General features: G+C 44.6%; 3 protein-coding genes across 8 annotated transcripts; 2 read left to right on the forward strand and 1 right to left on the reverse strand.

The window, feature by feature from the left end:
- Positions 1-14,823: 14,823 nt before the first annotated feature.
- FAM205C (family with sequence similarity 205 member C) lies at positions 14,824-22,527 on the reverse strand. Of its 2 annotated transcripts, none has more exons than XM_021927415.2 (5): positions 22,328-22,527; positions 21,791-21,836; positions 21,191-21,251; positions 19,793-19,899; positions 14,824-16,062 (listed from the first exon to the last, which is right to left on the reverse strand). In XM_021927415.2, exons 1-5 carry the CDS (start codon positions 22,469-22,471, stop codon positions 15,776-15,778), a joined length of 645 nt encoding a protein of 214 aa, XP_021783107.1. In that variant the 5' UTR covers positions 22,472-22,527; the 3' UTR covers positions 14,824-15,775. The 2 variants fall into 2 exon arrangements, with proteins under 2 accessions (XP_021783107.1, XP_021783106.1); XM_021927414.2 differs by having other exon boundaries at positions 19,406-19,899.
- A 51,189-nt stretch (positions 22,528-73,716) lies between these two features.
- Positions 73,717-99,442, forward strand: PHF24 (PHD finger protein 24). 2 transcript variants are annotated; one of them, XM_009188588.2, is made up of 8 exons: positions 73,717-73,922; positions 88,165-88,546; positions 89,268-89,453; positions 93,098-93,176; positions 93,482-93,687; positions 94,030-94,190; positions 94,491-94,586; positions 94,906-99,442. In XM_009188588.2, exons 2-8 carry the CDS (start codon positions 88,169-88,171, stop codon positions 95,000-95,002), a joined length of 1,203 nt encoding a protein of 400 aa, XP_009186852.1. In that variant the 5' UTR covers positions 73,717-73,922; positions 88,165-88,168; the 3' UTR covers positions 95,003-99,442. The 2 variants fall into 2 exon arrangements, with proteins under 2 accessions (XP_009186852.1, XP_003911603.1); XM_003911554.3 differs by lacking the exon at positions 73,717-73,922 and adding an exon at positions 74,157-74,591.
- A 7,084-nt stretch (positions 99,443-106,526) lies between these two features.
- DNAJB5 (DnaJ heat shock protein family (Hsp40) member B5) lies at positions 106,527-115,586 on the forward strand. Of its 4 annotated transcripts, none has more exons than XM_009188589.3 (5): positions 106,527-106,986; positions 107,830-107,971; positions 110,350-110,594; positions 113,417-114,018; positions 114,179-115,586. In XM_009188589.3, the coding sequence occupies exons 1-5, from the start codon at positions 106,824-106,826 to the stop codon at positions 114,410-114,412; spliced, it is 1,386 nt and encodes a 461-aa protein (XP_009186853.1). In that variant the 5' UTR covers positions 106,527-106,823; the 3' UTR covers positions 114,413-115,586. The 4 variants fall into 4 exon arrangements, with proteins under 4 accessions (XP_009186853.1, XP_009186854.1, XP_021783105.1 ...); XM_021927413.2 differs by having other exon boundaries at positions 106,905-106,986; positions 107,658-107,971; positions 114,179-115,583; XM_009188591.4 differs by lacking the exon at positions 107,830-107,971 and adding an exon at positions 107,658-107,770 and having other exon boundaries at positions 106,905-106,986; positions 114,179-115,583.
- The last annotated feature ends 24,379 nt before the right edge of the window (positions 115,587-139,965 follow it).

The raw sequence follows: 139,965 nt of genomic DNA on the forward strand, positions 1-139,965 counted from the left end.
TGCACACATCTTAGATATTTGGCCACATTCACTTTTAATCAAAGTGGCTTTTGTATATAGGTTTGATCCTTTCCTCCCTTAAGCTTTAAAGGTTTTAGCCTCATTCATGAAGCCTAAATCTGTTGTGTTCTCAGTTTACTCTGAGAATAAAAGACAAGTCCATTCAAAATGACTTACAGCCAGGTGTGATGGTACACACCTGTAGTCCCAGCTACTCAGGAGACTAAGGTGGGAGGATCGACTGAACCTGAGAGTTTGAGTCCAGCCTGGGCAACATGGTAAGATCTTGTCTTTAAAGACTTGAGATCTTGTTTGACTTTTGATGTTTTCTTTTTAACAGTTCTGTTAGTACGTTTTCTGCCTTTACAAGCATAAGGAAGCCTAGAAAATTGAGCCTTCTCAGATAAAAGGAACAGGAGTGTTCTTAGAGCTGATGGTCATGGTTGGAAAGTATTGAGTTTTTGTGGGAAGAGTGGGAAAAGTAGCGTTTGTTTGTTTTAATGGTGAATATCAGCTTTAGTCTTCATTGTAATTCCTCCCAAACTCCTCCAAACTCCCAAAACCATAGCAATTAAATCATTAAAAACTGAGATTGCTTAATAGTGATTCTTGTTATCCTTACAGAGAATGATGGTTTATAGCAGGACTACAGTGTGTCAGGAGATGCCCATGGTTAGTTTGCCGATATACTCTTAGTGAGTCATTTACTTGTAGAGTAACCCTCTTACTTGGCTGTCCTTTGTCTAATAACTATTTTTATATTATCTGAAAAAAGGCAATAAGAACCACATGCATACCATTGATTTTCCCCCAAGGAGTAACTCTTGAAAAAGTGAATTTAGCGTATTTCTACCTGGTCTTCAAACAAATGTTTCTCAACTATTTAAAACATGAAAGTCTTATGACTGCTCCCTAATACTTCTGATACAACTTCTGGGAAGGGGCACACCCTAATTATTTAAAGCACTAGTATCTTCTGTGTATCCCTAAGAACTAAGAAGGTAATGTAAAGCTCTGCTGTTTTGTAGTCTATGTTACAAAGTGAGAAAAAAGTAACAGCTTTTAATGTTTGTTTTTCAAACATAAAGATGTATGTTATAATGGATATGCTTTTTCAATCCACTCATTTCTCACCTCTTTCTGGAATTTCTTATATGTACCCCACTGCCTGCCCAGGATCTAACCAATTCACCATTTGAGATTTGTTGCCCCAGACTTTTTATTCCTGTTGGATTGACTCTGTTTTTTTCTATTTTTTTATAGCATCAGTATATCACAAGTTATTTAGTAATTCCCCTATTAAAGTTGTTTCTACCTCTTAATCACTATAAACAATGCTCCAACAAACATTAATTTAGATATGCCTGCAGGTCAGAAAGGATCAGCCTCTCACATAGTACAGGGTCTTATCCAGTTAAAGTTATGTTAGTAGTGTCCGTTTTCACTAGACCTTTCAATCACACAGACTCTTCTTAAATTATTATTATTGTTTTTTTAAATTTTTGTGGGTACATAGTAGGTGTATATATTTAAGGGGTACTTGAGATGTTTTCATACAGGCATGCAATATGAAATAAGCACATCATGGAGAATGGGGCATCCATCCCCTCAAGCATTTATCCTTTGAGTTACAAACAATCCAATTATTAACACATTTTTCAAGTTATTCTAAAATATACAATTATTACTGATTATAGTCACCTTATTGTGCTATCAAATAGTAGGTCTTATTAATTAATTCTTATCTTTTTGAACTCATGAACCATCTTCACCTTCCTCTCAAACTCTACCCCGTTCTCAGCCTCTGGTAACCATCCTACTCTATGTCTGTGAGTTCAATTGATTTGATTTTTAGATTCCACAAAAAAGTGAGAACATACTATCACACACTCTTAAGCTTGAGAATTCTGTTCTTGCGTCACTCCAATCAAGGATAAAGCTTACCTATACTCCACAAAATTCTTCTTGTCTCTTAGAGGTAACCGTCTTTAAACAAAATGACAAAAGTGTATTTCTTTAATAAAAAATGTAAAATGATCCTAAGGCAGTATTTTTCAAACTGCAGGTCCAGGCCCATTATTGTCACAAAATCATTTTAGAGAATCACCTTTAGAGTTTTTTTATTGAAACAGGATAGAAAATATTAGGGAGCATCACATGTAATAAAAGTAGGATAGTTTCACAAAACTTTGAATTCAGTTACAGATCTATAAACCTATTTATAAAAATAGATGTACAGGGTTATTTCATAAACTATATTTCTTACTGTGGGTCACAGTCACTACATAGTCACAGTGAAAAAAATTGAAAAACATAATGTGAAAGATTTCTGAGGAAAGCACTGGAGCCTTGACAATATAATCGGTCATGTGGAATGTATGCAGTGAAGAATTGTGTTCAGTTTTGCATTCTTCCACCAGGTGTGTCTGTTCCTCTCAGTTGGGGACATGCTTCTTCACCTAACCATAGAGCACATCTGGCGCTCATGAGACATGTGGGCAGTGTCTGGGGCCTATTGACCCAGCCTCTCATTTCAAGAACCTCCTAGGTCAATAGCCTAAGCAAAAGCTCTTTTCTCTTTCTCTGTCTCTCTCTCTCTCTCTCTCTCTCTCTCTCTCTGTCTCACATACGTACGTGCGCGCGCGCACACACACACACACTCACACACTCACACACTCCTTCCAAGTTCCTAGCTGGATATTCCAGTTAGGTCCATGGACTTTTAAAAAGAATTTGAAAGCAAGCATGAGCATTCCAGATGTTTATGACAGAAAGGGATCTCTGTGACTCTCGGATCCAATACACTTACCATACAACCTAGAATTAAGCTCCTTTGTGTTTACCCAAATAAATTGAAAACCTATATCCACACAAAAACCTGCACATGGATGTTTATCTCAGCTTTATTCGTGATTGCCAAAACTTGGAAGCAACCGAGATGTCCTTTAGTAGATGAACAGATAAACTGTGGTATATCCATACAATGGACTGTGACTCAGCATTAAAAAGAAATGAGGTGTCACACCATGAAAAGACATGGAAGAACCTAAGTACATATTACTAAGTGAAGAAGTCAATCTGAAAAGGTTACATACTGCATGGTTCCAAATATATGACATTCTGGAAAGGGCAGAACTATGGAGACAGTAAAAAGATCCATAGTCAACAACAAAAAACTCAAAAGACCCAATTCAAAAATGGGCAATGTGTTCAAATAGACAGTCTCTGAAGAAGATACACAGATGGCAATAAGCACATGAAAAGATGCTCAACATCATTACTCATTAGAGAAATGCAAATCAAAACCACAATTGTACACCATACCACTTAGAATGACTATTATATATAAAAAAAAAAAGAAAGAAAGAAAGTGTTCTCTAGGATGAAAGGAAATTGAAACCCTGGTGCATTGCTGGTGGAAATGTAATATGGTACAGCCATTTAAGGAAAACAGTTTGTCAATTCCTCTATTAATTACCATAATGATTCAGCAATTTTACTCCTGGGTATATACCCAAAGGAAAACAAAGCAGGGACTCAGATATTTCCACACCGATGTTCATAGTAGCATTATTCACAATAGCCAAAAGGTGGAAACAAAGATGAAATGGATAAACAAAATGTGGTGTATATATACAATGGAATATTATTTAGCCATAAAAAGGAACAAAATTCTGACATGTGGCCAGGCATGGTGGCTCACGTCTGTGATCTCAGTACTTTGGGAGGCCAAGACAGGCAGATCACCTGAGGTCAGGAGTTCAAGACCAGCCTGGCCAACATGACGAAACCCTGTCTCTACTGAAAATACAAAAATTGGCTGGGTGTGGTGGCACACACCTATAATCCCAGCTACTCAGGAGGCTGAGGCAGGAGAATCTCTTGAACCTGGGAGGTAGAGGTTGCAGTGAGCCAAGATCACACCACTGCACTCCAGCCTGAGCAACAGAGCCAGATTCCACCACTCAAAAAAAAAAAAAAAAAAAAAAAAAAAAAATTCTGACATGTCCAACATGGATAAACCTTGAAAACATTACACTAAGTGAAATAAGCCAGACACAAAAGGACAAATATTGTATGATTTCGCTTATATGAGATACTTAGAATAGGCAAATTCTCAGAGACAGAAAGTGGAATAGAGGTTACCAGGGTCTCAGGGTTCGGGGGAGGGATGAGGGAGTTATTGTTTAGTAGGTACAGAGTTTCTGTTTGGTATGATGAAAAAGTGTTTGAAATAGATAGTGGTGATGGTCACACAACATTGTGAGTGTACTTAATGCCACCAAATTCTACACTTAAAAATGGCTAAAATGATATGCTTTGTGTTATATATATCTTTACCATAATTTTTTTTAATGATCAGTGATTACCAGAGATTTGTGGGAAGGGAGAGAGGGATTGAATAGGTAGAGCACAGGGGATTTTTTAAATATACTTTAAGTTCTGGGGTACATGTGCAGAATGTGCAGTTTTGTTACATAGGTATACACGTGCAACAGTGGTTTGCTGCACCCGTCAACCCATCACCTACATTAGGTATTTCTCCTAATGCTATCCTTCCCCTAGCCCCCCACTCCCCGACAGGCCCCAATGTGTGGTGTTCCACTCCCTGAAGCACAGAGGGTTTTAGGCCAGTGAAATTATTCAGTATGATACTATAATGGTTGACACATGTCATTATACATTGGTCAAAACCCACAGCATGTATAACACAAAAAGTGAACCCTAATATAAATGACAGTCTTTAATTAATAATAATGTATCAATATTGGCTCCTCAATTGTAACAAATGTATTACAGTAGTGCAACATGTTAATAATAAGGGAAAGTGTGTAGGTGGGCCAGTGGCAGGAAGGGAATATATAGGAATTCTCCATACTCCACTCAATTTTTCTGCAAACCTAAAACTGCTGTAAGGAATAAATTTTTTAGGGTTCTGGTTCCAAGATGGCTGAATAGGAACAGCTCCAGTCTACAGCTCCCAGCATGAGCAATGCAGAAGACAGGTGATTTCTGCATTTCCATCTGAGGTACCGGGTTCATCTCACTAGGGCTTGTCGGACATTGAGTGTAGCCCACGGAGTGTGAGCCAAAGCAGGGTGGGGCATTGCCTCACCCGGGAAGCGCAAGGGGTTGGGGAATTCCCTTTCCTAGCCAAGGGAAGCTGTGACAGATGGTAGCTGGAAAATCGGGACACTCTCACCCTAATACTGCACTTTTCCAGTGGTTTTAGCAAACAGCACACCAGGAGATTATATCCCGCGCCTGGCTCAGAGAGTCCCACGCCCATGGAGCCTCACTGCTAGCACAGCAGTCTGAGATCGAACTGCAAGGCAGCAGCGAGGCTGGGGGAGGGGCCTTCACCATTGCTGAGGTTTGAGTAGGTAAGCAAAGTGGCCAGGAAGCTCAAACTGGGTAGAGCCCACCACAGCTCAAGGAGGCCTGCCTGCCTCTGTAGACTCTACCTCTAGGGGCAGGGCATAGCTGAATAAAAGGCAGCAGAAACTTCTGCAGACTTAAACATCCCTGTCTGACAGCTTTGAAGAGAGTAGTCGTTCTCCAAGCACAGAGTTTGAGATCTGAGAACGGACAGACTGCCTCCTCAAGTGGGTCCCTGACCTCTGAGTAGCCTAACTGGGAGACATCTCCCACTAGGGGCCGACTGACACCTCATGCAGCTGGGTGCCCCTCTGAGACGAAGCTTCCGGAGGGAGGATTAGGCAGCAACATTTGCCATTCTGCAATATTTGCTGTTCTGCACCCTCCGCTGGTGATACCCAGGCAAACAGGGTCTGGAGTGGACCTCCAGCAAACTCCAGCAGACCTGCAGCTGAGGGTCCTGACTGTTAGAAGGAAAACTAACAAACAGAAAGGACATCCACGCCAAAACCCCATCTCTACGTCACCATCATCAAAGACCAAATGTAGATTAAACCACAAAGATGGGGAGAAACCAGAGCAGAAAAGCTGAAAATTCTAAAAATCAGAGTGCCTCTTCTCCTCCAAAGGAAGGCAGCTCCTCACCAGCAACAGAACAAAGCTGGACAGAGAATGACTTTGATGAGTTGAGAGAAGAAGGCTTCAGATGATAGGTAATAAACTTCTCTGAGCTGAAGGAGGATGTTCGAACCCGTCGCAAAGAAGCTAAAAACCTTGAAAAAAGATTAGATGAATGGCTAACTAGAATAAACAGCATAGAGAAGACCTTAAATGACCTGATGGAGCTGAAAACCATGGCATGGGAACTATATGATGCATGCACAAGCTTCAGTAGCCGATTCGATCAACTGGAAGAAAGGGTATCAGGGATTGATGATCAAATGAATGAAATGAAGCAGTAAGAGAAGTTTAGAGAAAAAAGTAAAAAGAAATGAACAAAGCCTCTGAGAAATATGGGACTTTGTGAAAAGACCAAATCTACGTCTGATTGGTGTACCTGAAAGTGACAGGAAGAATGGAACAAAGTTGGAAAACACTCTTCAGGATATTATCCAGGAGAACTTCCCCAACCTAGTAAGGGAGGCCAACATTCAAATTCAGGAAATACAGAGAATGCCACAAAGATACTTCTCGAGAAGAGCAACTCCAAGAGACATAATTGTCAGATTCACCAAAGTTGAAATGAAGGAAAAAATATTAAGGGCAGCCAGAGAGAAAGGTCGGGTTACCCACAAAGGGAAGCCTATCAGACTAACAGCAGATCTCTCAGCAGAAACTCTACAAGCCAGAAGAGAGTGGGGGCCAATATTCAACATTCTTAAAGAATTTTCAACCTAGAATTTCATATCCAGCCAAACTAAGCTTCATAAGTGAAGGAGAAATAAAATCCTTTACAGACAAGCAAATGCTGAGAGATTTTGTCACCACCAGGCCAGCCTTGCAAGAGCTTTTGAAGGAAGCACTAAACATGGAAAGGAACAACCAGTACCAGCCACTGCAAAAACATGCCAAATTGTAAAGACCATCGATGACAGGAAGAAACTGCATCAACTAATGAGCAAAATAACTAGCTAACATCATAATGACAGGATCAAATTCACATGTAACAATATTAACCTTAAAAGTAAATAGGCTAAATGCTCCAGTTAAAAGACACACACTGGCAAATTGGATAAAGAATCAAGACCCATCAGTGTGCTGTATTCAGGAGACCTATCTCACATGCAGAGACGCACATAGGTTTCAAAATAAAGGGATGGAGGAGAGATCTACTAAGCAGTGGAAACTTTGTAGAGTTTGCAATCCTAGTCTCTGATAAAACAGACTTTAAACCAACAAAGATCAAAAGAGACAAAGAAGGCCATTACATAATGGTAAAGGATCAATTCAACATGCAAGGAAGCTAACTATCCCTAAGTATATATGCACCCAGTACAGGAGCACCAGATTCATAGAAAGCAAGTCCTTAGAGACCACCACAAGAGAGAGACTTGAACTCCTACACAATAATGAGGAGACTTTTGTACCAGCATTAAGACAGATCAACAGAGACAGAGGATTAACAAGGATATCCAGGAATTGAACTCAACTCTGCACCAAGCGGACCTAATAGACATCTACAGAACTCTCCACCCCAAGTCAACAGAATATACATTCTCAGCACCACATCACACTTATTCAAAATTACAGCCACATAGTTGGAAGTAAAAGCACTCCTCAGCAAATGTAAAAGAACAGAAATTATAACAAACTGTCTCTCAGACCACGGTGCAATCAAACTAGAACTCAGGACTAAGAAACTCACTCAAAACCGCTCAACTACATGGAAACTGAGCAACCTGCTCCTGAATGACTACTGCATACATAACGAAATGAAGACAGAAATAAAGATGTTCTTTGAAACCAATGAGAACAAAGACCCAACATACCAGAATCTGGGGAACACATTTAAAGCAGTGTGTAGAGGGAAATTTATAGCATTAAATGCCCATAAGAAAAAGCAGGAAAGATCTATAATTGACACCCTAACATCACAATTAAAAGAACTAGAGAGGCGAGGGCAAACACATTCAAAATCTAGCAGAAGTCAAGAAATAACTAAGATCAGAGCAGAACTAAAGGAGATAGAGACACAAAAAGCCCTTCAAAAAAGTAGTGAATCCAGGAGCTGGTTTTTTTTTTAAAAGATCAACAAAATTGATAGACCACTAACAAGACTAATAAAGAAGAAAAAAGAGAAGAATCAAATAGATGCAATAAAAAATACTAAAGGGGATATCACCACCGATCCCACAGAAATACAAACTACCATCAGAGAATACTATAAACACCTCTATGCAAATAAACTAGAAAATCTAGAAGAAATGGATAAATTCCTGGACACATACACCCTCCCAAGACTAAACCAGGAAGAAGTTGAATCTCTGAATAGACCAGTAACAGGCTCTGAAGTTAAGGCAATAATTAATAGCCTACTAACCAAAAAAAAGTCCAGGACCAGAGGGATTCACAGCCGAATTCTACCAGAGGTACAAGGAGGAGCTGGTACCATTCCTTCTGAAACTATTCCAATCAATAGAAAAAGAGGGAATCCTCCCTAACTCACTTTATGAGGCCAGCTTCATCCCGATACCAAAGCCTGGCAGAGACACAATAAAAACAGAGAATTTTAGACCAATATCCCTGATGAACATTGATGAAAAAATACTCAGTAAAATGCTGGCAAACCAAATCCAGCAGCACATCAAAAAACTTATCCACCACGATCAAGTTGGTTTCACACCTGGAATGCAAGGCTGGTTCAACATATGCAAATCAATAAATGTAACCCATCATATAAACAGAACCAAAGACAAAAACCACATGATTATCTCAATGGATGCAGAAAAGGCCTTTGACAAAATTCAACAGCACTTCATGCTAAAAATTCTCAATAAACTAGGTATTGATGGGACATATCTCAAAATAATAGGAGCCTATTGCCAACAAACCCACAGCCAATATCATACTGAATGGGCAAAACTGGAAACTTATTCCCTTTGAAAACTGGCACAAGACAGGGATGCCCTCTCTCACCACTCCTATTCAACATGGTATTGGAAGTTCTGACATTGTGTGTCCAGGGCAGTCAGGCAGAAGAAAAAATAAAAGAGTATTCAATTGGGAAAGAGGAAGTCAAATTGTCCCTGTTTGCAGATGACATGATTTTATATTTAGAAAGCCCATCTCATCCTCAGCCCAAAATCTCCTTAAGCTGATAAGCAATTTCATGAAAGTCTCAGGATACAAAATCAGTATTGCAAAAATCACCAAGCATTCCTATACACCAATAACAGACAAACAGAGCCAAATCCTTGGTGAACTCCCATTCACAATTTGGCCCCAAGAGGAATACCTAGGAATCCAACTACAAGCTGATGTGAAGGGACTATACTTCAAGGAGAACTTCTAAACCACCCCTCAGCAAATAAAGAGGACACATTAAACAAATGGAAGAAACATTCCATGCTCATGGATAGGAAAGAATCAATATATAAGTGAAAATGGCCATACTGCCCAAGGTAATTTATAGATTCAATGCCATCCCCATCAAGCTACCAGTGACTTTCTTCACAGAATTGGAAAAAACTGCTTTAAAGTTCATATGGAACCAAAAAAGAGCCCACATTGCCAAGACAGTCCTAAGCCAAAAGAACAAAGCTGGAGGCATCACGCTACCTGACCTCAAACCATACTGCTAGGCTACCATAACCAAAACGGCATGGTACTGGGACCAAAGCAGAGATATACACGAATGGAACAGAACAGAGCCCTCAGAAATAATACCACACATCTACAACCGTCTGATCTTTGACAAACCTGACAAAAACAAGAAATGGGGAAAGATTCCCTATTTAATAAATGGTGCTGGGAAAACTGACTAGCCATATGTAGAAAGCTGAAACTGGATCCCTTCCTTACACCTTATACAAAAATTAATTCAAGATGGGTTAAAGACTTAAATATCAGACCTAAAACCATAAAAACTCTAGAAGAAAACTTAGACAATACCATTCAGGACATAAGCATGGGCAAGGACTTCATGTCTAAAACACCGAAACCAATGGCAACAAAAGCCAAGATAGACAAATGGGATCTAATGAAACTAAAGAGCTTCTGCATAGCAAAAGAAACTACCAGCAGAGTGAATAGGCAACCTACAGAATGGGAGAAAATTTTTACAATCTACCCATCTGACAAAGGGCTAATATCCAGAATCTACAAAGAACTTAAACAAATTTACAAGAAAAAGTCAAACAACTCCATCAAAAAGTGGATGAAGGATATGAACAGACACTTCTCAAAAGAAGACATTTATGCCGCCAACAGACACATGAAAAAATGCTCATCATCACTGGCCATCAGAGAAATGCAAATCAAAACCACAATGAGATACAATCTCACACCAGTTAGAATGGCAATCATTAAAAAGTCAGGAAACAATAGGCGCTGGAGAGGATGTGGAGAAATAGGAACACTTTTACACTGTTGGTGGGACTGTAAAGTAGTTCAACCATTGTGGACAACAGTGTGGCAATTCCTCAAGGATCTAGAACTAGAAATACCATTTGACCCAGCTATCCCATTACTGGGTATATACCTAAAGGACTATAAATCATGCTGCTATAAAGACACATGCACACGTAAGTTTATTGCAGCACTATTCACAATAGCAAAGACTTGAAACCAACCCAAATGTCCATCAGTGACAGACTGGATTAAGAAAATGTGGCACATGGAATACTGTGTGGCCATAATAAAGAATGAGTTCATGTCCTTTGTAGGGACATGGATGAAGCTGGAAACCATCATTCTCAGCAAACTATCACAAGGACAGAAAACCAAACACCGCATGTTCTCATTCGTAGGTGGGAATTGAACAATGAGATCACTTGGACACAGGGTGGGGAACATCACACACCAGGGCCTGTCATGGAGTGGGGGAAGAGAGGAGGGATAGCATTAGGAGATATACCTAATGTAAATGATGAGTTAATGGGTGCAGCACACCAACAGGGCACATATATACATATGTAACAAACCTGCACGTTGTGCACATGTACCCTAGAACTTAAAGTATAAAAAAATTTTTTTAAAAAAATAAGACCACAATATAAGTATTTTTATAATGGCTTTTTTTACTACTGTGTTCATACAGTATTAACATCTCTCCAGGGATTCAGCCTGGACAGGCAAGGACAAATATAGGGTGACGATGGGAAGGTTAACTAAATGATCATGAGGCTGCTGAAAGAGGATGAGACTCAGAGCATGTGGAAATTTAGGAGCAGAGGATGTTTTCTGTCCCTCTAGACTTTTACCCCAAGCCCCATAGAGGAGAGGGACTAGTATTTGAGTGAATGAGTGGAGATAACTGAGCCCTTGTGTCTGAGGATCTCCAACAACATGGACTGTTGAGCAGAGCAAGTTTCTGCTCCTGCTCAGGGACTCCCAGTCCCTGGAAGGTGGCAAGAGGGTGGCATGACAGGACTGAACAAAGCAAGGTGGTGCTTCCACATTCACTTCTGCACTCAGCATATTCTATGACTTCCCTGCTAGGGGTGAGCAGGTACAAAAGTCAAGCAATCCTGGTGGCCAGTTGCCTGAAATTACCATAATCGAAATCTGGGGGGCATGTAGGAGCCTGTGGGGGAGCATGGGAAGGACCTGCTCCACCCACCCTGAACCAAGATGTATGCACATTAACCCCAGATTCCCACATGATGCTGCTGTGACCCTTCTGAGTCACTTTCTTTCACTCTGTGTCTTCCTCCTACATGGCTTTCTGCCCAACTCCCACTAGGCAGGCTTAACACAAAACCTCCTTTGATCTTTGGGGATGCTTTAGGCAAACACCTGTTAAGTGTTGGCTCAGTAGGCCTAGACCTTGCGCCTCCATGGCCTGGAGGCCTTGCAGGGACTGGGCCCCCATCCCTTAGGCACAGAATCATCATTTAGAGGACCGACACATCCATGCTTCTTCCTATCTGGGCTTTCTGCATCCTTTCAGAAGTGGAAACATTATGCTAAATGCTGGGGTCCTGTCTGAGGAAGAAAGTCCTGCCACCTCCTCCTTCTGATGATAGGATGATGGGTAATCCTGGATCTCCTTAGGAACCAGGGGCATCCCAACTGTCCCTCACAACATGTCATAAAGAAATCATTTCACTTCTTGCCCTTTCTTTAGCTCTTGGCTCCTCTGTGGTAGGTTGGAAGCAGAATGCAAAAGTGCCACCTTCTGAGGGATATCAGGTGGCCAAAGCAGAGGTCCCTCCCAACTGTTCAGGGCAGCCTCTTTGTCTTTCTGCTTCCCAGTCCACTCCTCCCACTCATATAGACTCCCTGGTCCCTTACCTCACTGAGCACTAGGAAGCCACCCCTGCCCTTTTTCTCTATCTGCAGCCCCATGCTCTTGCTCAGGCTGCATGTATTTAGAGCTGTCTCTGTGATCTCTCCTGCTGGTGCAATGTTCCAAGAGCACCTGCTGCATAGATATCAGCAGTAGGCTTTGACCACCTTTCCCTGCCCACCTACACTCTCACACTGCCACCAACTGCTTGGGCCCTAATAGTAACTTTCAGAATCTCTCTCCACACCCAGCTTTCTGGCTTTGGTTCTCCATACCATTCCCCCTACCCATAGCCATAGTCCCTTCCTAGCTCCTCACTTGTCCCTCTTGGTCTGTGCCCACACTCCCTTATATGTGGAGGAATTATTTCTTCTTCTAATCCATTATATCCTCCATCACTAACTCTACTTCTCTCTGCCACATGAAAAATGTCTGCTTTTAGTAAAAGCCAGCTCCTTGACTTGGGTGCGTGCCCCCCACTTCTTCACTTCCACACAACAACGTTCTTCCAGAAATTCTCCCCTTGCTGTCTTGCTTATCCCTCTTGACTGGATCTTTTCTATCACCATCCAGCCATCCAACAGACTACATCTCCTGTCTTAAAAAAAAAAAAAACTCATTCTGGATCCCACTCTCCCCTCCTGCACCTCTATGAAACAAAAGCCCTTGAAAGAGTTGATTTCGCTTGCTGTCACCAACTGTTCTTCTTCCATTATCTCTTGAATCCACTCCAGTCATGTCCATTCCTCCATTACTCACCTGAGGCTATTCTCAGGGTCATTAGTGATCTCTATGTTGCTAAATCTAATGGTCAACTATAAGTCCTCATATTAATTGACTGATTGGCAACTTGTCATTCCATTGGTCACCTTCTCCTTGAAACACTTTTGTTTCTTGGCTTCCAGTATGCTGCTCTTCTAGCTTTCCTTCTGTCTTGCTGGCTGCTGTGTCTCAGTCTCCTCTGCCTACCGGTTCTTCCTCCTCTTCTCAATCTTTTAACATTAAAGAGTCCCAAAGACCAGTCCTTAGATCTCTTTCATTTAAGCAACATACATTCATCTCAAACAATACAAATGTGAACTCCTGACTCCCCTTCTCCCACCATCACCCAGTAACACCAAACCTACTCCAATGTCAGTATTTCCCACATCAATTAATGGCAACTTCGTCCTGCCAGTTGTTCAGGGCAAAAACTTTGGTGCCATCCTTGACATTTTTTTTATCTAATTGTCCACATCCAATCTATCAGTAAATCCTATTGTCTACCTTCAAAATGAACCCAGCGTCTAGATGCCTGTAATCTCCTCTGCTGCTGTAATTACTGAAGTAACCTTAAAACTAAATCTCCCTGCTTCTACTCTAATCTATACCCCCAATGCTCTATTTTTAGCACCATGACCTAAGTGATCCTTTTAAGATATAAATCAGATCTAAGCAGACCCCCTAATAGCTCCCCAATTTACTCAAAGTAAGAGCTAGCTTCCTTGCTGGCTTCCTACCAGGCCTTATACCATGTGGCCCCTTACCACTCTGGAGTCCTCCTCTACCACTTTCTCCCTTTATTCCTTTATTACTCTGCTTTAGGTTCACTGGCTTCCTTGTTCCTTCTGACAGACTGGGCAATCGCCAACCTCCAGGCATCTGCATTAGCTATAATTTCTGGCCGGAATGCTCTTCCTCATTTACCCACGTGACTTACTCTCTTATCACCCTCAAGTCCTTGCTGACATGTTAATTTCCTAGTGAGACCTGCCCTGAGCTCCTTATTTAAAACTATGCCCCTATTCAAGTCTTCTCTAATCCCATTACCCTGATTTTTTACATATATCTGGTCACCTTCTATATACTATGTTTTTAATTTATACTTCTTTTCTCTTCCTCCCAGGCATGCTCCATCGTAAGCTCCTTGAGAGAGCAGATTTTTTTTCCCTCTTATGTTCACTGCTGTATTCCCGGTGCCTATAAAAGTGCCTGGCATATAATAATAGGCGCTCAATATTTATTGAAGGAATGAAGAATGGGTGAATGAATGCCATTCATTCTCCAGCTTGGCAACCTCATTCTGATCCCTTAAACATTTTACTGTGTGTTTTTTAAAATTATTATACAGGGGTTTCTCCAGTGAGTCACTATTCTCTGACATGGCATGCTGTTGTTTGACACCATGCCTCTGTTCCTGTTGTTCTCTCAGGCTGGGGAAGCCTCTCTACTCCCTACCTCCTTCCCAACTAACGCCTGCTCATCCTTTAGAACTCAACCTACATATCATCTCTTCTAGGAAACTTTCCATGAACATCCCCCAAAACTAGATTAAGTGCCCTCCTATGTACTTTCATCTTATTGCTTCTAATGACTTTTTATATGACTGTGTATCCCAGAGTTCATGAGCTTTATGAGACAAGGCCTGTGTATTGTTCACTGTTGTCTCTGTAGTGCCTGGCACAGTGCCCGACACACAGCAAGTACTTGAATATTTGAATTATTGAATGCAAGACTCAGCCCAAAGTTGTTTTTATTTTGACCCTTTTAGGGATCTCTTCATCAACTAGTCTTCATTCTAGGCAGCATTCATTCCATGCAAATGAAAGGCAATGGAGGTTGGAACAGGCAACAGGACTAGAGTGGGCTCTCAGGTGGGTTACCCTTAAAGATCTCAATAACAACAGGGAAAAGACAGGGAGATTCTATCATCTGGTTTTGACATCTGTCATATTAGCTGTGTGCTTCTGCTAAACATTCCTAAAGGAAGGTGCACCATGGCACTCTAAAGGACCTTCCCTGCAGGTTGTGAGCATATACTGTATAGAAGTCATCAATGAATTTTGCCTATGGGCCAAAAATGCATTAGATTCCTGGCCACTGTTTCTTATACTATCGTCATGTCCACGTTGATCCTCTGAACCCAACACACCATGGGACAATAGAATTCAAGCCTGACCTTCACCTTCAATGCACCTAAAACAAGGGCCTTTCTTCTCTGTTCAAGTCCCTTTATCCACATTCTACGGTGGGACTGGGAGGAGTCATGTGGAATGCTGACCCATCTGAAATAAAATGTGATTTAAGCTTCTATACCACATAAGAAATACTTTTTAGGTCCTTTACTCTTTCTCTGACTATCATATACTACACTGAAAATGAGGAGGCACAAACAGGTGGCTCTTTGCTTAAAGGTACAAAGTATATTTGGAGAATGCCCTGCTTCACCTGCATGTTAATGGAAATGGCAATGAAACCCTTTTTCAGGGGGATGCAGAGGTTCAGGAACCTATGAACTCCTTTTTCTTGTAATGGGTATTCTTGCATAAACCAGTGCCTTCTGCTGAGGTGAGTTGAGACCTGGGATAGATTTCCTGGTTGAGTGGCACAAGTCATTTGAGGACAGAGTTTGGAACATTTGTAGGAGTGGCACAGGACCCAGGATTGGCTGGACTGAAGGGAGTGTTGCTAGAGCAGATTATTTAGGCACTGGGGGGCATCAGAGAAGATCAGGCCTTCCTCCTCAGTAGAAGGAGGCTGAGCCTCAGGGTCCTCTGTTGTCTTCTCTGTTGTAGCTCCCCACACATGATATTTGGTGACAGTTGGACTCTTCTCAATGTTTTTTGTCCTGTCTTGGGTCACTGTCTCAGCCTTAGAAAGGAGAATGGATTCCTCATGCCTTCGATCTTTCATTTCAGGGTTAATCCAGTGCAGAAACAGCTTCATCTTGTTATCCAAGCCAACTTCTGGAGCTTCTGGAAGGATGATGCTCTTGTGAGTATGGACTCCCCTTACCAGACCCTGCAACTCTTATTCCTAGAAAGTGTGACCCTGCAAATTTTGACCCTGCAAATGTTGCCCTGTAAAACATGGCCCTGAACCATTTGACCCTGAAAACTTTGAATCTGAAAAAAATTTACCCCTTCAAATACTGTACTTGCAAAATTTCGGCCCAGCAATTAATGGCCCAGTAAATTGGCCCTTTAAGCTCTGGGCACTCCAGGTTTGGCATTCTCAGAAATCCTTGTTTGGATGAGGTTATTCAGCTTACTCTAACAGCTTTGCAAATTATTCTTATCTGGTCTTTTGCCCCAAGTAATCCTGGAGGATGCTCTTGGAACTCAAGGTTAGGGAGAAGCTGGTGAAGGAGCAATAGCCAGTACTGAGAGGATGGAAATGGGACTCTGCAGATCCAGACAGATCCTTGCTAGTCCCTGCTCAAGGCAACCATCTTAGCTAGACTAAAGTTTTACCTGAGAAAGATCCTGGAGATATATTTGGCAAATTGTGAGCTCTGGAGTTCTGCTTAGATGTGCCCCGTTCGCCCCTGAGCCTTGGCAGAAAGGGTGCTCTCTCTGGCTGGGGAGAGCTCCAATGCTGTCCAGATACCCCCTTCTCTGTGATTCCCAGCTGCTTTGAACATCATCGAATGTCACTGGGTTGTCTGTTTTCTCTGCCGAAGTAGGGACTTGTCCTCACTTTTGCAAAGACCTGGTCTAAGAGGTTCAGGGCCCTCCAGGCTGGGTTGTTGACTCCAGCCTCCAGCTGAACAGAAAGTACCTGGGCCTCTGTCGTGCCCCCACTGGGTGTGAGATCCCAGAATCCCAGTAGGCATTGGGTACTGCTCAGGAACTTGATCACCTGTAGCTCTGCTGCACTGTCTTTGGTTCAACTGCAAGCTGTTCTTTCAGGCCAACCCATTCTGGATCTGGGGCACATGGGATGCCTGGTGGGATATGGAGTTTCTGGAGCAATGTTTTCCCTTGGTTTAGCAACCTTTAGACTCCTAAAGGATCCCTGAGTGGAGATTCTTTGGGATGGTCAAAATTTGTTCCCTGAATTCCCTTGTCTTTATGGGACTTCTCAAATGTATCTCGAGGAATTTATTTTTCAGGTAAAAATTTAGTTTGGCCAAGATGGGTGCCTTGAGTGATTAGGGCCTGTGAGGATCTGTCTGCCTCTCTAGCAGTACCATCTCCATCAGCTTGTATTTTAGCCCAGAACACTTGTACATTATCTACACAAGCCTCATTGGTGTTTTGAAAGCATGGCCCAGGACTTACACATTGCTGTTTGGATGAGACTGAGTCAGAGGCTCTGATGGGCTCAATCTATGATTGTGGATTCATGAGTGAGTGCCTGGGCCACAGCCCTGGAAAGAGCCACATAATAGAGAGCAGGCAGTCCTGACAGAAAGGCCAAAACTTGTCTCAAGTTTCTCAGTGGCTTCCTGGTACAGGGTCTGAGCAGTTCAGGATCATCAGTAACAGCATCTGGTAAGGCCTGTTGCTGCTGGTCAAGGGCTGTCAATATTCAGAGTGTCCCTTCCTGATCTGTGTAGGGGCTGATATGTGTCACTTCCAGGTCCAGGTGTTTGCTTTTCAGAGGACAGGGGCACCAAGTTGCTGCCCAGGCCCTTGGAATACTGCAAGGCGTATTCCAGTGACTTGTAGTCCCAACAATGGCAGATGTGGGCAGGGACAATGCCCTAGCAGATCTTCCCATATTTGTAATCTGTGTGGCTCTGCAACATGACCTTGGCCTGAGGAAACAATTGCAGACTGGCCCTCCTGCTACAGTGGATTAGAGCAGGCCACTATTCCCACTGGCCTCTGGTGCTGCATGTTGGGAAGACCCACATAGGTCAGGGTTGTGCTGCTCCAGGGCAGGGATTATTGGTCATCAGGTCACAGGAGGAACTGGATAGACTGCTGGATCTTTTGGATCAGGTCCCAGCAATGGCAAATCAACCCTCTGTTTCAATTGCTCCTGGAGGTAGAATTCCAGTAGCCTCTGGGCATGGTCTAGGAGAATGCTACCTCCATCTTGAGGACTAAAATGGACTTCACCAATCAAAGAGGGTCCTGGATCTAGTGGGAAAGGCTGCAACATGTCTCAGGGCTTACATTGTATTATTTCCTGGATCTACAGAGATTTCTGGACAACAGCTGGCAAACTCCACTGAAGCTGGAGCTGCCTCTACAGCAGGTGCCACTCCAAGGCTTTCACTTAGCCTAAGTCAGATACAGGACATTGATCTGGGTTTGTCCATGGTCAGATGGAGAATGTGGGGGAAAAGATGGGGAAGGACGAGGGATTTTAATTAGTACAGAGGTGAAGGAGAAATCATTGAAGAGAAAAGGCCAAGGGCTCCCCTGTTTTGGAGATCTCTAAAGGCAGACCAGGGATCTCTAAAGGCAGACAGTAATGTGCAGAAAAGAGAAACCACAGTAAGGTAGCTACAGGTGTGGTACACTGAGGCCTCAGTGCATCCCCCAGGCAATGGACAGAGGCCACTTAGAAGCTGAAAGAGGGGAGAGGGTGGAGCTAGAGCCATAGGGGTTGGGATTTGTTCACAGTAATTTTTCTGCTCTGAGTCCATGGTGGATCCTTCAAAAACCCTGAAAGTTTAGGTGGACCAGCTAACCTCCCATGAAACCCAGAGTCAAGGAGATGGAAGCTCATCTGTTCAACAGAAGCCTTAGAGATAGCGTTCAGGGTGAAAGAAATGGCTGTTTGTCTGCTTTCCATCCTTTGGAAAATTAGAAGTGGTGTGGTATAAGCTGCCACAGGAACTCCTCCACAGATCTTGGGAGACCTCAAATGTGGGAATATGTGAAACAATATCCTTTTCTTTTTTTTCTTTTTTCTTTTTCTTTTTTTTTTTTTGAGGCGGAGTCTCGCTCTGTCACCCAGGCTGGAGTGTAGTGGCAGTGACTCACTGCAAGCTCCGCCTCCCGGGTTCATGCCATTCTCCTGCCTCAGCCTCCCGAGTAGCTGGGACTACAGGCACCCACCACCACGCCCGGCTAATTTCTTTTTGTATATTTAGTAGAGATGGGGTTTCACTGTGTTAGCGAGAATGGTCTCAATCTCCTGACCTCGTGATCTGCCCGCCTCGGCCTCCCAAAGTGCTGGCATTACAGGCATGAGCCACCGTGCCCGGCCAACAATATCCTTGTACTTGGAGATTCCTCAGGACTTTTTGGACATTGCAATAGCAATTGAAAGGAATGTGGGGTCATAGGGTGTTGTTTTAGGTTTGGGAGCTCTGGGTTCAGGGAAAGAAAGGGAATCTAGTATTCAAGGGCTGCTGACCTTGGTTCTCCAGGACAAATTTGGAGTTGTTTTTCTTCCTCTCCTGCTGGCTCAGAGGAATTCCAGGCTTCTCAAAGTTTGAAGACAGAGATCCCATGACCTGGGACACAGCTGGGACTTGCGATCTCTGTCCTCGCTGAAAGTGATCAGCCCAGGAATCTTGGACGCTGTCTGCACCAGCTGACTGGGCAGCTGACTGGGTTAAAGATTTCTGATCCATTAATTGTGATAGTGTTGGAGTTACAGATGCCAGTGAAAGCTCTTTGGATTTCTGGGAACCCGGATCCTGACTATGCTCAAAAGACACATTAGACGTAGACAAAGCCTCTAGGCCAGAGGAGCCCTGTGATGGCCCCTGTGAAGTCAGGGAGATCTGGTTGTTCTCACCTGCCAGCAATTGCTGAATCTCCAGAGCCATAACATTGCAAATTTGGCAGCAGGGATCTGCACACAGAATTCGCCGCACACTTCCTTCCTGAGGAAGCCAGCCCTGGCTGGGAAGAGAAACATGACAAACATTAATGATGGAGTGACCTCTGCCTTCTCGGAATAGTGTGGGCCGGGGTTGGCATTGTCCTTTCCCAGTCCTGAAAATCCTGGGGCCTACACTCTCTTGTTGTCTACCTCTCTGCTTTTCTTTCTAAGAAAATGCCATTTGGAGGCCGGACACAGTGGCTCACGCCTGTAATCCTAGCACTTTGGGAGGCTGAGGCAGGTGGATCACCTGAGGTCAGGAGTTCAAGATCAGCCTGGTCAGCATGGTGAAACCCCATCTCTACTAAAAATACAAAAATTAGCCAGACATGGTGGCGCTACTACTACTAGTAGCAGGTGGCTCCCTGCTACTCGGGAGGCGGAGGTAGGAGAATCGCTTGAACCCAGGAGACAGAGCTTGCAGTGAGCTGAGATTGTGCCATTGTACTCTAGCCTGGGCAACAAGAGTGAAACTCTGTCTCAGAAAAAAGAAAAAGAAAATAAAAAGAAAAAGCCATTTGGCAAGGTGGGCTGGGCTGACAGTCTGGAACTTGTTGGGCAAGGCTTCAGACAACCATGGAATGGCATGGCCCTCAGAGAAGGCTGGGAGCTGCGGTCAGTTCTCTGTTGACCGTGTTGAAAAGCTGAACTGGGAGAATGGAGCCAAGTGGTTAGCTGATGGGGCATCACCAATTAGAACATGGATCAATCTCATTTGAGGCTAAGAAACCCAAAGCCTGGTATTTGGGCTTGAAGTTCATGTAGAACCTCTGCATTCTGAGGGCTATTTGGTATCCCTGCTGATATACCCAACATCTTTTGGGACTCAATTCTGTTCTCTAGAAATCTTACGAAATGGTTAAGATGATAGGCTGCCATCTGAGGGCTATCTCCCTATGACAGAGCCAGTGGAGGTAATGTCAGCAGAGTCCAGTTAGACTCAGAGGAGAGAGAATAAAGAATAAGACAGGGATGACTTCTTTATGCAAAATCCATTCCTCTTGACTGAATAGCTTGTCTCGTGGCTGAATGCAACCCCGTGTAGAGTCTTTTATGAATTATACACTAGTACCAGCCTGAATTCTAGAACTACTGTGACCCTAGCCCAAAGCAGAATTGGGTGACCTTCCCTCCTGAGCTGTCTGGCCCAGCCCCCGTGACCTGGCAACTCTATCAACTAGCGAACCAGCCTCCCCTGTGTATGTCTCCTTCCCATCCATTATCCCTCTTCTCATCTCTACCCCAAGCCAAGCTGAGAAATGATCACAAACAAGACTAGCAGCTGGGAGACTGCAAAGAACAAGAGATTACCTTTTCATGAGAAAGAGCAGCTTCCCCAACTTCTTGGCTTCTTCCTGGGAAGTTCTCCTAGCTGAGGAAACAGAAGATAGTGTTATGTGGAACTGGAGAGGATTCAGGAACATCCTATAAGAAGTTGAAGGCCTTTTAATGAGAGGATACTGAAAACCCCAAGAGTCAGAACACTAAGTCACATCTGTGTACAACTTAACCATTTACAATGTGTTGTTCTGTACCTCATCTCATTTGTTCTTCACCATCACACTGGGAGTGAGGAAGGATCATCACATGCCCATTTTATGGAGAACAAGACTGAGAGTTGAAGTGAGTTCCACAGGTTTGTAAAACTAGTAAATGACAGAGTTGAGGACTTATGCCCTACTTCTTCATTCTTTATTCTCAGGAGGATAAGATAGAGACTATTTTTTTAATGTCCCTAGGCTCTGATTTTCCACCCAAGGAAGTCTTCCATGAGAAATTGTCCCTGAGGGGGTACTAGAGTCTGCAGTGGTTAGAGCACCTGGCTCTTAGCACCAGGGGTCATACAGGGTCAGGATCCATGGGAACCTCACCCACAGTAGAAGCGAATCAGAGGAGAGACTGGGACTTTACCTCTTGATGTTCTATTTCCAGACTTTTGTTGGACTCTTCGGTGACACTTAAAGACAAAAACATTAGAATGTAAAGCTGCTACACCACTTTTTCCCATATCTAACATGAAACAAAACTCATAAACATTTCCCAGTCTTTTTCTGTGTTCCAATTTTATATACTCTTCTTTCCTTTCTGTATTCTTTTTCACCCCAAGAGTTTCCTTGTTTGCTTATTTCTGACTCCCTTTCAGGCTCTTCCATACTCCATGCCTCCCGCCCTCATTCCTTTCGTAAGTTCTGTGGGGACTTTAGGATGAGATGGGAGGAAAAGTGGAACAGATTAAAGGATGGGTGGGTCTAGAAGCCAAAGGAGTTCAGCCGTCAAATGGCCCTAAATAGCCGCCAACCAGAATAATCACCCGAATTGGGAGCTCTTCTGGTGTCCAGTGAGGAAATCCCCTTAAAAAAGCAAGGGCTAACAGGAACAAGAGAAAGCTTGGGGATAAAATCTTGTTTGAGGCACATCAATTTAGCCATGGTCATAGTGTTTCCCTACCCGGCAACAGCTCCTGTTAGGTCCCAACCTTAATTTTTGGCGGCTCTTTTTCACTTGCCAAATAATTAATGCAATAATGCAGATGGATCCATAGGTGTATAAGGGATATCCAACATCCCACAAAACAAAGGTAGGGCTCAACATGATCTAAACCTCACTAGCCATCCTTCTCCCTAGTCTTTCACTGTCTTGGAACCTAATACCTCCAGATTCTACACCTCATCATTTCTGCCTCACAGAAGAGGGATCCAAACCATCAGACCGCATCACAAAGCCCTCCTGTTCCACAAGGCAGGGATAGCATCACAGACCTTTATCTGTTTTTAGAGAGGCTTACTGTGGTGATTCAATGTTCAGATGAGGGTGTCTGGTGCTCTGTATGGACTATAGAGCCTGGGGCAAAAGATACCAAGGTCATGGGCAGCATGTACCTTTTCATGTTCACTCTACTCTCTATACCCTTATGGCTCAGCTCTCTCCTTTACTACAACGGCCTGACACCTATCCCTATAAAACCGAGTCTATACACACTACATGCCCTATAAGAGAGACAGTGGATAGATCAGAGGAACTCCATGAACTACATCATCTGTACTGGGAAGATAACAACAACAACAACAACAAATACAGAGGATAGGGCAGGCATCATATTGTTAAATCTTGGAAACCAATTTTTAATGTCACTAGCAATGATATATGGTCAGTACAGAGAGGTCCGGAAAGAGGGCAGTGTATGACGTGTCAAGGAAAGGACAAAGCTGTTGTTCTTTTAAATAACTTTCTGAGAGTTAAAGAAGGACTCCTCCAAATCTGTGTGGTCCAGCCTGAGATGGGTGAGCAGAGATTGTAAGCACTACCTTTCAAGGAGGCAAACGAATGATGCTCACTTCTGGAGCTCTGTACAAGGCTTGATTTTCCAGAATTGCTTCTACAGATTTCATAGCATCTAGCCTATTCATGGAGGTGAGTTATTGGCAAAACTTTCGATTAAGGTCAACAAACTTGTGGCTCTTTGGTTGAATCCACTATGGTCGGAATGTTTGCCTGAAAGAGTGTTTTATGAAAATCTGAATTTGAATAACTTTAGGCAGAGCAGGATTTTCTCTCATTCAACCCTAGGATTTACCTCTCCTATGCCCACTGATTCTCACATTAATATTAACTTCATGACCCGGATCGATATTATGGCATGTCCCGAACACCCTAGGATTTCTGAGTTTCCTTGAGAAGTTCTTGCCCTAATAAGAGTGGCTGGTCTTAGGCTCAAAATCTCTGAAAAGGGGCTGGGTACGGTGGCTCATGCCTGTAATCCCAGCACTTTGGGAAGCTGAGGCAGGTGGATAACCTGAGGTCAGGAGTTCAAGACCAGCCTGGCCAACATGGTGAATCCCTGTCTCTACTAAAAATACAAAAAATTAGCCAGGCGTAGTGGTGGGCGCGTGTAATCCCAGCTACTCAGGAGGCTGAAGCAGGAGAATCACTTGAACCCAGAAGGCACAAATTGCAGTGAGCCGAGATCACACCACTGCACTCCAACCTGGGTGACAGAATGAGACTCTGCCTCAAAAACAAACAAACAAAATCTCTGAAAAAGGTATTTGATCCTTCCTCCAGCATTCGTTCCTCTACCAGACAGGAATAGTGAGCACTCAGTACGTGCTTAACCCTAAGTTGGGCAGTGTCAAGAGTACAAAGACATTTGGGTTGTGTCACATACCTGCTTTCAAGATTCTTAAATATCTAGTTTCAAAGACAAGGCATTCACAAGAAGCAAAAGCCAACCTTTTGCTGGGGAAGGGGCTGGAGAAGGGGGAAATCAAGTGTTATTGTTTAATGGGTACAGAAGTTTCTGTTTGGGGTGATGAATACAACCATCTTATTCATAAGCGAATGCCCTTAATGGCACTGAATTGTACACTTAAAAATAACTAAAATGGTAAATTTTATGTTAAGCATATCTTACCATAACTTAAAAACAACCAAAAAATTCATTAGCACAAGGGTTTCTTTTTGAACTAGCTATAAGGAAAAATATTCTGAAAATGATTTGACAAACAAATGGATTAGTGAACAGTTTTCTCTTTTTTTTTTTTTTTTATTTCCACAGGTTATTAGGGAACAGGTGGTGTTTGGTTACATGAGTAAGTTCTTTAGTGATTTGTGAGATTTTGGTGCACCCATCACCTGAGCAGTGTACACTGTACCCTATTTGTAGTCTTTTATCCCTCACCCTCTCCCACTCCTCCCAAGTCCCCAAAGTTCATTGTATCATTCTTATGCCTTTGCGTCCTCATAGCTCCAACATATCAGTGAGAATATATGATGTTTAGTTTTCCATTTCTGAGTTACCTCACTTAAAATAATAGTCTCCAATCTCATCCAGGTCACTGTAAATGCCATTAATTCATTCCTTTTTATGGCTGAGTAGTATTCCATCTCATATATATACACACCACAGTTTCTTTATCCCCTCCTTGACTGATAGGCATTTGGGTTGGTTCCACGTTTTTGCAATTGCAAATTGTGCTGCTATAAACATGCGTGTGCAAGTATCTTTTTTGAATGACTTATTTTCTTCTGAGTAGATACCCAGTGGTGGGATTGCTGGATCAAATGGTAGTTCTACTTTTAGTTCTTTAAGGAATATTCACACTGTTTTCCATAGTGGCTGTCCTAGTTTGCACTCCCACCAGCAGTGCAAAAGTGTTCCCTGATTACTACTTCCATGCCGACATCTACTGTTTTTTGATTTTTTGATTATGGCCATTCTTGCAGGAGTAAGGCGGTATCACATTGCAGTTTTGATTTGCATTGCTGAACATTTTTCTTAAATGTCCTTCTTATACCTACAAAAGGAAAATAGATCTTCATATTAAGGATAATTTAAGAAGAGCCCTGCCTGAAAATTGGACAAATTTGAGCTATTTCAACATCTGCCCTGAACTTGCAAATTCCATAATGCAGGAATGAGAAGACTTTTTCAACCAAAGAGCACTGAATGAAAGGTTAACAAAAATCAATTAAAAGGCAGTTTGAGTCAGCTTTTTAGTAGCAGGTTATCAACATACCTGCAAAGTAGCCTGGATCCTTCATTACTTTTATTACTCCTACTTAACCAGCTGCTGCCACCCTCTATGCGGCTGTAACAGTTTTATCACCCATTAGCCTGACCTCTTGCCCCCGGCAGAATCACCACATTCTGCAAATCCTGCACCTGCTCCTGCCGGTGCACTACTTACCTCACAGGTAACCCGCAGCCTCTGCCCTCTGACCAAGACATTAAAACCGTCTACTGAACACTCCACTCCAGCAATTCTCCTGGTCCTTGCTCCTCTGTCTCAGAGCTGAGGAATTAGAGCCAAGGGCTGAGCCAAAAATGGTCTCATGCCTTTTTGCAGATTAGGCCTTTAGCATAGGTTTTTTTACTGGTTTGGGGCTCATCGACAAGGGTGCTTGTGCGGACAGGACAGTGGGATCAGTGTCTTCCTAAACAAGGGCACATTCATGTAATGAACACAGCTAAGCCTGGCATTTCTCACGATGTGGGCATGGATCATCACATTTGCCCTTCCTGCCTCGTGGTTGAGAGCGAATAGCAAACAAGGGAGATGAAGTACATGAAAAGCCTCTGTGGATGCTGGAAGGCTGTACAACTATCAAGGATTCTTCTTCATTTGTTTCTAGAAAACTTGCTTTAAGCCAGACCCTGCTTTCATTATAATGCTGCAGAGCCACAATGATTGCAATAGAATTTCTTCAAGGAACTGTTCATGGCTACCAGTTCATACGTACCATGGGTCCTATCGCCTTGTAAAGAAAAATGTGACTGACATGCCACTGATGTGAGACTTGTCCCTCCACACAAACCTTACGAAAGAGCTTCGCTATGTCTTATACTCAGAAAATACTAGTGAACATCTCAAATATACCAAGGTGCCGGGGACAGAGATGCATAGTTGCTGTGACTCAGCGGCAAGGCTTTTATAGATAAGTACCTTTGTTAATGCCCAAGAGCTAGAATTTCCAGGGAGTTGGGCAGGAAGCCTCAGAGCGGTGTCAGGCAGCAGAACCACCAGCGCTCACACAGCGGACTACTACCCAATGCGGAAGTGTGGGGAGGAACGGTAGATGGCAGCCAGAGACACTAGAGGGCAGCACATGCCCACCCAATACGCCTAGTCCTGTGACATCTCTACCCTGACAGGAACTTTCAAAGGTTTTCTTCTCCAGCCGGCTCTCAATCCCAGCCTTACATCAGAATCACTTGGGAGCTTGTTAAAAATATAGATTTCCTGGTTTCACTCCAGACTAATGAATCGGAATCTCTATGTGCAGGGTCCAGCAACCTGTATATTACATAAGTATCAAAAATAACCCTTAAGCAAGAAGGCACTGAGCTATGGATTTGTATTTGAGACTCTGAAGAAACTATGTCCCTCCCCTCACACTCAAAATTTGATTGAATTTCAGAGGCATTGACTCCACTTATGGACACCATGGGGAACTCAAGGAGCCTGGTTAAGAAATTTGAATACAATTTATGCCAAGCAAAACACCATCACTCAGAGGTGGGAGCCTCAGCAAGGCCAGGGTCCTTCATGTTTTAAAAAGTCATAGGAACTTTGGGAAAAAAGAGAGCAGACCAATGACCAACATTGAGAATGAGAGCGGTGACTCACCAAAATTCCAAAGATATTTAAAGGACAATCAATTAATGTGAAGGCCAAGCACAGTGGCTCATGCCTGTAATCCTAGCACTTTGGGAGGCTAAGGTGGGTGGATCACTTGAGTTCAAGAGTTTGAGACCAGCCTGGGCAACATGGCAAAACTCCATCTCTACAAAAACTACAAAAATTGGCTGGGCATGGTGATGTGCACCTGTAGTCTCAGCTACTCAGGAGGCTGAGGTGGGAGGATCGCTTTTTGCCTGAGAGGTGGAGGTTGCAGCGAGCTGAGATCTCACCACTGCACTTCAGTCTAGGTGACAGAGTAAGACCCTGTCTCAATAACGATAATAATGTGAAAATTTTAATGTCTATAAATTGACAACAAAAAAATTGACAACTTTAATGTCTATAAATTGACAACTGCTATGGTTTGAATGTGTTCCTTCCAAACTTTATGTGTTGGGAGCTTAATCTCCAGTGTAACAGTGTTGGGACGTGGGGACTTTTGGGAGGTGTTTTAGGTCATGAGAACAGAGTGGATTTATGCCACTATAAAAAGGGTTTGCAGGAGTGGGTTCTCTCTCTTCTGCTTTTCTGCCCTTCTTCCACGTGAGGACACAGCAAGGAAGCCCTCATCAAGTGCTGGTACCTTCCCACCCTCCAGAACTGTGAGAGAATAAATTCTGCCTTTATAAATTACCCAATCTGTGCTATTCTGTAATAACAGCACAAAATGGACTAAGACTGGACAAATTACTTGAAAGACACAAACTATCAAAACTTACTCAAGAAGAAATAGATAACTTGAATGGCCTTACATCCGTTTAGAGAAATTGCATTTGTAGTTTAAATCTTGTCTCAAAAAAATTCTTGTCAGGGAAACTCTATTTATTTATGTCCATATTTCTTCACTAGTGAATTCTAACAAATATTTGAGGAAGAAATAATACCAATTCTACATAAATTCTTTCAAAAATTTAAAAAGAAGAGAATACTTCTCAATTCATTGTTTGAGGCCAGGATTGCCTTGATACCAAATCCAAAGACATTACAAGAATTGAAAACTAGAGACCAACATTTTTCATGAACATGAATGTAAAAGTTCTTAACATTTTAGCAAATTAAATTCAGCAACATATAATTGGTAGGAAATACAGAGGGCAAACAAACATGATAGACCACAGGGATGCAATTGGCAGAATCAGGACTATGGACAAAGGATCTAGTTTCTTCCACAAAAAAATTATAAGGAGAAAAGTTAAAGCAATGGAGCAGAATCTATGTATTAAAAGAACATTAAGAGACATTTCAACTACTTGAAGTTTGTGGGATGTGTTTGTATTCTGATTCCAACAAACAAATTATAGAAAATAAAAACCGGGGGTCGGGCGTGGTGACTGGCCGGGTGTGGTGGCTTATGCCTATAATCCCAGCACTTTGGGAGGCTGAGGTGGATAGATCACATGATGTCAGGAGTTTGAGAAAATAAAAATAAATTTATAAGCCAATCAAGGGAATTTAAGCACTGATAGGGTATTTGATGATATGAGGAAACTATTATGAACTTTCTAGGTTTAATAATGGTAGCTCTGTCATTTTAAAAGCTTGTATATGTTTAGATGCATTCTGAAATATTTAATGGTATAACTCTCTGATATCTGGAATTTATTTCAAAATGAGGAGGGGGTATAGAAGAAACAAGATTGTTAAAAAATATTAATTTGAAGTTGGGTGACAGGTGCGTGGAGGTATGTTATTTGAAATTTTCCCTAGTAAAAAGATAATTAAAAACAGAATCTTCCAAAAAGTGTTTTAAAATACCTTACTAATAAAGTGAAAACTCAGAAGACAGAGTCATGTATAAATAAATAAACATGTAGAAATGCTTTTGATTTAATAATATACACATGAAGATCTTATAATCAAAATGATTAAATTTTATTTATACCTTGAAAATATGTTACTATGATTGCAAAAATGAATTTATATTCTTATTCTTATATAAAATGTATTATCCTGTTAAATATTACTGATAGTTACTACTCAACCAAACAGAATAATTACATTTCCATCTGCCTCAATAATGCATCTAAAAGAAACTCCTATAAAAATAAAATTTTAGACTGGGCATGATGGTTCATGCTGTAATCCCAACATTTTGGGAGGCTGAGGCAGGAGGACAACTTGAGCCCAGGAGTTCAAGACCAGCCTGGGCAACATAGTGGGACCCCATCTCTACGAAAAATTATAAAATTAGCCAGACGTGGTGGCATGCATCTGTAGTCCCAGCTACGCAACTCAGGAGGCTGAGGTGGGAAGATCTTTTGAGCCTGGGAGGTCAAGGCTTCAGTGAACCATGATCACACCATTGCATTCCAGCCTGGACGACAGAGTAAGACCCTGTCTCAAAAAAATAAAAATAAATAAATGAAATGAAATTTTAGTCATGATTTCAAAAACGTGTTCAGTAGCTGCATCTTTTTCACCATTTGAAATGTTTCTAAATGTTCTGAAATTTAATTCCTGTCTATGACAGATTTCAATTAAGAAAAAGAAATGAGCTTTCTTGCAGAGGGGAGGTAGTTATAGGGTGTCAGCAACTCTCTGTGGATGATATTATGAAAAGTCCTCATGTAATAGGTGAGTTTGGCCATCTCTGGCGATGAGCTGACCTAGACAATGAACTATAAATAAAAGTCAAAGAATTCAGGAACACAGGGAAGAAAGGGGAATTAACCCTGACTGAGCAGCATTACCCAGTGCCGGCCTGTACACACATCACCTCATTCAGTGCTTACCACCAGCCAGACCCAGGTATTTTATCTCATGTTATACAAGAGGAAACTGAATCACCAAGAAGTAAAGTAACTAGCCCATCACAGCAACTTAGAGATGATAAAAAGGTTGATTCTAAATTCCACTAAGGGCCTTGCCACCTCCATTTCATTCAAGTTAAGAGGGTATAAATATTCAGAATGATTATAAATAAGCTGTTTGGCCGGGCGCGGTGGCTCACGCCTGTAATCCCTGCACTTTGGGAGGCTGAGGCGGGCGGATCACGAGGTCAGGAGATCGAGACCATCCTGGCTAACACGGTGAAACCCCGTCTCTACTAAAATACAAAAAATTAGCCGGGCGCGGTGGCGGGCGCCTGTAGTCCCAGCTACTCGGGAGGCTGAGGCAGGAGAATGGCGTGAACCCGGGAGGCGGAGCTTGCAGTGAGCCAAGATGGTGCCACTGCACTCCAGCCTGGGCGACAAAGTGAAGACTCCGCCTCAAAAAAAAATAAAATAAAATAAAAATAAAAAATAAAAATAAATAAATAAATAAGCTGTTTGAAATTGTAGACTATTCACATATCCATTAGTTTTTTAAAATAAGGACAGTAATAAAAGAAATTTTAAAATAGGAGCCCGAGCAGCCAAGGCAGGAGGACACTTGAGGCTAGGAGTTAAAGACCAGCCTGGGCAATACAGCAAGACCCCATCTCTACAAAAAAATAAAAAATTAGCTGGGCATGGTAGCATGCTCCTGTAGCCCTAGCTACTCAGGAGGCTGAGGCAGGAGAATCACTTGAGCCCAAGAGGTTGAAGCTGCAGCAAGCTGTGATTGTGCCACTGCATTCCAGCCCAAGCTACAGAGCTAAATCCTATTTCAAAAATGAAATGAAATGAAATGAAATAAAGTAAATTTTTAAAAAACAGGAGCCAAAGAGCAAGGCTGGATCCAAAGGTCTTCCAGTGTCATCCAGGTATACACCTAGTTCCTGTCATCAGTTGTGTCCCCCAACTGCAGGAAAGGCACCAGGCTGTCACAGCCCAGTGACACTAACACCTGAGATTGTTCCACTCACAGCCCTTTTGGCAGTAAAGCCATTTTCACAATACTGATTCAACTCATTCATGAGATTTATGTGTTTCCATTTGTTTGTGTCATCTATGATTTCTTTCAGCAGTGTTCTGTTGTAGCAGGACGAGCCGCAGACAAAACTCCTCAGACACCAAGTTAAAGAAGGAAGGGGTTTATTCGGCCGGGGACATCGGCAAGACTCCTGTCTCAAGAGCCGAGCTCCCCGAGTGGGCAATTCCTGTCTCTTTTAAGGGTTCACAACTCTAAGGGGGTGCGTGTGAGAGGGTCATGATTGATTGAGCAAGCAGGGAGTATGTGACCGGGGGCTGCATGCACCAGTAATTAGATCAGAACAAAACAAGATAGGGATTTTCACAGTGCATTTCTATACAATGTCTCTAATCTATAGATAACATAACCAATTAGGTCAGGGGTCAGTCTTTAACTACCAGACTCAGGGTGTGGCACCGGACTGTCTGCCTGTGGATTTCATTTCTGCCTTTTAGTTTTTACTTCTTCTTTCTTTGGAGGCAGAAATTGGGCATAAGACGATATGAGGGGTGGTCTCCTCCATTACTGTAGTTTTCCTTGTAGAGGTCTTTTGACTCCTTGGTTAGGTATATTCCTAAGTATTTTATTTTTATTTTTTTGCAGCTATTGTAAGAGGGGTTGAGTTCTTGATTTCATTCTCTGCTTGGTCACTTTTGGTGTATAGAAGAGCTACTGATTTGTGTACATTAATCTTGTATCCAGAAGCTATGCTGAATTCTTTTATCAATTCTAGGAGCTTTCTGGAGGAGTCTTTAGGGTTTTTAAGGTAGACGATCATATCATCAGCAAACAGTGAAGGGTTTTCAAGGTAGACGACCATCTTGTCAGCAGACAGTGACAGTTTGACTTCCTCTTCACCAATTTGGATGCCCTTTATTTCTTTCTCTTGTCTGATTGCTCTGGCTAGGACTTCCAGTACTATGTTGGAGAGGAGTGGTGAGAGTGGGCCTCCTTGTCTTGTTCCAGTTCTCAGAGGGAATGCTTTCAACCTTTCCCCATTCAGTATTATTTTGGCTGTGGGTTTTATTACATTAAGGTAAGTCCCTTGTATGCCGATTTTGCTGAGAGTTTTAATCATAAAGGGATGCTGGATTTTGTCGAATGCTTTTTCTGCATCTATTGAGATGATCATGTGATTTTTGTTTTTAATTCTGTTTATGTGGTGTATCACATTTATTGACTTGCATATATTAAACCATCCCTGCATCCCTGGTATGAAACTCACTTGAGCATGGTGGATTATCTTTTTGATATGTTGTTGGATTCAGTTAGCTAGTATTTTGCTAAGGATTTTAGCATCTATATTCATCAAGGATATCGGTCTGTAGTTTTCTTTTTTGGTTACGTCCTTTCCTGGTTTTGGTCTTAGAGTGATGCCGGCTTGATAGAATCAATTAGGAGAGGGTTCCTTCTTTCTCTGTCTTGTGGAATAGGGTCAAAAGGATTGGTACCAATTCTTTGAATGTCTGGTAGAATTCAGCTGTGAATCCGTCTGGTCCTGGACTTTTTTTTGTTGGTAATTTTTAAATTACCATTTCAATCTAACTGCTTGTTAGTGGCCTGTTCAGGGTATCTAATTCTTCCTGATTTAAGCTAGGAGGGTTGTATTTTTCCAGGAATTTATCCATCTCTTTTAGGTTTTCTAGTTTATGCACTCACAGGCCTGACTGGATTAGAGTCATCAGACACTTCTGAGTAGCCTAGAACTTGCAATGTAAATAGACCTAGAAGGAGAGAATGCCCTGACTAGCAGGTGGGAGTAGGCCAGGTTCCTTGGAGTTGCATTTCTCACTATAAATTAGTAAATTAGCATTCTGATTTATGCTTCAGTCTCTTTTTAGTTTAATTACAGTGGATCCATCCCAAAGAAACCACTTGGCTCAGAGAACCTTGACAAAATGGAGCCTTTCTGTCTATAAAGCTGAGTGCTGGCTCCTGATTCTCCCTGATCCCCCTCATTAGTCTCCACCCTCCTGACCAGCTGCAGAGGCAGGGAAGGCAATCCTAAACACCAGACTGCAGTCATGACTTTTACGCGCATCCATGTGAAGGGACCACCAATCAGACTTTGTGTGAGCAATAAAGCTTTTTAATCATCTGGGTGCAGGCGGGCTGAGTCCGAAAAGAGAGTCAGCGAAGGGAGAGAGGGGTGGGGCCATTTTATAGGATTTGAGTGGGTAGTGGAGAATTATAATCAAAGGGGGTTTTTCTCTTACGGGCAGGGGCGGGGGTCACAAGGTGGGGGAGGTTTTGAGCCAGGAGAAGGAATTTCACAAGGTTAATCGCTCAGATAAGGTGGGGCAGGAACAAATCACAATGGTGGAATGTCATCAGTTAAGGCAGGAACCGGCCATTTTCACTGCTTCTGTGATTCTTCACTTGCTTCAGGCCATCTGGACGTACATATATATATATGTACGTCATATATATCCCTCATTTTTCATCTAAGCCACCTTCCTCTCCTGTGCTTTAGTTTTCTACCCGTTAGCTGAAAGTGGTGTCCATTAAAACCTATTTGTTGAATAAAACATTGTAGGGGATATAAAAGTATGTAGAAGTGAATTCTGATAACTTAAAAGTTATATGTGTTCAGCATAGTGGGAAATAATAGGTATCTATACAATAATACGATTTCTGAGAGTGTGTGGTATATAATCTCCTTATAAATATTATATAAAGTTGCTATATAAATCTCCCCTAAAGGGGAAATTATTTTTGGCTGAAGTGATCTGGGAAAGCTTCATGTAGAAGATGGCATTCAAGCTGGTGCTTGAAGCCGAGAGAGGATTTTAATATGTGAAGTTGGAAGAGGGAATGATCCAAAATGCAGGAATCAACATGCATAAACTGCTGGTGTCTCTGTGTAATGATAACATGCAGAAATAACAGAAGGATTCCTGAAATATTTATTTTACTCTGACTGCATTTTATTTTGTATATATTTGATCTTAATTAACTGAGTTTTAGATTTTATTTTGTCTTCGTGTGGAAACTGGGGTTGTGGATATCTCCTCATGGGTGTGTTTCTCTGTGTCACGTGGACATGAACTGTGGAGATGGGTCTTCAGAACCTGACCATATGTGTTTCTAGGTATAAACGTCTGTGTGGGTGCATTTCTCTACACAGATTTTTTGGTCTTTGTGGGTGTGTGCACATGCAGTCCTGAGGGTTGAGAAGGAAAGAGAGGAAGGATTAGAGGGGAGAAACAGGGAGGGGGGAAGGAAGTGAGAAGTTGTTGAGGGTGTTGGGGCTGTTAGTGGAAAAAATAGACTCTGTAAAATATTTTAAAGAGGCTTATTCTGAGTCAATATGAGTGACCATGGCCTGGGTAACACAGTCTCAAGGGGTCCTGAGAAAGTGTGCCTGCCTCAGTTGGATTACAATTTGGTTTTATACGTTTTAGGGAGGCAGAAGTTACAGGCAAGGTCATAAATCAATACTTGAAGGGTATACATTGGTTCAGCCCAAAAAGTCTGGATGTCTTGAAGCAGATCTTACAGGTTATAATGGATTGAGAGATTCTTGAATTTACAAGTGGTTAAAGGTGTCAGGCCTCTGAGCCCAAGCTAAGCCATCATATCCCATGTGACCTGCACATATACATCCAGATGGCCTAAAGTAACTGAAGAATGACAAAAAAAGTGAAAATGGCCTGTTCCTGCCTTCACTGATGACAGTACCTTGTGAAATTCCTTCTCCTAGCTCATCCTGGCTCAAAAGCTCCCCCACTGAGCACCTTGTGACCCCCCCCATCCCTGCCCGCTAGAGAACAATATCCCTTTGACTGTAATTTTCCTTTACCTACCCAAATCCTATAAAACAGCCCCACCCCTATCTGCCTTCGCTGACTCTCTTTTCAGACAGCCTGCCTACACCCAGGTGAAATAAACAGCCATGTCACTCACACAAAGCCTGTTCGGGGGTCTCTTCACACAGATGCGTTTTGTCTAAAAATTTGGAGTCAGCAGAAAGGAATCTTAATTTAAGGAATCTTAAGTTTCATTGTGCTTTGACATGGTGCTTCCTTCCTGATGCTTTGACATGGTGAGGTCTTAAAAGCTGCCTTAGAATCCAGATGAATCGCTTGGACCCAGGAGGCAGAGTTTGCAGTGAGCCGAGATCACGCCACTGCGCTCTAGCCTGGGCGACAGAGTGAGACTCCATCTCAAAAAAAAAAAAAGAAGCTGCCTCAGAATCAAGATCCCTAACCCTAACCCCTACCTTTGTCTTATTCCCCCTACTCAAACTGCAGAGAGGGACTCTCTTGGAATTTCCTTATCTAAACAAGTAACTTTGTTTCCAAAAGAAATGCAATGCAATTGTCTGAAATCCCCTCCCTAGAGATTCAAATAACCAGGAGAGGTCAACCACTGGAGAAGAGAAGAAATTGGGTGTCATCACCACACCCAGACACACTTTTTTAAAAGAGAAGATTCTTGCGCTGTTGCCCAGGCTAGAGTGCAGTGGTGTGATTATAGCTCACTGCAGGTGAGCACCACCCCACCCCTCTAATTTTTATTTTATTTTCATAGAGACAGGTTGTCTACTATATTGCCCAGGCTGGTCCCAAACTCCTGGCCTCAAGGGATCCTCCCTCCTCGGCCTCCCAAAGGGCTAGGACTACAGGTGTGAGCCACCTTTCTGGCCCAGATTTTTCATCTGTTCTTCTGAGGGTAGCCCCAAGAGATCACCCGTGGAACTTTATCTGCATTGGACAACCTTTGTTCCTGTGTAGCTCTACCTCTCACCTTCCCTTAACGTAGGCCTCCCAACTCCTGGGTCCATTCATTCTCCCTAATGACTTACTGCCCCTCAAAGGAATTGTTGACATTCCTCATCTCCTACTGTCCATGAAAAAGGATATGTAAGTTTCTGTACCACACTGGGTTATTCAGTAATAATCACTCTGATTATTAATAATCCCCTCCCTCATGCACATTAATAAATTTGTATGCCTTTTCACCTATTAATCTGCTTTTTGTCAGTTGATTTTCATAACCTTCTAAAGGTGAAGGGACGTTTCCCCTTTGCCACCTACAAGGGGAACCTCTGCTCTGAAGACAAAGTGTGGTTTCATATAGTCAATATTTTACATAGTTGATAATTGATTGTCCCATAGATCACAGACGTTCCTTTCCTATAATACAACATTTATCAGTAAAAGGCTAGTGTTTCAAAATGTCATCTTTTCTTTCATCCATTGCACTCTATCTCTTTTCATTGGTACAGTCTTTCATCCAATCTAATCCTCTTTTTGGATTGTCTTTGTTTAGTTTTTTTCCTCTTTTTCTTATCCTTCCAGTTTGATTTATTTCTTTGCTATAGTTGTTTTTTTGTTTTTGTGTATGTGTTTATTTGTTGTTTTTTTCCCCCAAGATAGGGTCTTGCTCTGTCACCCAGGCTGAAGTGCAGTGGCACGATCTCAGCTCACTGCAACCTCTGCCTCCCAGGTTCAAGCAATTCTCCTGCCTCAGCCTCCCAAGTAGCTGGGATTACAGGCGCCCATTACCACACCCAGCTAATTTTTGTATTTTTAGTAGAGATGGGGCTTCATCATGTTGTTCAGGCTGGTCTCGAACCCCCGACCTCATGATCTGCCCGCCTCAGCCTCCCAAAGTGCTGGGATTACAGGCGTAAGCCACTGCACCCGGCCTCTTCACAGTAGTTTTCACCTTCTGTAAGTTTTCTCTTCTAACTTATGGAACTAATAACATATCCCAGAAACAAATGTTTTGTAATTGAGGAAGGGGCATTCCTTGTTATAAGGATATTTTAGGCTCCATTTTAGGCTTTTGTCTTCACTGCCACTGCCATAGACAATTCATTCATTGATCCCACAAATTTAAATTGGGCACCTTTGTTTATGTGAAAGGCATTGTTCTAGTTAAGACAGAAACAGAAAAAAAAAATCCTTCAGGGAGATTTCATTCTAGTGGAAGGAGAGACAAAGCAAACAAATAGGAAAATATGTAGTGTGTTAGATGGTGGTAAGTGCAATGGAGAAAAATAAAGAAGAGACCGAGTCAGGAGTATAAACAAGATTTGTAATTTTAAATAGGTGGCAAGGGGAGGTCTGAGAAGATGACATTGGAGCAAAGACCAGTAGGAGATGAGGGAGCAAATCATGCATGTCTCTGGGAAAAGGGAACAGGAAACATCTATAGGGAGAAGACAGGTAAAGATCCAATAAGACAGTCCCTCAAGCCGGTACACAAGCGGTTGAGAACTTCAGAAAGCCTCCATAGTATAGTGTCCTTAGACAGACTTTGTCTCAGGTCAACACTTCAAATCCTTATAAGGACTTCTTTCTCAATCTTATTTTATCTTACCTCATCCTTTTTTTCTTTCTTTTTTTCTTTTTTTGAGACTGAGTCTTGCATCGTCGCCCGGGCTGGAGGGCAGTGGCGTGATCTCGGCCCACTCCAACCTCTACCTCCCAGGTTCAAGCAATTCTCCTGCTTCAGCCTCCCGAGTTGCTGGGATTACAGGCACCTGCCACCATACCCGACTAATTATTTGTATTTTTAGTAGAGACGGGGTTTCACCGTGTTGGTCAGGCTGGTCTGGAATTCCTGACCTTGTGATCCGCCCACCTCGGCCTCCCAAAGTGCTGGGATTACAGGTGTGAGCCACCACACCCGGCCCCCTTTTTTTTTCTTTTTTAAGAGATGGGGTCTCACTATGTTGACTAGGCTGTCCTCAAACTCCTAGGCTCAAGCTTCCTAAACAGCTGGGACTGCAAGAGCACACCACTATACTTGGCTCTTCTCTTATCTTTGTGTCTTTGGGGACTAATTTGTTTAGTTTTGTCTGCCCAACTTGGGAGGTTTAGTCAGCTGTCATCAGTGACAGCCTGGCCTTTGGCCAAGCTCTGGACAAGTACCATCTTATGGACCATTGACATTTCACGTGTTCTGCCTCATCCCAAACTGAGCCTCATCTAGGCCAAATGCTCAATTCCTGTGTGGTTTCTCACTATAACATTAACTTGTATGCCTCTCTGTCTGTCACAATTTTACCAGGGACAGTTTGCAATTGCACCAAACACTTTGGTGAACTGTTTACAGAGACAACTTTGTTCCTTTGAGAGGTACCTTAGAACATAAAGAGAAGAAATCCTTTTAAGGAGGTTTTTCATCTTGCCTGATTAATGTGGAGTGATTGTTTTGTTTCATGTAGAAGGCACCCCTCCTTCATTTCTGTACTTCAGGAGTTAATAAATGCTGGCTTTATTGTACCACTTATAAAATTGTGGAAGGTCAGAGCTACTGTTTCAACCAGGTATAATAACTCTCTGTTGTATATCTATATGTGAAAATGGATTTTCCTGCATCTAAGCTTTCTCTCCTCTCCTTGAAGAAGGAATATAATTAGCCTTCTACAATATTCATATTTGTCTGAAGCCAGTTTTGTCTCTTCTTTTTTTTACTCACCACTATACTGATGAGGATCTCCTCTGTTTTGTTCTGTTCCTTTCCCTCCTTTTTCCCCCTCTCGGAAAACATTAAAAATTAACTTAGAAATAAAAGTCATTCTGTTATCATGTGCACACTCTAGGAATAACTAGTCCAGATAAGCAGCCAAAAATGTCTAAAAGATCTTGAAAATTGCTAAGAGAGTAGATTTTAAGTGTTCTCTCTACATACATACAAAATAAGTATGTGAGGTAATACAAATGTTACTAGCTGAAATTAGCCATTTCATAATGTATATTTCAAAACAACATACATGATAAACATATATAATTTCTATTTGTCAATTAAAATATGTAAGTAAATGTTTTTAAAGTCTAAAATATTTATTAAACTATTAGGGTTTCTTTTTGTGAACACTTAAAAGCGTATTTACATAGTAGTCTATGTTACTAAGTTATGAGATAAAAAGAAATAGATTTAAAGACTAAAAGCTTTTGTTATGATTCAGCCTCTAACTTTTAGTTTACCCTATAGAAAGTAATGTCTTATTTATCTTTAGATATACATGACTTGTATCTTGTCTTCTTTTTTTTTCAATTGAGACAAAGTCTCACTCTGCCACCCAGGCTGGAGTGCAGTGGCAGGATCATAGCTTACTGCAGCCTCCATCTCCCGGGCTCAAGCAATCCTCTTGCCTCAGCTTCCCAAATAGCTGGGACTATAGACACACACCATCACACCTGACTAATTTTTTTTTTTTAGTTTTAGTAAAGACGAGATCTCATTATGTTGCTCAAACTGGTCTTGAACTCCTGAATTCAACTGATCCTCCCACCTTGGCCTCCAAAAGTGCTGGGATTACAGGCATCAGCCACCATGCCCAGCCTATTTTGTCTAATTACTATTCTTGATTTTGCCTATCCAAAAGTCATATTTTAAAAAGAACTGTAAAGGTGTCTTTTATGAATAAACTATATTTATAGGGTTTTCTTTTCTTTCTTTCTTTTTTTTTTTTTTTTTTTTGAGACACAGTCTCTCTTTGTCGCCTAGGCTAGAGTGCAGTGGCATGATGTTGGCTCACTGCAACCTCCGCCTCCCAGGTTCAAGCAGTTCTCTGCCTCAGCCTCCCAAGTAGCTGGGACTACAGGTGCCCACCACCACGCCTGGCTAATTTTTTGTATTTTTAATGGAGGCAGGGTTTCACCATCTTGGCTGGTCTTGAACTCCTGACATCGTGATCCACCCACCTCAGCCTCCCAAAGTGCTGGGATTACAGGTGCGAGCCACCGTGCCTGGCCTATGGGGTTTTCTAAAATGGCCATTAAGTACCAGAGAGATTTGCTCCTTCAACCCATAAAAGGAAGGACAATAGAACTAATTAGTTTTGTCTAGAATTTTTCCGAATTTCAGTTAATTCAAGCCTGCTATGTGAACTCTTTTGTTTATCAAATTTAAGATTAAAAAAAAAACTGTCCAGCCCATGTCTAGCCAAGTTGCAGCCTATCTCCCCCACTGATTGTAACAAAAATTCTGGAAAAATACAAGAAACAACTATGTAAGAACTCTGAGAAGTAGAAGCAGCAGTTGGCTGTGAAGGAAGTCAAAGCCTGAAGAACAATCCAAATGGAGGCAGTGAGTTTCCTGGATTGTTTTCTTCCTTTACCTACCAATTTCGATCCAAAGGCAACCTGAGTTGGGGACCTATGTGACAGGAACAGATAGCAAAAACTGAGAAAATCCCATTTTTCATGGCCATAGGTCTGGAAAAGATGGACTAAGCAAGCTTGAGAGTGTAGGGAGAATCCTTGATTTTATTTTTCTCTTTTCGTCCTTTCCAAACCATGCCCAAGACCAGCCCTGGTCATACAGCTGAGCTGTCACGTTGGCTGTGGTACAGAAACCCAGAACCCTGAGAGAAAACCTGTTCCTCTGGAAGGAGGAAATGGGGAAAAAAATGCCCCGAGGTAGGAAGAGTGTATGTGGGTGGATGGAAGAGTTCCTGTTATTTTTCTATCTCTCTTTTCTCTAACTGTCTTGTCCTGAGTGTAGACCCAATCACACAGAACTGTATGATTATGGTGGCCACAACTCTAGGGGAAATCCCAACTCTCTACGAAAGGACTGGTAAAAAGGGGCTCCTGAGAAACAAAGAATGTATTGAAAATCCAGCAGAGGAGAGGGGGATAAGGGATCCCCAGCTTCCATGTGCATTGTCACAAGTCCATACTCACCCCTAAGCCGTGTATGTTCAGAACACATGAAAAACCGCATAGCAAAAGCTTTGAGAACTGAACTGCCGTATAGCCCATCCCCTATGTCCCAGACTAACTTCTAAGAAGTGCATGCAAAGAGCAGACCCAAACAGCATAGCAAATACTTTGAAAACTGAAGTCTTTGGAACTGCTCCCCACAGAAAGTGACAGAACTTTCCATCCAAACCTAACACGGTTAACTCCCTGCTAAAATAATAACAACTAACATTCTGCAGGGGACTTAAATAGGCCCAGAGTCTCACAATTTAGTACACAAAATGTCTAAGATTCAACCTATTAAGAATTAAGAAAATGTGACCAATTCTTAAGGGAAAAAATAATCAATAGATGTCAACCCCAAGATGTTGACATTATTAGACAAATACCTTAAAACACCTATTATGTGCTTCTTCCAGAAGGTAAAAGTAAACACTATTGAAATCAATAGAAATATAGAAGCTCTAAGCAAAGAAATATAAATTATAAAAAGGAACCTATTGGAAATTTAAAACTGAGAAATACAGCATCTGAAACAAAATATTTACTGGGCACAGTTGAGAGCAGAATGAAAATGACTGACCAATCCATGAACTTGAATTTGGACCAACAGAAACTTCCAATCTGAAAAACAGAGAAAAAAATGGAAAAAAAAAGATGAGTACAATCATGAGGACTTTTGGGACAATATCAAAAAGATAAAATTCATGTCAGTGTAATTCCAGGAGAGGAGAAAAAGATTGGTGTAGAAAATATATGTGATGATATAATGGCTAAGAATTACCCAAATTTAGTAAAGTTATAAATTTACATATATGGAATCTCAGTGACCCCCCAAACAGGAATGAATTCAAGAAAACCATGCCCTAACATGGGAGGAAATTGCTTGACTTCATTTTCCCATCCTGGAAAATTCAACTTAACTCTACTGTCCAAATCTGAAAGTGGGGGGCTGAAGTCTCCAGCTATTATTGTATTAGAGTCTATCTCTCTGGTTGTAATAATATTTACTTTATATATCTGGGTACTCCAGTGTTGGCTTCATATACATTTATACTTGTTACATACTCTTGCTGAATTGACCCCTTTTTCAATATATAATATGACCTTTTGTGTTTCTTTTTATGGTTTTTGTCTTGAAATGTATTTTATCTGATATTAGTATAGCTACTCCTGCTCTTTTTTGGTTTCCATTTGCATGGATTATCTTTTTCCATTCCTTTATTTTCAGTCTATTTGTGTCTTTATAGGTGAAGTGTGTCTTTTGTAGGCAGCAGATAGTTGGGCTTGGGTTTTTTTATCCATTCAGCCACTCCATATCTTTTGATTGGAGAGTTTAGTCCATTTACATTCAATGTTGTTATTGGTAAGTAAGGACTTACTCCTGCCATTTTGGTTTTTTTTTTTTTTTTTTCTGTTTGTTTTGTATATCTTTTTTTCCTTACCACCTCTCTTATTGTTTATTTTTGCAGTTGGGTGGTTTTCTGTAGTGCTAAGCTTTGATTCCTTTCTCTTTCTTCTTTGTATATTGGCTCTACCTGTGAGTTTTATAGTTTCATATGTTTTCATGGTAATAGTAATCATCTTTTCAATTCCAGATGTAGGACTCCCTTAAGCATGTCTTGTAAGGCCTAGTGGTAATGAATTCCTTTCATTTTTGCTTGTCTATGAAAGATTTATTTCTTCCCTATTTCTGAATAATAGCTTTGCTGGCTATAATATTCTTGATTAGCAGGATTTTTTTATTTCGGTATTTTGAGTATATCATTCCATTCTCTCCTGGCTTGTGAGGCTTCTGCTGAGAAATCCACTGTTAGTGGGGCCCCTTATATGTGACTTGACATTTTTTATTGCTGTTCTTAGAATTATTTCTTTGTCTTTGGCTTTTTACAATTTAACTGTAATGTTCCTCAGAGAGGACCTGTTTGGGTTGAATCTACTTGCAATTCTTTGAGCTTTCTGGACTTAAATGTCCATTTCTCTCCCAAGACATGGGAAGTTTTCCGCTATTGTTTCATTAAATATATTTTCCTCATCTTTCCCCTTCTCTTCTACTTCAGGAACACCCATAATACAAATACTTGTTTGCTTTATGGTGTGCCAAAAATTTAGTAGGCTTTCTTCTTTTTTCTGCTTGGTCTAGTCTATTATTGAAGCTGCCAATTGTATTTTTAATTTCATTCATTGACTTTTTTAGCTCTAGGATTTCTGTTTGGTTCTTTTTTATGATATCTATCTCTTTGTTGAAGTTCTTGTTCAAATTATCAATTGTTTTCCTGATTTCATTGAATTGTCTATCTGTATTTTTCTTGTATCTGAATACATTTCCTTAAGGTTGTTATTTTGAATTCTTTTTTCTGGAATTTCATCTGCTTCCTCAAGATTGGAGCCAGTTACTAGAGAATTATCTTTTTCCTTTAGAGGTGACATGTTTTCTTGCTTTGTTGTGATTGTGTGTTCCTATGTTGATTTATATGGCTTTGGTGGAAAAATCACCTCTTCCAATTTTATGGAGTAGGTTTAATAGGAAAAGACTTATTTATATGAATGGGACCTGGGGTGTTGGTTCAGTAGGGTGTACTAGCCTTGGTTTTAGGAGGATATAGTAGTGTAATGTAACCTCCATGTAATTTCTTCAGCCGTTATCCACACTAGCGGCATTTGGCCATTTCTCAGTGGCCTAGTCTGAAATAATTTGTGGCAATGGTGGTGCAACTTTGCCAGGGCTGGGTTCACTGGCCTGTTTCTCAGGTCAGAGGCATGTGTGTGCATATGGTGAATTTGACCAACTTGGGATCTGGCTCACTGGGGTTGGGACCACTGGGGTTGGAGCCATGGGGCTCTTACTCTCTCCAGGAGTATGAGTTGTTTAGCCACCCTGGGGACATGCCTGCCAGGAGTGGCTCACAGAGCTGTTTCTCAAAGGCCTAGGACATGGGTGTAAGGCTGCTCAGCTGACCTGGAGGGATGTCCACCAGGAGGCCAGCAGGGCTGTCTCTTAGGCCTGGTATATGGGCGCATGGCTGCTTGGGTGGCCTAGGGATGCACCTGATGGGGTGATCCATGGGACATTTTCTCAGGCCAGGACACAGCTACACAACTGCTTGACTGGCCTGGGGGTGTTTCTGTAGTGGGTGTCCCACTGGGCTGTTTTGTAGGTCTGAGATATAAGCACAGGGCTGTTTGGTTGGCCTGCAGGTATGCCCACAAGAGGTGGCCTGTGGGGCTGTTTTTGGTGCCTGAGACATGGATGCACACCTGCTTTGTTGGCATAGGAGACAGGTCTTCTGGGGGTAAGCACAGGGTTGTTGCTTATGCTCATGACAGCTTCATGGCCGCTCAGTTGACCTGGGGTTACTTCTGCTGGAGATGGCCCACAGGGCTGTTTCTTAGGCCTGGTGTGCAGGCACATGGCTTCTTAGCCAGCCCAGGGCATGTTCACTAGTGATGGCCCACAGAGCTGTTTCTCAAGTCCTGGATGTGGGCTCTTGGCTGCTTGGCTGGCTTGGGGTCGTGCCTACCAGGGGCAGCCTGCAGGAGTATTTCCCAGGTCCTTATGGGAAATGCAGGGCCATTAGGCAGGCCAGGGGCATGTCTGCAGAGGCAAGGGTGCTGTAGGGTTGTTTCTCACGTCCTGAGCATGGGAGCATAGCCACTGCACTGGCCTGGGGGCATATTAGCTACTAGGAGGCTCAGGGGCCTCTCTCTCTTGTGGGAGGGTGCAGAGTAGTTTGGCCAGCTCAAGGCAAGTTGGCCCTGGGCAGGACTGGCAGACTGTTCCTCTGGCTGGAAGTGCAGTAAGCAGGGGTTTGTTTTCTTGCTGTGCAGGACCAGAGTCAGAGCTGATCCTAGGCCCAGGCTCTGTGCAGCTGACGGATGTCATTCAGCCAACCGTGTGGTGTGGGCTTGGCCTAATGAGGATGGAGCACCCCAGTGCTGGAGATATGCAGTGGCTACAGGTCCCCAGAACAGGGTGTGCTTCAGAGTTTGCTCTTTTCTCAAGATGGCATTATGCTGCAGCAGCTTGGCCCACAGGGAGTGGGATGGGGGGAATGGGGAGTACACACCTTGCTCTCCTGATCTGGAGCAGTGTAGCTGCATGAATTCCCAGCAGCTCTTCAAACTGGGCTTAGGGCTTGGGAAGACTGTAGGATTCTTCTGTAATAAGGACTGTAGGTTTTTGCAGTGGCAGTGGGGGCTGGTGGAGATCTTGTGCTTACCTTTTCCCGGGAATAAGAAGTCTCTCCTGACTCTGGGCACATCCAATCCAGGCGGGGGAGACAGGGCTATAGAGGCCCAGTGCCTCCTCGCTGCCCTCCTGGATTTCTAATCACCACAGGTGCATCTCCACTCCCCCACCACTCTCCACCACTCTCCCTTCCACGCTGCAGTCAAACCTCAGTCTGTTTATTCGTTGTGTTGGGCCTTTCTTGTGGGATAGATGAATACCAGGCGTCTTTCGCCAGCCATCTTGCTGACGTCACTTACTATTGAAGGATTTTAAGCAGAGGTGTGACTTCATGAAACTTATGTTTTAAAACATTAATGAGTTGGAAGCTGGGGGGCAGGTGGGGATGGTTAATGGATACAGAAAAATAGTTAGAAAGAATTAATAAGATCTACTTTTTCGACCTGCCTGGCCGACATGGTGAAACCCTGCCTCTACTAAAAATACAAAAATTAGCCGGGCATGGTGGAGAGCACCTGTAATCCCAGCTACTTGGGAGGCTGAGGCAGGAGAATCCCTTGAACCTGGGAGGTAAAGGTTGCAGTGAGCTGAGATCGCGCCATTGCACTCCAGCCTGGGCAACAAGAGTGAGACTCTGTCTCAAAAAAAAAAGATCTACCCTTTGATGTCACAACAGGGTGACTATAGCCATAATTGTACATTTTAAAATAACTGAAAGAGTATTATTGGATTGTTTGTAACACAAAGGATAAATGCTTAAGGGATGGATACCCCATTCTCCATGATGTGGTTATTATGCACTGCATACCTGTATCAGAACATCTCATGAACCCCATAAATATATACGCCTATATACCCACAAAAATTAAAAATTTTTTTAAAACCCACTAATGAGTCAACAAAGTTCATGCTTCTGCTTTCTGGCAAAAAAGACTCTCCTGAGCTAAACCTTTCCTATCAAACCAGTCTTTTTTTCATTCTTCTCCATCTTTTCATGTGTGATAGTCTCTTCCTGATAAGCATTAATTCAAAGTTCAGCTCTTATAGAAGTGTTCTTCCCCTCTCCCTTCTCCTGTGGGAGCACAGTGTCTGTATAAGGGAAAGTTTACTACTCTTCCCTGGGTACAGCTGGTCTATGTGTTGCCATTTTCTGCTGGACTCCAACTGAGCTGTCTCAACCAACTTATCTCTAATCCATCCCTGTCCATTAACTTCTGTCCTAGAATCCACTTGGGATGGACAAACACTACCACCAGAACTCTGGAAGCACCAAACTTCATTACTGCTCTCATCTCAGTAGCCCAGGAGTCCCTTTGTCTTGCAGCCCTCTCGGTACCCTGGGGCTACACAGGAACTTTTGAATCACTTCTAGATATAGACCACTCAGAACCCAGCATGATTTCAGCAGTGCTCCCTAGACACTTGCCTTCACAGATGCTGTACTATCGCCCACTCTTCCCTCCCCCATCTCCATGTCAAACATAGAGCTTCTCTGAGGCTTGTACCCTGCCACCAAGATCAAAGGATCTCAGGTCACCCTTCTCCCTATCTGAATATTTCTATTGTATCATCCCACCTCCATACTCCCACTCTCAATGAAAAGTGCTTATTTTTATTTCACCTCCTCTGGAGGGAGTTTCCCCTTTATCATATGCTCCTTTTTTTAGGTGGGGACCATTCTGATGGAATGGCGGCAGGGGAATATGATTGGATTTTTTTTAATGATTTGGATTAGGGTGTCTGTGAAAAAAAATCCACATCAATCTATTATCAAACTGTTATCTCCATTTAAATTATTTGCTTATGGTCTGTCTCAACTAGAAGAACAAACTCTACAAGGGTGGGACTCCCTTTTCTGTTTTCTTTACTGCTGTATCTCCAGCACCTAGCACAGGGTCTATTACTCAATAAATATTTGTGGGGAAAAAAAACGAAGGGATGAGATGAGCAAACCCATGAATGATGAGTGATTTATTCTATTAGTACTGGGATCTGTTGAAGAATTTTGAGCAGAGGATTAAAGTAATCAGATTTGCAGGTAATCAAATATCGTTAAGCTGTGACAGTCACCATAAGCAGCAATCTGTATTGTTCCCCCCGCCCCCGAATAGCCCCCCATGTAACAGCTATTAGCTCTCAAGCAGGCATACTGTGGTGGGAGAATTCACTGCTGCAAATATTCAGATTCGTGAACAGCCTCCTGAGAAGAGCTGAAGAGAGATCACAAACCTAAAACGGCCTCCCCTGACTCTTCATCTTCTTTTTTCCCCTCTCTTTCTCCCTAACACTGCGGCCCTTTAGTCCCCTGAAGAAGCTATACATTGTAACCCTTTCAGAGAATTTCAGCTGAGATCTGGATACCCAGCCCACTCTGCTATTATATTTGCATTTCAAGCTTAATTTGTCTATAACATTACAACTTTTATACTCCTACATTTCTGCTGTTATAATCATAAAGAATACTATTTTGGGGTTTCTCTTTTGCAAGTGAAATTAGCATTTCCACGTAAAATAGAGAAGAAAAATTGTTGATTATCTCACTAAAATCCAAGCCTGAAGTTTAATTTCTCAGTGTCTGGGAGGAGCCACTGGTTTGTGCAGGTGTCTCAGTGTACTTAAGTGCTGCCGAGACTCATGCTTCGGGTCTCTTGTGTCAGGGGATAACCTGGTTGACTCTTCCTTTGGTAAAAAAGAAGGAACCTGAGATAAGACATCCCATTTGGGTGTGTCTGAAAGGATTTATCTCCTGAAATGGTTTACCATCTCTTGTTCCTTACCTTTACGGGATTTCTGACACAAGGGTAGAGTGCAGAAGCCTCATCACTGAAGGAGGCACCCAGAATCCTGTGGGCCTAGTGTGCTAAATAAAGACAGTGCAGGACTTTGTGACCAGTGCTCACCTCCAGAGCAGAATCAAGGGATATGTCAGGAAAGGGGCTGGAGGGAAGCGAAGGAGCCCCAAATGCATTTTCACAAAGATCAGGGACATTTACTCCTGGTATTTATGAAGATTTCTAGTAATGGTATGACTATTCTTCTTATCTTATGGAATCTTGCCATTAGGGAACTGATGTTTTAGAAGAACAAAGAAGCTAACAAACTTCTCAGATAGGGTCAGGGATGTGGAGAGGAACTAGCCCAGATTACCTTTTCAACATCTTTCAATATTATAACTCCAATTCTGATGTTAAAAAGCTAAATATTGTTCATAAACTTGTTTCAGTGTCTGAAGGGGGAGGAATAAATTGGGAAACTGCATCCCAGTTTGCAACATATGTAGGTGATATGGTTTGGATTTGTGTCCCCGCCCAAATCTCATGTCGAATTGTAATCCCCAGTTGGAAGTGGGGCCTGGTGGGAGATGATTGGATCATGGGGCGAAGTTCTCATGAATGGGTTAGCACCATCCCTTCAGTGCTGTTCTCCTGATGGTGAGTGAGTCTTCATGACATGTGATTGTTTAAAAGTGTGTGGCACCATAAGAATGGTATAATGAGGCCTGGCATGGTGGCTTATGCGTGTAATCCCAGCTCTTTGGGAGGCCGAGGCGGGCGGATCACGAGGTCAGCAGATCCGGGCCATCCTGGCTAACATGGTGAAACCCCATCTCTACTAAAAATACAAAAAATTAGCCTGGCGTGATGGCTGGCGCCTGTAATCCCAGCTAATCAGAAGGCTGAGGCAGGAGAATGGCGTGAACCCAGGAGGTGGAGCTTGCAGTGAGCCAAGATGGCACCACTGCGCTCCAGCCTGGGGAACAGAGCGAGACTCTGTCTCAAAAAAAAAAAAAAAAGGTATATTGAACTTGACTCAGGGAAGGGTCGGAGGGGATTGAGGGATAAAAGACTACATATGAGGTACAGTGTACACTGCTCAGGTGATGGATGCACCAAAATTTCAGAAATCATCACTAAAGAGCTCATCCATGTAACCAAAAACCACCTGTACTCCAAAAACTATTGAAATACAATAAAAATAAAAAATAAATAAAAAATTGAGAAGTGTGTGGCCCCTCCCCCTTCTGTCCTGGGCCTCCTGCGCAAGTGCCTGCTTCGCCTTCCACCATGACAAAGCTCCCTGAGGCCTCACCGGAAACAGAAGCCACCATGCTTCCTGTACAGCCTGCAGAACTGTGAGCCAATTAAACCTCTTTTCTTTATAAACTACCCAGCCTCAGGTATTTCTTTATGGCAATGTGAGAATGGACTAACACACTAGTCAAGAAGTCAACCTGGGAAGATACTGGTGGAAGCAGGGAAAGAGGGCCAGAGGCTAAATCCTGAGCCTATAGAATGTGAAATTAACTTGTTTCAGGGTTATATTGAAGAGACTTGGGCTTCCATCATAAGCCTGAAAGAAAGAGAAGTGTAAGCCCTTATGGTGTGGGGTAAGGAGTGACTACTTTCCCATGAAATCATGGGAGGGTGAGAACACAACAGTGAGAACCTAGGGCTCCTCTCTATCTCCAGAAACTTCTCTCGGTCTTCAGGCACCTGGCATCTCCTAGGGGCTTAATCCTGCTTCTGTCTATCATCTGTACCTGCTTTTTTCAACATAGCCAATATTCCCCTGGGCTAAGGGAGTTCAGAATGCTGTTTGCAACCCCAACCCATGCCCAAATGTTAGGAAACTGAGCCCATTTTTTTCCCATGCTGAAACAGCAAGAGCTCCAGGGATGTGGTAAGAGATTCAAGCATGGAAAAGGGGGTTGAACTTTGATGTCTTCTGGCCCAGAGGTTCTGCAGAGGGCAAATGGGCACACTCGCAGTAGGTGCCTTTCTCTAGGATCCTACTGTATGTGATACCAGGGGAAAGGATGTCATAATTACCTCTTAGTTACTTTTACCTATGCTCTCGCTAGCCTCACCTAACCACTGTTGAATAGCCCATGTACTAGGTACCTGGCACAAAATAGATCCTCAGTAAATGTGTGCTGAATAAACTATATTAAAAATGTGCCAAGGCAATTTTAAATGAATAAAATTAGTAATGAAATTAGGGATAATTTTTCTATTTTTCCAAATTTCAGTATACTGTTACTACCTATATAATAGTCTTCTCCTTAAATATTTTACAATTAATAAGTATATTCTTAAATAAAAATATATAAGTATATACTTAGGTAATTTTATATAAAATTAATAGTTTATAAATATATTTTACCTATCACTATAAAAATACTATTTTATATAAAAATTCAGAAAAATTTTCTCCACATATTTTCTAAATATACTGCAATCACTGAATCACTGCTTCTCTCTTCTCTATCACAACCTAACTCCCACTAGAATGTAAGCCCCTCCACCATGATAACATGAGTCCCCTCCCCACAATATAAGCTTCATGAGAGCAGGAACTCATTTTCTTCTTTTTTTAAAGAGACAGGGTCTTGATATGTTGCCCAGGCTGGCCTCAAACTCCTCGGCTTAAGGGATCCTCCTGCCTCAGCCTCCTGAGTATGTACTACATGCATGCCACCATGCCCTGCTAACAAACTCCTTTTATGTTCACCACTATTTCCTTAGCTCCAAAAACAATGCCTGATAAGTAGTAGTTACCAATAAATATTGCTGAACAAGTGAATAAACATGTATGCATCTTTATTCAAAGTCAGAAACACTAAAGCAATCAAGTAGAGGCAATGAGAATAAATATATTACAGATTTTCTTATGATATTAATAATGGCTAATATTTATCAAGCATTTATTAAGTAAATAAGCTGGCACTATGCTAAGCACCGGCCACATAAAAATTCTATGATATAGACCTCACTCTATTATTAATTTTATTTCAAAAAACCTGGAGGAGGCTGGGCATAGTGGCTTGCACCTGTAATCCCAGCACTTTGGGAGGCTGAGGCGGGCAGATCATGAGGTCAGGAGATCGAGATCATCCTGGCTAACACAGTGAAACCCCATCTCTACTAAAAATACAAAAAAAATTAGCCGGGCGTGGTGGCAGGTGCCTGCAGTCCCAGCTAATCGGGAGGCTGAGGCAGGAGAATGGCATCAACCTGGGAGGCTGAGCTTGCGCTGAGATCGCACCACTGCACTCCAGCCTGGGCAACAGAGCAAGATGCTGTCTCAAAACAAACAAACAAACAAAAAGCCTGGAGGAAACTGAAATTAGAGAGTTTATTAATTTTTTTTTTTTTTTTTTTGAGACAGAGTCTTGCTCTGTCACCCAGGCTGGAGTGCAGTGGCGTGATCTTGGCTCACTGCAACCTCTGCCTCCCAGGTTCAAGCAATTCTCCTGTCTCAGCCTCGTAAGTAGCTGGGATCACAGGCAGGTGCCACCACAGCTGGCTAATTTTTGTACTTTTAGTAGAGACGGGGTTTCACTGTGTTAGCCATGCTTGTCTCAAATTCCTGACCTCAAGTGATCCACCCGCCTCAGCCTGAGATTATTATTGTTATTAGGTCCTTCCAGACGATATATTTTTTAATTTAGCAAAGCACTGAACCATCTTCACGAGTTATTCTTCATAATAAAATTACAGAGTAAGACAACGTCCAAGTTCTCATTATATAGATTCTCAAAATCACACTGGGAGTAAGAGAGTTGCAATGAGGATTTTGATTCTACAATTTCAGTGTGTGGCCACAGCCACTCAGATTCTTTCCCACATGTAGTAACATTGCTCATGTCACAAGGCTATGGTGAGGGAGAGTTAATAAGTAATTACAAAATTCTTTGTAAATACAGAGTGCCTTACAAATGCAAAACATCTACAACAACAGTAATTAGTTCTAATCACTATCTCTATTCTGTGTGCAGCTGTCTCTCAAAATTCATTTTGGGAGTTTAATCACCCCATCGCAATAAATAAAGTAACCTCCCTCTTCCTCTGACCCTGCTGAGAGCCGTCCCTCGTTCCTCCCAGCTGCTGAACATGCCTCCTGTGTACCCCCAGCCCACCCCTCCTACTCTCAGCAAAGGCTGAATTCTGACATTAATTGGAAATAAAACAGGACCTCCTGAGCCTTAAGCTTTTCAAAATCCCTGACTCTCAAACAAAATTGGGCACAAGGGCTGGAGAAGTGTACAGACCTTTCAAAATAGGATTCTGCCCTTCCCTTACACAGGAAGGGAACTTTTCCTTCCTTGGAGCTCCAGTAATGCTCGGGTAGCTATGGTGAAATACCAGGTTGACAAATTATCATTTATTTAGCAATGTAAGGCACATAATGGGTGCTGAATAATGTAGTAGTCATGTCAAAGATCAATTCAACATTTATATACTGTCTACAGCTTCTAGAGTAGTTGCAACAGAAACCATATGGCTCACAAAACCAAAAATATTATCTGGCCTTCTACAGAAGCAATTTGCTCTCTGACCTTTTGTAGCAGTAGTTTGCCAACCCCTGAAAGGATGTGAATATAGATAAAGGAAAGGACTGAGCCCTGAGTCAACATTTAGAGATGAGAAATATAAGAAAAACAGGTCATGACACAGGCAGAAAACTAGAGGAATGTGGCGTCCCCAAAGCAAGTGAAGATTGTTTACTAAGGTAAGAGGGAATGATCAACTATGTTAATGTTACCTGGAGGACATTTAAGATGTGGATTGAGAACTGAATGCTGGATTTAATAACTTGAAGGCCATTGGGGACCTTTATAAGACCATTGTCAGTGGAATGGTAGGAATGAAAGTCTAATTGATGTGGTAGGTTCAAGAGAGAATGGAGCCAGGCGCAGTGGCTAATGTCTGTAATCCCAGCACCCCAGCACTTTGGGAGGCTGAGGCAGGCAGATCACCTTAGGTCAGGAGTTCGAGACCAGCCTGGCCAACATGGTGAAACCTCATCTCAACTAAAAATACAAAAATTAGCCGGGCATGGTGGCACATGCCTGTAGTCCCAGCTATTTGGAAGGTTGAGGCAGGAGAATTGCTTGAACTCGGGAGGCAGAGGTTGCAGTGAGCCAAGATTGTGCCACTGCACTCCAGCCTAGGGGGACAGAGCGAGACTTCATCTGGAAAAAAAAAAAAAAGGAAAAGAGAATGAGAAGAGAGGTGGTGGTGGAGACAGCTACATAGGAAAGAGCTTCACTAGAATGGATAACAGAGAAAAGAGCCATAAATTTAAAAAGGTTGTGAAGTAAAGGAGTGTATTTTGTGGTGGGGGGGGAGTGTGTGTATGTGTGTGTGTGTGTGTGTCAACAGTATCTCACAACATATTTGTGTGCTGAAAATTATCCAGTACAGATAAGAATGATGATGACAATGAAGACAGATGAGGACAAAGAGGAGGAAAAAGAGGAGAAGAGGTTAAATTAGGACACAGATACACTGGAAGCTGCAGCCCTACTGGTAAGGGATAGAGTTTCAGCAGTGGGGTGAAGTGATTCCTGTGTCAAGTATCTAGGGTGAATAAGAGTCCTCAAAAAAGAAATGAAAATCACAACAACAAGGCAGAAAGCTGTCTGGCCTCGCTTGATGTAAAAGGTAATGGTTTTCACCTAATGGAGGTCAGAAGGGAAGAACCAGGCTAGCCCTGTGCAGAGATGGAAAGGATCATGAAGATTCTGAAAATAAAGCTCTGACTTGCAAGTCATGTTGCCTGAAATAGATTCATGGTTTTCTAGATTAGTTTCCCTTTTGTTATCCTTTACTAATGTCTCAATCAGATATTCCATATTTTTACAGAGAATCTAACGAAAGCGCTGTGTCCCCGTGAGAATCAGAATGTTGAAGGAACCGTGTTTTCTTGAGGCCAATGCGGTGACGGAAACTGATTAGGAAAAGATAGATGAATTCCACAGGCACAGAGCCTGGGCCACAAAGTGGAGACAGCCCTTGATTTTCATTCTAGTGTGTTAACCTTAGAAATTTTGTGTTTTGTTTAATGAAGAAGAGGAAACCTTACAAAATCATAGAGGATTTTGCCTGAAGAAGGCACATGTTCTAGCATACGGTCTCTTATAAAACAAAACTTTGAACTTTCAAGGTTTAACTCTTCCAGGACACTCCCCAGGCAGTGAGGGGGAGTTCAGCAAAGCAGCCTCAACTCTGTTCCCCGAGTTTCTCCTTTCCCTGTTACCTCAAGAACTGAGGCCCACACTAGGAATACAAAGTTCTTTCTTTCACGTTATGTTACAAATGTAGTCAAAAACTCCTCTTGCCTTTGCAGGGCAGAGACAGACTATTCAAAAGCCTTTCCGGGAGAGTAAGGGAAAATAAAGCAAACAGAAACTGCAGAGGCAGAAAAACAGGAAATTGAGACCTAGGCGTATGGTTTTATAGCCAGGATTATCTGAATTTAAATCATAGCTCTGACACTTACTGGCTGTATAACCCTGTGCAAGTTACTCAACTTCTCTGAAGCATAGTTTCCTCGTCTATAAAATGTGTTTAAAAAGCCATGAGCCTGTTGCTGCGCGCGGTGGCTCACGCCTGTAATCCCAGCACTTTGAGAGGCCGAGGCGGGTGGATCACGAGGTCAGGAGATCGAGACCATCCTGGCTAACGCGGTGAAACACCATCTCTACTTAAAAAAAAAAAAAAAAATTAGCCGGGCGTGGGTGGTGGGTGCCTGTAGTCCCAGCTACTCGGGAGGCTGAGGCAGAAGAATGGCATGAACCCGGGAGGCAGAGCTTGCAATGAGCCGAGATTGCGCCCCTGCACTCCAGCCTGGGCAACAGAGAGAGACTCCATCTAAAAAAAAAAAAAAAAAGCCATGAGCCTGATTTATTTTTTAAAAATAATATAAAATTGGCCGGGTGCAGTGCCTTATGCCTGTAATCCCCGCATTTTGGGAGGCCATAGCAGGTGGATCACCTGAGGTCAGGAGTTCGAGACCAGCCTGACCAACATGGAGAAACCCCATCTCTACTAAAAATACAAAATTAGCCGGGCGTGGTGGCGCATGCCTGTAATCCCAGCTACTTGGCAGGTTGAGGCAGAGAATCGCTTGAACCCAGGAGGCGGAGGTTGCGGTGAACCAAGATCGTGCCATTGCACTCTAGCCTGGGCAACAAGAGCGAAACTCCATCTCAAATAATAATAAAATAATGGGTAAATTTATACCTACCTGTGTTAGTTTAGGTCCTCCAAGAAGTAGATGCCACGATCAGCGTAGACTTGCAGGATATTGGGGGAAATGCCTGCAAAAGGTAATTGGGAGGAAGCAGGAGGATGCTGAGAGAGCTGTCAGAGAGAGATGCACACCTGACCCCTGAGAAGGAGAGAAGGAAAGAAGAAAGGCTGGATAGGCCAGGCCTTAGGCTGCCACGTAGAATCCTCAGGCCAGAGTTGTCTGTCAGAGGAGTCCTATGTTTCACAAGAATGGACCTGCCATAATATCCCTGCCATGTGCCATCACTGGCTGGAAGCAGACCATGGGAAGCATGGCCTCAGAGCAAATGCAGTGATGTGTTTAGAACACAGCATCTGGGGACACCAGTCAATTGTATTCCCTACAGTAGGAGATTGGAGAGGCACATTCTCATGGTCCCACACATCTACTTCTACTCAGGGGACTGAGGAGCAGCTCCTCTATGGTTCCCACAGACCCTTCTTCCTAAAGGTAAACAGAAGGGCCAGGTTAGTGGAACATCACTACTGCTGATCTCAGGCCTACAATTGGTACTCATACTCTCCCTTCTCCGTTCTAAATTCCCCTCACCGTTGAGGTGGGGTGTGACAGAGCAAGAGCACCATCATCTCAGACAAACACTGCCACTTTAAGTTCCAGCTCCCTTTCTAGCCTCATACATTTCTTTTTTTTTTTTTTTTTTTTTTTTTTTGAGACGGAGTCTCAGCTCTGTCACCCAGGCTGGAGTGCGGTGGCCTGATCTCTGCTCACTGCAAGCTCCGCCTCCCGGGTTCACGCCATTCTCCTGCCTCAGCCTCCCGAGTAGCTGGGACTACAGGCGCCTGCCACCTCGCCCGGCTAGTTTTTTGTATTTTTTTAGTAGAGACGGGGTTTCACCGTGTTAGCCAGGATGGTCTCGATCTCCTGACCTCGTGATCCGCCCGTCTTGGCCTCCCAAAGTGCTGGGATTACAGGCTTGAGCCACCGCGCCCGGCGCCTCATACATTTCAAGGAAATCACTTCTCTTCTGACTACAAGCAGCCAGAAAGAACAGACAATAAAACACAGATAAGACAGCTCAGGCACAGAGGGAGGTGGGGGGAAAGTCTTTTGGGTAACTGCCAAACTTCACCCTCATACAATGGGCCCCAGTAAAACAGTGGACCTGAATAAGCACATTCCTTTCACTGCACTAAGATAGGGAAGCTAAAAGCAGACTTGGAGGGCATGCCTGCAGCTGCAGAAAGATGTATGGGAACAGACACACAACTCTCCCTCCCAGATAAGCACAACAAAGAGACACAGAAGCAGTCCAAGCCTTTGATAAACTCTCCCACCCTGAACCCCGTAAGGGAGTGTGCCTCTGACCTAACTTGGCTAGAATGCTCCTCTCAGGTTTGTTTTCTCTATTAAAAACAAAAACAAAACCAAAACAAAACAAAAAAAACCTGTCTTGACTGGTAAGCTAACTTTCGTGTTTCTTTCCTTTCTTTAATTCTTACAGGGTGTAGTGGTTCACACCTATAATCCCAATACATAGGGAGACTGAGGCAGGAAGATCGCTTGAGGCCAGGAGTTTTAAGACCAGCCCCAGCAACATAGTAAGACTCCATCTCTCCGAAAAAATAAAATAAGTTCCCTCTTTGTTATCTATAACCTTGGCAGGTCTTGATGGCTTACCTGCCACCAAGGTGTGACCCAACCTTCACTCCTGAAGAGTCTGGTAATCATGCCGTTGATAATCACATCCTTCTCAAGTTGGAGTTGTGTATGTGTCCATTTGAGAGGGCAAGGGAATACCAGGAGGTGCCCAACTATGTCACTTAGATTTCACACATATTCCCTTCCTGTTCCCACTATGTAAAAGCAGCCTTTCCTCCTCCTGCTGATCATGGTTAATCAACTCTGCCAATATGATGACTCCTTTTCTCTCAGACTGGTTCCTAAACACGAGGAGCCTGAAATGCCTTGGTGGAAGGCATAGCTTATAGTTCAGTGGGACTCTTGACTGTATCTTTTGGCAAGAGTGCACCTTCTTTGGAGACCAGGACACCTCCAATTTTGCAGAGCTCAGAGTTGCATGGATGTGAAATACAAAATTCTCCAGTGGGTCATTAGGAGTAAGGGTAAGTGGGGTTACTCCTGCTTGCACCTTTGGTTCCCAGATGCATGTATTCTTCCTACTGGGGACCTAGCACAATATAAAGGTCTCTGTCTATATACTGCATCCTAAAGGATGGTGCCCCATCCTTTCAGAATGTTGCCACCAAGCTGGCACTTTAGCTGTGTCTTTAAATGGCTGTTCTAGCATTTTCTGAGATCATCTGCCCCTGGATGATGCTATATGTGATGTGTCCAGTAGACAATGTGATCACAGGTCAACTCCACACTTCCTTCACTGGGAAGTGGATCTCATGTCTGAACGCTAATGCTGTGTGGGATTGTATGCTTGTGGATCAGGCATTCCATGAGCCCCTGAATAGTGATGCTGGCTAAGGCACGAAAGGTATCAATGACCAACCCATACCCAGAATAAGTCACTTGTCTTTCTAAGGAGGAACCACTGGCCCTTTGTCTTAGGCTGTTCAGGCTGCTATAACAAAATATCATAAAATGGGTACCTTATAAATAACAGAAATATATTTCTCACAGTTCTGGAGGCTGGGAAGACCAAGATCAAGGCACTGGCAGATTCAGTGTCTGGTGAGGACCCTCTTTTTCCATAGACAGATGTCTTCTCACTGTAACCTTACATGGTGGACCCCTTCCACCATGCTCCCTGCCAAACAAGCTCCCTTGGGCCTCTTTTTATAAGGACATTAATCCCATTCATTAGGGTTCTATCCTCATGATCTAATCACTTCCCAAAGGCTTCACCTATTAATACCATCACCTTGGGGGTTAGGATTTCAACATTTTGAAGGGACACCAACAGTCAGACCATAGCACCCTTCCAATATGAGAGATGCCCAATGTAGTTGACTTGTCACTAAGTGGCTGGTTGGTCTCCTCAAGGAATAGTGCCACATCAAGGGCACACCATTGGTCTCTATTGCTGATAGCTTAAACATTCAGGAGCAGCAGTGGCCGGAGTTCCAGGGTCTGCATTGTGATTCCTTCTTGGGAGCTTAACACAACTTTCACACCGCATCTTTTCCTATCACTAACATTTCCAACACCATAGGGTCCTCCAAATCCTATTGGCAGGACAGCTCGCACCACAGCCTAAACCTACTGCAGAGCCCTTTTCTTTTCCAGGTCCCATTCAAAGCTGGCAGCCTTCCATGTTGGGACAGAGCAATGTTCCCAAGTGTAGAATGTGTTGCTTCCAGATCCCAAAGAAGTCTACTGGCACTGTACTTCCATCTTTATGGTAGGGGATACATGAGGTGCAATTTTGGAAAGATATGCCCACAAACTTCTAATGATCCCTAAGAATTTCACTGAAGTTGTAGGTTCCTAAATCTTTGTAAGGTGTCTCCCACCCTCTAGAGCACACCAGCATGCTATCAATGAAATGGATTAGTGTGATGGTTCTGCAAGATACACAGGTGGTCCAGATCTCATCAAACTATATTATGACAGAGGACAGGAGCGTTAACATAACCCTGAGGGCAAATTGTAAATGAGTATTTCTGGCCATCCCATATGAATACAAACCTTTTCTGATCCTCTTTACTGACTGGAATTGAAAAGAATGCCTTTGTCAATGAGTTCATGTCCTTTGCAGGGACATGGATGAAGCTGGAAACCATCATTCTGAGCAAACTATCACAAGGACAGAAAACCAAACACGGCATGTTCTCACTCATAGGTGGGAATTGAACAGTGAGAACACTTGGACACAAGGTGGGGAGCATCACACACGGGGGGGGGCCTGTCATGGGATGGGGGGCAGGGGGAGGGATAGCATTAGCTGAAATACCTAATGTAAATGATGAGTTAATGGACGCAGCAAACCAACATGGCACATGTATACCTGTGTAACAAAGTTGCACGTTGTGTACTTGTACCCTAGAACTTAAAGTATAATAATTTTTTTAAAAAAAGAAAAAGAAAAGAATGCCTTTGTCAGTTCACTGGCCATATACCATGTACCTGAAGACTCATCAATCTGCTATAGCAATTAACCTATATCTGGCACAGTAGCTATGATTGAGACTACTGCTTGTTTAAGCCTGCAGCAGCCTTCAGTCATTCCGCAGGATCCATCCAGGGATGTGATACTGTTTTTTGTTTGTTTTTTTGTTTGTTTGTTCTCTAAGTCTGCTTGCTAGGGAAGACATTGTTTGTTTACTCTCTTGGCCAAGGTTTCTACTTGGCCTTTCTCACTATTATGTCTTTTACCTCACAGGCTAAGAACCCAATATGAGGGTTACTCTAACATCCAAGTATACCAGTGCAGTCAGGAACAGGAAAAAATGACCACTGGGTGCATCCACAAACTAAGCAGGTCCACTCTGAGCCAGATTTTAGCCAGGACTTCATTTGTTAACTGGTCTCTGTAGACCTCCTATTCTATTAGAACCATGAGGATGTTTTGGGGCTCCAAGTATCAATATCAACTCAGACTGTGTGTCCAGTCATCCTCAAAATGTCTAGGTATTTTCCCTTCCTTGGTTTACAATCACCCAAGTAAACAGCCCCAAGTTCTTTTCAGGAAAAAAACTAGGGGATTCATCACAGTATATATTGGCTCTGGTGTTGCTACCTATTTTTCTCCCAGAGAATTCGTGCCCTATTACCATCTCTACAACTCCCTCAAGCTCAAGCTCCTTGGCTGTTCCTCAGACCTTGAAGGTTGTTACAATTATTGTAGCCTCTATTACATCAAAACTCATTAGTCCCATGGATATCAATGAGCCCAGCTCCATAACCACCTCCTACTATCAGCCCCTGAACTGCAGAGCGTAGCCACCACTGTGGTGCTAGTGCTGCTTTCAGAAGTGTTTTCCTGATGGCCTGGGTGAACTATATGTCTTCTAAGCTCTGCCATAAGACATAATCAACTGGTATGTTTTGTAGCCTGCATAATATAGCTATTCTTGCTTGCTCACTTTCCTCAGCCTCTTTATTTCTTCTACCATCTGTCAGAATAGCTAAAGCATTTCTACTTCACTCAACATTGGCCATCACTTTCTTCAAGTCTCTAAGAACCACCCTATTCCCTAGGGTTCTTGCCAGGGTGTTAAATCCTGTGTTCCAAAAAACTGTTCACAATCAAAGCATGATGTAGGCTGATAAAAAGAAAAAAAAATGTTCACAAGTCATTATCCAGTCTTACATTCTAGCCTGCTTGATGAAGCACCCTCAAAATACAATCCCAGGTATATCACCTAGCTTCTGCCAATATGTGATAGCTAATTCTTTTCGTTCCTTCAGTGTGTAACATTTTGTCTCCCTTATCAGGTCTATCACTTCCTGGCCAGGTTGTGCTGGTATTTAACCCTAAGTTTTTGGCCTAGCAGCCAGGAGAAGAGGTAGAGGCCCTGGGAGGGCCAGCTGTTGCCTTATGAGAGAAGGGACTCTGCAACATCTATCAATACACAAGTACCAGCTCTTACTAGAGAAGAGTAGACCACTTCTGCAAAGTCTTAGTGTTCAGTGGGTCTTTAGAGCCAACATCCTCAAAAGCATTCATCCAGATGTCTGTATGCTGTATGCCAGGGTCTCAAGTTTTTCCAACCAGGCCATGACTGTAGCATAATAGACCTGCCTTGCCTGCTTATTTAAATGTCTCTGGATTAGCCAGGCATGGTGGCACATGCCTGTAATCCCAAATATTTGGGAAACTGAGGTGGGAGGATTGCTTGATTCCAGGAGTTTGAGACTACAGTGTGCTATGATTTTGGCTGTGGATAGCCACTGCACTCCAGCCTGGGAAACATAATGAGAATTTGTCTCTTTAAAAAAAAAAAAAAAAGAAAGAAAAAAAAAAAGAGAGAAAGAGAGAAATCTAAAAAATCAAAAATAAAATAAATTCTCTGGACTTCTTAACTGTTAATGGTCCTCTGATTCTCATTATCCCTCTGCAGAGCATCAATTCAGCTTAGTAGTAGCCAGCCAACTCCACCATCTTTATATGCACTGTTCCCCCCATGTCTTCCAAATGACAGAATCATTGTGCCAGCAAAGGCAATCTTTTCAATCAGAGAGTTTTCCCAGGTAACTTCTAGTGAAATCTTTAGCACCTGCACCACCACTGCATGCCAGGGACTATCCATCCTCCACGTACCACCCAAGAGGGAGTAATCTCTGGTTACCAGACAATGGGTGAATTATACCCGGAACTCCATCTTTTACCTATTTTCTTGCACCATGTGTGTTGGTTAGGTCATCAAATGGGAAGATGTCAAGATGAAATTAGATACACAAGAGCTTTGGAGGGGGTGAGGGAGGGTGAGTTCCTGTGAGGGAAAATAAAGGGAATCAGAGAAGCTAGGAGAGCTATCAGAACATGACACAGGTCTGAGTCCTGTGTATGTGAGACAGAAAGAAAGAGGGTTAGTTGGGAAGAGCCTTACACTGCTGCTGTATGAACATCCTTTCCAAAACCCATGTTGAATTTAATTGCCATTGAGATGGTATTAGGAGGTGGGATCTTTAAGAGGTCTGCCCTCATGAATAGACTAATTCTGTTATCTTGGGAGTGGATTAGCTATCATAGGAGTGGGTTCTTGATAAAACGATGTTTGGTCCCCACCCTTCCTCTCTCTGTCTACTGTACTTACTTGTCCTTCCACCATGTTATGACACAGCACAAAGGCCCTTGCTTGATGCCAGTGCCATGCTCTTAAACTTCCCAATCTCCAGAATCATGAGCTAAATAAACTTATTTTCTTTATAAATTACCCAGTCTGTGGTATTTTGTTACAGCAGCAGAAAATAGACTAAAACAACTGCCATGCTGTTTTAAGAAAATTTCAGCAAGGCCAATGGGAGTTCCTCAAGCCAAAGTAGCCTGTCAAAGGAGTCCTACATCTTGTCAGAATAGGCCTGCCTTAGTACCCTGCTGCAATCACTTGCTGCCTGAGAACAGTCTATGGGAACTGTGGCCTTAGTGCAGATGCTGTTGATTCAGAGTGCAGCAGCTAGGGTTGCCAATACTATGCTCTGCAGTAGGAGATAGGAAAGGCACATTTTTTATGGTCACCACAACACCTTGCAGGATTATTTGGAGGATTAAATAAAATAATATAATTTATGTAAAATGTTTAACTATACTTAACACATAGCAGGCACTTAATACATGCATTCTATTAGTTGTTGGTGTTATTATTAATGGTAGGTGGTTCCTAACTGCCTCACTGAGAAAACAATATCTTGTCTATTTAGAAGCTACCTCGTTAACATCTTGACACCTTCATGGTCAAGTCTGATAGAAATAGATTCTTTCTATTCTGTCCAACAAGAGTTTCAACTTCTGGCATATAAGACAGGGTTTTTTTCTATGTGATTGACACTATTTCTCTTGTAAGATTCCATACCCACTTCCAAACCCATTCGAAGATGTGACTTTGCTGTTTTACAGGTTTATAGGCACAATTTTAGATTAATCTAATTAAAGCCAATATATTATAGATCGAGATTTCTAGTTCTACATGGGGTGATTATTTGACAATATGTGAAAGTACCTTACAAAGTGCACAAAAATTAGATATATGCTGACATAATTTTTATGATAATGATGATGAAGTTGGTGTTTTAAGAAGTTGCATACAGCTACAGACTGCCCAGAGATTGGTCTTATAAAGAGAAGGCAGGAAGGACAATTTGGAATTTATTGACACAAGCAGGTGCAAGGTCACAAAGATCCAGACCAGGGTGATGAAATTTGGGAGAAGATGAGAAACACTTAAAAGGAAAAATCATCAGAAATGTGTAATTAATTTGCTCTGATGAATAAGAAAGGGTAATGAAACAAAAAGAAATCAAAAGTTCCCAGGTCCTAAGAAAAAAGGGTGGTTCAGTTGAGAGGGTAGAATGGACATCTGTTTTTCAAATCTGCCCATCAATTCTTTTCTCCTCTTCTTCTACCAACAGCGACCCTCTCCTTTAGAGAACTTTCCCAACTCTACTCCATTTGGTTGTCATTCAACTGCCAATTATAGTACCGTACTTCCTTGTCACGGGGGAGCTTGAGACTCGGACCTAGCCAATTGTAGAGTCCCATCCTTCTGGCCACAGTTGTTGTCCCAGTAATGGGCATATGACAAGTCATTTCAACAAGTGACCTTCCTTTAAATTTTATTTATAGCTATGTGCTGCAGAAATGATGTTTTGGTCAATGGTGGACAAAATATACAATAATGGTCCCATAAAATTATAATGAAGCTGAAAAATTCCTATCACTTAGTGACACTATAGCCATTGTAAGTCACAGCGCAACACATTAATCACATGTTGGTGGTGATGCTGGGGTAAACAAACCCACTGTGCTGCCAGTTATATAAAAGTATAGCACATACAATTATATATAGTACATAATACTTGCTAGTGATAATAAATGACTGTGTTACTGGTTTATGTATATAAATGCTGACATACTTTTTATCTTTATTTTAATGTGTACTCTTTCTACTTATTAAAAAAAAAAAAAAGTTGACTGTAAGACAGCCTCAGGGAGGTCCTTCAGGAAGTATTCCAGAAGAAGGCATTGTTGTCATAGGTGATGACAGCTCCAGGCCTATTATTGCCTCTGAAGGCCTTCCAGTGAGACAAGATATGAAGGTGGAAGGCAGTGATATTAATGATCCTGTCTCTGTGTAGGCCTAGGCTAATGCGTGTGTGTTCGTGTCTTCATTTTTAAGAAAAAAGTTTAAAAAGTTAAATAAAAATGTTAAAAATAGGAAAAAGTTGTTTGGGCGCCGTGGCTCATGCCTGTAATCCCAACACTTTAGGAGGCCAAGGTGGGCAGATCACGAGGTCAGGAGATCGAGACCATCCTGGCTAACACAGTGAAACCCCGTCTCTACTAAAAATACGAAAAAAAAAATAGCCGGGTGTGGTGGTGGGCGCCTGTAGTCCCAGCTACCCGGGAGGCTGAGGCAGGAGAATGGCCTGAACCCAGGAGGCGGAGCTTGCAGTGAGCCGAGATTGCGCCACTGCACTCCAGCCTGGGCAACAGAGCGAGACTCCCTCTCAAAAAAAAAACAAGAGGAAAAAGTTTATAGAGTAAGGATATAAGGAAAGAAAACATTTTTGTACAGCTGTACAATGTGTGTTTCAAGCTAAATGTTATTACAAGAGTAAAGAAGCTTTTTAAAAATTGAAAAGTGTATACAATTTAAAAGTTACAGTAAGCTAAGGTTAATTTATTTTTGAAGAAAGAAAAAAATTAAAAATATAGTATAGCCTAAGTGTACAGTGTTTATAAAGTCTACAGTCATGTGCAGTAATTTCCTAGGCCTTCACATTCACTCACCACCCACTCACTGACACCCAGAGCAATTTCCAGTCCTGCAAGCTCCATTCATGGTAAGTGCCCTATACAGGTGGACCACTTTTTATCTCTTATACCATATTTTCATTGTACCTTTTCTATGGTTAGATAGGTTTAGATACACAAATACTTGCCACAAATGCCTGCAGTATTCAGTACACTACAAATGCCTGCAGTATTCAGTACACTAACATGATATACAGGTTTAAGCCTAGGAGCAATAGGCTATACACATAGCCTAGGTGTGTAGTGGGCTATTCCACCTAGGTTTGTGTAAGTACACTTTATGATGTTTGCACGATGATGAAATTACCTAAGAACACATTTCTCAGAACCTATCCCCATGTTAAGCAACACACAACTGTATTTCACAGTCTGAAAAAATCCAAACTCTCAAGCATTTCAGATAAGGGATACTCAACTTGTATAGATAGATTAAAAGTTAAAATATGAGAAAATACATAGCATGGCAACTCAAAGCTAGACTGACTATATTAACATTAGACAAAGTAGACTTCAGAACAAGAACTATTACCAGAAGTAAAGAGCCACGTTATATAATGATAAGAAGGCTGATTCCCAAAGGTAGCATCACAATCCAAAGGTATATGCACATAATAACAGATGCTAAAGCATAAACTAGCATTACTAAAAGTCATATCCACAAATATACTGGAACATTTAAACACTCCTGTCTCTCTAATCAATAGAACAAGTATATAGAAAATCAGTAAGGATACAGAAGACCTGAATGACACTATCAACCCATTTGACGTAATTGCCTAATTTAAAGAGCACTCCATCCAACAAAATTATTTTCAAGTGCACGTGGAATATTCACAAAAGTAAACCATATTTCTAGGTAATAAATAGAGAAATGCAAATCAAAACCACAATGAGATACCATCTCACGCCAGTTAGAATGGTGATCATTAAAAAGTCTGGAAACAACAGATGCTGGCGAGGATGCAGAGAAACAGGAATGCTTTTACACTGTTGGTGGGAGTGTAAATTAGTTCAGCTATTGTGGAAGATAGTGTGCCGATTCCTCAAGGATCTAGAACCAGAAATACCCATTGGACCCAGGAATCCCATTACTGGGTATATACCCAAAGGATTATAAATCGTTCTACTATAAAGACACATGCAGATATATGTTTATTGCAGCACTATTTACAATAGCAAAGACTTGGAACCAACCCAAATGCCCATCAGTGATAGACTGGATAAAGAAAATGTGGCACAAACACACCACAGAATAGTATGCAGCCATAAAAAGGAATGAGTTCATGTCCTTTGCAGGGACATGGATGAAGCTGGAAACCATCATCCTCAGCAAACTAACACAGGAACAGAAAACCAAACACCTCATGTTCTCACTCATAAGTGGGAGCTGAACAGTGATAACACATGGACACAAGGAGGAGAACATCACACACCAGGGCCTGTTGGGGGTGGGGGAAAGGGGAGGGAGAGCATTAGGACAAATACCTAATGCATGCGGAGCTTAAAACCTAGATGACAGGTTGATAGGCGCAGCAAACCATCATGGCACGTGTATACCTATGTAACAAACCTGCAAGTTCAGCACATGTATCCCAGAAGTTAGAGTAAAAAAAAAAAAAAGAAAGAAATCATAAGCCAGTTGTGGTTAAAGATAATAACCCCATGAAAAATAAAATTTATATAATTATATTTAAAAAAGAATTGACTGGTGACGGGTGGATCACTTGAAGTCAGGAGTTCAAGACCAGCTTGGCCACATGGTGAAACCCTGTCTCTACTAAAAATACAAAAATTAGCTGGGCATGGGGGTGCACTGCTGTAGTCCCAGCTACTCGGGAGGCTAAGGCAGGGGAATCGCTTAAACCTAGGAGGCGGAGGTTGCAGTAAGCAGAGATCATGCCATTGCACTTCCTCCAGCCTGGGCAACAGAGGAGACTCTGTCTCAAAAAAGAGTTGAAATCATACAGAGTATGTTCTTGGACCACAATGGAATAAAATAGAAATTAATGACAGAGAAATATCTGTGAAAAACCTAAAATACTTGGAAACTAAACAAGACACCACTAAATAGCCCATGTGTCAGAGAATAAGTCTCCAGGGAAACATGAAAATATTTTTAATTTAGTGAAATTTAAATATATTAAAATTTGGGAATGTTTATATCAATAAAGAAGAATATTATCAAATTAGATAGTGGTGATGATTGCACAACACTGTGAATGTATTAAAAACCACTGAGGCCGGGCGTGGTGGCTCAAGCCTGTAATCCCAGCACTTTGGGAGGCCGAGGCGGGCGGATCACAAGGTCAGGAGATCGAGACCATCCTGGCTAACACAGTGAAACCCTGTCTCTACTAAAAAATACAAAAAACTAGCTGGGCGAGGTGGTGGGCGCCTGTAGTCCCAGCTACTCGGGAGGCTAAGGCAGGAGAATGGCGTAAACACGGGAGGCAGAGCTTGCAGTGAGCTGAGATCCGGCCACTGCACTCCAGCCTGGGTGACAGAGCAAGACTCCGTCTCAAAAAACAAAAACAAACAAACAAAAAACCCCACTGAATTGTACCCTTTAAAAAAGTGAATTTTATAACATGTGAATTATATTTCGATTTTAAAAAAGAAAAGAAGAAAGATCTTGGGACCAAAAGGCTAAGCTTCCACCTTAAACTAAAAACAAGGAAGGGCAAACAAAACCCAAAGCAAACATAAGGAGGAAAATTAAAAAGGTAAAGTAGAGTTTAATAAAATTATCAGCAGAAAATCAATAGAGAAAATCAATTAAAACACAAAAGCTGATTCTTTGAAAAGACCAATAAAATTGACAAACTTCTAGCCAGACTAAGAAAAAAAGAAAAACACACAAATTACCAATATCTGGAATGAAATAAGGGATATTCATGAATGAAATAAGGTCTGTAGGACAGATATTAAAGGGATAATGAGGAAACATTATGAACAATTATATGCCTATTATATTAGTTTTATATTGTTCCTTAACAAATTACCACAAACATAGTACAATACACTTATAATCTCACACTTTCTGTGGGTCAAGAGTTCATGCATGGCTTACCCGGGTGCTATGTTTAGGGTCTCATAAGGCTGCAACTAAGGTTTTGGCTGGCCTGTATTCTCATATGGGGGTTTGACTAGTGGGTAGGCGGAATAATGGTCTCTCAAAGATGTCAATGTCCCAATCCTCAGGACTTGAGAATGTGTTATAGTAGAAGGGGATCATATGGCAAAAGGGTCTTTGCAGATATGATTAAGTTAAGGATCTTGAAATGGGAAGGTTATTTTGGATTATATGGTGGGCTCAATATAATCATAAGTGTCTTTATAAGAGAAAGAGATAGGCAAGAGATTCAAAGAACGAGATGTAACAATAGAAGTCAGAGTGGTGTAATGTGAGAAAGATTCAACCATCTACTGCTGGCTTTGAAGACAGAGGAAGGGGCCACAAACCAAATTATACAGGTGGCCTCTAGAAGCTGGAAAAGACAAGAAATAGGTTCTTCCCAAGAGCCTCCAGAAGGAATAGAGCCCTGCTGATGCCTTGATTTTATCCCCCATAGGACTCATTTTGAACTTCAGACCCCTAGAATTGTGACATAATAAATTTGTGACATTTTAAGCCACTAAGTTTGTGATAATTTGTTACAGCAGCAATAGGAAGTTAATATAACTGAGGAATATTCCACTTCAAAGCTCACTCAGATTGTTTCCAGAATCTATTTTGTTGTGTCTGTAAGACTGAAGGCTCTGGATTCTTGCTGGCTATTGGCTGGAGGCCACCCTTAGCTCCTTGAGACTTTCTTAACCTAACAAAGAGCTTCTACAACAAAACTTAAAACCAACATCATATTTAATGTTGAAAAACTAAATGCTTTCCCCCTAAGATTGGATGTCTGCTTTCACCACTCCTATTCAACATCATGCTAGAAATCCCAGACTGTGCAATAAAGAAAAACAAATAAATAAAAAGCATAGAGATTGGCAAGCAATAATTAAAACAGTCTCTATTCACAGAGAACACAAATGTCTACATGAAAAATCCCAAATAATCTACACAAAAGCTCCTAGAACGAATATGTGAGTTTAGCAAGGTCACAGGATACAAGGGCAAAACAAAAATCAAGTATACGTCTATATACTAGCAATTTGGACGAACTATAAAAACTGCACAAACGATGTGCAGGATCTATATACAGAAAACTACAAAACACCAATAAAAGAAATCATAGGAGACCTAACTAAATGGGGAGATATGCCATATTCATGGATTTTAAGAGTCAACATTAAGATGAGTTTTTTCCCAAACTAAAGATTTAGCACAGTGCCAATTAAAATGCCAGCAGGATTTTTTCATACAAATCAAAAAACTAATTCTAAATTTTATATCCAAAGGCAAAGGAACTAGAATACCCAAAATTATTTCAAAAAAGAAGAACAAAGAGGACTCACACTACTTGATTTTAAGACTTACTAAAAAGCTATACTAATGAAGATGACAATGTAGTATGGGCAAGAGGACAGAGACATAGATCAACACAGCAGAAGAGAGAGTCCAGGAATAGACCTACACAAAAATTGCCAATTTATTTTTTAACAGCTTTATTGAAGTAGAATTGCCACACAAATAACTACACATATTTAATGTATACTCTTTGATGAATTTGGACATATGCAAATACCTGTGATCAAGGCCAACTGATATCCAAAAAAGGCATAGAGGCCACTCAACGAAGAAAGTCTTTTCAACAAAGGGTGCTAAAACAACTGGACATCCATATACAAAATCAGGAATTTCCATCTATACCTCATACATTACACAAAAATTAATTAAAAATCGATCATAAACCTAAGTGTAAATAATAAAAGTATAAACTTCATTTCTTCTGTAAAAGATAGGACAAAATCTTTTGTGATCATGGGTTGGGCAAAGAGTTCTTAGATATGACACTGAGGGCACAACCCATAAAAGACAAGATTGATAAACTGGACTTCATCAAATTAAAAACTTTGCTCTGCAAAAGACACTGTCAAGAGAATGAAAGGACAAACTACAGATTGGAAGTAAATTTTTGTAAAATACATAGTTCACTGCAGCCTCGAACTCCTGAGCTCAAGCAACCCTCCACCTCGGTCTCCTGAGTAGCTAGGCATGTGCCACCAAGCCTGGCTAATTTTTCTTTTTTATCTTTTATTGTAGAGACAGGGGTCTTGCTATGTTGACCAGTCTGGTCGCAAACTCTTGGCCTCAAGTGATCCTCCGATCTTGGCCTCCCAAAGCACTGGGATTACAGATGTGAGTCACCGCATCCAGCCTTATACTCAGGATTTTTAAGTGCCAATCCTAATAACAAAGAAGCCCAGGGCTTGTGTTTCTTTGGTAGAACAGGTATTAAGGGATTGTTACAGTGAAGATACAAGCTCTGATTAGATGTCAACACCATTTTAGTATTGTTTACTGCACCAGGAAATTCCAACTTAGTACGAGATTCTTCATCAACAGTTTGGTGACTCTATTTCAACCCTATCACTGCACTCCAGCCTGGGCGACAGAGTGAGACTCCGTCTCAAAAAAAAAAAAAAAAGATCTCTTTAGGCTAGGTGTGGTGGTTCACACCTGTAATCTCAGTGCTTTGAGAAGCCAAGGTGGGAAGATCAATTGAGGCCAGGAGTTTGAGATCAGCCTGGGCACCAGTGAGACCCCTATCTCTACAAAAAAAAATATATATATATATATATATATATATATTTTTTTTTTTTTTTTAAATAGCCAGGCATGATGTCTACTCGAGAGCCTGAGGTGAGAGGATAACTTGAGCCTGGGAGGTCAAGGCTGCAGTGAGCTGTGATTGTGCCTCTGCACTCCAGCCTGGACAACAGAGCAAGACCCTGTCTCTTAAAACAAACAAACAACGACAACAACAAAAACCCTTTGGTTGTAAGCAATGGAACCCACAGGCTGGCTGAAGCATTCAAAGGGATGGAAGAGATGGGCACAGTGTCTCACATCTGTAATCCCGGCACTTAGGGAGGCAGAGGCAGGAGGATAGCATGAGCCCAGTAGTTTGAGACCTGCCTGGGCAACATAGCAAGACTCCCTTCTCAAAAAACAAACACACATACACACACACACACACACACACACACACACATATAAAGGGATGGAAGGATCGGAAGAACCAAGACGTAGGAAGAGCAGGGACCCACAGCAGCAGTGGGTAGGTCTTCACTTCAGGACACACTGTCACTAATGTACGCACCACAGTTCTCAGACTCTTTGCTTCTCTGTTTTGAGTTTCAGGTTCCTGAGTGAGTATAATTGCACCAACTTTGGTTGGCTGTCTACCTCTGGATCAATTAGCGGCAGCCAAGGGATGAATGCCCTAAATCTGAGAAGGCCACTGGAGCTTTGTCCTTGTGCACTGAAGCCATTCACAACAAAGGGGGAATTGTGTGCTAGGCAGTGGCCCCAAGAGATGTGTATTGTAAGCAAAAAGGTTGCACAGATTCTCTTCTACATGAGCTCACCATCAGGATATGAGGACAACACAGAGTTTGGTGTCATTCTGATTTCCCCCCACAGTCTCTTTAATACCCCAACAGGTTTTTGTCTAAGGCCTAAGAGAAATTAGTCTCATCTTCATGTTTATACTTTTACAATTTGTTTAAACTACAAACAAAATATCATACACACTCTCATTCAGTCCTTTACCTAAAAGATAATAATTCTAAATGCTTAAGGACCACCTAGGGTGGTCCTTAAGATGTTACTACTCTGCTCAAAAACTTACAAGAAAAAAAAACATATAGTGCATGGCACTCCAGCCTGGGTGACAGAGCAAGACCCTGTCTCAGAAAGCAAAAAGAAAACTTACAGAGGCTCTCTATTACCTACCATATTAAAACATCTAAGAATTTAGTTACTTATCAAATAGCCTTTCCTTCCTTTCCCAGCTCCTTTTTTATTAAACATTAGTTGAGCATACAATATTCTCTTTTTTAAGTATTATTTTTTAGCATAATTTTACACAACAGCACAGCTTCGCTGCTGGAAGTGAAAGATTGTTTCTTGCTATGTTGCCCAGGCCGGTCTCAAACTCCTGGGCTCAAGTGACCCTCTCACCTCGCTCTCATAAAGTGCAAGGATTACAGGTGTGAGCCATCATACCCAGCCAGAATAATATTCTCTATTTTCTAGACATTAACATGGTGGTAACTGTATTTGTCAATCTTATAAGCCCAAAAACTTATGGTCATAAATATCTGAACTCAGACCACCCCAGAATATTTTTGGCATATGTTTGCCATAGCCAAAGAATATGCAAAAAAAAAAAGTTGAAAACAGTCCCTGCCTCATAAAGACAGTTAAAAGTGGTACAGGCTAGGGCTAGGCGCAGTGGCTCATGCCTGCAATCCCAACACTTTGGGAAGTCAAGGTAGGGGGATCATCTGAGGTCAGGAGTTCAAGACCAGCCTGGCCAACATGGCGAAACCCCGTCTCTACTAAAAATACAAAAATTAGCCGGGTGTGGTGGCACATGCCTGTAATCCCAGCTATTCAGGAGGCTGAAGCAGGAGACTCGTTTGAACCTGGGAGGCGGAGGTTGCAGTGAGCCGCGATCAAGCCACTGCACTCCAGCCTGGGCAACAGAATGAGACTGTCTCAAAAAAAAAAAGAGTGGTACAGGCTGCTCTCTAGCAACCGTTTCACCTTGTCAGAGTCCCAGCTGCCTCCAGACCAACCTTATTCAATCCTGCCTTGCTTTTTCTTTTGCTATTCCTTTGACCTTGAAAATCTTACCTTGTGCATCATTCTGTGTCCTCCACCTGCATAAAGTAAACTACCTCCAAAAAGTTTGCACTTTCTAACCTCTCCACTCTCTGAATAAAATAGTAAAAGCTGTCTCTCCTCAACATGAGAAAAACTGCATGTAATTAAAAAATGAAATTGATAAATTTTGATATGACTTTTAATGTTTTAATATCAACAATAATTTAAATGATCATTATGCATTCCTTAACCCAAATACCTCCCTTCATGAAGTAATCTGTCTCTCCCACCTTGGAACTTCCATTGCATTTCATTCCTCTATTGCGCACAACTGATTTTCTCTTTTGTAGTATGATTATGGTTCTCTGTCAATGCTTGTCCTCTATGAGATTATAGTTCTTTGAGGGAAAGTACTGTGTCTTACTCTTATTTGCACCCTTTCTAGTTCTCAGCACAATGCCTGGCATGCTACAGATGCACAATGTACTTTTGTGTGTGTGTGTGTGACGGAGTTTCGCTGTCGCCCAGGCTGGAATGCAGTGGTGCGATCTTGGCTCACTGCAACCTCTGCCTCCTGGGTTCAAGAGATTCTCCTGCCCCAGCCTCCTGAGTAGCTGGTAACACAGGCACATGCCACTGCACCGGGCTAATTTTTATTTTTAGTAGAGGTGGGGTTTCACTATGTTGGCCAGGCTGGTCTCGGTCTCAGGTGATTCACCTGCCTCGGCCTCCCGAAATGCTGGGATTACAGGTGTGAGCCACTGCGCCTGGCCACGATATACATTTTTTTGAATGAAGGAAGGAATTAACCGACAGAAATTTATATGATTATGTTACAACCTCCTTTTCCATATAAGCCCATCAGACGGCCTAGAAATAAAACACTTACTAAAAACAGTTCGGAGAAGCCTATCAGTGAAACTGTTATGATGTAATTCTAAAGAAAGTTAGGGGACCCCCAGACTATATGGATAGCTCACTCTGCTTTTTAGCGCTAGTTTCACAACAAGCAAAATAACCATAGTGTCTCTTGAGAAATAAGCACTCATTTTAGAACTAATAAGTACTAAATTTAGAACTCCATATATTAATGGTTTATAGACTTTCCTTTCTCAGTGACAGTACTGAGAAATAGGAGCTTGTGGTATGAAATCAGAATACCTGGATTTCAGTCTCACCTCCATCACATATAGCCATGTGACCTTGGGCGAGTTGTTTAACCTCTCTGTGCCTCAGTTTCATCACTGACAAAATGTTGAAACTAACAGTACACTCCCTCAAAGGGATGATGTGAAAATTAATGACAATATATTTATACCATTTAGAATAGTACCTGGCACTTTGTGTTTTAAAGTGATAGAAATATACCATACTTACCTTATATCCCCTATTGGTAAATTCCACATTAAGGGCAAAATTTCTTTTTCATATCCCACCAGGTTACCTAACACAGTATGTAACAAATACTAGACGCTCAAAAAATGATGTGCATTATATTTGAGGTAAATAAATTGAATGCATAAGAAAATGAAGGTATTTTTAAAATGTAAATGCAATTAATATAAATTAAAGGGATCTTGGCATATCATTTGCATATCTTCAGATTTTCCTTATAATTAGTTGCTGGGTGTCTTACGATTTGATCTTTTTCTTGCCCTCTTCAAAGCATGTAGTTTGGTGTAATGCACATTATAGCCCTCAGAATTGCTGGCCTTCTGACAAGTTAGCTGTTTGGATAGTGTGAGGGATGAGGTTGCTGCAGCAAAAAGTGGGTTACACGACAGCACAGCCTCGCTGCTGGAGATGAAAAACCAATAATCCCAGAAAACAGCGCATAGGGTAGGCTGGGCCAGCCGAGGACTATGTGAAGGCTCCTTGGGACCCTCCGGAGGCCAGTGGGGTATTGCAAAGGTGAGTGCCCCAGTGCCAGGGTCGTGAGCCCGAAGCCCTGCGGGGACGGCTGGTAGGACCCGCTGGATGAGTCATTCTCCCCACCCCAAGCACGTGCTGGTGGCAGCATCTACCCGGACCCCGCCTTCGCCCCGGCGCGGAACGCGAGCGGTGAGCGGCCCCAGCACCCCCCGCGGCGCCCCCTCCGGGCCGCCTCCTCCGGGGGGGCACTGTCCTTGCTGCAGTCGGCCGCTGGCGCAGTCCCCGCGCCGCAGTGCCGGGCGCTCGTGGGGGGCGCCCACGGGCACCTGGGCAGTCTGCTCATCGGAGCCTACCGCCGTCCTCCAGCATTCCCACGGTGCCCCACGCCCGCGCGCCCGTCGCCGGTCACCCGTCGCCCGCGGAGCCGCGAGGGCCGCGCCTGGAGGCGCAGGAGGACTGGGCGGGGCGGGGCGCGCCCACCGTCCGGCCCAGGGCACCTCGCGCGGGTGCACGCGCAGCAGCCCCGGGGGGCGGGTGGGTGTGCTCGGGGCGCGCGCGCCACCACCTCCTCAGCCTGCCGCTCCGCCCGCGCCGCCTGCTGCCGGCGCTCGGCCCAGCACGCCGGCTCTCGGGCTGCCGTGGGCAGCGCGGGGCCCGCGGTGTAGAGTCCGCCGCCCCGGAGCCGCGTCCCGCACCCGGACGGTCCCGGTAAGCGGGGGCGGGGGCGGCGGGGACCGGGCCGTCACCTGAGGGGCGGGTCTGCGGCCGCGGACAGTCCTCCGGGACTCTGAGGTGCTTGTGTGGGAGCCGCTTCCAAGGTGGCCCCCGTGTCATTGGATGAACCCCGAGTGGGAGCCGCTTCCAAAGTGGCCCCCGTGTCATTGGATGAACCCCGAGTGACTGCTGCCTCTACGCCTTGGGGGAAGTCCCTGAGGTGCTGTGAGGAGCCGCCCCCATAAAGACCCCCTGTGGGAATGGACTCCCGGGGCGCTGTCTGCATTTGCTGCTATGGGGAGCCCCAGCGTGGAGGGGACTGGCCCCAGAGAGCCCTTCCGTGTCACTGTGGGAGAAGGCACAAGGGTGGTCTCTGGAGCTGGCTCAATGGAAGACCACTTGGGAACATAGGGGAGCCGCAGGAGCCTCGAGGTGGTGGAGCCCCCAAAGGGCTCCCTAGAAAAGGAGGCCCTGAGACTGTGCCCTAGAACTGTGGGAAGCAACCTCTGATTGGGGAGGGGGGATCCTGCCGTGGGATCTATGAGTGACTTCCCACGGCTCCAAGGACTTTGGCCTCGACCTCCCTGTAGGGTTCCATATGCCCTCACTTGTCTCCCCACACCGCGGCCCAGAGGTGGGGGCCTTCTGGGGCTGCAGCCTCTTTCCATTCCCCTCTTTCCCTATTCGGATTTTTCTTCTCCATGGTAGCCCAGTTGCTCCATGCCGCATTTTAGTGGAGGTAGAAACTGCTGCGAGAGCACAGGGCCCCAAGCCGGGGAAGAGGACCAGTGAGGCCTCTCAAGCAAAGATAGGAGATTTGAGCCCCTGGGTTTGACCGTCCAGAAGGAAGCAGTAAGATCAGGTGGAATAACAGACTTTGGCAGGTCCTGGAGGGAAAGACCTTTGAAGGAAGGAATAAAGGATGTATAGGATTGTTGAGCACCAGTGCGCTCGGCACTATACCAGGTATGTTTAAACATCTCATATAACTCTTACAACAGCTTTGTGAAATTATCCCCTTCTAAACACTGAGACTCAGAGGGGTTTAGCAGTTTACCCAAGGTCACAAAGCTGATGAAAAACATAGTCATAAAATGTTTTTCAAATTTTATTTGGGAAAAAGTACTAAGGAGAAGCAGAAGAAAGAATAGATATTTGTTAATAAGTTGCACTAAGGTGCCTGCCAAGCATAGGGTTTTGCAGTGGTACATGCTCAGTAAATGTGATGATTAAATAAGTGGATGAGGACAGTTTAAGTGGCCATGAGATTGCTGCAGGAACTGATTTCCACAGAATCCCCAGATTTCAGGGTGTGGCTTCCTTCACTGGCAGTCCCATTTCATGATGACTTGGGGTGGCTCTGTACCTAATTGAGGCCTCTGGGTGTGGTTTTTGACAAGGCTTGCTCTGGGGATCTAGGGGAACCCTTCTGCAGATGGAGTGTCCCAAGGCCACCCTCCCTGCTACAGAATACTTGAAGGAGAGAAAGGAGAGACAGGGTCACTTTTAGGAAGCACGATCCACACTGTCCTTGTGGCCCTCTGACTACATGCACCAGTGGACAATGGTCCACAGATAGCACACAGGACACTTTTGCCCAAGAGTACCTCTGCATGAGGAGGAGGAGGGCGGGAAAGGTGCAGAGCCAAGGAAGGCTCACTGGGAGTCTGTTAGGGGGAGCGCAAAGGGTCTGCGCCAGACATAGTGTTGCCTCCTCATCTCGCCCCCTCGATGTTTTCATTCCAGCTGTATCCCAAGAGTTCAACTTTGAGCCCAAGGATGGATTCTGGTTTCTTGTCCAAAAATGGAGTGGTGAGAGGGCCAAGCAATGATATTCATTACAGAGCCATTCCGGAAAGGTTTTCCTGCTCCCCTTCCTTGTTTCTTCCACACAGTCAAACCTAGTTAAATCCTCCTTGAATAGAAGCGGCTTCCTTTGGCTTCTGGAATTACATAGTGAGAAGAGAGACCAAGCTAGTGGGAAAACAGAACAACATAGTTTACCAGTTGTTAGTTTTTTTTTTTTTAACTCAATTATGCTACCTTGTGCGCAACTCAGTGGAGTAAATTCTGACAAAGATTTATGTTGGTTAGGACCTCCCCATTGTAAAGTTGTTTCTAATCCCCCTTTCAGTTCAAACCCACCTCATTTGCTTAACAGATCAAAATAAATAGGTAGGCATATTTTTAAAGAAAGTCAGAAGGACCAAACCTGAAGATATGATCTTTGTTCCTGCTCACTGATTTGTCTTTGAGGTTTTATTCCTAAATTGGTCTTTTGTTGAGGGTGCTTATTATCACACCCACTCATGACCCTGGAAAAATCACTAAATGGATCCAGGCTCTCCCCTAATCTTGGACCTTGGATATCACCTTCCCTATGTCCAGCATTGGGTAAAAATTAAGGTTTCAAAAATTCTAAGAATACTGCCTAACTCTCCCTAGTCACAGCATGAGTCTGCAAATCAGATCATTCCAGAATGTGCATGAAAGATGTCACCAGGTGGCCTTAATCTTCTCAAAAATGCTCTCTCCAAAGGGAAATAAAAGGGGAGAGAATGGCTCACCCAGTTTCATTTGAGTGTGCCCAAATGTGTCTGGATTTTACTGTCTGGATTTCTCAACCTTTGATCTTTCACATATTCTCCAATCTTCTAACATTGTCTTCTTCTAACATTTGCATTCCTTTTCCTCAAACATGGATAGTAAGACCTTCCCAGGCCCATTTCCCCCACTCTGCAATTTTTTCCACTACACCTGTTCCTAAGTGGATCACATTTATGCAAATATAGTTTCCCTTCTCTTTAGCTACAGAATCTATTATCTTTTAGTCCCACATGCTTCTCTCCAGCAGTGCTGCTTGGCTTCTGCTATCTTCATGTCCCAACTTGATTTATTCATTTCTGATGGGAATATCATTATCCATTCCACCCCTCAATCTTAATGACCAAATTCTGACAGGAATTGCTTACTAGCTTTGGACCAAGAAACCAAGACCATCAGTGTCCAGCTGGAGACATGATTATTTTTCCATTAGCACATCCCCCTCCATTCTCTCCCCTTTTCCAGCAATCCCCTCAGAGACTCACTTACATTTACTAAGTGCTACTTACTTGCCAGGCACTATGCTAGATAAATATGAGTTTCTTGCCCTTGAGGAGTTCACATAGAATCAGTCTGCATTTCTCTAATAATTCACTATAAAGAGTAGGAAAAGTAAGGGGGAAATTATGGCGTTACAGAATATTTACAGGAACCAATGTAGAGTATGCCTTTTCCCAAGCATCACTGAAACTCAGCTGCTGTGCTATGCCTCCTCTGGCAGCCACATTCAGCCCTCCTGCCAGTGCCCTGCCAAAATTACTTTTGCCCATTATACTCTGAGTGTAAACTGACCACATTTTTGCCTTCCTATGATAGTAATGACGAACCTTTTATTTAGATAGCATGTTACAGTTTATGAATCCCTTTTAGATATATGTTGGCTCTTTGGTTTTGAGAAGTGCTTCATCTTACTGGGGTCCTCTCACTAAAACAGAACTGTGTGGGCTAATTGGCTCGCTCTCTTTTTGTATGTTTGTTTTTTGAGGCTTAGGAGTCTCCCAGAGGGAAAGCCCCAGTGATTCACTACAATCACCACCTACTAGCTCTTAGGTTGCGAAGGAGTTTCCTGTTGGGTCCTAAGGCCAAACAATGCACTCACTGGTCAGCGCTGGAACTTATCAGGGCAGTCCCTCTTCCTGGCCTTGGCAAATCCAATTCTCTGGGGTTTTCTTCCTCCCTGAAACTCAAATACATATTCTCTTCTAACAAATATTTTAAGCATACTATCTCAAACCAGTTTTTTGGACTGATGCTAATTCTTATGTGAAGACACATTTCCTTGCCTATTTCTATCTAGCCCCCAGGCTGGCTTCATACCATCTAAGTCATGATGGAGTCCCCATATAGCTCCATGCCTTGGCATGTGCTGTTATCTCTTCCTGGAATGCTTTTTTTTTTTTTTCCTTATCCACTGATGTAACTCCTACTCATATTCAAAATTTAGCTCAAGCAACACCTTTTTTTTTTCAGTCCTACACTTATGCCCCCTGCACACGCACATACTCACTGCATTCTCACAGGCTGAATGAGCTTCCATTTGTTCATTCTACCATCAGTTATTAAGCACCTGATTTGTGCCTGATGCATAGTAGGCTGCACTTGGCAAATGTTTGGAGAATCAGCAAATAATGGTGATAATTAAGGTGTAATAATTGCATTACATGGGGCTGAATCTGTGTTTCAGGGAACCAGAGCAGAAAACAGGGAGTGCCTCTCCATCTTGTTGAAAAGCTCTGCTTGCTAAGTGCAATCTCACCAGCCAATCACTGATGGTATGATGTTCCTTAACTGTTGCTCTGCCTCTGTGGGAAGTCAGCACCGTGGCTTTTAGTGAAGATTCAGGCCCTAAGAGGCTAAAATCATGCCATAATTTTGCTCTCATATATATTAGAACTTTGTGAGCTTTCAGTAAATGTTAAACAGCAGCAGGATGCCTTGTAGTCTTGAGCTGAGGCCAGAAAGAGTTTTTCTGTCTTTAGCCTTTCTATTCCTTGAAAACCTCAGAAAAGCCCCATGTAGTTGTATCTGTGTCATCCTGAATAAACAGGCTGAATGGAGAGAGGTGGGGAGGTACCAGGTAGACCCTTTCAGGGTCTACAAACAGGAATACTAAAATTAGTTTCTCGGATACTGCCAGGTGACAAAATGTCTGAGTAGGAACAGGCTCCAAGAGCACTGTAGTGAGACACTGGATCCCTAAAGCAACAGCCAGTCACTGGAGAAAAATCGGACCCCTTGGGGCTTGGATTTCCTCAAAGACCCACAAGAGAACTCTTTTTGATGGTTTTTTTGCTTAAAATCTTGGGGTTGATGCTGATGTTCACAGTAAGCTCAGAGTCTGTGCTATGCATTCAGCATTTTTTTTTTTTTTTTTTTTTTTTTTTTTTTGCAGACCCTGGTTCTGTTGATTTTCCACAATCTTGCAGCTGGTCACCTTCTGTGTTAGGCATGTGGTTTTTCCTAAGGCTCCCAGTCCTTCGGGCACATGCTTCCAGGAGCCAATTGTTGACCGCCTTGAAATTTTTCACTTGTATGTGCAGATACTGCTCATGCTAAATTTCAAATCCAGGACAAAGGAAATACATTTTCACACTTTCTACTTGTGTCCTTAAGGCAACTGCCCTCCGTGGGCCTCACCATATCCACAGGACACAGCATAAATGCAGGGGACTGTTGACCTTGGTAATACTGGCTTCTCTTTTCTTACCATTGTGATTGTAGAAACCGGCTAAATTGCAGAATTTCTTAGCTCTCCTTTGTAGTCAGAGAAAAATTACCCTCGTGTTTTCATCCCTGCTAGCCCTGACTCAATGTCCAGGTGCCACCTCTTGGGAAATAGAGTAGATGTGATGATGTGAGCTGGTGACTGCATAGTTTCTAGAATTGAGTTTTGGAGATTTGGTCTGATTAGTCTCTCTGGCCAATTTGATAAAGAGAAAAGACACTATGATCTTAAATAAATTGTTTATCTTGCCCAGTCATCTCTGCATCATTCATTCAACAAAGATTTAAGAGGCTAAAACCCTTAATGCTTAATGGAGAGGATCAAACCTGTATTCAAAAGAAGCTTTGATTAAAAGTGAGTGTCACATGCTCTGTGGAAGGCAGTAAGAACCATCTCTACTTTTCTCCCTCCTGATCTCAGTGAAGCACAGATTCCTTTACTCCGCTTGCTCAGCCCATTCTCTTTGGTTGTCTTTCGTTTTCTCCTCACTCAGAGGTTTTCTTTGCCTTGTTCCTTCCTAGGGAAGCCCTAACCTCCAGGCAGCCGCTTTTACTTGCTTGTGAGCCTTTTATACAGCCTCCATTCCCATACCAAGAATCAGATTGGACCAGCTACTCAGGAGGCTGAGGCAGGAGAATCACTTGAGCCCAGGAGTTTGAGGCCAGCCTGGGTAACACAGTGAGACCCTAGAACCACCCCTGATCTGAAAACATAAATTTTAAGAAGAGAAAATCAGTAAATGTACTTTACATTTAACACGCTGCATGAGGAAACTCCTATTAGGAGTATTGCCTTTCAGGCTCTCCACAGCTCTGAATCTTTATCAAGAGTGCTGGGAAATTGAGGCTCCCCAGCTGCCTTCCCCGTCCTTATTTCTCTATCAGTTCCTGCTGCGGAGCAGCCCCTCCTCCTCTTGCTCCCACCACTTTGCCCTTATAACTAATCCCGCTGAATTCTAAGCAGGTGCTCTGCAGAAAATGGGTGTGTCTTGCAAACATTCCAAGCTGCCCACATATGTCTTACTGCCTGAGAAACACATCTAGACAGGCTTCTCTTACCCAAGACAGATTCTACTTGTTGCTCTTTTCGTTTCTTCCAGTTCATGAAGTCAGACGGCCCTCTTCCACCTTCTTGTCCCGCTGTTATTTACCATCACCTGCTCCTCTCCTGAGTTTTTTTCCAAGCCTTCCCTAGATACCACAAATTCCCTGACAGCCACATAATTCTTGGGACAATATCTTTTTGGCCTCTTTTCATCATTTTTAGGGAGGCAGAAACCCCCAGTCCCACCCACCAGTCAAAGAAGTAATCATTAGGTATAATTTGTGGGATCTTTGCAACTTGATTTCCTTTTAACTCTCTCTTTTTCCTAGGACTTCTTCCAGCACTGGAGAGGCCAGGTTTTTCTCCACAGGCATTTGTTTTTACCTGGCACCAATCACTACCACTTGTTTCTCTAAAAATTTGAGCTGATTTTGTTAAGTTCTCAAACACCCCAGGTGCACATCTTAGATATTTCAGCACACACACTTTTAATCAAAGTGTCTTTTGTATACAGTTTTGATCGTCTCCATTAAGTATTAAGAGTTTTAGACTCGCTTTTAAAGCTGAATTCTGTTGTGTCTTCACAGTTTACTGTCAATGTCAAAGCCATGTCAATTCAAAATGACTTGGTGGTCTTGTTTGGAGTTTGATGGTTTACTGTGAATAGTTCTACTTTGCATTTCTGCCCTTACAGGCATAAAATGGTCTACAAGATTGAACCATCTCCGGTAAAAGGAATAGCAGTGCTCCAAGAGCCTGTGGTCAGGACGGGAAAGTGTTCATGTTTGTTTTGCTAGTAGATGTCAGCTTCAGTCTTCATAGAAATTGCTTTAAGGATAAACTCCCAAAACCATTGCAATGACATAATTGACCATGGAGATAGCTTCATAGCTATTCTTGGTATCCTTATAAAGAATAATGGTATCCTTACAGTTAATAATGGGTTATAGTGGATCTACAGTATGTTGGGAGGTGTCTGTGGTTAATTTGCTGATTCACTGTTAATGAGTAAGTTCACTTATAGAGTAACTTCCTAACTGACTGGTCTTTGTTCAATAACTTTTATTAAAACATCTGAAGAAGCCAAAAACAAATGCATACCAGTGGTTTTCCTCTAATGAATCGTTCTTGAAAATGTGAATTTAGTATGTTTTTTCCAAAATAAGTGTTTCTCAACTATTTTTTTCCAGTGTATGCCTTCCTTCTGATAAACATGAAAGTCTCTTGATTGTTCCCTAAAACTTCTGATATAACTTTTGGGAGGAGGCTGCCTCCAACTATTTGGAGAGTTAGTACCTGCTGTATAGCCCTAAGAACCAAGAAGATACTGTCAAACTCACTGTTTTGTAGTCTATGTCACACACACACACACACACACACACACACACACACACACACAAAGCAGAGATGGTTTTTAGTGTTTGTTTTCCAAATACAAATATATAATTGATAAGCTCTTGAAACTCACTTATTTCTCCCCTCCTCCTGGTGTTTCTGATATATACCTCCCACCTGCTGCAGGATCCAGCCAATTCACCATTTGAGAATCATTGCTCTGGTTGTTATGTTTAAAAAATTAAATCAAGCTGGGGGCTCTGGCTGGAAACTATAATCCTAGCTACTTGGGAGGCTGAGGCGGGGAATCACTTGAGCCCCAGAGTTATCAACAAATCTGGGCAACATAGCAAGACCCTGTCTCTTTAAAAACTTTTCAAAAATTAGCACGACCTGTAGTCCCAGCTATGTGAGAGGATTGCTTGAAATTTTTCAAAAATTAGCACGACCTGTAGTCCCAGCTATGTGAGAGGATTGCTTGAGTGCAGGAGTTCGAGACTAGCCTGTGTAATATGGCGAGACCCCCTCGCCGCTGTCTCAAAATAAATAATTAAATCATTTTTTCTCTTTTTTAATAGCATGAATATATCACAAGTTATTCAGTAATTTCCCTATTGAGGTTGTCTCCACCTTTTTTCTTTTTTTTTTTTTTTTTTTGAGACGGAGTCTGGCTCTGTCGCCCGGGCTGGAGTGCAGTGGCCGGATCTCAGCTCACTGCAAGCTCCGCCTCCCGGGTTTACGCCATTCTCCTGCCTCAGCCTCCCGAGTAGCTGGGACTACAGGCGCCCGCCACCTCGCCCGGCTAGTTTTTTGTATTTTTTAGTAGAGACGGGGTTTCACCGTGCTAGCCAGGATGGTCTCGATCTCCTGACCTCGTGATCCGCCCGTCTCGGCCTCCCAAAGTGCTGGGATTACAGGCTTGAGCCACCGCGCCCGGCCCCACCTTTTTTCTTTTTTAAGAGACAGGGTCTCACTGTGTTGCCCAGGTTTCAGTGCAGTGGCTATTCACAGGCACAGTCATGGCACATGACACACCCAAACTCCTGGTCTCAAGCAATCCTCCTGCTTCAGCCCCCCGAGTAGCTGGGATTATAGCAGCAAGCCACCATGCCCGATTTGTTTCCATCTTTTTAATCATTGTAAAAAGAATGCCCCAATCAATCAATCTTTTTTTTAATGTGATGAGATCTTGCTATGTTGCCCAGGCTGGTTTTGAATTCGTGGGCCCTGCAAGCAGTTCTCCCACCTCAGCTGCCCACGTAGCTGGGATTACAGGCATGTGCCACTATGCCTAGCTAATTTTGTTTTTTACATATGCCCACAGATGAAAGAGCATCAGCCTCTTGGATACAATAGGTTTTCTTTAGTCAGAGGTGTATTAGTAGCTGTCCATCTCTGGTGGATCTTCCAACCACACAGACTCTTAAGAGAAGCTTGAATACACTGTTCATCTTGCACCACATCAGTTAAGGGCAGCACTTTCCTTATATCCTTGTCTTTTAGAGGTGTGTTCTTCAAATTGCAGATTTAAATCCATTGGTAGGTCATGAAATCATTTCAGAGAGTCACTATCAGGGTTGTTCTAATGAAATGGGATAGAAAATATCAGGGAGCATCACATGTAGTAAAAGTATGATTGTTTCACAAAAATTTTTTTTTTTTTTTTTTTTTTGAGACGGCGTCTTGCTCTGTTGCCCAGGCTGGAGTGCAGTGGCCGGATCTCAGCTCACTGCAAGCTCCACCTCCAGGGTTTACACCATTCTCCTGCCTCAGCCACCCGAGTAGCTGGGACTACAGGTGCCCACCACCTGGCCCAGCTAGTTTTTTTGTATTTTTTAGTAGAGACGGGGTTTCACCGAGTTAGCCAGGATGATCTCGATCTCCTGACCTCGTAATCCGCCCGTCTCGGCCTCCCAAAGCGCTGGGATTACAGGCTTGAGCCACCGCGCCCGGCCTCCACAAAATTTTGACTTCAGTTGCAGATCTATAAACACATGTGTCTACAGGGTTATCACATAAAATATATTTCTTATTCTGAGCCACAGTTGAAAGTTTTGAGAAACATACCTTGGGGTTTCTGAGGAAAACATAGTGGTCTGCAAATGTAAATGCTCATAATAAAAATATGCTCAAATAAAAATATGAAGAATTATCTGTCAGTTTTGTATTTTCTCTCTTGGGGTGCCTCTCTCACTGTGAGTTGGGGAGTTGCATCCCACCCAGCCATCGAACATGCTGTTGCCCATGAGGCATTTGAGCAGCATCTGGGGACTACAAGGCCCAGCCCTGTCACTTCAAGAACCCCCTGGGTCCAAAGCCTCAGCAAAAAATTTAACATATACATACTCTTCTCTCCATCCCCACCCCACCCTGGCTAGATTCCCTCGTTAGGTCATATGAACTTTTAAAAGAAGATGAAAAACAACATGAGCATTCTAAATGCTTTAGACTATATGTTCCAAATACACTCATCAACAGACAGAGAACTAAAGCCCAAAGCAACCAACAACAGGTTCTGAATCACAGAACAGGGGACCCAAAACAAAAGCAAGTCGCCAAGTTGCCAACCCTAAGATTTTCTTTATTATCTAATTAAGGTACCATGTGGGAAAACTGGAAAATACAGATTACAAAAAGATTAAAAGTACATACAGTACAAAATTTAGATCATAGCATGAGCATTTTTGTAACTTGCTATTTTTGTGAATATGTTTGCATATTTTGAGTATCTTTCCCACCAATAAATATACCTCTATGTCAGTGTTTTCCATGTTGTTTAGTCTTTCATGGTAGCTACATAATTCATTTCCCTATTGTTTAATATTTGTTTCTAGCTGGTGGAAAAAATGATTTCTGAATCACAATTTTTTATGGATTTATTTGGGGATTAAGATATTTTCCTTTTAATTACAATTTATTATTAGTTGTCCACTGAGGCATGAATACCCTAAATGATTTCCTGAATTTGCTCAATAAATCTTTCTTCAATAAATCTCCTGTGCCACTGCCCTTTAAGGCAGTATGAAGTATTTAAAGTCAATGTTCCTTAGTCACATACTTCAGTTTTACAAACAAATTTATAAATGGAGTCGGGGAGGTGGTTCTTTCCTCTTCTATCAATCAGTTTATAAATTCAAGAATATGAATTTCCTTGGTAGCAGTAGTGGCAAGGCAAGCACCTGAGCAGGGTAGGAGTTCACATCACTGTGGCACATACAAGCAGTGTTTCCAAAAAGAAGATGGGGTTGTCATCAGATAGTACATGTATTAAGATTTCATTTTTTAAAGCAAAAAGAATTCTCCACAATTAATTAGCTAATTGAAAAATGTTTATTAAGAATCTATTCTGTTAGATGCTTAATAGACACATTGCTAGGCAATGGAGATAAGGACTGTGTGGGATAAAACAGTCTAATGGGGAAACTGACATTGAACAGTAATCATCCTATTGAATATGTAATGACAAAGGTAAGTGCCCAGAGCAGAAGGGCATGATGCTGTGAGCACTCCGACCTGGACTGGAGTCAGCAGTGACTTCCCCAAGGAAGTGAGACTTGAGCTAAGCTCTGATAGACGAATAGGCACTAGTCAGGTGGGGAGGAATGTTCAAACTTCCTCCAAACAGAGGGAGTATAGCAAATAAAGACTGAAATAAGGCCATTATGATTGGGACACAGAGTAAAGAAAGAAGGCCAGACCTGCAGGGCCTCACAGGCCACAGTAAAGAGACTGATTGTGGGGACTTCTCCTGAAAGCTGTAGGAAGCACTGAAAGTTTTAATCAGGGGGTAACATGACACCTGAATGTCCCAGGGACATCTTTAATTCAACATGTACAAAATCTAATTTAATTATCCCTCTTATTTCCAATTTCTGTAAGTGGCACTACCATTCTTCTAGTTAGTCCATTTAAAACTGCCCTCTTTGTCCGGGCGCGGTGGCTCACGCCTGTAATCCCAGCACTTTGGGAGGCTGAGGCAGGCGGATCATGAAGTCAGGAGATCGAGACCATCCCGGCTAACACGGTGAAACCCCATCTCTACTAAAAATACAAAAAATTAGCCAGGCGTGGTGGTACGCGCCTGTAGTCCCAGCTACTCAGGAGGCTGAGGCAGGGGAGGCGGAGGTTGCAGAGAGCCGAGATTGTGCCACTGCACTCCAGCCTGGGCAACAGAGCGAGACTCTGTCTCAAACAAACAAAACAAAAACAAAACAAAAAGACTGCCCTCTTTCCCTTTGTCCTTCATCCAATCAATTATCAATTTATTCCTAGATTTCCCTAATTCTATTTCCATGGTAACAGATACACTCTGTCAGTATTATTCCTGCTGTCATCATTTCCGTTTAAACCCTCTACCTCTTGCCTGGACTATGATATTAATAGTAACCTTCGAATTGGCCCTACCTCTCCTCCTACCTGCTGTCACCTTTTTCCCCAAACAAACTGAGCATAACCGCCTATGCATCCTTCAGGGTCCACTTTGTCCACCAGCAGTGTGGTGGGTCTCGCCATCCTTTAGGTACTGTCAGCACTTTGACTTCTTTGGTTTCTAATATTAAGTAGCTTGAGTGGTGAGACTGTTCTCCTGTCTTCTGTTTCCTATGATGAGCAGTTAGTGCCTTGCACATAATACTGTTCAATAAGCCTTGATTAGAATGGATTGAGAGCAAGGCTAAAATGGACTCTGCTCCACTTTACTTAGAAAAAGCATTCCCCAGCTGACTTCCACAAAGTCTCCTCAGACTAGGAAATAGCAGACCAGCTTTGCAATGTGCCCTGTCATGCCCTCACTGTCCAATGCTGTGCTCTGGTACTGCAGAGAAGAGCAGGGATGATGTTACTTTTTAACCTGTAAAGGATATGGACCTTTCTTGAACAGTTCAGAAGAAATAAAACAGAAAATATGGGAGTGACATTAGTGCAGCCTTACCTTAGAAGTGTGAGAGGTACCTTAGAGCTTTGTAATAGGCCAGTGTCTGTAATAGATAAACAGACCCACAGAGAGGCACAGCTACTAATGAGAGGGGACAAAGGAGTGTTTGTGTGACCTTGAACACATGGATATGGGTGGCAGAGTTCCCTTACTGACTAATTCAGGAATCCTCTAAAACTAGGAGTTTATTGACTTAAAAAGTAGGCATTTGTTGAGGATTAGCCCCAGATGGATTGTTCATGGTACTTACTGAAGGAGCTTTTCTTGTGTCAAAAGGCCTGAACTGTGTTGCTGCCAGCTTGCTTTAAGCCTTGAGTCTTCTTGCAGGGTAGAGGAGAAATTTGGATTCTGAAGTCTCCAACCATTTAGAAGTAGCAGAGGTGTAGGACCCCTGGACTAAATTGGTTTTAGGACAGGAAGGGAGACAGATATCATTTCATGCACATAGAGTGCTTTCCAGTCTACAAAGCACTGTTAAGCCCATTTTCTTACATTATCCTTGTAACATCTCTGTGAAGTGGGCTGCGGAGATAGCCCTCATTCCATAGATGGGAAAACCAAAGTTGCAAGGCCTGTCAGAAATTGAACCAAAGTCATCCAGGCAAGTGGTAGGCCTGTGATCCCAGCTACTCAGGAGGCTGAACCAAGGGAATCACTAAAGCCCAGGAGTCCAAGAACAGCCTGGGCAACATAGTAAGACCTCATCTCTAATAAATAAATTAATTAAATAAATACATAAATACATAAAATTTAGGAAAGAAGTAGAACCAACAACTTCTGATCCTTAACATGTGCTGTCTCCACCCCCACCATGTTCTAGAAGAGGGAGAAACTGTTTAATAGCACTTGCCACTTAGGTTGAAACTGATTGGCCTGACATCCTCAGTCATTGGCTGAACTTGTGCCCCTCTGCTTTTTGTCCACAGAGCCATGGGGGTGTTGATGTCCAAGCGGCAGACAGTGGAGCAGGTGCAGAAGGTGAGTCTGGCTGTGTCTGCCTTCAAGGATGGGCTGCGGGACAGGCCTTCCATCCGACGCACAGGCGAGCTGCCAGGGTCCCGCCGTGGCACTGTAGAGGGCTCCGTCCAGGAGGTGCAGGAGGACAAAGAAGCAGAAGCAGGAACCTCGGCGGTCCAGGAAGAGAGAAGTGCCGGCCGTGCAGCCTGGGAGCGGCTCCGAGATGGGCGCGGCGTGGAGCCTGAGGAGTTTGACAGGACCAGCCGATTCACGCCCCCTGCCTTCATCCGCCCCACCCGGAAGCTGGATGATGACAAACCTCCAGAAATCTGCCTGGAGCCTAGAGAGCCTGTGAGTATCCAGTTAGGACAGAATCCTCAAGTCTTAGCGTATCAGGGAGCCTGTGAGTATCCAGTTAGGACAGGATCCTCAAGTCTTAGCGTATCAGGGAGCAGGACAGGAAGGATGGATGTGGATAAGGTGATCCTCAAAGCCAGAAAAATGGAACTGAGTCCAAAACAATCTTTGAATATCTTCTATAAGAATAAAATGTTTGTTATATCCTGGATTCATCTTTGTTAAAGGCTTGAGGCAGTGGATGATAAAGAATGATGCTCTGGCAGGTATTCTGTCGACTCTCCCCCTCTTCCCCGCTGCTGTGGGTTTTCAACCATGGATAGCACTACACTCTGTAGGAGGCATTAGGAAATTTGGGAGGGAGGAGTTTGGGGAGGTCACAACACTAGGTGGCTACTGGTGTTTGGTACCAAGAAAAGCAGGGATGATAAATGCCCTGCAATGCCTGGAACAATCTCTCACAACAGATTATTCTTTCTAAAAGTGCCAGTAGCTCCCTGTTCATAAACATGGTCACAAAGACATGAGCAACTGGAAGGACCTCCCGGTTCTTGTCCTCCAGAAAGAAAACCTCAACAATGGCTTCAGTTGGAGCTGTTCCTCTAGGCTAATCTGGGAAGGCTCAGCCCCATGCAGGTAGCTCTGTGCTTCGTGGCCTTGGAATCTTGCTGCCTATGCTTTCACATCCCTGTTTCCTCCTGCCATCTTTCTGCAGGTTGTCAACGATGAGATGTGTGATGTTTGCGAGGTCTGGACAGCTGAGAGCCTCTTCCCGTGCAGGGTCTGCACCAGGGTATTCCATGATGGCTGCCTGCGCCGCATGGGCTACATCCAAGGAGACAGTGCAGCGGAGGTGATGGAGATGGCCCACACAGAAACAGGCTGGAGCTGCCACTACTGTGTAAGTCTGGACTGCAGGGACAGCAGAGGACTTGGCACTTTTCCTGGAGGCCCAGTCTTAGAACATTTGATTTTAGGCAGTGACCTAAAGAATTTTCCAATGGGCTGGGCATGTAATCCCAGCACTTTGGGAGGCCGAGACGGGAGGATCACGTGGTCAAGAGATTGAGGCCATCCTGGCCAACATGGTGAAACCCCGTCTCTACTAAAAATACAAAAATTAGCTGGGCCTGGTAGCACGTGCCTGTAGTCCCAACTACTTGGGAGGCTGAGGCAGGAGAATCACTTATACCTGGGAGGCAGAGGTTGCAGTGAGCTGAAATCGTGCCACTGCACTCCAGTCTGGTGACAGAGCGAGACTTCATCTCAAAAAAAAAAAAAGAATTTTCCAATGGTACATACAAGAGACCTAGAGCTAGGATGGGGTTTCTCAACCTCAGTACATTTTGGGCTGGTTAGTTATTTGTTTGGGGGGCCAAGTGCATTGTAGGATATTTAGCAGCGCCCCTGGCCTCAATCCCCTAGATGCCAGTAGCATACATCTCAATGTGAAGGTAGCAAAATCACCCCCGGTAGAGAACCTCTGAGCTAGGAGATTGACTGGGGCCTAATTACTCAAAAGTAATTCTGCTTGGAGCAGTTCTTTCTCTAATAGTCTATAGTTGTCATTCACTGTATCCATCTGAAAACTAACCTGAGATCCTAAGTAGCTTGCTTCCAGTAGGGGTAGATCCTATTACAGGAAAACTTCCTAGGCCTCAGATCCTCACTCAGCCTGCCACCTGACTCATAAGCATTGGCGTTTCCTCTTTGAAGTGGTTATTACGTGAATTAAATGACAAAGCTCTATTGATTCAGAACTTCGCAGATTATATATAAATGCCTTCTAACTTTTAATGAAGGACGGAGTCTAAGGTTTCCATTGAAAGCCAGATTTATAGCCATTTTTCACTACACCTGAATAGAGTTCAAGTCTTGCCTTATGGATCTGTTGTCTTGCAGATATCGTCATTGTTTATTGATTTCAGAGTGAGGAGCACCTGCTGATCCCCCTCTTCTTCCTGCTGCTTAGACAAAAGCAGAGATGTGCCACTTTCTAACAAATAACTCTTCCTCTGTGGCTTGTTATGGAACAGTTATTTTCAGCTGCTTAAACACCTGTCCCCCTGGAGTACACTGCAGCAGACCCTGCTGTACCAGCGACCTTCTCCAGTGCCTGTCGCCCCTTCCAGATGCCCGCCTTTCATCTCAGCCACCCTGCTTTGCGATGTACTGCTGCCATAGGACTGGTGTGAAGGGGTCACCTCCCTAACCCCCAGGAACACATGCTGCCTCCCCAACTTCCTGACACAGTCCTACCATCATTGCCACCATGCTCTACTGGGCTTTTTACAAAGCCTCCTTCCAAGTACCTCTCCTTTCTTTCCTTCCCTTCACAGCCAACGAAGCTGCTGCTTTTTTTTCTTTTTTTCTTTTTATGAGACAGGGTCTCACGGTGTCACCTGGCTGAAGTGCAGTGGTGCGATCATAACACTGCAGCCTTGAACGCCTAGACCTAAGCAATCCTCCTGCCTCAGCTTCCTCAGTAGCTGGGACTACAGGCACAAGCCATTGCACCTGGCCCCACAGCCAAACTTCTTAAAAGAATTTCATCATCTCCTATGGTTCTTCAACCACCTATAATCTAATCTGACATCTGCATCCATCATTCTGCAGAATTGTCCCTTCCTAAGGTCACCAGTCACCTCCTAACTGTCAAGTCCACTGACCTTTCCTAAGGCATCTTCTTACTTGATCTCTCTGAAGTATTTATTACTTCTTTATTCCTCTCTCTCTCCTTTAGGATTTAGTATTTTTATGAGAATTATTGCATAAGATATGGAAATGAGAGAAAATAGGAAGTCAATAAAATCCCACCTCAGTCATGTAACCACCGTTAACATTACCTCCCACATTCTGCAGCTGTCTTTGCTTGGTATCCAGTACCCTCTTCTCTACTGATTCTCTTCCAGCCTTAGTCTCTGACCATTCTTTCTCGATGCCCTTTGTTAGTTTCTTGTCTCAGTCCTGTGTTTCTCAGGGTTCTGTTGTTTAATACCCTTCTTTGCTCACTGCGCCCTCTTTGGGTGACTTCATCTACAGCCACCATCTAAACACTAATGACTCCTATATTTGTGTGTCCAGACCTAAATTTCCTGTCTCTTGCACTTATTCACCTTGATATCTCACAAGTACTTCACACTCATCATGCCCCAAAATGAACTCATCTTTGCCCCCAAACCTGCTCTTCCTCCACTCCTCATCTCTGTGAATAGTCATACCATGCCCCAGTTACTAATCCCAGTTTATTCTCCCTCACGCCTCACATCCAGTGAGTCATCAGGTCCTGTTGATGCCGCCTATAATATCTCTGAAATCTCTCTTCCCTTCTTCATTCTCATGTCTCAGTTTAGCTGCTCATCATTTCTTGCCTGGACTGTTGCAGCAGCCCTCAACTGCTCTCCACACCTGCAGACTCTGCCCCTCTAATCCATCTTCCACACAGCAGCCAGAGATCTGACCACAGCACTCCCCACTTGAAAACTCTTTGGTGGCTCCCTTTTGCCCTCAGAATAAAGGCCTAATTTGAGGGGCTCGATAAAGGGTACTGGAGGTGCTTCATAGTAGGCCCCCTCCTTCCCTCACACACATACACACGCACACACACGTACTCCAAGCCCCAGCCACACTGAACACATCTCACAGTGTTACACACCACTGTGGCACCCAGTATATACTAGGTGCTCAGTAGGTGTTTGTTGAAAGTATGGTTTGAAAGAAAAATACAACTATTATATATTTGTTTTTAAAAAGTGTTATGGAAGAAAGAGAATGGTTTGAGTTCTTTATGAGATCCACATATGAATACTCATGAAATATCTGCTCTTGTACTTTGCTGGTATTTCAGAGGAAGAAAGTAACCTTATACTAGAAAGGATCTTTGATAGTTTAAAGACTGTATGGTTAAGTCAACAAAATAAGATATCAGTGCTCCTTTGGAATTAAAATTTCTGTGGCACCACAAAAAAACGCATTTGGCTTTAGGAGCCTTGTAATGATGGCATCTTTTAAAACCATTCTGGAGTTATTTAAAGTGATACAACCCACTTTGTATCCAAGTGGGCCAGCACCACTTGGAGCAGAGCTAGTATTAAACTTTTTTTTAACTAAAATACATTTTTAGCACAGCCTAACACAGAAGCCAAGTAGATAAAAGGGATGGAGATGGAGCCACTCTGGTTGATGGAGACAGGGATTCACAACCTGCCTACTCACTAGCCCCCTTATTCCGTGCAGCAGCTTCCTAAGGCACTTCCAAGAAATCCCTAGGTTAGCTCAGAGGAGACAACCACTGTTTTAGTAAAGGGGCTCAGTGCTGGAGTCAGGATATCTGAGTTCTCGGGAAGATTCTGCCCCAGAGTAAAGACAACTCTGGCCAAGTGCTTTCCCCTCTCTGGGGCCTCACTCTCATTGATTGTGAATAGGAGGCTGGGATTAGATGATCCTGGAATTGCTTTCCAGCTGAAATTCTATTTCTAGCCTCCTTGACCCTGGCCTTTCTTACTGGCCTGTATGGCCACCGACTCAGCTCTTCCTTATTTTCAGGACAACATCAACTTGCTGCTGACTGAGGAGGAAATGTACAGCCTCACGGAGACCTTTCAGAGGTGTAAAGTCATCCCTGGTAAGGTTGGGTGGTGCTACTTGGATGGAGAGGGGCCGGGCAGATTTCTCCTTCATGCTTTCTAGGATGAACCACGAAAGGAGTGTTCCATATTTAGTGGGTAGAGGGTAAATGGGTCCTTGTTCCTGAGTTGTTAGCCAGCAGAGTCACCCATCCCCTGTCGCAGCCTGGGTAACCCTGGCCATAGGAGGCAGAGACTCAGCAAGAGCTGTGGGTGTGGGGGCCCCAAGGGTGCCCTGGAGGTGATGGAAGTGCCCTAAGGCTGAAGAAGGATGGGCATGGCCAGCACGGGGTGCCTCCCACAGATTGCTCCCTGACACTGGAGGACTTTCTGCGCTACCGTCACCAAGCAGCCAAGCGGGGGGACCGTGACAGGGCCCTGAGTGAGGAGCAAGAAGAGCAGGCGGCCCGCCAGTTTGCTGCCCTGGATCCTGAACATCGAGGCCACATAGAGTGGCCTGACTTCTTGTCCCATGAGTCCCTCCTGCTTCTGCAGCAGTTGCGTCCCCAGGTGAGGGCCAGCTGGGGCAAATGTTTCTGGGATACTGGGTGACAAGGGCCTGGGAGGCATGCTGGGCAGGTTGGGGGAGCACTGGGTCCTGCCCGAGCAGGGACCAGTATCAGGAATGGGCTCAGGTTCCATCCAGTGATGGATGATCTGCTGCCCAGGCTGAGGAAACTGTGTGAGGAAGACTGACCTGCCCTGGGCCGCACTGGAAGTGTTGGTGCCTCCAGAAAGGCTCTGGGCAGTTTCTAAGGGAGGTTGCAAAGGTGGTAATGGAGGTAGGATTCTCTATGAGCTGGCAGTTTACAAGATATCTCCACCTCTAATATCTTGTCTCTTCTTCCCCAGAACTCTCTGTTGAGGCTTCTGACAGTGAAGGAGCGGGAACGAGCCCGAGCTGCCTTCCTGGCACGGGGCAGTGGGAGCACCATCAGTGAGGCAGAGTGCCGCCGGGCCCAGCACTCTTGGTTTTGCAAACAGTTCCCAGAGGCTCCTTCCTGCAGTGTCAGGTCTGCTCCTTACCAGTCCCAGTCCCCACTCAGCCTCTTCTCCTCCCTTTTCCATGCCAGTGGCCCTTCCATACCTCCCTGCTCCCGCTGCCAACAGCCGAGAGAGGAGCCTCCTGTGCATTAGGTAGAGGATGGTGATGCCTACGGGCCAGGACATAGGGCAGCCTCTATCTTCAACTCGGTGTTGCCACACGTCAGAAGAGCCTGGATGAGTGTGTCCAGAGCCCTGGGCTTGCCAGAGTTTGGGAGGGGCAGGCATTTCACTATCTCACTCCTAACCATGTGTCCTCTGCCCAGCAGTATCAGCCATGTGGGTCCCATTGCAGATAGCAGCCCAGCCAGCAGCAGCAGCAAGAGTCAGGACAAGACCCTGCTGCCCACAGAGCAGGAGTCCAGGTGAGTAGGACCTCCTCACCTGGCCATTTGTACCCTCTGAACCCCCACAAAACACACAAGTAAGAGAGGGTATTACCCACTCCCACTCCAAAACAGCAAGCGCCCACCCAAGAAACCGGGCTCCAAGAGGGCACATTTGACCCAAGTCTATAGGACCAGCCAGCTAGTCTGTTGGCTTGGTAGCACAGCCAGCCATAACCAGGTCAGGCATGAGCCAAGCTTCCCTGAGTTTTGTGTAGCCCAAGCCATGCTGCCCCAGGATCAGGGCTCACGCGTCTTCAAACCAGCCTCATGACCCTGTTCTTTGCTTCCACTCCAGATTTGTGGACTGGCCTACCTTCCTGCAAGAGAATGTCCTCTACATCCTGGCTGCTCGCCCCAACAGCGCAGCCATTCACCTGAAACCCCCAGGATAGCATGGAGCAGAGAAGCTCAGTTTGAGGACAGTGACGTCCTCTCCCCTCTCTCCTTTCTCCCTTCCCCCACCAACCTCTGGCACTGAGACTCATGGGGTTGGGACACTGCCAGCGTCTTAATTTGTCACTAAGCTTTATGGCACTGAAATCACCATTCCCCTCACAACAGAGGCAGTGAATGCATTGCCACAAGGAGAAGCCCTGGGAGCTATGGCAGCATCCTCTCCTGGACCATCCCTGCCCCACATCGTAGACGGGACCTGCCACCACACTTACACACACGCACACATGCTGCCCAGCTGTCCATGCCATCAGAAGCCTGGTTCTTTTTGGTTGAGAAAGGACCAAAGTCCCTTTGTGAAGCCCCTGATATAGAGGAGGAGGTCTCTACTCACCCCTTCTATAGGCCAGTTCTAATTTCCAATAGACAAATCTCCGGCCAAATGATTCTTAATAAGGGGCATGTCAGACTCGCATGCCTGCCTAGAGATCCTAAAGATCTTAACGGGCCCCAGTTTCCCCACTGAAAATCCCTTCTGCAGTGAGCTGCTGTTACTAGTAGGTGTGTATTATGTACCTCGGCTGTACTGAGTTGGGAAAAGAGTTAAACATCACCACTGAAGTTCAGCCCTTTATTTATTTAAATTCCAATTCCTGGTGACAGAGAAGGCAACTAGCCTGGAAAATCCTGACTGGAAGAGGGGGAGGCAGCCCCTCCCAGGGACTCAGGATTCTAGGAACCTCTCAGTCAGGTTACCTGAGTCCAAAAGTCTTTAGCAGGATAGTAAAAAATCAAGGTGAGCCTTCTTGGCCCCTGTTTTTCAGATGGTAGCCCATGGCCCAGGGCCAAGGGGACCTGAATGGAGCAAACACACCGGCGGGAGCCACAGCCTCTGTGTTAGATGCTTCACCCAAGTCACCAACCACAGAGACTGACGAGAGCACGCTCTGGAGGAAGAGAGAACGGGGCTCATGCTTCCTCACTGTTCCAGCTCAACTCACTGTAGACACCTTCCACAGCCCAAGAAAGATCTGCAGAGCCCTGAGCGGGGACTCTTTCAGCCATCCTGACAAAGAGGATAAGAGGCTGGGGCTTAAGAAGAGGCTCTGCAGAGAAGGTCCTGGGAAAGCCTTACAGAAGGAGAAATTTTCCCCTTCTCCCTGTCACTGAGACACGGCTTGAGTGGCTGCTTCTCCTCACTGCTAACCACATGTCCTTTGCCACCAGGCTAGGGCCTGGGCGTGGCATGGAAGGCCTTTTGGGGCAATCAGAGGCTGCTACAAGAGCACCAAGCCTGGCCTCCAAGCCCCAGCCCCCGCTTCCTAAGTACTCATCAAATTCAAATTCTTCAGTCTGTGTGTTATGGCTCATCTTGGCCGGCCGTGGGATCCATGTTCTAGGCTTCTGTTTCCAACCTAATGACTTAGGCATAGCCAGATCTGACTACCAAGAGTTATTCAAAAGGGAGTGGAGCACAGTTATGCAGAAGCAAACACATCTTCATTGCTCAAGGCCCTTGTGCTAAATCAGGTGCATACAGAAGAAAGCACACACTGCTCAGTGCTGAATGTTTCGAGGAAAGCAGGGAGCTGCAGCCAGGGGCTTCATGAGAGCCCTGTGTAGTCTCCTCCTGTAGGAATCGCCTTTAGCTGGAAGCAGGGTGGTGAGCTGCTGGGGTTGTATTATTTGGATTGAAATGAAGCAGACAGGAGATAAATCTGGGCTCAGGTGTATGGCCCACAGCTTTTAGAAATACTCTTCAGCCATCCCCCAGGATTGAGCCGTAGGAGGGGCCATTATTCAGTCTAGTCAAAAAAACAAAGCACAGGACTCCTGGGCCTAAGAACTGCATCTGAGGCAGCCAGGCCTGGGGTTTTGCACTGAGATTAAAGCACATTAAGCACAGGGGCTCTTACCTACTCCCCTGGCAAATCGTCTCCTGTGCCAGTGGCCTTGGGCTGCTCAATCTCACAGGGCATTTTGAGTAGAGACAAGCTCTGGGCTTTGAGAGCTGAACAGCATTTTTCTCCTGCCTCATCAGTCACAGGGACTGGAAGTCCATCTTGTTCCCTGATCCTTCACAGATCAAGGTGATGCCTACCTCTTTGGAGCTGCTGTCTCTAGCTCTCTATGGGTGAGGGAGGAGAGTCAGTGGGCCAGGTCAGGCCTGCCATATTCCAGGGCCTGGCAAAGCAGCCCCAGAGTTCTTCCACAACAGGAGCAGGCCCATTTGGGATCACCCTTCTCCCTATTCGAGAAGAGCAAACTTCCTGGGTGAGGGCCTGCTACAGAGATCCCAGGGGCCACTTCCCCCAGCAAAGAATAGAGTTCCCAGCCCACAAGAGTCCCAGGAAGCAGGAAAGCACGAAGGAGCAGCCTGCCTCTTCTCCACAGGCAGTCATCTAGCTTTTTACCAAAGGGGAAGTGCCATTGCTCCCCAAGTCCAGAGTTGCAGAAGCCCTGCCCCAACCCCCTGTCCAGAATCTCCCTTTGCAGTGTTCTAATCCCCAGAGCCCTTATGCGGTATGTATAGAGATGTTAAAAACATTCAGAAACCTAGTGAAGCCCATTTCATTTTCAAGCCCTCCCGTCACTGTGACTCTGAAATTCTGCCAAGTACAAATATTAGCGACTGACTCTAATAAGGTATGAGAAAATGTTTCAGTCTTCTTGGCTACCCAAAATTGAGATCAGTGTTTCTAACCAAGGAAGGCCTGGGTTACAGACAGGCTCCTCTGAAGCCCACTTGCCCTAAGTGTTTTCACCTCGCATTCCTCTTGCCAACCTTCAGATGTGAATGAAGGGGCAGCTGGATGATGTGGCAGAGCTGCAGGGACTGAGGGTCAGCTGAGCAGTGGCCCTGGCTATGAAACCAAGTCTCCTCCTTGGCTTCCTCACCTGAGCCCAGCCTTAGCCTTCCCCCAGCAGAACACTTGAGCAATGGCCCCTAGGGTATCCCAGGGATGGAGCAGTCCCCTCACTCTAGGTACTGATCTAACCTTCAAGTGCCCCTCTTCGTTTGAGGACAGCTGCAGTAGAAACCATGAGGACATTGCCTCTTTCTGCCCTCAGCCCAAGTACCTGGGGCTAGCAGGGCAGATACTGGCCTTTCTGGCCCTGCTGCTCCCTATGGGATGTCACCCTGACATTGCTTAAGTGGCCAAGTCTTAGGGTCCCCTTATTCCTGTCACCATTATGGAAAGCACAGAATTAAACTGCCTGGGAAGAGGACACCTCCCTGGGGAGTGAACCCCAGGGTTATACCCAGGACTCATAGCCCAAAGCACAACCTCAACCATTGCAGGTTTCACAGCTTCAGTCAGAGTGGTGCCAGGAAGCCCAAAAGTTGAGAGGGAAGGTCAGCAGAAGCTGCCTGGCAGGGCCTCAGGCCAGCTAGACCCACCCCAGAGCCAAGAGAAACTTCAAGCGGGACTGAGAACTGGTAGCTGGCTCTAGTGATCCTGCAACCATGTTCCCTTCAGACCAGCAGAGTGAAGGCAGATAGATGTGTGGCCCTAAAAGGCAGAATAGTTTTGATGCCAGAACTTCAGGTCATCCTGGCAGTACCTGTCACCACAGTCCCTTTTTACCCCTCCTCTATTTATAGTGAAATAAAATTCCTATTTTCTTTTTTTTTTTTTTAATTTTTTTTCTTTTCCTTATTTCAAGCTCTTGTCTGAAAAATTGCTACTTTCTCCTACTACTTAGTTTGAATTTGCCCAGGATATCTCTCTGGGCCCCTGGCTGCAACCCAGACGATGGCGAGGTCTCCTGGAGTGGAGAATATTCACGCATCGTGCCTGTTCCTGACAGCTCAGCCCTGGAGTGGGGTGGGACTGGGCATTTTCTCTGCTGTTGCTTTTCTGCTGCCACTATTTTTGGCAACTTTGGAAAGAAAACAAACAGGTTACAGAATTTCTACTAGCACTAAGGAAAAGCTTTTTCCCTCTGGGCCACATGCCCCAGTGACCCAGAGCATGGAAAGGGAGTCAGCCCTAGTCTGGGCCCGTGACTAAGAAGCCCAATCACATTCCAGTTTCTATAGCACTGGGTAGGCACAACCCACAGTTGAGAACATTGACTTATAAGTAGCTAGGCCTTTCCATAGCCATGGTGACACAAAGGCCCTCAAGGTTAGCCTCCTGCCATCATGGGTTGTCCTGTGATCTGTCCCCCAGCCAAACCCAAGCTTGTGAGAGGGACTCGGAACACTTGAGTAACACTGGGGAATCCAACGCGCTCTGGTCCCTCATGCCTTCATGTGCTTTTCTGCGGAAGGTAACTTGAGAGTAAGCTGAGGGGAACGTCCCCAAGACCTGTCTCCCCGTCTCTACAGCTGCATGCTCCTCTGCGTGGCCCAGGCTTCACAGCACTCCAGAAGAAGCTGATGCCCTGAGACTGGGCACAGTGGAAATCATAATAAAGCAATTGTAATGCTCTATCGGCTTCCTGTTTCTTGTTGTTTGGGGAAGCTGCCATTTCTGTGTGGTTTCCCATTGTTGACCAATCCCTGGGTCTGAGTATAAGACGGGCAGCTGCGGCTGCCAGGAAGGACACAACATGCTGTGACTCTTTCTAGAGTTCTCCTGGCCCTGAGCTTCCCAAAAATCAAGAGATGGATAGAGGTAGGGGCACCACACATACAGACACAGAGATACTGATATTTCTGTATCCAGCACAGATACGGAGTGGAAACAGGAGCACTGAAGTGGGGAGCCAGAGCTTTCAAAGAAATTGAGGATGAGGTCATAAGGTCTCCGAAGCTGTCTGCTATGTGTTGTCTCTGCCCTGTGCCATGCCCCAGGGCTAGTTTTAGACACTTCCAAGTTCCTCCTGAGCTAAAAGTAAGGAAACTCGTTGGCTATTTTCTCCTGGTCTGAGTGTTTCCTCCCCATTTTGACAAATTGCTTTAATGTAATATGATAGGGTTGGGAAAGTTAAGATTGGAGATGCCATTTGGAGGACTATGGGATCCTCATTCATCCTTTTTATCTGGTGAGAACAGAGCCAGTACCTATAGGTGAGAAAGCATTTCTAGGCTATGGATCAGAGGCCAATACTCTACCTCCAAAACCAGAGAAGATCCCAAGTACAAGTCATCTCTAACATTTTTTGAGCACTTACTATGCACTTGGCAGTGCTTTGCATAGAGTCACTAATCTTCACAATAACCCTATGAGATTTTTATTGCAGGTGAGAAAAATGAGGAACAGAGACCCCATGTTTCCCAAGGTTACACAACCACACAGGAAGTAGGGGAACCAGGCAGTTTGCCTTCAGAGGGCATGCTCTTAGCCACTTTGTTGTGCTTCCTGTCAAAGCTTACCTCAAAGGAACCACTGCTGTGTAAGCCAGCATCTCCCCTCTCCACCCTGGGAATAGACACGACAGGTAACCAGGCCTGTATCCATGGCACGGATTTCTTACCACTGCACAATTCACCCCACCCACTCATGTGGCTCCCACACCTCTCCTCCCTGAAGTCTTCCCATGGGGTCCACCAGACTGAGAGCAGATTAATGACATCCCACCAGCCCTTTGTCCTTGTCTCCAGGCTCAGTAAAGCTAAGCATTGGGACAGAAAAAGAGGCATAAAGGCTGGGTATCTGTGGGCCCGAATGAATAAGGTTTCCCTGCCCTCAGTTCAGCAGTCCTGGCTGGAGCTTTAGACCCTCTGAGGACTGTTCCTCCCATCAACTGCCACTTGCTCCCAGGACTGGCCGGGGTCTTGATTCTACACAAACCTCCACTCATCCTGTCCTGCTCTGGTTCAAATGCATTTCCTCTTTCTCCCTGGGGAGAGTCATTCCTTAAAAGAATCAATGGCTGCTAAATTTGCTAAACATGGAGTAGTGCTCTCTCCCACCCCACCCTGTCTAAGGGTTTCTTGGAGGTTGACTTTGCTGAACCTCAGTTTCCTCAACTGTAAAATCTGTAGGACAGTCCCTGTCTTGTCAGCCTCCTGGGCTGGTTAATTGAGGAAAGATTTTTGTAAGAGGAGAGAGCTTTACAGACTGTAAGGCACTGGGTAAGTAGAAAGGATTTCTGCTCCAGCTGAAAGCTGTGAGTGTATCATCTTCACCCTCCCACAGTCCCAGGCATAGCTGGATGGTGGGGTGGTGGGTACCGTGATTGCCTCTGTCCAAAGTGCTGAAGTCACAGCCAAGCCAGCTGAGGACCTTCAGTCCCTCCTTGTCCCACCTTTGAGTGAACATCAAGTACAGAGATTTCCAAGCCCAAAGAGTATCCTAAAATTGAGAATGTATTGCAAACAAATTTTTTTATTTTATTTCAAGTATCTTTGTTTAAAATGAATACAGCTCTCCATTCAAAATTATAACAAGTACAAATGAACAAGAGGTGATTTAGCAGCTCAGTGAGAAAAGAGCCTTAACTCGGTATAGGTGAACAGTATGAGGTGGCTGCCAAAAAATAAACTGGTGGGCCAGGTGTGGTGGCTCACGCCTGTAATCCCAGCACTTAGGGAGGCCGAAGCAGGTGGATCTCCTGAGGTCAGGAGTTCAAGACAAGCTTGGCCAACATGGTGAAACCCTGTCTCTACTAAAAATGCAAAAATTAGCCAGGTGTGGTGGTGCACACCTGTAGTTCCAGCTACTCAGGAGGCTGAGGCAGAAGAATTGCTTGAACCCAGGAGGCAAAGGTTGCAGTGAGCCAAGATCACGCCATTGCACTCCAGCCTAGGCAACAGGGCAAGACTCTGTCTCAAAAGAAAAACAAAACAACAAACACACACACACACACACACACACACTGACGTAATCTGAGCCTATGTGGAAAGAAGTTCAGAGTCAGAGGAGGGAGGCAGGTCGGCTCATTTGTACCCTGCACCAGCTCTCCTGGAAAAAGCTAATCATAACTGGGCACCACAAACTGAAACCCACTCAGGCGAACATGATCTTAGTGGGTAGAACTGAGAAAGGCAGGGGATGAACCCATGAAGGAATGGGTCCTGGAGAGAAGCAGATTTGAAGGATGCAGATGGTGACGTTTGGCAGATGGGCCAATGAGGTCAGTGTGGTCTCAAGGACAGGGCTAAGATGAAATGTGAACACTATGGAGAGGCAGATTTATGCTCAATAGGACCAAACATAACTGGTTACCAGGAAAGGCAGTGGAGCTGTATTAAGCATGTGACAGAAATGCTGATTTCGGGGTGGGGTGACTTCAGTCCTCTTGAGACCTGAGATGCCAATAAACAGTTAAGCACATTCTGTGCATACCCGGTGCTAAGCCCAGGTGAGCCAGGAGGAGAAGATTCATGACTGTAAGAACCCACATAAACCCAAAGTTTTGGCCTCAAAATCGAGAACTTTAATTTTTTTAGTTCACAGGTGGGCTCTTGGGCGCTTGCCTCTAGAACCTGATGTTGCGCGCCCTCTGCTGGTTATCCCTAACATTGCGCTCTCATCCCAAGGCAGGAAATCACCCCTCTGAACCCTTTTGGTGCTGGTCAGCCATAGGTTCAGAACACGCAGGGAGACACCAGCGAATATCACGGAGTTAGATCCCGGAGTGTTCAGTTAGTTCAGTATAGGATCAGAACTGAATCTGAAGATGAATTCAAGTTTTTTGTTTGTTTGGTTTTTTGAGACGGAGTCTCGCTCTGTCACCCAGGCTGGAGTGCAGTGGCGCCATCTCAGCTCACTGCAAGCTCCACCTCCCGGGTTCACGCCATTCTCCTGCCTCAGCCTCCCGAGTTAGCTGGGACTACAGGCGCCGCCACCTCCCCCGGCTAGTTTTTTTTTTTTGTATTTTTTTTAGTAGAGACGGGGTTTCACCGTGTTAGCCAGGATGGTCTCGATCTCCTGACCTCGTGATCCGCCCGTCTCGGCCTCCCAAAGTGCTGGGATTACAGGCTTGCGCCACCGCGCCCGGCCAAATTCAAGTATTTTTAATCAAAATTAGGGCTCAGCCAGGTCTAGGAGGAGGGTTTGGGCAGAGGCTGGACTTGGGGAACTGTTTCTACCAGGACAATAACCAGGTTGTGTCTCAGGCTGAGGTCAAAGTTGGGATTCAGCGTAGGACCAAAGTCTGGGCCTGGGTGTCAGCATGAAGCATGTATCAGGTGAGACGCTCAGAGTCTGATCACAGGAGAGAGGCCGTCTGCAGCCAAGGTGATGGGTCAATGTGGCATTCCTACGCCCAGGAGAAAGCATCAGGTAATGAGTACCGAGTCACTGGAGAACTCAAGAACAAACAGGGAGACTGCCCAGGGGAGAGGTATGAGGGACAGGGGACAGAAAGAGATAGTCACTCTTTTTTTTTTTTTTTTTTTTGAGAGGGAGTCTCGTCTCACTCTGTCAACCAGGCTGGAGTGCAGTGGCGCGATCTCGGATCACTGCAACCTCTGCCTCCTGGGTACAAGCGATTCTCTTGCCTCAGCCTCTTGAGTAGCTGAGATTACAGGTACGCGCCACAACACCTGGCTTTTTTTTTTTTTTTTTTTTTTTTTTTGTATTTTAGTAGAGATGGGGGGTAGTCACTAATTCGTAAGGCCCTCCCAACTTCAAGGATGGTGATGGCTAGGCCAAGGAGCCCCCTTTTCCTCAGTATTCTAGTATCCCATTATTCTAGTCTTGGTTTCCTGTAAAGCCCCCGCTTCTGCTCCCACACACACACTAGTACTACCACATACATATCATAGGTACAACTGGGGGAGAGAAGTGGCCCAAGGGCCAGTTCTGTCACTGCAGAGAGCTGGCAGTTGTGAGGGTAGTCTTCCTTCCCCACAGGATTCTCTGTTTCTACTGGCAACAGGGCCTGGCAGCCTCCCACACCCAGATCTTAGCAACCATGGGAACCCCTGGCAACCGCTACCATGGTGACAAGACAGGGAACTGAAAACAGGCTGGGGGCACTTCCTCTGCAGCCTTTGGGATGTGAGCAGGATAGGGGCTCCCTTCCCTATACAGTCTGGGAGGGAACATGTGCCTCTGTCTAAAACACCTCCTCACTGGCACCCACCCCCACCCCTGCCCACGGGTTCCGGTTCCCTCAGGGTGAGGAAATGAGGGACACCTAGGGTTATGACGTCTCCAAGGGGAGGGAGGGTGAGTGGGGGCGTTTGGCACTGGCATGATCGCAGATGCGTGCATACGCTGGCAGACATGGTGTCAATGTGTCAGCGGCCACATACCTCATCCACTCTTTGTCATGTAGACACATGCCCGCACAGTCATTTACTCACACATGTACACTGACCCAAAATCATATACCTACAACATATAACAGAATCAGGCACACCACCACACAAAAATAACTGCACAGATCCACTCACAAATCACATTACCAGTACCACACTATAAATAACTCCCAATCAGACTCACAGATTTACAGATGCACTCACACTCCCAGCATCTGTGAACATGTAGAGTAATGGTTAACTTGGTTGAGTTAACCAAGTTAACCATTGGTTGGGTATAAACTACATGCCCAGCTCAGAACTAAGTGCACTACCTGTGTTACCTTAATTAACCCTCTCAACAACCCCCTGAGGCACCAATCCCCATTTACAAAGGAGATGAGGTGCCAGTGTGGCGTGTAAGCTCACAAGGTGCATAGACTCCAGACCACACTGCCACGGTCCATGCCACACCGAGCACCACACACACTTGACACCCAGGACAATGGGACTGAGGGCAGGAACTGCGGACTAGGCAAACAGTGGAGTCCGTGCCACCAACACCTAAAGCCACAGTCCCGCACCCTCAAAGGTCCGAGCCTACACTTTAGCATTAGCAGGGGCCAGGTAAAGGCTGGTGACTAAACTCTCTGCCTCCGTGTTGGCACAGGGAAGGTTGGGGGAGGCAAAAGAGACAGAACTGGAATAGGAAGAAGGAGAGCCACCCACAGCCTGGGCCCCACAAGTCTGGAGGTGGGAGAGAGAGAGCCCCCAGATCTGAGGAGCCAGCAGTGGTGCAGGGCCCCTCACCCCACCTCACCCATCTCTGTGTCACACTAGTCCATCCCTCCTCCCTACCCTCCCCCTTCCTCACTCCTCCTCACCCCATCTCTGTGCCTCATCCTTTCGTTGCTCACCCCTTTCCTCATCCCCCACCCTGACTCCCCGCCCCTCCCCAGCCTTTCTTTCCTCTGCCCTCCTTACTCCCACCCTATCTCTCATCTGCCCCATGCCCCTCCCCTCCTCATCCCCCTCACCCCATCTCCCCATCCTCTCACCACTCCCTCTCCCTACCTCCCCTCCCTCAACCCCATTTCCCCAAATTCCTCATGCTCCTCATTCCCCCACATTCATCACCCATCTCTGCTCCCCTCCTGGCCCCCAACCCCACTTCCTCTCCATCCTCCTCTCACCCCAAGTCTCTTTCTTCCTTCACACCTCATGCCCCTTTACCCTTGGGAGCCCCATAGTGACTCCTGGCACGAAGACAGGTAGTGAAGAATCTGCAGAACTGACCCCAGGACCCTGGCCCCCTCCCTGCTCTGCTCTTGGCCCAGGTACTCAAGCCGCAGTTTCTAGCAAGACCTCATGGGTGTCCAAACTCTGTCTCTGGAAAATAGGAAAGAAAGAAGTAAAGGAGAGCTTCTGGCCTGACCCTTCCTTTATCGTCAGTCCCCCAGCACTCTTCCCCGACTTCACCCCCAAATTACTCCCTCCCCACCCCCGCTCCCTCGAGCACAGATGGGCCTGGGAGACAGTGACGTGGGCGCCAGGCACCGTGTCTGCTGGAGTGGCGGCTTCCGCCGGCGACCGCCTCCGCAGCCCCGCCTGCTCCCTGCATTGGGGACACTGGGGCTGAGATCTAATGACTTAATGGGGGGTGGGGGAGACTAGAGATTCTGAGGGTAAGGAAGGGGATCTTGGGGAGTGAGATGAAAGATTAAAGGGGAGATCTAGGATAGGAGATCGGGGGTGTAAAGAAAGAACCAAGAATAGGATAAAACGGATCACTGCGGGAAGGAAGACAGGAGATCATTGAGGGCCAAGAAGGAAAGGGCTAAAACACAGGCACTCCAGGGGGAAGCAGGATGAGAGACTGATTAGAAAGGGGACTGAAATGGGCACCGCGGGGTCGCTGAGGAGGGGCGCGAGGATGAGGGGCTGTACAGAGGGTGGGCGGGGGAGACTCCTGGAGGCGCCGGTCTGGGCAGAGCCATCCGTTTCCCTCAGGGAAGAGGTCCAGAGGGCTCTGAAACCCGGCATCCGTGGGGTCTGTTAGAGATTCCGTTAGGTCACGTCAGGCCACCGCGGGGTCAGGGTAAGGTAAAGCTAAATTAGGTCAGCTCGAGGTGGCTACACCGTTGGCTGAAAGGCGAGTAAGAAGCGCTGACCTTTTGGCCCCGGTCCAGGGACTACACCTCCCAGAGTGCACTGTTCTCTCCCCCTTGCCCCCAATGAAGAAAGAAAAGAATGCACGGCCGCACGGCCAACTGGTGGGTACAGTTTTCCTTTAAGGCTGCCTTTGACGTCGCAAGGGTTCCAGAAGGTTCTCCTGGGATTCGAGCAGTGGCCAGTACGTCCCACCTTCTCAACCCGGAGATTGGACTAATATAGTTGCCCCGGGCTCGGGTCTGAGTCTCAGGCACGAACCAATGAAATCAAAGGCCGAGTGGCGTTGCCGCCCTCTGTCTTTTTCACCAATGGCACGACAAGATGGCAAAGAGGCGTGGTTGAGTGATCCCAGAGGGCGCCAATCAGATCCATACCAATCACTGCCTGGAATGTGTGCGCGTGTGGCCGGGTGACAGGGGCGGAGGATGGGCGGCTATCACCAGGCCGCTTGTTGAAAATTGCCCAATCACAGCAGAGGCTGAACTGAGTGACGGGAAGGCGGTTCAATGGGCGGCGCGGAGGCGGAGCCGTGGGGGCGGGCTCCCGGTCCCGCTGTCGGCGGCCGGCGGGCAGGCGACTCCTGTCCCGGGTGGAGGCGGCGGAGCCGGAGCCGGGGGAGGGGGCAGCGGCTGTCTCACGGACCACGGCAGCGCCCGCAGCTCCTCACCGGTGAGGGCGCCGAGCCAGGACTCGGGGGTCCCGGGAGCGGGGCGTCGCGAAGCCAGGGCTCCTGGTGTTGGGGGGTTGGGACACTGAGGGCCCGTAGGCTCTGCTGCCGTGGGGGTGCGGGCCCTGGGGTCTGCAGGGTGCTCGGAGTCCTCGACCCGGGTTTGGCTGTTACAGGGGGCAGCCAGCGTCTGAGCCGGGGAGGGGAGGGGAGGGGAGGGGAGGGTCGGGTCGGACCGGACCAGATTGGGTTCTGTGGGACGGAGGCGTCTGTGAGCAGGCCAGTCAGCCAGAACGGGTGACATCACCGACCACCCTCCCCCGCCCGAGCCCCCTCCCCTCCTCTCCTCGCCGCGCCTTTTGTCCCGGCCGAGCTCCGCTCTGCCCCGCCCATCCGCGAGGGAGGAGACTCCCGTCAGTGACTTCATTGAGTAGGTTCTTGGGGATTGGGGTCGGGTCCTCCCCAGGGAGAGGCGACAGGAGCTCACTGCCTCTCGGGCCCTCACAATCACACCTGTCACAGGTACACACGCTGCCACTCACAAACACACGCTTGCACTCCCAGCCTCACTGACACGCTGCCATACAGCCGCTCACAGCCAGCCAGACACTGCTGCACCTGAGAGCAGGTGGCCACGGGTCCTCTCCCTTCACTCTCCACACCTGGGGATCAGGTCCGGCACCTGCTGCGCCAGACAGGCCTTGCTGGGCACGCGCCTCTGAGAGTCCGAGGAGGTGGCTTCCAGAGCTGCAGCACTTCAGGCCGGCTCCGGTGGAGCGATCAGAGGTGAGGGGCTTGGCTGGGCATGTTTAAGCGCACAGTGCTCTCCTGCCCACCCCCAGCAGCACCCCCACTACAGGCCCGAGGAGCTTTCCGGAGCTTCCCACACTCCTGGGGAGAAGACTTCTTAGCCAGCTTGATGTTTAAAATTCAGCTGGAGCCCTTAAAACTTCGAGCGTGGACGCTGAATGGGTTTGTAAAGTTTCGGTAAGTCCCTCCGGAGAAGGGCACTCATACCCATACCCAGTCAAACCCTCCACACGGCCATCCCTTCCATTTCCTTCCTGCTTCCTCCACCTCATCCTCATCCCCTCCGTGACATACAGGGACCCCTCTCCTGCCTCACCTACAATTTGAATGAATTGCACCCCTTATCATTCCTCTTATCTCAAACCCTTCAGGTATCCATTTTCCACAGACATTTCCTCCAATATTTCAACTCTCTACATTCCTCCCTTTCAACCCATCATTAACCCATTTTCCACCTCAGCCATTTCCACTTGTCACTCATCCCCCTCCATCAGTACATCATTTTCGGTATCAGCCATCTCCCCTCCCTGTACCTCAGCAGTCCCCCTTGCCATTTTCTCCCCATTTTTCCTTCCTGCCTCTACCTTAACATCCTCCTCATTCTTCTCCATCAAAGGCAGTGCCATGCCATGGGGCTCCTTTGTCATTCCAACACGTGGCCTGTGGGTAGGGGGGAAGGGAAGGAGGGAGGAAAGCAGAAGTAGAAAAAGGAGGCAGATCCTGAAAGAGCTTGCCCTGTATCTGTGGAGGCAAGAGATGTATGGGCCTAGAGCAGCTAGCAGGTGGGTACCAGGGAGGAAGCTGGCCGGGTGCGGAGGTAACGCAGGGACAGGAAAAGGAGGTGGGTGGTTGGTGAACTGTTCCACTGGCCCTCTGCCTGGAAGCTGCTGTAGTTCTCTGGGGGCACCCTCTTGGTGTGCTAGGGTTCCTTCCCAGTCCCAGGGAGAAGAAGGTGTGGGTTGAGGCAGAAATGGCAGACCACCCCCAGCTCCCTCTCAGACGGCTTTTGCTGCCATTTCTGAAAATGGCTGCTCCCCCCGCCCAGGGTGCTCTTTCTTCTCTGCCTCTCCCAATCCCCCCTCTACATCTCCCCCACAGACGTGATATGCTGGTGGGGGGTGATGGGGGAGTACCCGCCTTTGTTGAGCCTTTTCTTCGTCAGAGAAAGGTGACTCCCAGAACCATGAGTCAACCCAACCACCTGCAGCAGAGCCTATGGGGGCAGAAGTGAGGGCCATTGTCCCTGCCCACCTGGGGCCTTGGGCACCTCCCCCTTACCCGGTTACAGCCCTCACTCCTGCCAGGACACCCTGTACACCTCCCTTCTGTGAAGCAGTCAGAGGCAGAAAGGCAGGTCTCAGCTGTGGCTGCCAGCCTAGGACATTGCTAGAAAGACTCTGGTTCTCCTGGCTTTGGCAGGGGTTGGCCAAGTCTCAGAAGGGCTGAGAATGGTTTCTGGCCATTCCCCCAGAGAGCTCTAGCTACAGGAAAGTCCCCCTTCCCCTGATATCCACCACAGACACACCGATGGAGGGAGACTGGAATGGAAGAATTTGGGTTGTGCGTTTCTCTTAAAACAAATGCTCCTGCACCCACCTTAAAAGGGACTCAGAGGAATATGGATCTGACACTGGGCCAGATCCTAAACCGCAGGGCGGACTGGGGCGCGGGGTGGGGCTAGGAGAGTATTAAGGAAATGGTGGTTGGTTAGTGCCCAATTGTCTCCTAACAGCTGGGGTTTAAAAAGTCCTGTCCCCAGGATGCTTTTGTTCACTCACACTGGTGCTTAGGCGGCACAACCCTCACAGTTTTGTGTGTAGACGCTGGGAAATAAGGGAACCGTTGCCCTGGTTGGGGGAAGGACAGTATCGCACCCCCTGCTAATGAGGGAGTTGGAAACAGCAGTTTCCAAAGGCTGTGAGTCACCCTGTGATCTGAGTCACACGTGAGGCTTAGCATCTTCAGGGGGTGGGGGCGGGGAGGCCTGGGGTCTCCAATGGCAGAGAGGACTCCAGACACCCATTCCCTGACTCAGTCTGGCTGGCCAGGACAGCTGGCGGAAGACCCAGGCCTGTTCCCAGTCCTGGGCCACTGCCCCAGCTGCCCTCAGCCTGGGCACCATGCCTGAGGTGTGGCGTAGGAGACCACGATGCTCAGGTGACCTCACCCGTTACACTGACCTTCGCCAGCTCCTGTGTGTGGGTCGCTCAGTCCATGGTGCCACCTCACTCAGCAGGGCCTCTCTGAGGGGTCCTCAGACTGGCCCAAGGACCAGGGCCTCCGCCTAGCCCCAAGAGTGGGCCACAACCTTCATTTTCCTGCTGGGAAAACCCAGGAGGTGAGGACGGAATCACAGAATTCTAGAATGTCAGAGCCGGAAGAGATCATCTAGTCCAAACCTTTCATTTTACAGATGGGGGGGATACAGGCCCACAGAACAGGCATGACCTGCTGAAGGTTACCCAGGGAGTCATTTAGGGATTGCAAGATCATCAGGAACAGGGCTGGGGCAGAAGAGGAGAAGGCATCAAGTCTTGGCCCTGGGTTTCTTTCAGAAACAAGGAGACCAGTGCTGGTCCAGTGGCTGTGATGGGAAAAGATTATTACAAGATTCTTGGGATCCCATCCGGGGCTAATGAGGATGAGATCAAGAAAGCCTACCGGAAGATGGCCTTGAAGTACCACCCAGACAAGAATAAAGAACCCAACGCTGAGGAGAAGTTTAAGGAGATTGCAGAGGCCTATGATGTGCTGAGTGACCCCAAGAAACGGGGCCTGTATGACCAGTATGGGGAGGAAGGTAAGAGGGCAGCACTCTAGCCCAATCCCGGACCCCTCTGCTTGGTAGAGGTCCTGGGTGCACCAGTTTGTGTAGCAGGGAACTGGAGGCTGTGGAGGGGTGAGGGTGGCACGGGTTTCCAGCACTGCCACCCAGAGGAGACAGGAGCCCACCCACTACCCAGCTCAGCTCACCCTAGTTCTCCCCGCCTCTCTATGCTCCCTCCCTCCTTGGGTTCAGGCCTTAGAGAGGTCTGAAGCAAGAGCCAGAGGCCTTCCCCGCCCTTCTTTCCTTCCCAGCCTTATTAGTCCTGCCTGAAGTCTCTGCTGCTTCATTGGCTGATGGGGAAGGTTGGGGAGAGGGAGTGTGTGGCTCTCTGAGGACAGAGCATTTACATTCATCAGCATAAAAGTCTGGCCCTTAAGCAGCCTGGGAATTAACTACCAGAGCTCTGAGCAGAAATGGTTTTCCCCTTCTTTCCCCCAGTCCTGCCTGCTTCTGGCCAGCAGAACAGAGGTGGAGCTTTGCCTCCCAGAGGAAGTGGCAGGGATCCAAGGGTGGAAGGGGAACTGCTGCTGGCATCTTCCCCCTTCCCTGAGGTAGCTGGTGGCCATGGGGTGGGAGGCAGGAAAGGCCCAAATAAAGCCTCTGAGAGGGAGGCCCCTCCCAGCACATCCCACGGCCATGATGTAGCTGCTAATTCTGGGCCTGCCCCTCAGGGCTGCCTGCCACCCGCCAGCCACAGGCACCTGTCAGGCTATATTAAGAGACATTGTCACGCTGAGGACTCTCCTTCCTGGGAAGAACTGTCCTTCCTCCCCAACAGAATCCACCTTTCTTTCACATTCTCCTCCTCTTCACCCTCCCCATTCTATCCTCAAAACTAAATGGGTTAATCATATGTAGATAAGAAGGTTATTTTCTTCCCCTCCTCCTGGCCTTGTGTTCCATGCCCCTCTGTGCACCCTCGTCCTCCCAACTCCCTCTTCGTATTCTCCATGCTGCCGGTTCCTTCCATTCTTCCTGCCTACCTCCTAGACGTGCCAACTCCCAGATTCACCAGATACCGGCTGGCACCCCCAGTATTCTTGCAGCTAAGACATTTTTCTCTCTGGCATGGAGCAATGGGAGGGATAGGAGTGGGAAAGAGGGAAGCAGTGCAGACACCATGCCACCATGTGACCTGTCTTGGAATTGCACCCATTCCTCCATTCAGCCTCACCTTTGTTTAGAAAGAAGGCAGGAGCTGGGAGAGCTCCCCGGAGATACTTCACCCCTTCTGCCTAAGTGAAGGGGTCCAGACGCCAGGTTCTGATGCAGAACCCCATCCCAGGAGGACCCCTGAGGATGCGGCATGGCCTTAAGGGGACCTCCATGACCTGGGGAGGGAGAAGCAGCTTAGAAATGTTGGTTATATTTCTGTCCACCCTGCCCAATCCCCAGCAGCCATCTATTATAGAGCAGTTATACACACAGACTCCGTGTGCAGCTCCAGCAAGGGACAAGTTGCTCCCAGCTTGAAAGGGGGTAGCAGTGGAAGAACAGAAATCCCTATAGAGAGAATTACCCCTTCCCTTCATCATCGGTCCAGCCTCCCTCCCTCCCTCCCTCTCTCACCAAGCTCTGCCAGGCTGCTGACACTTGCTTGATAATCAGCCCCTCGATAGAAGGAAAGAAGAGATCCTAGGTCTTGGGGGAGGGGTGAAGAGGCAGCTGCCACAAGTCCCTGAACCGTCTGCCACTTGTCCTCTCTAGTGAAACTCAAATCTGCCCTTGTGGTTCCAGGAAATAAGAGGCTAATTTAGGCTCAGATCTCCATGATCAGTTGAAATTCTAGATAAATGGCCTCAAAGAGAAGGGTCTCTTTCCTAGCCTAGATCCCATCCATAGTCTCCATATTCCAGAGCAGTTTTCAGTGTGAACCCTCTCCCCCCATCCCCCACTACCGCCAGCACCTCCTCCTCTGCAAGAAAGCTGCCTCCAGGAATCTGAGCCCCTTAGGACCCGACAGAGAGAGCAGCTAAGGTCACCACCTGCCACGTGCCAGCCCATTCATGCATTTTGGTTGCTCAACATTAGGTGTGGGATATGGAGTTCGCTGTTGTATAACTCCAGGGAGCTCCATTCCCATTGTAGTCTATGTCTGTACAATGTGTGAATGACACTCCCTAAAGTTGTGTAACACCGAGCAGAGTGTGGGAACAAAGCATTTGAAATTTTTTTCTAGAAAAATATCTCTTCATCTCCAAGCTAATGAGCTTCCCCACTTTTTAAGGCCTCCTGATTTCCCATTTGAGCAGGAGTCAGGGAAAGAGGAAATATTGCTAGAAGCAGAGTGAAAGTGGTCTTCCTCCTGGGTTGCATCCCTACCCTATTTACGACTGTTCACTTACCAGCCCCCTCTGTGGTCACATCCTGTCTGATTGCCCCTTGTCCTGTATGTCTTTGGAGATAAGCAAAGATTTGGGAACCAGGTATGACTTGTAATGTGATACCAGGCTAGTCATTCAAAGCTTTTTGAGACACCTTTGGACCATGAGTATGTGGAAAAGATTACAGGACTGGAAGTCACATCCTCTAAGTCCTCTAGTCCTGGCTTTTCCACCTATTGGGTAAGCCAACCTCTTTGAATCTCAAGTTGTGCATTGTTATTAAATATATAATTAGGAATGGAAAATAATCTTGCCAGAAGCCTTTCTTACTCTATTAGCCTGGCCCGCTCTGTGGGATTTAAATGTTGCCTCTTTCTCTAGGCCTGTGAACTGGGAGCTAGAGGGCAGGGGGAAGACACTGGGGTGGGGCCAGGATGAGCCACACTGCCCCTAACTTCTCCTCCCCTCTAGGCCTGAAGACCGGCGGTGGCACATCAGGTGGCTCCAGTGGCTCCTTTCACTACACCTTTCATGGGGACCCCCATGCCACCTTTGCCTCCTTCTTTGGTGGCTCCAACCCCTTCGATATCTTCTTTGCCAGCAGCCGCTCCACTCGGCCCTTCAGTGGCTTTGACCCAGATGACATGGATGTGGATGAAGATGAGGACCCATTTGGTGCTTTCGGCCGTTTTGGCTTCAATGGGCTGAGTAGGGGTCCGAGGCGAGCGCCAGAACCACTGTACCCTCGGCGCAAGGTGCAGGATCCCCCAGTGGTGCATGAGCTGCGGGTGTCCCTGGAGGAGATCTACCATGGCTCCACCAAGCGCATGAAGATCACAAGGCGTCGCCTCAACCCTGATGGGCGAACTGTGCGCACCGAGGACAAGATCCTGCACATAGTCATCAAGCGCGGCTGGAAGGAAGGCACCAAGATCACCTTCCCCAAAGAGGGTGACGCCACACCTGACAACATCCCTGCTGACATCGTCTTTGTGCTCAAAGACAAGCCCCATGCACACTTCCGTCGAGATGGCACCAACGTGCTCTACAGTGCCCTGATCAGCCTCAAGGAGGTGGGGCCTAGTCAGGCTGTGTGTGTGTGTGCTGGGGAGATGGTGGGGACATTCCCCCTCTTCCTGCCAGCTGGCACATTCTTTCCCCACTCAATCTATTTCCTTCCTTCCCACTCACCTTGCCCCACCTTTTCCTCACTTTCTGCTTCGTCTTCCCCAGGCGCTGTGTGGCTGCACTGTGAACATTCCCACCATCGACGGCCGAGTGATCCCTTTGCCCTGCAATGATGTCATCAAACCAGGCACCGTGAAGAGACTCCGTGGGGAGGGCCTTCCCTTCCCCAAAGTGCCAACTCAGCGGGGAGACCTCATTGTTGAGTTCAAAGTTCGCTTCCCAGACAGATTAACACCACAGACAAGACAGATCCTTAAGCAGCACCTACCCTGTTCCTAGGCTCTGCCCCAGCCAGTCCAGAGCCTACCACAGCAATACCCCCAACACTCACTTCCACTCAATGTGCACCCAGCTTGATGTCCACTGGACACTGGCAACTTTTTTCTAAAATGCAAAAAAAAGCCACTGGTTTTCAGGAAAATGTTCCTGTCCCTGACCCTTTCAGAGCTGGGCTGCCTGGGGGGAGTGGGAGGGAGGTGGGGAGAGCTAGCCCAGGCCAGGGGTCAATGTTCATGTCACTAGCTTTGAATCCAGTTTCCACTGCAGTGGCTGGAGAGTGACCTGAGTGCTACTTGAAGATATGTAGAGATTCCTTATCCATGCCTGTACATAGCATGTCCTTCTCCCCTCAGCTTTGCTAATACCAGTCCCCTCCCTTCCCTTTGGCTTCCTGCTGTTGGGGGCAGAAGAGAATAGAAAGGACATTGCTTTCTCAGCCCCACCCCCAGGTCCACAGTGTCCGAGGTTATGGCACACATATTCATGCACAAGAAGCACTCACCTAGAGCTGTCTGTGCCTCTCTGGGAGAGAGGAGAGGGGATAAGAAGGGAAGGTTCACAACCTGTGAACAGGGACTTGAGCACGAGACACTTTTCATCTGGAGCAGGGTGGTGAGCTCCTCAGCAGCCTCCACAACAGCTGCCCTGCCTACACCCGCAGAGCTGGAGGTTCTATCCTCCCTGCTGCTCTCAGGAGTGTTCAAGGGTGGAGGGCAGGGAATGGGGCCTGAGGTATTAAGGCTAAGAGGTTGGGGGCAGGGCCCATGTCCCAGCCTTCATTAGGAAGGGAAAGGGCTTTGGGGTCAGGTGGCAGCTATTCCCCACCAAGAGATTCAGGGTCACAGGTTTTTCCCCACACCTCTGAACTCAGGGCCTAGCCACCCCCAAACTTCCAAATCCCACTTTTGTGATATGTGAAGCTACTTATTTCTTACCCTTGGAGGCTGTGTGGGGAATTTCCAGCCCTTTCATGCCTGTGTGATCCCGCCCCACCCCCACAGTTGTATAAAGGTCATAGTGAAGGAGCTGGGGGAAGGCTGCTTCAGCCAGATCCTGGGGTGGGGTCTTTAGGTTTTCTCACTTTGACAAGCCCCTGAATGTTTTTATAGTAGTTTTTTTGTATTTTTTTGTAATGACAGTATTATGTAAAAAATAAAGTATTTTAAAAATATGGCATCTGAGCAGGAGCAACAAACCAGGGATGGGGGTGGGTGAGGAGGGCCACTGTCACCCTCCCTCCCGGGCTCTGGTCACCGTTGAGAAGCCCAAGCAGGCCCTCAGTATAAGCTGAAGCTGACCCCTGCCTTCCTCTAAGCCTCCTGGGATTTCTAAAACATATGCTCCAAGCACAGCACAGACAGAAAGTACCACCCAGCTATTAGAGGAAACATCTATTTGGGAAGGAAAAATATCCCTGCTCATGAGAGACAGAGACCATTGTCTTCAGATGCTCTAGCATGAAAACAAATATATTTTCTCTTCTTGTCTAAATTTTCTCTGAGTCAGATAAATTTTCCTTCTAGGAGAAAATTTATCTTCTAGGAGGGGATGGAGGACTTTTTTTTTTTTTTTTTTTTGAGATGGAGTCTTGCTCTGTCGCCCAGGCTGGAGTGCAGTGATGTGATCTTGGTTCATTGCAGCCTCCATCTCCTAGGTTCAAGCGATTCTCCTGCCTCAGGCTCCTGAGTAGCTGGGATTACAGGCATGCGCCACCACACCCGGCTAATTTTTGTATTTTTGGTAGAGATGGGGTTTCACCATGTTGCCCAGGCTGGTCTCAAACTCTTGACTTCAAGTGATCTGCCTGCCTTGGTCTCCCAAAGTGCTAGGATTACAGACATGAGCCACTGCTCCTGGCGAGGCTGAAGGACTTTCTGGCTAACTAGAAGAGACACATCCCCGAAGACAGAGCCTGGCCATTGGAGAGGGTAGCCAGAAGTACCTGGCCTCCTTGGCCCATGCTGGTGAGGCCTGGCTATGGACACAGACTCCCTGGGAAGCATTGAACACAGCTGCAAATCCTTGAATCTCACAGTTATCTGGGGATGTCTGTCCTGCCCTCTGACCTGCCCATGTCTACTGACACAACTGGCCCTGAGGACCTGAGTGGTGGCTGCATGAGGGGGCACTTGTCCCTTTCCTGCGATCTGGGTAGAAAGGAGCCCTGTAGTTGCAGAAACGCCCATCTGCAGGCTCTGCCTAACCCTGGACGTCCTCCTGGGGCTGACTTTCCTCTGAGCATGAATCCTACATCTTCTCCAGGATCAGGCCATGACAGTCATGCCCTCCTGAGTGCCAGTGTCCCCAGTACTATCCAGACAGCACTGCCTTCAGCTGGGTCTGGCTGAAGCTGACACTAACTGGCTTTTTTCCCACAGTAAAGACACTGAACAAAAGCTCCTCATCCTTTCACCTGAGGTACTTTTGTACCTCCTTTGAAAGGAGGAAATGTGCAGAAACCAGAGGGTCTTGCTCACAAGGGTATGTGCTAATCCCCTGGCCTGAGCAGGGAGACACCCCCACCCTACATCCCCTACTCAATGCTCTCCTCCTTTCGGGCTCCTAGGGTAGCCTCTCTCCTGACTTGTGGCTAAATTCTTGTCTGGGATTTTTCCTAGGGCCTGAAGATTTGGGATTCTGGTCTGCTGGGCCAGACTGCTCCCTTTGGCCTCTGTGTGGACATAAAAGACCTGGGAAATTATCATGTCCTGCTGAGCACACTCTGGGGATAAGATTTTTTTTTTTTTTTTTTTTTTAAGACAGAGTTCACTCTTGTCACCCAGGCTGGAGTGCAATGGCACGATCTTGGCTCACTGCAACCTCCGCCTCCCAGGTTCAAGCGATTCTCTGGCCTCAGCCTCCTAAGTAGCTGGGATTATAGGCGCCCACCACCACACCCGGCTAATTTTTGTATTTTTTAGTAGGCACGGGTTTTCACTATGTTGGCCAGCCTGGTCTTGAACTCCTGACCTCAGGTGATCCGCCCGCCTTGGCCTCCCAAAGTGCTGGGATTACAGATGTGAGGCACCGCGCTCGGCCAGGGATAGGATTTTGAGAGCCTAGAAGCAAGGCTATCTGGGGCAAGGAACGCTTCAATGGGAAAGTCCTAAGGCTGACTGTAACCTTACCTGCAATTTGAACCTTACCCTTCTTAGAGGCCGCGTGAGGAATTTCTGCTATTGTAATGCCTGTGTAACCACCCCTAGAGACACTGAAGCGTGCACAGAGCTGTGGAAAAGTCAAGACAGTAAAAGAGCTGTGGGAGAGACTAGTTCAATCTGGTCCTGAGGAGTTGTGGTCTTTTTTCTCACATTGATAAGCCCCTGAATGTTTTTATAGTAGGTGTGTGTGTGTATGTGTGTGTGTGATTTTGTAATGATAGTACTATGACAATCATTTGCTCATCTTGTATGACAGTAATATCCTCTTTAAGGCTTGGCCATCCTGGATCTTGGGCAACCAACATTCCTGGCTGGGGAGTACTCCTTAGTCACTGGAGCCCCTTGACTACTCAGATGGGCATTTATCTCCTGGACATCTTCCCGTTGTGGCTTAGGAACTGAAGTCTCTTTGGAATTCCTACCTCCCTGGCCTCTTTGGCTCTTAAAGAAATTCCTAATCTCCGATATCTTTTTCCTAAAGAAAAAACTCCAAAAAGATGCTATGCTCTGTGGTGAGCCCCTTCTGCCTCCAGGCACTGCTCCTCCATGGCCAGAGTCTGTTGGGATACAACTCCACTCTCATCCGTTGGGTATGTCCTGCCTTTGTCTGACTTGAAGTGACTCTGGATTGCCTCTCTTGGCCCTCAAAGTCCCACTCTGACATGACTTGTCCATGGAGAGGGCAAAAGGAGCTAAAAAGTTGGTTTGCTGTCCTTGAACTAGGGTCCTCTGGACTTCCTTGCTTACAGTTGAGGAGGCAAGGACTCTCCAGGGTGGGGGCTGAATTCCTTGTGATTAGCTTATCTCCTGACCTGTCTGTTTCTTTCAAGGAGCTACGCAACCTCAATTTAGCCATCCCTGAAACATGGGTGGCTGAGGGATAAAGGTGGACTTGGGAAAGGAGCCATGATTTGGTCTCTATCACCTTAAGTTTTATGGATTCAGAGACTTTAAAGAGGTAAACTCTATCTCTGCCATGCTCAAAACCATACCACTTAGGCTTCTAGTGCCTGTGTAGCACCTGCATCAAGAAAGGAAAGCTTCCAAGAAGTATTTAGGCAGTGTTCCTGCACTAAGAGTGCCAAATTTCCAGTTTTCAAGCAGCTATAGGACTTCCCAGAAGGGAGTGGTATATCACTGTCAGCAAGCCATGAACAATACACATATATAGGCCACCTGCCCAAGTGAACTTTCAGGGTGTTTTCCAGTTGCTTCCAGTCTAGGTTCTCTCTTGAATGCATTTATAAGTCGTTTCCTGACCCACTCCTTGAGTGATTCAACAAGTCATTTTTTTTGGTCTCCTCTGATGAATCAGCCCCCAAAACCCCTACTAGGTAGCTTTCTGAACGCCTTAATAGGTTACCTTTGGGACTGTTTCTCAGGCTATGCCTCAGACTCTTCCCTAGGTCATTCTGAAACCTGGCGGGGGCCCCTCATATGGAAGCTTCTTAGGTGCCCAATCAATTCTTCCTTAGACTCTCACTGCCTTGACCCATAAATACCTCGAGGGCTGTAAGAATCTATGATTGTTCCTTAACTGAGATGTGTCTGTTATTTGCCCTGAGGCTGCATCAGCACCAAAAGCTCTTGCATCCTCTAGGCCAGGACTCACTAGTGCTACATGAGGCTCTTCCAAAAAGCGGTGCTCTAGTTGGTTCCAAATACTATTGCTTATAGGAAATTCTCTAGGAAGAATAGAAAATGGCCCATAGTCCTGGGAGGCCAGGCTGTACCGAACAAGGTTGGGAGTTGGAAGACAAAATGCTTCCTAAGATCTCTAAATTAGAGAGAGTAAAAGCTAGAAATTTTCAACAAATGTTGAGCTTCAGTTGGGGTGAGAGACTATACCTCATTCTGGGTCCTAGGAAAGGATACCCCAGAAGCCTTAATCTGGGGTGAAGAAGAAAGTAATAGGAGCAGGAATGAGGATTGAAGGTGGGCCCAAGGTAGGTGCTGGGATGAAAGAGAGTTTGGAGCTGGGGGAGCAGTGGAGAACCTTTAGCCTGTATTTAAACCAGAAAGTGAAAGTGGGCATTAGAGATTCTACTGACTAAAACAAAGAGAGACTCCAGTGGAAAATAATCACCAGAAACCAGGACAGTAGCCACCAGGGCCTCACTGGTGAGACTCCAGGAGAGATGGCTCCATCCCCCAAGATTTTTGAATTTGGGAGCTGCTGAGGATGTGCAGCTGCTCTGGTTTGTCTTTGGTGCTCCACAGTGGTTGGGAGCCTATGTTATCCTGTATGCCAGCAAGTGGTTCTAAAATAGTTCCAGAAAAATATACATGTATACCCCTCTAGCAAAGATGGGAGACTCATTGGGTGAAATCATTTAATGAAACATCTGTCCAGTCTTTAGCTAAGCTAGTCAAGCAGACACTTCAGGGGCCACATACAACAACAAAAATACAGAATTTACAGAATTATTAAAGTCACTACACGAGCAAACAACAACAATGACAAATAGCAACAACAAAGCTTGGAGGGAAGGGGGAATCTAATTTCCAGAAATACCACATTATACTATTCTAAATGTCCAGTTTTCAATAACAACTATAAGACATGCAAAGAAAAAAAGAGAATGGCCTATATACACACATGAGGGGAAAAAAGCAATCAACAAAAAGTGACCCTGGGGAATCCCAAACATTAGATTTACTAAAAAGACTATAAGTCAGCTTTGAAAAAAATATTTATAGAGGCAGGGTCTCACTATGTTGCCCAGGTTGGTCTCAAACTCCTGGCTTCAAGCAATCCCCCCGCCTCAGGCTCCCAAAGTGCTAGGATTACAGGTGTGAGCCACTGTGCCTAGCTAAATCTACTATTTAAAATTTGTTTTTAAAACAATGAAGAAAAACTTTGTCTAGGCCAAGCAGTGGCTCACTCTGTAATCCTGGTGCTTTGGGAGGCTGAGGCAGGTGAATTGCTTGAGGCCAGGATTTCGAGACTGGCCTGGGTGACATGGCAGGACCCCATCTCTACAAATAGAATGAAATAATTAGCAGGGAATGGTGGTACCTGCCTGTGGTCCCAGCTACACAGGAGTCTAAGATGGGAAGATGGCGTGAGCCCAGAAGGTTGAGACTGCAATGAGCCATGAGCCATATTCATACCACTGTGCTCCAGCCTGGATGACAAAGTGAGAACCTGCTGCAAAAAAAAAAAAAAAAAAAAAAAAAGACTAAAAAACTTAACAGAAGTGTGGAAATAATGGCTCACTCAATAGAACTTATCAATAAGGACGTAGAAATTACTTTTTTAAATAACCAAATAGAAACCCTAGGGTTGAAATGTATTATAACTGAAATGAAAAATTTGATAGGAGCTCAAGAGCAGAGTTGAGAAAGCAGAACAAAAATCTGTAAACTTGAAGCTAGGTCAACTGAGATTATCCAATTTGAGAAACAGAAAGAAAAAAGAATGATGAAAAATGAACAAAACCTATAAAACCTGTGGAACACCCTCAAGTATAAGAACATAAAAATAAATAACAAAAGCCTGAGAAAGAGAAGAGAAAGAGAAGGCATAAATATTTAAAGAAATAATGTTTGAAAACTTCCCAAATTATATTAATCTACACACCCAAAAAGCTCGAGGAGCTCCAAGCAGGATAAACAGCAAGAGATCCATACCTAAACACATCATAATCAAACTGTCAAAGACAAAGACAAAAAGAGCATCTTGAAAGAGGGAAGAGAAAAATGACTTGTCACATACAAGGGATCCTCAATAAGATTAACAGCTGATTTGTCATCAGGAACCATGGAGAAGGCAGGGGATGGGCATACTCAGAGTACAAGAGAAAAAAGTCTGCCTAGCAAAACTGTGTATCAAAATGGGGAGTTGGAGGAAGAGTATGGAGAAAAGCACTGCCATAGGACAGCTGAGACTATGGCTGAGAAGGTGTCAACGGACAGCATGGAGAGGTAGGCTCTCACAGCAGCTAAGGAGCTGGCCACTTAGAAGCATGAACCAAGACTGCACAAATTCTGGGAGCTGCACCTGAAGTAGACTGAAGCTTGAAAATTAAGTCACCAAGAAGTTATGGAGGACAACAAAAGACTTAAAACTACCTGCAAACTGGGAAGCTAATAAGGCTCATTTCAAATGGGAATTGCAGGAAGGAGAAAAAAAAAAGAATGTTCAGACAAAGAATATGAGAAAAGATACAGAAAGATGGGAGAGGAAAAACAAGAGGAAAAACTCCAATCTGGGATTTTTACATTATGCCACTTCCGAGTTACACTAGTATTATTGGTTGACCAAGCAGATCAAACCTGACATAGAAAGATATCAAAAACTAAGAGACAAATATGGAGAGGAGTTCTACACAACATCCAACAGCCTTCTTCATGGAACATATGTGCCTTCCACGAGGAAATTGATAGGACAGAAAAGCAAATTGAAAAATGAGACGAATATAGCTGGAGACACCCTTAGGATTATGATGCAGATATCAACTACTAAACATTTAAAGAATTAACACCAATCCTTCTTAAACTCTTACAAAAAAATGAAGCAGAGAAAAACTTTCTAACTAATTCTATGAGGTTAGCATTACCCTGATGCCAAAGGCAAATAAAGACATCATTAGAAAAGAAAATTACAGACCAATATCCTTTATTAATATAGATGGTAAAATCCTCAACAAAATATTGGCAGGTTGAACTCAACAGCAAATTAAAAGGATCATTTACCATAACCAAGTGGAATTTGTTCCAAGAATGCAGGGGTGATTAAACATAAGAAAATAAATCCATGTAATACATCATATTAACAGAATGAAGGGGAAAAACCAAATGATCATTTCAGTCGACACAGAAAAAGTATTTAACAAAATCCAACGTTTTAATGATAAAAATTAAGAAAACTAAGAATAAAGAGACCATTTCCCAACATGATATAAAGTATTTATGAGAAACCCACAGCTAGCAGGATATCAATGATGAAATAGTGAAAGTTTTCCCCCTAAGATCAGGAACAAGAAAAGGATGCCTTGTTATTTAGTATTGTAATGGAAGTTCTAACCAGAGCTATTCAACAAGAACAAGTAATAGAAGGCATCAACTGAGAATGGTGGCTCATGCCTGTCATACCAGCACTTTGAGAGGCCAAGGTGGGAGGATTACTTGAAGCCAGGAATTCAAAACCAGTCAGGGCAAACTTTTCCTGAGGAAAAGTTTGGAACTTCTTAGAGATTGATTAAGTGGTTGTGATCAGAATGTTCATAGAAATATAGACAGTAAAGGCCACGCTGACAATGTCTCAATACAAATTAAGAACTTATTGGGAACTGGACCAAACCTTGTTAGCAGAAACAAAGAACTGGCTGCATTGCCTCCATGCTCTAGGACTCTGTAGAAGGTCAAACTTAAGAGTAATGACCTAGGGCATCTGGTGGAAGAAACTTCTAAGCAGCAAAGCCTTCAAGAAGTGGAGTGGCTGCTTTTACCAGCTTACAATCAGTTCCAGCAGGAAAAGAACGACCTATGAACCCAAAATATCTGAGACAGGTCTCAAACAATTTAGAAAGTTTAATTTGCCAAGGTTAAGGACATACCCATGACACAGCCTCAAGAGGTCCTGATGACATGTGCCCAAGGTGGTTGGGGTACAGCTTGGTTTTATACATTTTAGGGAGACATGAGACATAAATTAATATGTGTAAGATGTACATTGGTTCAGTCAGGAAAGGTGGGACACCTCAAAGGTGGGATAGGGGTGGGAGTGGGCTTCCAGCTTATGGGTAGATAAAAGACAGAAGGTTGCATTCTTTTGAGTCCTTGATCAGCATTTCACTGAATACACAATTTAATCTGAGCCAGGCATGGTAGCTCACACCTATAGTTCCAACACATTGGGAGGCTGAGGCGGGTGAATCACTCGAGGTCTCTCAGGACCTCTCACTCTCAGGAGTTTGAGACCAGCCTTGGCCAACATAAAGAAACCCCGTCTCTGCTAAAAATACAGAAATTAGCCGGGCATGATGGCACGGGCCTGTAGTCCCAGCTACATGGGAGGCTGAGGCAGGAGAATCACTTAAACCTGGGAGGCAGAGGTTGCAGTGAGCTGAGATTGCACCACTGCACTCCAGCCTGGGTGACAGGGCGAGACTCTGACACAAAAAAAAAAAAAGAAAAAAAAAATTTAGTCTGTCTCAGGAAATCTGCATTTTTACATACACAGTAGGGCACAGGAAGCAATTGGATATGCAATTGTCTCAGGTGAGCAGAGGGATGACTTCCTGTCCCACATCTGTGAAAATAAGCTATCAGTTTACATTGCCAGGGTGAAATTCAACAGAACTGTTTTAGGGTAAAGATCTTGAGGCCCACAAGAAATTTCCTTGTGGGCAAATTGTGAGGGAGGTTTTTTTGTTTTTTTTTTTAATCTTTGTAGCTATCTTATTTAGGAATAAAATGGGAGGCAGGTTTGCCTGACATAGTTCCCAGCTTGATTTTCCCTTGGCTTAGTGATTTTGGAATCCGAGATTTATTTTCCTTTCACATTTCTTCCATTTCTTTTAAAAATATTTCAGAAAGAGCATTTTAGAAGAAAATGAGTCTCCAGTCTCAGGTCTTTCTGATCTCTCATAGCTAGGATGATTTATTCTAGACAGGTAGGTTTCGCATTATTAGAAAAGCTCATTTTTAGCAGGTTGTAAAATATCATGTTCTACGAAGAGAAAATAGGGAAAGAAAGAGAAAGAAAATAACAAACAAATGAAAAGATAGAGCCATTTTTCTCTGAAGTCCATACATCAGTAGGCAGGCATATAGGTTGCTGTTATTTTCTTCTGAAGCTTAAGTTGTGTAGCTTCAGTTCACAGGGTTTTAAGAAAGCACAGCATAATTTTTAGTGATTTCAAATCAGGAAAATGGAAAAAAAAAAAAGGAAGGAAAGAGGAAAAAAATTGAAAATATTATTTTGAATACCTGCACCCCCCCAAAAAAATTTAAAATTCAGTCCAAACTAGAAAATAATAAAAATTGAAAAATATTATGCAAGACTAGAATCTAATGACAGGTGCACTATAGTTCACTTTGAAAAATAATTTTTTCTCTCTCCAGTCCCCATTTTCACTAAACACAAATCACAGGACAAATTTATGCATAAAATAAGTATTAGTCTTATATACTTGGCCTGAGTATTTGCATGAAGTAAGCAAGAATAATTATGTGCTGGCCAGGTGCGGTGGCTCACACCTGTAATCCCAGCACTTTGGGAGGCTGAAACATCTGGCTCACTTGAGGCCACAAGTTCAAGACCAGACTGGGCAACAGAGAGAAACCCCATATCTACTAAAAATACAAAAACTAGCCAGGCATGGTGGCACATGCCTGTAGTCCAACTATTCAGGAGGCTGAGGCACGAGAATCACTTGAATCTCAGAGGCAGAGGTTGCAGTGAGCCCAGATCGTGCCACTGTACTCCAGTCTGGGCAACAGAGCAAGATTCTGTCTCAAAAAAGAAAAAATTTGCCATATAGGCTCTTTTTTTTTCAAACTGGCTTTGCTGGACCTTTATTCCATAAGAAATTTCAGATTAGACTTCAATGCCTCGAGCCTAGCCTGTGCCTGCAGATACCTGTATTAATTGGGTGAATTCCCAAGATAACTTGAGGCTCCTGGGCCTATCAGAAAATGACTTTTTTTTTTTTTTTTTTTTTTTTTTGAGACAAAGTCTCACTCTGTCACCCAGGCTGGAGTGAAATGGTGCAATATTGGCTCACTGCGACCTCTGCCTCCCAGGTTCAAGTGATTCTCGTGCCTCACCTCCCAAATAGCTGGAATTACAGGCACATGCCACCATGCCCAGCTAATTTTTTTATTTTTAGTAGAGATGGGGTTTTGCTATGTTGGCCTGTTGGCCAACTGGTCTCAAACTTCTGACCTTAGGTTATCCACCCACCTTGGCCTCCCAAAGTGCTCGGATTACAGGCATGGCACCACACCTGGCCCAGAAAGTGACATGCTTTACTTACCACAGGTCAGGAAACTGTACAGGAACTGTGTGGACAAGGCATGAGGCCAGCTTTCCCAAGGGGCTTTTATGGCTCTATAAGTCAACTTTGATTCCTTAAAGCAGTTGATTTATATCTGAAAGTATGCCATTCCAATCAAAGCCTTGGTAAAATAACCAGTGTCCAATTGTATCCTGTTACAAAAGAAAACATTATTATTGAACTTATGCAAATAACTAGACTGCCATAAATTAAGTATACTTGCAAATAGTTTTCAAATTCTGGAGAAATCAGGTAGAGGAATATGCTTCAGATTTTGCTCATGGGAATTTCGTTTACTCAGTTGTTAAAAGCTGTAAATCGCTCAAAGAAAAAGGGTTTTCTGGACTCAGAAACAAAAGAATTACCAATGTTTCAAACAAAGTCATAAAAAGATTATTTCAGTTTTCCATTAGTTTAGTCTGTGTAATTAACTCCAGTTCTACTCAATGTTTATGAACACATTAGCTGTCTATGGGAGTCTTAGACGTTTCTCCTCTATTCTAGTGTCACAATCTCCAAAGTTATCAGAAACCTGCATTCAAAAGCACCTGTCAGAGTCATATAGCTATTTATAAAAATCACCTTTTGAAAAGGATAAAAGTAGGCTGGGCACAGTGGCTCATGTCTGTAATCCCAGCACTTTGGGAAGCTGAGGTGGGTGGATCACTTGAGGTCAGGAGTTTGAGATTAGCCTGGCCAACATGCAAAACCTCGTCTTTACTAAAAATACAAAAATTAGCTGGACATGGTGGCATGCACCTGTAATCCCAGATACTTGAGAGGCTGAGGTGGGAGAATTGCTTAAATTTAGGAGGTGGAGGTTGCATTGAGTCAAGATTGCACCACTGCACTCCAGCCTGGGTGACAGAGTGAGACCCTTTCTCAGAAAAAAAAAAGGATAAAAGCAAAACAACTGTGGATGACAAAACTCTTAGAACAGTCATAGTTAGACACAATTGACAAGGAAATTTGGTTACTTCTGTGGCATGCAACAATTTTACATGATAAGCATAATTACTACTGACAACATATACTAAGACTCATCCGAATCACAGAAATCTGAAGAATGGTAAATACCATTTCATATTTGACAAAACTTCTTGTATGATTTTATTATATCAAATAAGCCAAATATGTCTTTTTTTGCACTTCAGGGGACCTAATATCAAAAAAATTAATGAGAAGCAAAGTTAGAATTTGATTTTGGAAAGTTTGTCAAATATAACACTTGATATCACAAAATAGGATAATTGTAAAATATTGTAAAATAATTCATTAATTTAGCCAAAATGATAACTCAAATATTTCAAAAAGGAAAAAACTTTTATTCTTTGAGAAAAGAGGCTTACTTTCCCAAACAATATGTCCTAATAAAGATAGCATAAGAACAATTAATCTCTCAAAATTTTATAAACAGGCCAGGCATGGTGGCTCATGCCTGTAATCCCAGCACTTTGGGATGCCAAGAAGGGTGGATCACTTGAGGTCAGGAGTTCAAGACCAGCCTGGCTAACATGGTGAAACACTGTCCCTACTAAAAATACAAAAATTACCCAGGCATGGTGGCATGTGCCTGTAGTCCCAGCTACTTGGGAGGCTGAGGCAGGAGAATTGCTTGAACCCAGGAGGTGGATGTTGCAGTGAGTTGAGATCATGCCACTGCACTCCAACCTGGGCAACAGAGCAAGACTCTATCTCAAAAACAATTATAAACAAAATCTATTAAATTTTAGTCATATTGACCATAAGATATAATTTCCATAAACCTTTCTATAACCTGTATAACCTTTTATTAAGGAGTGTGCTAATGCTCTAAGAAAATGCTCAAAGACCAGCCATATGCTGGTTTTGCATCAGTGTGCCTTTGACATTAATGGTTAGGTTTATAGAAAAACTGAACTAATTTAGTCTCTCAACATCAGCCCTTACAATCTCATGCACCCACCTCTTCCACGATAGTCCCTGAGTCTTGGGAGGTCGAATATTTTTAATTTCTGGCCCTGTGTCTCATGAAAGTAGTTTATTTTTATTGGCGTTTTCTACCAGGTCTGAAGATGAGGCTTTAACTGCTGTCAGTATTTAAGATCGAGCAGGACTTGGTGTCCTTTTTAGACCCAAGAGTCAAACCCCATAACTGAATGGCACAAAAACATGAAAAGCACATACAGAAAGTTACACAGATGCAATAACCTTAATTTAGAATGTTTTTTAATTTCAGTTTTTTCTAAGCAAACCAAAACTTAATGATATAGGAACTATTTCAATAAAACATAAAATCTGTTCGTTAGGCCAGTGCAAAGAGCTTCTGCAGTGCAATTTCTGTTCACTATGAGGAATCCATTTAGATAATCTGCAAGTCAAAACTAATGAAAATAGTACTTGAATTAGATATAGGAAGAATGTTTCCTGGGTCACAAGTAAAATTTTTCAGATTCGTAGAACAATTTAAAGACAAGAGCACAGGGTACTATGTTAGAAGAAAACATTTCCTTTAGATCTTTAAGGTAAAACATTTTTAGCATCAGGCCACAACAAATAATTACAACCTGAGGGGAAAAAAACTTACAGGAGCTGAAAATGAGTTGAAGGAGAGTTATTATTTCAGGCCTTTTAAAGGGGGAGAGAAAGCTGAAAACAGCAAAATGCAATAAAAGTTGAACTTTGGGTTAAAAATATTAAAATCTCTTGTAATTTTACTAAGAGTAAATCAATACCTCAAGAAAATTTTGCTATTCTAACCAATTCTTTAGTGTTTCTTTTTTTAAATCAAAACCCAGTCTCTAGTAAAACTATATAGTTTCTCTTTAATTATAGACAACTTGATACAAATCATTTAAAACATGCTTGGAATTCCTGTTTTGTCTTAGATATCCCTCTTTGTTAAATAACCAGTCATTTTATTTCAGGACAAAATTTTATCACACAAGATTCTTTCTTACATAAAATTACTTTCCTTTTAACCTTTCTTGCCAAAAACAACTCTTTATATTTGTAACTTTCTTTACATTGCTCATATTTACTGATTACCTTTATTTTGTTTCATAAATAACTTTTAAATAACCTTGGAATTAGACAAAAACTATTTTCCTTTAAATAAGAACACATTTCTTTTTTTAGAAAAATGTTTTCCTATAATTTTTTAAAAGGAAATGACCCAGACATTTAATGAATATTTATTATTTAACTTAATATAACTTTAGATTTTAAATTATATGGCAAGATTATTTATAAGCATTTATTCCATTACATTTACCTAATTAATTTTTTAAAATAGTTTAACCAGATTACTTATGAAAACTGTGATAGCTATCATTTAAAGTTATTTCCTTGATGACCAGCCCAGTGGCTCATGCCTGTAATCCCAGCACTTTGGGAGGCTGAGGTGAGAGGATCGCTTGAGGCCAGGAGTTCGAGACCAGCCTGGCCAACATGGCAAAACACCACCTCTACTAAAAACACAAAAATGAGCTAGGCCATAGTGGTGCATGCCTGTAATCCCAGCTACTTGGGAGGCTGAGGCACAAGAATCACTTGAACCTGGGAGGCAGTGGTTGCAGTTTGCAGTGAGCTGTGATCATGCCACTGCACTCCCGCCTGGGTGAGACAGCAAGACTCTATCACAAACAAAGAAACAAACAAACAAAAAGCAACAAAAATAAACTTATATTCTTGCTAACCATTTTTGTTTTTGTTTTCCTTCAACTTTTAAGTTCCAGGGTACATGTGCAGGATGTGCAGGTTTATTATGTAAGTAAACGTGTGCCATGGTGGTTTGCTGCACAGATCAACCCATCGCCTTGGTATTAAGTCCAGCATCCATTAGCTATTCTTCCTGATGCTCTCCCTCCCACTGAGAAGCCCAAGTGTATGTTGTTCCTCTCACGTGTCCATGTGTTTCCATTGTTCAGCTCCCACTTACAAGTGAGAACGTGCAGTGTTTGGTTTTCTGTTCCTGCATTAGTTTGCTGAGGATACCAGCTTCCAGCTCCATCCGTGTCCCTACAAAGGACATGATCTCATTTCTTCTTACGGCTTCATGGTATTCCATGATGTGTATGTACCATGTTTTCTTTATCCAGTCTATCACTTATGGGCATTTGAGTTGATTCCATGTCTTTGGTATTGTGAGTAGTGCTGCAATGAACATACACATGCACATATCTTTATAACAGAATGATTTATATTCCTTTGGGTATATACCCAGTAATGGGATTTCTGGGTCAAATGGTATTTCTGCCTCTAGATCTTTGAGGAATTGCCACACTGTCTTCCACAATTTACTCTCCCACCAACAGCATAAAAGCGTTCCTTTTTCTCTGCAACCTTGACAGCATCTGTTGTTTCTGGACTTTTTAGCAATCGCCATTCTGACTGGCATGAGATGGTATCTCACTGTGGGTTTTCTAGGGGTTTTGTTTGTTTTGAGGCAGAGTCTCACTTTGTTGTCCAGGCTGGAGTGCAGTGATGCGATTTTGACCCACAGCAACCTCCACCTACTGGGTTCAAGCAACTCTCCTGCCTCAGCCTCCTGAGTAGCTGGGATTTCAGGCACACGCTACCATGCCCAGCTAATTTTTGTATTTTTGGTAGAGACGAGGTTTCACCATGTTGGCCAGGCTGGTCTCAAATTCCTGACCTCCAGTGATCTGCCCACATCGGCCCCCAAGGTACTGGGATTACAGGCATAAGCCACTGCTCCTGGCCTCATTGTGGTTTTGATTTGCATTTCTCTAATAATCCGTGATGTTGACCTTTTTTTCATATGGTTAACCATTTTTATAATCTGTGAATTTCAGATTTTCCTAGGTAAGAAACTTAAGATTAGATAAATGGTGTTTTGTTTTGTTTACCAATAATTCAGAATTTAGCTGTTTTCATTAACTAAACAATATTAAAAGCCTTATATGTCAAGTTTTACATAAACAATTATCTTTTGGGCTACGTTCATAGCTTTACAATCTTCATGCCAAATGTTGACATCTAGCAGAGATAAATATAAAACCACTTGACAAATAAATCTAAACAATAATGTATGTTGACAATTCTGAAGCCATTTCTAATTCTACTTCACCAGTATTTTTAAAAACAGCTTATTTATTAAAGATTTACTTAAGTCGAGGCTGGGCACGGTGGCTCACGCCTGTAATCCCAGCACTTTGGGAGGTCAAGGCAGGCAGATCACGAGGTCAGGAGATCGAGACCATCCTGGCTAACACAGTGAAACCCTGTCTCTACTAAAAATACAAAAAAAATTAGCCGGGCATGGTGGTGAGCGCCTGTGGTCCCAGCTACTCGGGAGGCTGAGGCGGAGAATGGCGTGAACCTAGGAGGTGGAGCTTGCAGTAAGCCGAGATTGCGCCACTGTACTCCAGCCTGGGGGACAGAGTGAGACTCCATCTCAAAAAAAAAAATTTACTTAAGTCACATGAACTTGAAAAAGCACTTGGTTTAAAGTCTTGATTTTTTTCTAGTAAAGTATTTGATTTAAGTGCTCCTCAATTAATTAAAGCTCTTTTATATATTTTTAGTAATGAAACATCATATACATGACACATAAATATGTAGATGTATTAGACACGCAGGTAGAAGTAGATCTTACAGATTTATAAGGCCTCTTTTTTCCTATTTTAGACTTCCAAATTCCTTTCTTTTTTTTCCTCTTTCTTTTCTATTTTTATTTTTTTGGCAGCAAAGAAAGAGTTTAATGATCACAGGGCTGGCCAAGTGGTAGTGAAATGGGAGGACTTTTCCTTTATCCCCCTTGCAGGGTATGCAATGTGGTTGTGGCTTGCTTCTTCAGTGCCTCCATGCTCAAACCCCCAGGGGGAGCATGCAGACAGGCAGGCTGTGGGGAGCATGGGCTCCAACCCTATGACAGTGTCTAGGGTTGAGTGTTTACAGCTCCCAAAGCCCCAGTGGGCGTGTGTTACAGCGTGCTCTTTCAGCTTAGCTGTCCACAGGCCGACTTGTGTTAATCAGCCCAATTAGATCCTCAGCTTTATCACAAGGACAGAGGGCTTTCTGCATTCCCAGGGGTTCTTACCCTAGTGTACCGGAACAACTGGATCACACATGGTCTTTGTCACATGCGTCCATGTGAAGAGACCACCAAACAGGCTTTGTGTGAGCAACAAGGTTGTTTATTTCACCTGGGTGCAGGTGGGCTGAGTACGCAAAGAGAGTCAGCAAAGGGTGGTGGGATTATCATTAGTTCTTATAGGTTTGGGGATAGGTGGTGGAGTTAGGAGCAATGTTTTGCCGGCAGGAGGTGGATCTCACAAAGTACATTCTCAAGGGTGGGAAGAATTACAAAGAACCTTCTTAAGAGTGGGGGAGATTATTGGCCGGGCACGGTGGCTCAAGCCTGTAATCCCAGCACTTTGGGAGGCCGAGACGGGTGGATCGTGAGGTCAGGAGATCGAGATCATCTTGTCTAACAAGGTGAAACCCCGTCTCTACTAAAAAATACAAAAAACTAGCCGGGCGAGGTGGCAGACGCCTGTAGTCCCAGCTACTTGGGAGGCTGAGGCAGGAGAATGGCGTAAACCCGGGAGGCGGAGCGTGCAGTGAGCTGAGATCCGGCCACTGCACTCCAGCCTGGGCGACAGAGCGAGACTCTGTCTCAAAAAAAAAAAAAGTGGGGGAGATTACAAAGTACATTGATCAGTTAGGGTGGGGCAGAAACAAATCAAAATAGTGGAATGTCATCAGTTAAGGCTATTTTCACTTCTTTTGTGGATCTTCAGTTGTTTCCGGCCCTCTGGATGTATACATGCAGGTCACAGGGGATATGATGGCTTAGTTTGGGCTCAGAGGCCTGATATTCCTGTCTTCTTATATTAATAAGAAAAATAACATAAAATAGGGCTGAAGTGTTGGGGCAGCAAAAATTTTGGTGGGGTGGTATGGAGAGATAATGGTCAATGTTTCTCAGGGCTGCTTTGAGCGGGATTAGGGGTGCCGTGGGAACCTAGAGTGGGATAGATTAAGCTAAAGGAAGATTTTGTGTTAAGGGGTGATATTGTGGGGTTGTTAAAAAGAGCATTTCTCATATAGAATGACTGGTGAGGGCCTGGATGCAGTTTTGTATGAATTGAGAAACTAAATGGAAGACACAAGGTCCGGATTAAGAGAAGAAGAAAAACAGGTATTAAATGAGTAAGAATTGGGAGGACCCAGGATATCCAATTAGAGAGCGCTCAAGGGGGTTCAACATAATTACTGGCTTGGTTGGTGAGTTATTGGAGCTCTATCCTTGACAGAGTCTCCCTTTTTAAGTTGGAGGCTGAGATTGGTGGATGTTTTTTTAAAAGACTGTTAGTCCATTCTACCTTTCCTGAAGATTAAGGATGGTAAGGGGTATGAAGGTTTCACTGAATACCAAGAGCCTGAGAAACTGCTTGGGTGATTTCACTAGTAAAAGTCGGTCCGTTATCAGACTATATAGAGGTGGGAAGTCCAAACCAAGGAATTATGTCTGACAGAAGGGAAGAAATGACTGTGGTGGTCTTCTCAGACCCTGTGGGAAAGGCCTCTACACATCCAGTGAAAGTGTCTACCTAGACCAAGAGGTATTTTAGTTTTCTGACTTGGGGCATGTAAGTAGTCAATTTGCCAGTCCTTGGCAGGGGCAATTCCCCGAGCTTGATGTGTAGGGAAGGAAGGGGGCCTGAACAATCCCTGAGGAGGAATAGAATAGCTGATGGAACACTGAGAAGTGATTTCCTTGAGGATAGATTTTCACGATGGAAAAGAAATGAGAAGTTCTAAGAGGCAGGCTAGCAGCTTGTAACCTACATGGAAGAGGCTATGAAATGACGACAGAATAGAATGGGCCTGTGAGGCTGGAAGGAGATATTTTCCTTGGTCTAAGAACCATTTGCCTTGTGTTGGAAGAGACTGATAGGTGGAAGTTTCAGTGGGGGAGTAGGTGGGAGTGACCGATGAGAAGGAGAAAAACTGGCCGTGAGGGACAGAAGTTGGAAGCTAGCTGCTTTTTTAGCTACCTCATCAGCATAAGCATTGCCCTGAGCAATGGGATCTGATGCATTTTGATGGCTCTTGGAGACTCTAGCTTCTTTTGGAAGTAAAGTGGCCTTGAGAAGAGTTTTTATTAAGGAGGCATTAATGATGGAGGATGCTTGCATAGTGAGGAAACCTCTTTCTGCCCATATAACAGCATGGTGGTGCAGGATATGGAAGGCATATTTAGAGTCAGTATAAATATTGACATGTAGTCCCTTTGCAAGGGTGAGGGCTCGAGTTAAGGCAATGAGTTTGGCTTGCTGAGAGGTAGTGGAGGGGGGCAGAAAGTATATGCATCAGGTGTGAGGAAGAAAATAGATTTTGGAAGTTATGAGAACTGTAGAGAGTGAGTTAAGCATAGTTTGTGATTTTGAGGGCCTCTAAAAGTATCAAGGCAGCAGCAGCCACCACACACAGACATGAGGGCTAGGCTAAAACAGTAAGGACAAGTTGTTTGGATAAAAAGGCCACAGGGTGCGGTCCTGGTCCTTGTGTAAGAATTTCAACCGCACAGCCCTGAACTTCAGTTGTGTGTAATGAAAAAGGTTGGGATGACTTAGGGAGAGCTAGTGTGGGAGCAGCTTTTAGGGCTGTTTTTTAAGGAATGGAAAGGGGAGTGGGGAAAGGATTTAGGATTTATAGGGTCAGCTAGGTTTATCTAGAACAGAATGGGCTGTGGAGGAAGGTATTGAGGATAGGAGAGTCTATGGGTTTGGCACCATGGGGTGGATAGGCAAGACAATTTGGTTGATAAGGTGCAGATCCTGAACTAACCTGTAAGACTTGTCCAGTTTTTGGACAGGTAAAATGGGGGAATTGTAAGGAGAGTTCATAGGCTTTAAAAGGCCATGCTGTAACAGGCGAGTGGTTACAGGCTTTAATCCTTTTAAAGTGTGCTGTGGGATGGGATAGTGGCATTGAGCAGGGTAAGAGTGATTAGGTTTTAATGGGATGGTAAGGGGTGCATCATCCGTCACCAAGGAGGGAGTAGAGGTGTCCTATACTTGTGGATTAAGGTGGGGAGACACGAGGAAAGGACGCGAAAGAGGCTTTGAACTGGGGGAAAAGGCAGCAATGAGGCGTGGCTGTAGCCCCGGAATAGTCAGGGAAGCAAATAATTTAGTTAAAATATCTCAGCCTAATAAGGGAGCTGGGCAGGTGGTGATAACTAAAAAGCAGTGCATTAAAGAATGTTGTCCAAGTTGGCACCAGAGTTGGGGAGTTTTAAGAGGTTTAGCAGCCTGGCCATCAATACGAACAATGGTTATGGAGGCAAGGGAAACAGGCCCTTGAAAAGAAGGTAATGTGGAGTGGGTAGCCTCCACATTGATTAAGAAGGGGATGGACTTACCCTCCACTGTAAGAGTTACCGAAAGTGTCTGTGATGGTCCAGGAGGCTTCCAAGGCCATCGGGCAGCATCAGTCTTCAGTCAATAAGCCAAGAAGATCTGGGAAGCCATCAGTCAGAGCCTTGGGCCAGTTGGACAGTCCAGTTTCCAGTGGGGTCCCGCACAGATGGGATACAGCTTAGAAGAAATCCTGGGCTGCGGGCATTCCTTGGCCCAGTGGCCAGATTTCCAGCACTTGAAGCAAGATCCTGGGGGAGGAAGTCCTGAAGGAATGCCTGACCACTGTGGCATAGGTGTTTTGAAGTATTTGTGTGCTGGAGAAATGGCTGGGGTTTCTCTCACAGATGAGGCAAGTAGTTACAGCTCTTTAATATTGTACACGTTGAAGGCAAGGTTAATTAGGTTTGAAGGCCAGAATCTACTTTTTGGAGCTTTTTCTAATGTCAGGAGTGGATTGGGTAATAAAATGCATATTGAGAATAAGATGGCCTTCCGGCCCCTCTGGGTCTAAGGCAGTAAAGCATCTAAGGGTTACTGCTAAGTGGGTCATGAACTGGGCTGGGTTTTCATCTTTACTTTGGGTAGTTTCTTTAAGTTTGTCATAATTAACAGCTCTGTAAGCTGCCTTTTTAAGCCCTTCAACTAGGCAGGAAACCATGTAATCTCACCTAGCTATACCTGGGGAATCTGCCTGATAGTCCCATTGGGGATATTCTCAGGGAACTGCTCTAATGCCTTCCTGGAGATCTGGCTATGAAGCCAGTGGTTATCAGCGTGAGATTGGGCTAAAGAAAAAACTCTTTCCCATTCACCTGGGGAGATGGTCGAAGTTAGGTGACATTTAAGTCACTCCAGGTTAAATTGTAGGACAGAGTTAGATATCGGAATTCCTGTATATATTTACTGGGGTCTGATGAGAAAGAGCCTAAATGCTGGCTGATTTGGGAAAGGTCTGATAGAGAAAAAGGCACATGTACCCAAACTATGCCTTCAGCTCCAGCCACCTCTCTAAGAGGAAACTGTTGGCCAGGTGGGGGAGAGCTTAGTCGCAGAACGAAACTGTAAAATGGACCGGGTGTGAGGAGAGGAGGTGATAAAAGGATTATAGGGTGGGGGAGCAGAAGCTGAGGAAGAATTGGGACCTGGCTCAGCCTGGCGAGGAGCAGCCTGGGGAGGAGGGGAGAGGTCAGATGGGTCTGTAGAAAAGGAGGATTCAAAGGACTCAGAGCTTGGGGTGGAGACTGAAGGAACAGACAGGAGAGAAAGAAGAAAGATTTGGGATGAGTCGCATTGGGAGCAGAGACTAGGGAGGGACCAATGTGTAAAAGAATGCCTGAACATCAGGCACCTCAGACCATTTGCCCATTTTTCGACAAAAATTATCTAGATCTTGTAGGATAGACAAATCAAAAGTGCCATTCTCTGGCCACTTGGAACTACTGTCGAGTTTGTATTGGGGCCAAGCAGTATTGCAGAAGAAAATAAGGCGTTAAGTTGTAGGTCAGGTGTGAGTTGAAAAGGTTTTACGTTCTTGAGAACACAGGCTAAGGGAGAAGAAGGGGGAATGGAGGGCGGAAAGTTGTCCACAGTGAAGGAGGTAAGTTTAAAGAGAAAGGTAGAGACATGGAGAAGGGGGGTGGGGAGCAGCCCTGGGCTGCCATGTGGGTGAGCAGCCAAAGCAGGCATCCCCGCAATTGACTTGCCACCAGGGGAATGTGGGTGAATGACCAAGGCAGGCATCCCCACGGTGATCAGACACCAATGGAGTGTGGGTGAATAATCAGGCAGGCGTCCCTGTAATGATTAAACACCAAGGTAAGTCTGTCTTCCCGAGTCCGTGACCAGCGCCGGAGTTTTGGGTCCACGGATAAAATGTGTCTCCTTTGTCTACTAGAGAGGAAAAAGAACTGGAATTGGAAAGACAGGGAGATTGAAGGGTAGTGAGAGAGGCTGGAGAAGACAGTGAAAAGTTCGCTTACACAATTTGAAATTGGTGAGATGTTCCTTAGGCTGGCTGGTCTGAGGACCCAAGGTTGTAGGTGGATCTCTTCATGGAGTGAGGGTGAGGACAGGAGACTGGTCTCCTGAAGGAGTCCCTCTGACCTGGGTCTTCGGCACTAAATGTCTCTTGTGTCCATGTGAAGAGACCACCAAACAGGCTTTGTGTGAGCAACAAGGCTATTTCACCTGGGTGCAGGAGGGCTGAGTCCGAAAAGAGAGTCAGCAAAGGGTGGTGGGATTATCATTAGTACTTACAGGTTTTGGGATAGGCAGTGGAGTTAGGAGCAATGTTTTGCCGGCAGTGGGTGGATCTCACAAAGTACATTCTCAAGGGTGGGGAAATTACAAAGAACCTTCTTGAAGGTGGGGGAGATTACAAATAACCTACTTAAGGGTGGGGGAGATTACAAAGTACATTGATCAGTTAGGGTGGGGAAGAAGCAAATCACAATGGTAGAATGTCATCAGTTAAGGCTATTTTCACTTCTTTTGTGGATCTTCAATTGCTTCAGGCCATCTGGATGTATACGTGCAGGTCACAGGGGGTATGATGGCTTAGCTTGGGCTCAGAGGCCTGACAATTATTATGAGGCTAGACCATGTGATGCTTTTACTGTGCACTTTTTTTTTTTTAACAAAGACATTTCTCTAAGTGTCTAAACTACACTCTTCCTTGATTTAAACACCCAAGAGTAACCTCTGTTGTAATAACTATTTTAGTCAAAAAAAAAAATCAGGTAACACAATACAAAAGCAAGCAGTTTAAGATCTGAGATGAGGCCGGGCGGGGTGGCTCAAGCCTGTAATCCCAGCACTTTGGGAGGCTGAGGTGGGTGGATCACGAGGTCAGGAGATCGAGGCCATCCTGGCTAACACAGTGAAATTCCATCTCTACTAAAAATACAAAAAAAGTGGTGGCGGGCACCTGTAGTCCCAGCTACTCAGGAGGCTGAGGCAGGAGAATGGCGTGAACCCAGGAGGCGGAGCTTGCAGTGAGCCGAGATCGCGCCACTGCATTCCAGCCTGGGCAACAGAGCGAGACTCTGCCTCAAAAAAAAAAAAAGATCTGAGATGAACTTGTCTGTTTACACTCTTGGGGTTCCATAAGGAAAAACAGAGATTTCTTCCCAAAAGGGAGTCTGACACCTTCTCTGTTTTCTTTAAGGAATCCCAGGCTGTTAGAAACTATTTTAGGTTCCTCATGCAGCAGAGGGTGGCAAGAGAAAGGAGAGACAGCAGAAGTAAATGAAGAAAACAGAATTCAGTTGACTAAGAAGAAGAAAAAAAACCCTTTTCTCAAATAAAAAAAAAAAGAAAAAAGAAAGAAAAAAACAAAACAAGGTCCTAGGAGAGAAAAGAAAACCACAAAGGCCTTCTAAATACACACACACACACCTTGAATACTAGCTTTTAATTAAGCTGACTTTTAAACATTGAGCTCCTTTAAAAAAAAATTGACTGGGCGTGGTGGCTCATGCCTGTAATCCCAGCACTTTGGGAGGCTGAGGCCAGCGGATCACTTGAGGAGTCTGAGACCAGCATGGCCAACATGGTGAAACCCTGTCTCTACTAAACATACAAAAATTAGTTGGGCATGGTGGCACATGCCTGTAATTCTAGCTACTCAGGAGGCTGAGGCAGGAGAATCACTTGAACCCAGGAGGCAGAGGTTGCAGTGAGTCAGGATCACGCCACTGCACTCCAGCCTGGGTGACAGAGTGAGACTGTCTCAAAAAACAAAACAAAACAAAAAATTTACCAAGACAGTTGTAGGTAAAGAAAGGCATATTTATTAGAGAAAGTATTAAAATACGTTTCAAAAAAGCAATGGGCAGAATTATCAGAGGTGTGTGAATCAGAGCAACTCCATCTTGAATAGCGGCTGGGTAAAATGAGGCTGAGACCTACTGGGCTGCATTCCCAGATGACTAAGGCATTAGTCACAGGATGAGATAGGAGGTCAGCACAAGATACAGGTCATAAAGACCTTGCTGATAAAACAGGTTGTGTAAAGAAGCCGAAGCTGGTCAAAACCCACTAAAACCAAGATGGCCACGAGAGTGACCTTTGGTCATCCTCACTGCTATACTACCACCAGGGCCATGGCAGTTTAAAAATGACATAGTGACATCAAGAAGTTACCCTATATGGCCTAAAAGGGGGAGGCATGAAAAATCCACCCCTTGTTTAGCACATAATCAAGAAATAGCCATAAAAATGGGCAACCAGCAGCCCTCAGGGCTTGCTCTGCCTGTGGAGTAGCCATTCTTTCTTCCTCTACTTTGCTAATAAACTTACTTTCACTTTATGGACTCACCCTGAATTCTTTCTTGCGTGAGATCCAATAACCCTCTCTTGGGGTTTGGATTGGGACCCCTTTCTAGTAACAGAATCAGCAAGAGAGGAGCTGACTGCAAGGAAATAAAGGATTGCTGGAGATTTTATAAGCTGATTCTTGGGCTGCAGAGTGCTACACGCAGTACTGATAACGACAAGGTTGCAGAGGAGCTAATTTGCAATTTTTCTGTCAGCCAAGGTGTTTGATGATAAATGGAACCATTTGATGATAAGCAGGAAGACTGTGAGTTGTACATTATCTGCAAAGGAGGGCTCTATGTCCTGGGCCACAAAGAAAGGCAGACCTATTACAGCTTATCTGCTTTATCTCTTTGCTTTCCTCTGATCTTGCCAGCTTGACTCCTTTTCCCTAATTAGGACTCCGCAAAAAGAGACCAAACAACAACAAAAACAGAAACAAAAAAAATCAAAACAAAAAAGTTAAGCAAAACAAACAAATGATTGCACAATTTATACAATTACTGAGCACTCTAATAATAAGGGGAAATTAAGACTAGCTGGTTGTTAATCCTAACTTTAGCCAAGACAAAAACTCAATTCAGCTACTTACTGTTTGGGTGAAGGAAAAGGGACAAGATGGAGGAAGGTGAACAAGATGGAGCAGTCCCTGTTGTTTCCGGGTTCTTCTTCACAGATTTTCCCGCGCCCGGGGG

This window comes from Papio anubis, chromosome 13 (assembly GCF_008728515.1).
Source record: "Papio anubis isolate 15944 chromosome 13, Panubis1.0, whole genome shotgun sequence".
Lineage (NCBI taxonomy): Eukaryota > Metazoa > Chordata > Mammalia > Primates > Cercopithecidae > Papio > Papio anubis.

Bases quoted from the DNA above. Each gene is read 5' to 3' on its own strand.
- FAM205C (XM_021927414.2), bottom strand. From the start codon at position 22,471: ATGTTGAGCCCTACCTTTGTTTTGTGGGATGTTGGATATCCCTTATAC. The intron at 21,252-21,790 runs GTAAAGTCCCAG...CTGTTTCCTCAG, and splicing joins TGGAAATAGAACATCAAGAG to CTAGGAGAACTTCCCAGGAA. The intron at 19,900-21,190 runs GTAATCTCTTGT...TTCTCTTCCCAG, and splicing joins CTGCTCTTTCTCATGAAAAG to CCAGGGCTGGCTTCCTCAGG.
- PHF24 (XM_009188588.2), top strand. From the start codon at position 88,169: ATGGGGGTGTTGATGTCCAAGCGGCAGACAGTGGAGCAGGTGCAGAAG. The intron at 89,454-93,097 runs GTAAGTCTGGAC...CCTTATTTTCAG, and splicing joins GCTGGAGCTGCCACTACTGT to GACAACATCAACTTGCTGCT. The intron at 94,587-94,905 runs GTGAGTAGGACC...CTTCCACTCCAG, and splicing joins CCCACAGAGCAGGAGTCCAG to ATTTGTGGACTGGCCTACCT.
- DNAJB5 (XM_009188589.3), top strand. From the start codon at position 106,824: ATGGGCGGCGCGGAGGCGGAGCCGTGGGGGCGGGCTCCCGGTCCCGCT. The intron at 107,972-110,349 runs GTAAGTCCCTCC...GGTTTCTTTCAG, and splicing joins AATGGGTTTGTAAAGTTTCG to AAACAAGGAGACCAGTGCTG. The intron at 114,019-114,178 runs GTGGGGCCTAGT...CGTCTTCCCCAG, and splicing joins CCCTGATCAGCCTCAAGGAG to GCGCTGTGTGGCTGCACTGT.